The sequence below is a fragment of the Lissotriton vulgaris genome, unplaced genomic scaffold (assembly GCF_964263255.1).
Source record: "Lissotriton vulgaris unplaced genomic scaffold, aLisVul1.2 SCAFFOLD_1152, whole genome shotgun sequence".
Taxonomy (NCBI): domain Eukaryota; kingdom Metazoa; phylum Chordata; class Amphibia; order Caudata; family Salamandridae; genus Lissotriton; species Lissotriton vulgaris.
Window position 1 is genome coordinate 41,432 of NW_028246626.1, and position 144,179 is coordinate 185,610.

Genomic DNA, 144,179 nt, shown 5'->3' on the forward strand with positions numbered 1-144,179 from the left:
AAAGCTTAAATTCATCCCTCCACATTCACCTTCATTGGAGCCACTCAGGCCCTAATCTCCATAATGAGCATATGACAGACACTCTCTCTACAAAAGAACTAGTAAGACTGATGACACAACTAATTTATTAAGCATGGGCGAATTTTGCGAATACGTGTTCGTGGGGCGCTTTGCGTGTTCGCGGGGCGCTGTGCGTGTTCGCGGGGCGCTGTGCGTGTTTGCGGGTTTTTTTTTTGTTTTTACTTTTTGTTCCCTTCTGCCCTCTGCCATTCTGCCCTCTGCCCCACTCCTGTTTTATTTTAGGATGGCGCCGGCAAGCTGCCAGCGCCATCCTAAAACAGTTACTAAGTTATCAGGAAGCACAAATAGATAAAAAAGCAGGTGCACCTGCTTAATTTTATCTATTAGTGCTTCCTGATAACTTATTAACTGTTTTAGGATGATGCTGACAGTTTGCCTGCTCCATCCTAAAGTAAAACAGGAGTGGGGCAGAGGGCAGAAGGGCAGAGGGCAGAAGGTTAGCTTCAACAGGAAGCACTAATAGATAAAATGAAGCAGGTGCTCGAGCACCTGCTTTATTTTATCTATTAGTGCTTCCTGATGAAGCTAACTTAGTAACTGTTTTAGGATGGCGCTGGCAGCTTGCCGTCGCCATCCTAAAATAGTTACAAGCTTGAAGCTTGAACTTTTGCCCCCAGATCCGTTCGCGGATTTTCGGCAAATTTGCGGGAGTTCGCGGATTGCGAATTTGCCGAAAATCCGCAAAATCCGCGAGCGGAACGGATTTTACGCTAACACTTATAATTTATGAATGAGTGTTCAACTTTACATTTTTCTTGCTCATATCAAAGTTAATTAATAAAGAGCCGCCTAAATGTTATATGGACAAACTCTTCACAATTGTGTAAGATTGCTCCTCCAGGACACCCTGATTTTCAATCATGAAACTAATTAAAATTAAGAAAACTACTCAGTGGTCTCTGTTTATCAGTTTGAGACTGCCTTCATTTATGTAAACAAATTATCCTCAATACAACTTCCCACCCCACAAGCAACATCACATTTCACATACTCCATTCCTGAAACAAACAGAGGACCTGACTTAGAATTTGGTGGTGGGGTACTCCATCAGAAAGGTTACCAATACCCAGTCCACCTAAGCACAAGTGCAATAGGATAATAAAATGCACTTGTGATTAGAAAGATGGGATATCAATCACCTTTGTGACAGAATACACATCCACCAAACTCTAAATCAGGCCCATGATTTCCTTTTACTGTGGAAACACGACAGAACCATACAATATAAGAATATTGTCAAGACATCAATCAATCATTCAATCAGGGTTTTTTTAAGCATGCTACTCACCTGTGAGGGTCTCAAAGCACTGGGAAGGGAGGGGGGTGCAGCTCAGGATCAGCGGGAAAGCCATATCTTGAGGCTCTTCCTGAAGGTGTGTAGGGTAGGGGAGCGTCTTATGGTGACTGGGAGCTTGTGTCAGGCTTTAGCTGCAACATAGATGAAGGCTCTTCCTCCAGCTCTGGTTCAGGGGATGCGCAGGGTCGCTGCAAGGGTGATGTCAGCGGAAAGCAAGTTTCTTTTGGGAGAGTGGAAAGAGATTCTTTTATTGAGGTATTTGGGTCCAATGTTGTGGAGGGATTTGTAGGCATGGGTGAGAAGCTTGAAAGTTACTCTCTTCTCGACGGGGAGCCAGTGGAGGTCTTGCAGGTGTTGGGTCATGTGCTCATGTCATGGGGTGCTGAGGAATAGTCTGGTTGCTGTGTTCTGGATGGTCTGGAGTTTGTGTAGAAGGGATTTGTTGATTTATGCATAGAGGGCGTCTCCTTATTATAGTCTGCTAGTAATGAGTGCATGGGTGACGGTTTTTCTGGCTTCGGGGGGATCCATTTGAAGGTCTTGCGGAGGGAGTTGAAAGAGGTGGAGGCGACAGCGTTGATATGGTGAGTCATGGTGTTGGAGGAGTCTAGAATGATGCTGAGGTTCTGGGCGTGGTTCGCCGGGTGGGTGGGTTTCCGAGAGTTGAGGGTCACCCGACCAGGTCTGTCCCAAGCGGTGGGGGAGGGTCCATGGACGAGGACCTCCGTCTTCTCTGAGTTTAGTTTTACAGAGCTGTTGCTAATCCAGACTGCAACGTCTGTCATTCCCTCCTGGAAGCTGAGTCTGGTGTCTTTGGGGTTCTTTGTGAGGGAGAGGATGAGCTGGGTGTTGTTGGTGTAGGATACTATCCTGAGCCCATGCTGTCCGATCATGGAGGCGAGGGGGGCCATGTAGATGTTGAAGAGCGTGGGGATGAGTGATGATCCTTGGGGTTCTCCGCAGTTGATCTCAGTGGGTTCGGAGAGGAAGGGTTCTTCCAGCGACAAAGGAGCGATTCAGTTGAGGGCTGATCCCCGTATGCCAGCGTCATTGAGTCAGGCTGCCAGAGTGCAGTGGGAGACGGTGTTGAAGGCTGCAGAGAGGTCTAGCAGGATAAGGGCCACTGTCTGTCCCTGGTCGGGTAGCTTGCGGTGTCATCGGTGGCGGCGAGGAGGGCAGTCTTGGTGCTGTGGTTGCTGCGGAATCTGGCCTGGGAAGAGTTGAGGATGGCGTTCTCTTTGATTAAGGTGGTCAGTTGTGTGTTGACTAATTTCTCTGTGACTTTGGCTGCTAAGGGAAGAGAGAGAGATGGGCTGGTAGTTTTTCAGGTCTGTCGGGTCTGCCCAAGGTTTCTTGAGGAGTGACTTGACCTCTGCCCACTTTCAGTCATCGGGGAAGGTGCCTGACTCGAAGGTGGCATTGATGGTGTGGCACAATGGCAGCAGCGGCTCTGTGGAAGATATGAGACAGGCAGGGGTTCTTGGGGGTTCCTGAATGGGTGCTCTTCATGGTCATGCTGGTGTCTTCGGTGGTCACCGGTGTCCAGTTGGTGATGGTGGGCTGTCTGCCATTGCTGGAGGGGAGGGTGGTTTCAGGGGTCTTTTCGCTGAAAGGGCCTTGATTTTCAGGTGGAAGAAGTAGGCGAGCTTGTTGCAGAGGTCCTGGGATGGTGTAATGTCTGTGGCTTCACTGGGGGGTTTGGTGAACTGCTGGATGATGTTGAAGAGTTCCTTTGAGTTGTTGGCGATGGTGAGGATTTTTGTTCCTGATGAAGGTCCTCTTGGTGGATCTTATGAGTTGGTGGTATTCTGTCATAGTGTGCTTGAAGGCGAACTGGTCTTCGGTGGTTCTGCTGTTTCGCCATCGTTTTTCGAGTCATCTGCAGGAGCAACTTGCTTCTTGGAGGTTGGTGGCATTGTCTGTTCGGCGGCGGAGGGGAACGAGCATGTCTGGAAAATGGTGATTCAGTGGTGTAGTTCCATAGCTGCAGAGTTGGCGTCAGTTGTGGAAGAGGGGGGGGGGCGTGGAGGAGGGTAGAGTTGAGGTGCTCCTCTGTGACCTTGCTCCAGTTCCTTCATGGTGGGCGTGGGCGGCTTGTGTGCGGTAGTGGTGTTGAAAGAGAAGTGTACGCAGTGGTGGTTTGTCCAGAGGGGCTGCGAGGTGTGGCTGAAGTGGATGTTTTTTCCTCCTGCAAAGATGGGGTCGAGGGTGTGTCTGGCTTTGTGGGTGGGGGTGGTGATGAGCTGCTTCAGTCTTAGGTTGGCGATTTTGTCCTGGAGGGTGGTGGAGTCGGGGTCGCTGTGGTTGTCGAGGTGGAAGTTCAGGTCTCCGATGAGTATGAAGTCCATTGAGGCGATGGTGTGAGGTGGAAAGAGGTTGGCAATGGCTTTGGTGAAAGGGACACAGGCCCAGGGGTCCTGTAGGTGAGGGGGCCGCACATTGTGGTTCTGGGGCCGATCTGGACCTGGAAGTGGAGGTGTTCGGTGTTGGAGAGGCAGTCACTTGTGCTGCTGGTGTGGAGTCGGAGGGAGCTCTTGTGTGCATGGGCCAATTCTCCTCCTGGGTGGAGGGGGGGGGGTCTTTCCTCTGAATCTTATAGCTGTTGGGAATGACGGTAGCGATATCGGGGGCAGAGGCGACATTTGTCCAGGTTTCCGTGAAGAAAGCGACATCTGGCGAGAGGGTGTTGAGGAGATCCCAGATCTCTAAGGCGTGTCTCTACACAGGGAGTGCACATTGAGGAGGATGCATTTCAGGGCTTCTTTGGTGCGGGCGTCCCGCGTGGGTGCGGAGATCGTGAGGGTGCTGTGGCTGGTGAAGTAATGTTGGCAGTGTCAGCAGGAGAATTGGCCGCGGGGGGTGTTTGGTGTCGCTAGCTGGCAGTTGTTGTTTTTAACGGGGTTGAGTGCGAGGAGGGCGGCGGGGTTGTAGCAGTGGGAGGCCGAATAGCCAGGGCCCCTGGCACTGGTCACAGTCGGGGAGCAGAGGGGGGGTTGCCTTTGGGACGCCGGTAGCACAGCCGCGCAGCTGTCACCATTGAGTAGACGTCAGGGGAGGGCCGCTCATCTGGCAGGCAGGAACTGGAGCAGGAAAGAGAACGCAGGAGGGGCCGCGGGGGCAGCAGCAGTGGGAAGCGGTGGGAGGCTAAGGGCTGAAGGCTGCACAGGAATAAGGCAGTCAACAAAGAAAGAGAAAACCCTTTTTTTGAATAAAGCAACCTGGTAAAACCTGGTTAAGAGAAATAAAGAAAAACTGATGGCTGGAGGTGAGTGCAGCCCGGGGGTGAACCATAGGGGCTGGAAATGTGGTCTGAAGTGGGCTGCAGTGGGAATAGAGGCAGAGCACTGCCCGAGTGATCCACGGAGCTGCATGCTGGAAGAGCAGGGACCCGGGAGGAACTTTGATGTTGGCTGATTCCCTAATAGTCTATCCTGCTCCATGCAGAACCTTTGTTAGTAATTACTTGTATGTACTACTGCTTATTTAGTGTGAAGCAACAGAGTGGTGCAAATTATGTGAGGGGTTGGGAGACTCGTGGACATCAAGTGAGGATTACACAAATACATTTTACACACATTTAGGCACAGGGAGATTACTTTATTTGCCCAAACTCACACAATGTTGAGTTTTGCACAGAGGTTGGGAGTCAAACATGGGTTTTCAGGTTCCAAGGCTGCAGCTAAAGCAGCTGGGCCGTTAGGCCACATCTCCTCCCAATAATTATCTAATTAAATATGTAAACATAATGACATTTACAGCTGGCACAAAACTAAAATCCAAAATAAAGTAGTGGGAATGTACATTATATATTTATAAATAAAAAAACTAACAACAAATGTATTTAAGTTCACATGAGTGGCATAATTGAGGGGATGCTGCTGTCACAAAGAACTAAAAAACACTGCTTAATAAAGTGTGGTTTTTTTTGCAAGACAATGTGTTGTGAAATTCATTCTTTGGGACCAATTAACCAAGGAGTGGAAACCCTGTGCACCTTTCTTCCCGCAGTTCTGCACTAGATATAAGGTCTGTAAAAAAGAAGAATCTCTGGGGAGTGGAGCTCACGAAATGTGAATAAAACTTATCTAATTAGATCCATTCATAACTTGTCCTGAGGATTAAGAGGAAGTCATATATTTTGATGATAGCACATACACATTTTAGCACAGGCACTTTTAACTACTGCAAACTTCCTGTTAATTGCACATTTTATCCTTTTGCCCCAGGGCTGTAATATAATAAGAATTACCATTATAATGGCAGCACCGACTCGCACTTCCATTGTACAGGTTTTAATGTCTTTCGCCTTGGATAAAGGGGTTATTTCAAAGGCTTTGAACTAGGTAACAATCTCACACAACTAGATGGAGTGTGTGGAGTTTCAGCCTGTGAGGACTCTAACAGAGAGGGTCCTGAGTTAAGCATTAATTATTCGCGGTTTCTTAGGTGCCACATTCAAAACACAGACCACTTCAGAAGTAAAACAGAGACTTGGAAAGGAAGGGTAACATTATCATAGAAGCAGTAAGATACAGTACAGGCACATGGACACTGTTCAAGCTACTGTACGGTTCACATGAAGCTCCTTTAAACGTTCTTTTGTGAAAATGGCTATTTCCCAGGTTAAGCGTGGTGCCACTATTGCCTCAATGACGGGTGGATTTTATTCCTTGATATGTCGCTACTATTCCCATTGTACGGACTCTAACACTTCCGGGTGAAAGTAGTTGCTATTATTTAGAGTTTACATATAGAATGTAGTGATGGGTGAACAGTATGGGTGTCGGGCCCCACTTCCACAATTGTGAGGCCGAGGTAGTAGTGATCCAACGGTGGCACGTGTTTTCAAGCTATACCTGCTAGATTCATTCCGTCACATATTCTTGAACCAGATGTGAGACATGTTCTTGTCCCACTGAACCTCCTGGAATGTATCTGACACTGGGACATATTCAAGGGCTCACAAACATAGCCAGAGTGGTCCCTCCACCCCGAAACTCACATCAATCATTTCTGGGACAAAAAGTAGTTGTAATTTGTCCAAGATGTCCCTGCGGAAAGCATTTGAAGGTCAAATGGAGCCGCACAGCTGTAACCTCGCCTCTACAGTCAACAACAAACAAGGGTACATTCAAGTGTCACTTACGTTTTAAAGATATAAAGTGTGATGCAAAATGTTTTCACTGGAGTTCGTAGCATATGTAATAACGTGTAATAGTAGGTACATCACATATGTGGGTGTAATTACACTAACATCAATGAATATAGCATATAGTACGAAGTGAATGTTTTCAACAAGAAATAAGTCTTTACTAATATCAAAATAAACCATTTATTACTATGCAGTTAAAACCTGCATTGATTCACGCTATGCAGGTTTCCTGCTGCTGGCTGCAGTGTGCATAAGTCTGAGCTATTTTACCTGATTGTCATTTCCGACTTGAAGGCTAAGTAAAGATCTCTGTAACACAATCGCACATAAAAAAGAAGCCTATTACTTGTGCAAGAAAATCTCTTCAACAGGCACATCAATTAAATGAACTTTTTAATCATTCAAACTTATGAGCAGAGATCACCAATATTTAACGTTACTATATATAGATTTCTGCAGCAGGTGCAATAACCTCAAGCTATCTTAGAAAGCAGTGTGTTTGTGATCAATTAAGTAAAACAACTAGCTTTACTATACCTTTTTTCCATACAGCCAATTTCGTTGGGAATATTGTTTATAAAAAATAATGCATGGGATGGCTGTCATTGAGTAGCTCTTCATCACATGATTCCGCCCCTTTGTAGCCTAAATCGTATCCCAAATATGTGTGGGTTCTCAGAGTCAACATTTTCCTTTTTCAACACGGACTTAATGCTTCAGAGGGAGGATTCAGCATTTTCATGCTCGAAATGGGTTGGGCAAACATGAAGCTTAGGATCAGATGGAGGATGCACTTTAGTTAACACCCCAATCTGTATGTATTAGATAATAAGATTGTGTTCTTGAACTTCCAGACTTGTACTGTGCGCTGTACTCTGCAGCCAAAGGCAGGAGGAGACTCACTTGTCTCCAAGCATTTCCATGTTAGTCCTCCTGCCAAACCCTGGGCCTCCATCATTTCTTATCTTATCACAAATTATGATGGGGTGAGACGCATTGGCCTCTCACCAACCTGTGACAGGACAGGGGAAGGCTATGCTAGGGGAGAATTTGCTGTTCATCTAATCCTCCTCCTCCAGGAGTAACAAACCTTTGATGACACAGGAGCATGGTTACCCTGAGCTGGGATGTCATTGTGTGGCCAATAACCTGACATCACGCATATCAAAGTCACACATGCCAGCCCATATCAGAGAAACATTGCCTGTCACTCAGCATCGTCCCCTTTACTGTGCTCCACGTCCACTGTCCTGTGTAACTTTGCTTTGTCTGATGCAGAGTAAAGTTAGCAGTGTCAGAATCATGTGTGCACAGCATGTCATCGTTTCAGTGTCTTTCTAGCCCTACACCCACCCTCCTCTGTGGAAAGACAGTGACAATAGCAGTAGTACATAAACATAAGCAGAATGTTATAAGTAGGAAATTAGCCTATTTTATACTACAAAACTTTATATATGTAACTTTTTTAAATATTTATGCTGTCAATTACATATGGCCCACATGCATCAAGCACTTTTTCATTCGCAAACGGTGCGATTCCTTAAAATCGGCCGTTTGCGAATGCAAAAGTGCTTTTTGGGATGCATGAAGCAATTTTAGAATTCGCAACATTGTTGCGAGTTCTAAAATTGCGGGTGCTTTTAAGAAGTGCGACTTCTTAAAAGCAATGCATCATTACTTTGACAAGTGGAAATTCGCAATTAGGGTTCCAAATTTACCGAGTGGTTGAACCACTCGGTAAATTTGGAAAAAGTGTTTAAAATGCTTTGAATGTTTTTTTTTCAACATTCATGTTTCACACACACATGTCCTTAGGACATGTGTGTGTGAAACATGATGCGAAAAATACATTTCAGGGGTGCATGGGGGGGTCCTTTGGACCCCCCCCTGCACCCATGAAATTTTCGAAGTGCCACTCGCAATTTGCATTGACTCCTATGGGCATTTTGGCCCATAGGAATCAATGGGAATTGCGAAAATTAACTTAAGAATTCGGTATTTCTTTGGGATTCGGTAAAAATTGCGATTTTTACCGAATCACAAAGAAATACCGAAAAAATGATGCATAGCATTTTGCACTTCTTAATTTGCGATTCCTTATTTTTCGCAAATTAAGAAATGCAAAATGACACAATGATGCATGTGGGCCTTAATGTTTTGGGTCATGCAATTTGTTCTTTCTAATACTAAACCTACACTTGAAGGGTCATGTAGCCCTGGCTGGTAGCTTATTGGCCTGCAAGATCAGCAGATAATATAGACTTGGCTCCCTTGTGCAGGACAGCCTGCTGAGTTTAGAGATTCCCTGCCTGACAATGGACAGCTCTCTGCCTTCAGTGTAGTCAACAATGCAGCAACTGCACTAAACTATGCTTGGGGGGAGCCATGTTTATTGTACCAATTCTGAAGATGTTTTTTGTTTCAAGCAACAAACTCCCAAAGTGGTGTCGGGTACAATGTTTCATTTCCCTGCCCAGGTCCATTTTGCTTCACAGACAAAGATATTTTGTGAAGGTAACCCGGCCCCAAAAAGGGCAGTACAATTTTTACTATTATCTGGCTGCCCAGTGATGGGCGATTCGACAGGTCATAGGAGAGCTCAGGCTTCTCTAGTTAAAATCTAACTCTTCCTCCAGCCTAAATACAGTAGGGGAACCATGACTTTGTCTGGGCAAGAGTACCATGAAACTTTAAATGATCTGTTCTCTAATTTACCATGGAGTGAGAAATCAAGTTTTTTGGCTTAAATTAAAATTAAAGCTCCACACAGACCTTCATTCCTTATTTAGCAACCACCCTTTAACTGGCTTGTCACCCTTCAACTCTACTTTCTTTCTTACAAGAAATACTTAATCCTTAAAAGTAAGCAACATTTATAAGATAGAAATGCATATCCCTCTTCGCCGCATGAGTGATATATGTATTATATTATTATGATCATTGCTTTCACTTGCATGTGAATTTTTAAGCTCCTAAATCCATGTCTGCAAAGTGGGTGTACACTATGTGGTAATCCATCAGCTAATTCTGTCTTGGCAAACAAAACACGACAGGCTGGGAGTTAGACCTGTTGTCCTTAGGGTAGTCTTCTCCCAAACCTTTTGCCTGCTCAACTTCTCTTTTTCCCTGTATCTTTTTGTTAGCCTTGGGACTCTAAGCAATAGACCACTGCTAAAGTGCATGTGTTACTCTCTTAAACATGGTGACACTGGTGTACATCCAATTGACATATTTAGTTTATGTGGATGCCCCTTGTAAAACGGTATACCATATACCCAGGTCCTGCAACCTAAATACTACTAGTGGGTTTGCAGCACTGATTGTACCACCCACACAAGCAGCCTTTCAAACCGTTCTCAGGCCTGCAATTTCAAGGCCTGAGACTGCAGTTTACTGCTACTTCAACTTGGCATTTAAACCCACTTGCCAAGCCTTAAACTCCCCCTTTATTGCACGTATGTCACCCCTAAGGTAAACCCTAGGTAGCCCTGAGGGCAGGGTGATGTGTAAGTAAAAGTTAGGGCATATACTTTTAAGTTTTACACATCCTGGTAGTGACAAACAGCTAAATTTGCTTATCACTACTGTGAGGCATACTCCTCTCATAGGCTAGCATTGGGAATTCCTTGATAAACGTTTAAGCTGTAATTTCTATTTAGAAAGGAGTAGCTGCATCATGTTTCATAGCTTTGAAATGGTAATGATAAATCCTCTTTAGTGGCAAAGTTGGATTTAACATTACTATTTTAGAAATGCCACTTTTAGAAAGTGGACATTTCTCTGCTCGTACTGCTCAGTGTGCCTTGCAGCCTGTCTACAATACACGTCTGGGGTGGGTGACAGCTACACTTTGTGCATTCCCTCTAGACAGCCACAAACATAGGAACGATGGATGTGACAAAGAACTCATCTGCATTCATCTACATCCCAATAGCTCTTCCTGGGAAGAAAGAGGGGGGAGCTGACACTGTTTTCCACACTAAGTGCCTATTATCCCATACTGATAATCTGGAGCCAGGGCTGAGAAGAAAGGGAGACTTGTGCTTTTCAAGGGCCTGCTTTGAAGTCACCCAAACTTCAAAGGCACAACTACTCTGCTTGACTACTGCTGTTGAAGAACTACTTTTCTGCTTTTCTGAGCTGCCATGCTGCCTGCTGATCTCTGCCCTGCTGAGGACAAGGACTGGACCCATCTCACTTGAACCCAGAGTGACTCCGATGGTTTGCTGGCTTGCCCCCTGTTCTGAAATCTCAGGGCCATCAAACACTTCCCTCAACCATGCAACAGCACCTGGACTCTGCCATCTGTGAGTTCTGCCCTGCTAAGTGGTGCCAATACAGTCCTGGGCCCTTGAAAGGTGATTTCTGCTGTACAGAACCATCAAAGTAGATGCAGTGATGACTTTGCGCAAATCCGAACAGGAGCATGGTGCTTTGGCGCTGACGCAGGAACTAATCAACAGACCACATGACTCAACGACAATGGAGGGCGCGGCTCAACGATGACGCAGTGCCTGCATCTTAAAGGGGTTCATCGCCAAAGTCTTCATTGCCTGCACGAATTAGAACAGTTGCATTGAAACAGAGCCTGAACTCTGGGTTTACCTCGGCTCAGCAGGACTTCAAGTAACCCTTAAGCGCTATTTGCTCCTAGGCACTACTTTTTGAGTTATTCTTTAAAAATTCATAACTCTGGTTCTACTTATTGGATTTTTGTCATTTTGGTCTTGTGCTAGTCGTACAAATATAATCTATTTTTCTAACCCATTGGGGAGTATTTTTGTGATGTTTTTATTGTGTTACTGTGTGTGTGTGTTGCAAAATGCTTTACACATCGCCTCTTTAGATAAGCCTGACTGCTCTGTGACAAGCTACCAAAGGGTGAGCACAGGCTATCTTTTAGTGTGTATCTAGCTTACCCTGACTAGAGTAGTGGTCCCTGCTTGTACAGGGTGCATACTCCGAGAACCAGAAACCCCAGGTCTAACACTGAGTTTCGTAAGTGAAACATGGGGCCTGATTATGATGGCGGTGGGACCACCACCGTCAGGCCATTGGTGATGGCCCACCGCCATCTGCCCTCCAGGTCCGCCCTCCGCAATACGATGGTGGACAGATAGTGGGCTGGAAGAGAAACCATCCGCAACACATCCACCGGCTCCTCGACGGGCTCAATGATGCCATCAGAGGGACTGTAATCCCTACAATAGAGTTGGGGCCTCCTCAGGCACCACCATAGGGATTACAATGTCCCTATCCACCTGCCATTTCATGGCAGTCTGCCTGTCATGAAAAGACGGCAAAAAATGACTTTGGGGGACCCTAGGGGCCCCAACTTCCTCCCTGTTCCTCCACTATAGGTTCTGGGGGGTACTCATGGTACCCCACCTAAACATTCCTGCACCATGTGGCAGGCACCGCATGGTGCCTGCTACATGGTACAGGGATGTTTGAAAAGTGTAAATTTTGGACTGCTGCATGTGCCGCAGCAAGCGCTGCAATACAAAATATACAGACTGCGACTGCCTTGAAAGCGGTTGCATCCGAATATGGGAAGCAGGACTGCTGACAGCTAGTAGGGCGGTCCAGCTACCGCCACGGTGCAGGTCGGAAAAAAAATACGACCAGCATCGTAATAAGGTCCTAAATTTCATATATCTAAAAGTGTGATGGAAGACACGGTTATGGCACTTTGAAGACATTCTTAAAAAGCAGATATAAACAAGTTTTATTAAATACAAACTAAGTTGCTCTTTCAAACTGAAACCAATATTTATAACAGTAACATGTGGTCTGATACAACACTTTAAAGCAAGTGTAAAAGCAAATGCCAGCTCTTTAAAAGGAGTGATTGAGAAAATGTGGTTCAGACTCAACTGCAACAATGCAATGCAAACAATTTAAAACACTCGCTAAGGTGCTATATATGAGCAAGGGGGATTCCCTCTTTAAGCTTGTTGGCGTCAATGCTTCATGGAATCACCTGGCAGAGGTTTTGACCAAGACTTTCAGTTGGCACCTGTAGCGAACCTGTTGTGCTGCCGCGGTATTCCGAGCATACCGCTGCAGGACAACAGCACATATATAGCACCTTAGCGAGTGCTTCACATTATTGCATATTACACTTTCACTTAAAATTAAAACTGCACCATCACCTATTTATTGGTCCTGAGGAAAGCCAGTTTTAACAATAAAGGCCTGGCTGAAACATGTAGACCACACTTGGATGCAGGAGGCCCTAATCTATACTCCTATACATCCATCAGCTTTTTTTAATGCTAACAGAGACCCAGTTATTAAAGTACTGATTACCCTTGGGTACTGGGACTACTGTATAGCTTTTAAACTTCCCCTTCACGTCACTACACTGCACACTCAGTATTATACCTGCTCCGTTATATTCAGGCGTCGAAGCACACCCGGGACATATTCGGTGTCACTGGGTGGGCCTGATGGTGAAGCATGCCACCAACTAGGTTGGTGGGTGAGGGCATCATGATCAAACCCAAAGGTTTACCCCTTAACATACAAATCTGAGTCATTTCATGATTAGGCTAGTCTTTATTGATAATACATATAATCCCTGGGGATACTGACTAGCTACCTAGTCCTCTCTCTCTTTTGATTAACAGCAATGTGCCAAGGAACACATCATTTGCAGGTGGTAACTAATTTAGCCCCCAAATGTACAAAAATCTGAATTTGCAATTTCTAAATAGGAAATTTGTAGAAATCGCTATTTGGGAATTGCAAAACAGAATGTATGTTACCGCATATTCTCAAATAGAGATTCCTTTACATTTGAGCCGCTATTCGAAAATCGTAAATTAATAAATTGTGATTTCCAAGTAGCAAATTGCAAATTAGGAAACATAACCTTCTGGAAGCAGAATGATGATGTCACAGCCCAGGTGGTTTATAATTACAGGGTGTGGCTACAAGGTAGAGGCCTAAAAAGGTTCTGCAAGCAGGGAGTACCACAGCATCACTGCTGCCTGTTCATAACCACCTCCAAACTATTCCAGGGCTGCTGAAAAGGGAAACAGGAAGAGGAAGGTGAAGTTCTCTGAGACTGAGCTTGAGGTCTGGACTGAGAATGACACCAACTTTTTGAAAAGGCCTCCTTTACAGTATCTGAGGCCCAAAAGACGTGACTCTGGACCAGCAACCTAGAGAAAGTGAACTCCCTAGGAGTCACACAGAGAAAAATCCCGGAGATCTGCAAAAGGTGGTATGACCTGAGGTCCCGGTGGCCAGCAGGATTATAGAGGGACTTGGTACTGGTGGAGGCCTCTCACAACACTCCTGTCTAACTCTCATGGAGGTGCTCATTGAGGGCACTCTGATACCTGAAAGTGTGGCAAGAGTAGGATGAAATTGCCACCTCCAACCCAGCAGACACCGGCCAAAGTAAGTCATGTTCCCTTTATGGACCATTCATAACATTATGTTAGCAAATCCTATTATATGTCACAGCATGATTTACTCCATTGAGGTGCTTGGCCCATACAGGCAATGTATCATGGAAGTTGTAGCACACATCATTACCATGCTGTATTGAGTGCTGATGATCACATCAAAATATCTGTACAACACAAACATGTCACAAACACATGCCGCAGATCACAACAATATTGTGGCCAAACATTAGACATTTATTTACAACTATATACATGCATTTTCACAGATCACAGCCCAGACGTGTCAAGACCTGTGACTGTTGAAGGGGCTTCTGACAGTGAGGTGGTCGTTGAGGTCATGACCCCACCATCCCCTCAGCCCATTACACCAACTCCAACTGGCAGGAGATCAACTATCTCACCACTGTCAGAGTATTTTGGACACCAATGAGGGACAGTTGCAAGGCAGGGAGCCCACAACCAGCAAGACCAGAACACAGCAAAGGCACAGAGGCCAAACCTCAGCAAACATCAGAGACTGTGTCAGTCATATCGGATGCGCGTTCCGTGTATGGTGTCCTGGAGAGGTCGATCATTGCCACACAGCGCCTGCAGACAAAGCAAAAAATAACAGATCAATAGACAGCTGCAACACATGTCCAGGATGCTGCATAACATGGAGAAAGGACAGGAATGGTGTCTAGCAGCTATGGAGAGGGAGCACCCTGTGCAGCATCAGAGGCACAGGCAGTACATGGCCCAGTTTGACACATTCACCCAGTCCATCAACCAGCTGGCAGCCACATTATCAAAGCTGGCAAGGTGGACTATTGACATCCAGACAGACATGGCGCACTGCTGCTAGGAAGTTACACATGGGCTAGTGCAAGTCACCACTGCATTGGAGAACATCCAAACCCACAATCACTGCATCTCCAAGAGCGAGGAAGGCTCTAGCCTCAGTGTCATATCCGTGACTGAGCTATGCAAATACAGGTGTTCAATGCTTCACACGTCTCATGATGAGTCCTCGTCAGTCCCATAACCCAGTGCTACTGACAAAGCACCCAACTCAAGGGGCCGTAAGAAGGGACTCCATAGGCTCTCAGTGGAATGAGTTGTTCTCATGTCAACTATATACCATGCACAAGGATGCAGTTGACCCTCGCTTGCAACTATGATGTGGTCAGCTGAATAAAAGGTGGTCACTCAGTTTTACACCAAGTTCTACCATCATGAGTGATGTCTCATTTATTGAATGTTTAGATATCTCTTACCTCAGAAATAGTTGTAGGTTATCTCTGTGTATTGTGCACATCCCTCTACTGCACATGCACCCTCCTGCTGCACCTGTAGTGGTAGTAAGTCATCATCAGAGTTGGACTCAAGCTCCACGGGGATGTCGTGCAGACCCTTCCTCATTGCAATATAGTTCAGTATGGCACATGTGGCGATTATCTTGCAGCAAGTATCCGGTGTGTACAGTAGAGCCTGTTCGGTCTTATGGAGGCATCGAGAGCGGGATTTCAGGATACCAAAGGTCCTCTCAATGATGGAGTGTGTTGTACGGTGTTACCTGTTGTACTGTCTTTTGCTTCTTGTTCATGGAGTCAGGTACAGTGTGAGGATGCAGGGACGTAAGGCATAGACACTGTCACCTTAGGGGCATAAGAAAGTACTCAATTAGGTCATATTACACACACTGTCCTGGCCACTGTACGCATTGAGTCTGTGATTCTCTTACCTATTAGGAAGCAATCACAAATTCACCCTGTGCCAGTCGTGTATGTAGTCCCCTGTGGTAGAACATGAATAAGTCATGGGTGCAGCCTGGAAATCTGGCCTCAGGATCTGTTATGATAGAAGAGGCATCACACACTACCTGCACATTGTGTGAGTGTGAGCTTTTTCTGTTTTTGTATAAGTACTGATTTGTGGAGGAGGACATATGGCAATATGTGGGCCATCAACAAAGCCAATGACATTTAGGAACTGCGCTACCCTGAACAACATCAGTTTGGTTTGTTGCAATGATTGGGGAGTATTGGGGAATGATGTATATTGTTTGAATTTACTCACCATGATGTTCAGGAACCTGCAAACAAACCTGGCAGTGGTATGAACCCCTGGTAACTGCCAGAGGCTAAGAGGTGTAGGCAACACAATACCTGCACATGTGGTGGGATTGTATTGCTTCTGAGTGTTGGGACCTGTAACCGAGGTTGTAACCCAACTATTAAATCAAGTATCACCTGACCACTGAGTCTCTACCTCTTATGGATCTCCTCTGTCTGTGTGACCTTCACCCTAAATATTCTCTCCTGTCTCCTCCTCATCCTCACAGTCAAAATCCTCATCCTCCTTGCCAAATCATACAGGGCTGCCATTCTGAAAGAGCCTTATTTATTTTGGGTGTCTTTTCATAGTTTGCACCTGGTTACCACCTGATCTGATTCAATGGTAATTGCCTTTTCTAAATGGCCATTTTGCGACTTGTCTTAATTCGGAAATCTGCTGTACATGCAGTTTGTATTTTGCATTTAGGAAATTGCTATTTGCGATTTCCTTTTTTCAATTTCTAAAATGCATTTTCTACAAAAATAAAAGAAATTCTGTTTTGCATTTCCTAAGGGCCTGAAATAGCGATTTGCACCGTTAAGAAATGCAAAAGGTCTTAGTACATATCAGCCATAGATACATTCAAGTGTATATATTAACTCTGGTGATTGCTGGCAATGTGATTCTGTACCAAAGAAGGGCGTTCTTTAAACCATGTGCAAAGCACGGAATAACTCATGTTTTTGAGGACTGCCCACTTACAAATAATTTATTCAACCACATTTTTATGTCACTATTGAGGTTCTGTTAGAAACTGGGTTTCTGGTTGGCCGAGGTATGCAACTTGTCCAAGAAGGACCCAAAATCCTATTCAGGGTAAGTCAAAACACACCCTAAATTATCCTGTCCTCACTCTCTGGTAGCTTGGCACAGAGAAGTCAGGCTTAACTCAGGAGGCAATGTGTGAAGAAGTTGTGCACTGCATCAAACAGTAACACAGTGAAAACACCACAAAGCGACTACACACCAGTTTAGAAAACACAAAATGACTTTATAAATAAAACAAGCCCAAATGACAAAAATCCAATGAGTAGAAGGCGAGATATGATTTTTTAAAGATTGAATGCAAAAAGAGTGCTCAGAAGCAGCAAGTGTTTAAAGAGTTAATTGGTGGGGCTGGACTGGGACAAAGTCAGGAGTTCAGGCTGACCACGATGGAGCACGGACTGGATACAGGAGCCATGCGGGGCCCGCTGAACAAAAGTACCTTGATCCTGCACGCAAACTCAGAATGCGGAGTGCAGCGTCAGTGATCCCCACGCAGTTGGGGTGATGTGCCGGATTTCTCCATGAAATGGCAGTGATGCATCGGTTCTGTGAGCAATGCACCAGTTACAAAGTGCTGTGGTTCCGAATGTGATGCACCAGGTTTCTCCACGCTGTAGAGGCAATGCGTCCATCATCTCCACACAGTGGCTGCGGAGAGGCGGTTCCGAAGCACCGGCTTCGGAGGTGATGGGGCGGTTAATAATAATAATAATAAAGGGGCTTATAAAGCGCATGGTGACGCCATCCCGGCGTGTCCCCGCGCTGTGGAGAAAAGTCAGGGCCAGGAGAGGGAAATTAAAGGGATTAAAGGGTTCCAGGTGCAATGCATCGATCTGGTGCACGCAATGGAAGAGATGTGTCAGTTCTGATTGGCTTAACGGTGTTGATGCGTGGGTCTGGTAGATGCAGCACTTTATACTCGCTTTCAAGGGCCCAGGACTAGGGTGCACCATTTGGCAGAACAAGACTTACAGCAAGCAAATTCCAGTTGCTATTTGTAGGTTGAAGAGAAGTCTTTAATATCCCTGAGAGTTCAGAACAGGAGGCACGCCTACACGCCCTTGGAGATACTCCAATTTTGGGATGCAGAGTAGCAGGTCCAGTCCTTCTCACTCCCAGGGAAGAGAGCAGCTGGCCAGTACAACAAAGCAATCCATCAGAGTAAGAGTCCCTCCAGCAGCACAGCAGTCGTCATTAATAGTAGAATGTCCTCAGTACCAGAAGTGTTCAGTTGGTAGTGTCAGAGGTACAGTACTTATACCCAATTGGGTCTTTGAAGTGTGTAAGACTTCAAAGAGATGCCTTTGAAGTGCACAAGTTCCTGCCTTTCTTGCCCTGGCTCCAGACTCACTACAGGAGAGTATGCACTGCAGCCCTTGTGAGGGGACAGAACACAGACCTTTCAGGTGTGTCTGCTCCTCCCTTCCATCCTACGCAGGATCGCCAATCAGGATGTGGATGGCCCATCAGTCACAACCATGCTCCCTTTGTATGTGGTTATCTAGAGGGAGAGCACTGAGGAGAGCCAGTCATTTCAGACACGAAACAAGGTGTCATCGGGAGGTGCTCTAACAAGTGAGCTGAGACTCCGTCTTTTATACATTGCAAAACACTTGGCATTACAAGCAGGACATTGTGAAACAAAGAAAAGATAACCCCATAATCCTCGTGTCAATCCTACCCCACATGTGTTCACAATAGGGACCCTTGACCTGCTGATAGGAGAGGGGGCAATGACGCAGCTGAATGTTCCGCTGATTATTAGGATGTGTGCGCCTGATCGTAGCCCAGGGGGTGGGGAGACCAGGATCAATAGTGGGTCCTTTGAAGGGGAGTGACTTCATACAATAAAGTGCAGTAAATGGTATCCTCTGGCTCAGGCGATGGCCTCGGACATGTGTGGTCAGTCGGACTCGGGGAAGGGGTCATCAAAGGAGTGGCATTCATGCCGCGTGGACAATCGAGCGCGGAGGGAGTGCTTTGTCAATAGAGGGGCATTCATGGAGGGAAAGGAGGTGTTGGTCAGGCGCGGCCGTGACTCCCAAGGACAGGGTCTTGCAGAAGAAGGTTTATGACTTGTCCATGTGAGGGAGAAGGAGGGGGTCAGGGTGCGCGCAGGGACAGAGTCGCACAGAGAGAGAGAGGTCTTATGACCCGTACATGAGAGAACGGGGACAGTCAGATACAGCTGGGGTGGGGGTTATGTCAGCTGAGGCAAAGGATGCTTTTTCAAGAGGGAAATGGGGGGTTTTGCGTGGGTCAAGCAGAAGGGCTGCCTTTCGGGGCAGGGTCGCGCAAAAGGGAGAGGGTTTCATGGTTTATGCACGAGAGAGAGTTCGAATACACGCAGAAGGGAAGCCGGTGAGCCTAATCCTAGGCGGGCAAAAGGCCAGGGTGCCTAAAATGGCTGTCATGTACACAGGAGTACAGGCCTTTGCTGGCAGTGGGATGTAGTTAATTCTTTACGGTATTCATGGTACGCGCAGGGAGAGGAGTGGGAAAAAGGGAAATGAATGCTGTTTATGTACATCAAGTTCTTCAATTTCCACAGTCGCCCCTTTTTACATTACAGCGTTCATTTTCGTAATCGATGATGGTACATATAAACAGGTGCCGTCAAAGAATTAGCAGTTGTCAATACTAACATATGGCAAATAATCATGGACAGTTGAGGTGTTTGGCAGAATGAGGCACACAGGAAATTGCATTTCGTCGAGTTCCTATCATTTTCAAAGCCCTACATAGCATAAATGTTTCTGACTTAAAAATGTGACCAATGAACATCTCGACCAAGCAGTTGAGGGCGGAATTTGGTTCAATATACAAGATCTCTTCGTCACAGTGTCTTTTAGCAGTGAGCCATCACTGGTAGGCTCTAGTCCGTGTACTTTCGTTGGTGCTGTGGAGCACCAGCGGTGGAGCTATAGGTCCAGCTCGGGTCTATCCTTACGCGTTGCAGGGTGCGGTCAGTCCTCTGCTGTTAGACCACAGTCCTGTTCCCTAAACATTCCGTTCAGCGGTGCCTTATGCTCGGCACCCATATTTCCGTGGCAACACCCTATTCCCAGTTGAATGCAGTTCTTCCTTTTGGCTTTCCTTTTGGCAATAAGTCACGTGGAAAAGAGTGGGTGTGTGGTTCAAATAGTCGATAGGAGAGAGAGTGGAGTTGGGTCAGAGTTCCTGGGACACACAAAAGGGACCAAGAGAGCAAAGGATAACAAGCAGGCAGGCCCATTAATCGGGCCCAAAGAAGGGGGACGGAGACTCCAGGCACACGTGGTTTAGCAGACGGAGGGCTTCAGGGCAGCCCATCAAGCTTCATTTTCCACGTTTGAAATTGCTGTCTCGTCCCGTATCTTGTTGCTCTGCGGCTCCACCCTTGGTTGAGGTCACACGTGTCTCAAGATCTGCAGCTAGGCTGTACGCCACGTCCGACCCTCCTCCTCCGGTGATCGTGAATCTTTGAATAGGTACAAAACAAGCTTTTAGAGAACTGACAGACGAAGACATTTATGCATGTGAATTCCTCCCTTAATTCTACACGTTTGGGAGATACGCTCATCGGTCACAGTCAGAGGCCTATTACCAAGTAGTGCATATGTCGGCATTCCTACTGAGTTCATGCCAAGTTTATTCATCGTCCCATTTATAATTCAAGTGAGGACAAAATAATATTCCCATCAACTGTGCATTTCATCATGTTCGACATTTTCGGAACATTTCCCCAAAGGGCTGGCTAACCTTATCAAACAGGGCGGGGGCGCTATCATCGAGAGTCAGGTAAAACAAGTCTTTCTCGAGGGACTCATGGTCATCATGTTTATACCTGGGACAGCAGCTGGGGTCTATCAATGGGGCGGGGACGCTTCGGGCATTCGCGTTTGGGTGCAAAAGGGGTGGGGTAATCTGGGCATTGGGGGTCAAGCTGGACGTTGGCGTTCGTCTCTGATAAACAGAAAAATAAGGTGCCATTGACATACAGTTCCCCTATAAAGGCCGGATTGGGGGACCTTAGTCGTCTTACCTGTCCTTTCTTTCTCAGCCAATTCGAGTTCATTTATTTTGCAGAAAGGAGAGGTAGTAATATGGCGAGGTACAATCATTTTAGGTTTGGTCAATTTCGCTGAACACCTTCGTGTTCAATAATTACCCAATCAGACTGGTGCCTGTGAGGCAGGATTTTACCATAAGAAGGAAGATGAAATAAGGAGACTCTCATAGAGTGAGAGTTGTCCGCAATCTAAACGAGCCATTTGGTACACGCAGGACATGTAGTGAGAGAGAGAGAGAGAGAGAGAGAGAGAGAGAGAGAGAGAGAGAGAGAGAGAGAGAGAGAGAGGGGGAGAGAGAGAGAGAGAGAGAGAGAGAGAGGGGGAGAGAGTGAGGGAGAGGGATAGAGGAAGGGAGAGACCTGTACAAAAATAGGTCATTTGGTGCGTTCACAACACAGAACAGTAGGGGGTTAGGTAACGGAGGGACGTAAACAAAGAAAGAACACAAACCCCTACAGTACACACACACACACACTCAGACGAAGGAAGACAGTACATGTATTACATACATAAGACATTCACAACAAAAACATAAAACAATAGTTGGCCAACGAGATCTATATGTTTTTATATCCTACTTATCTTTTACTATCCTATTTACCTACGTGCTTAGCTCTGTCTACCTTTCCCTCCCTTTTCCCTCTCGCCTGTTATCTTTTCGAGCGTTCTCAATTGCCAATACTTACACCTCGATCAGTCGATCAGAAATTAACCTGGTTGCGCTATTTACCCATGGTTGGATCTTAAACCATTTTTCAGTTCCTTCCTTTGGTGGGAAGTACTCCGGGCTGAGGCAACGGCAAGTATTGATCGGGAGAACAGTCGGACAGCTTGGCTAGATCTATAAGAGTATGAGAAGGGGGAAGCAGTACATTTTTGAACATCAGCAACATTTCTAATTCCCCAGATTGGTGCAGTCTTGGTAACCCTTACCCGTGCACTTCTCTTTCGTCCTTTCCCTACCTAGTCAAACGTCTAGTTACATTCTTTAACGTGTTATTTCGAGTCAATTTTTGTCATACAGTACCCGTCAAGTCTCTATGTCAGTCCATCCTCCCAGTCGCTATGTTCTGAGGAGATACAGTCATGTCAAGTCTACGTCTTTTTAAGAACTTATTGTCATAAGGACCATGCTCATATTCCCTTCTTCCCTTTCTCATCGGCGGTTCGGTCATCGTCCTTCCATACTTCAGCCAAGGTTCCGACGTGACCTGCAGAAGGGAGGAGAAGAAGGAGGGGGGGGGGTGCAGCATTCAAACCACATCAGCGCGCACAAATCCGGAAATGTTTTTACCTACCACATACTCGACCTATCTCCACGTAGTGCATTTCTTTACCATCTCGGCGTTTAAGCCCAGAGGGACCAGTAAGGTCAGATAGATAATTATTGACGATCTGCGTATCTACATGAGTTACTTGGTCGCAACCCCTTTCGCAAGGGTGGCGGTCAGGTGGCATTTCTGTGGTGTCGCTTCAAGTGCGTCTAAAACATTTTTCCAGCTGCCTGTGACGCATAATGTAGCTTGCTATTTTTTACCTTCAGCTTTCATCATACTTATTCTTCGCTCACAGTAGAAAAAGATCAAAAACTCATTAATGCAACCGCTACAACTATGCTTTCTTTTTCAAAATACTTTTAATAAAAAAGTGTTGATGTATAAATACAGGCCTACAACCCAGTGGACCGGCCACGGAGCAGATTGGAACTGTACATAGGAAGAACAAAGTTGGTGGCAGTTCATTGCATAAAGTGCGGCAGTGCAATAAAATCGTATAAAACTTTACCACAGAGCAAGCATGATGCATGTCGAGTATTCAGTCAAAAAATAAATTAATTCATTATCCAGATGCTCGTTCACTGTCTAAATTACACCAATTCATTGTTCCCATTCATAATCAGTACCCACCCTAAATCAGTTCATTGTCCAAACACGTGATCAATATCGGTATTGCTTTTCTTCTATAAGCACATAATCACTATCCATCTTATCGACTTTCATTGTCCAAAAATGCATACATATCTCAGAGCATCAATATTCGAGCAATCCGGGTGAACAGGGAGTTCGAAAGTTCCGTTTCGTGTATCGGCGCCATTTTGGGCGAGGTCAGGCAGGTTCCGGTATAGTCAGAATGTCTCCAATGACTCATGGTTGGACCAGAACCTTCCGTTGGCAGTTCAAAATGTTTTTCGCAATGTGGTAACAGTCTAACAAATAGACCATCAGTCAAAGAGTGGGGAGGGCAACAACAAGTTTCCTACCGGGTCATTCTGGTGTTCCACCGGAACTGAACAAGTCTGTACTTTGGCTGTGTTTTAGCCATTTCCAAACTGAGGCTGGCGCCGGCAGGAGTGTGTCGATGTCGCGGGTCCCAATGAGGGGGGACGGGGGCACCCATGCAGAGGGGTCAGGGGCCCCCCGGCTCTTATAGAATCTTCAAGGTTGAGGAGAGACAGCATGGGGCATGTGCCCGCCCCGGGCAAAAGACCGCTTTTCGATGTGGACCCTCTTTAAGTAAGAGCGTTGGGGTGTCGCTGGAAGCCTCCACCTGGAGGGAGGTGGGGGAGGCTCGTTCGCGCCACCTCCCCCTTCCAGCGACCCCTCGCCGATCCTCGGCTCCGCCGTTTCGATATTGGCCGTGCCGGCTATTGAAGACGGGGGGGGTGGTCGGTGGCTGAGGCAAGACAGCCCCCCCCCCCTTTTTGACATGTGGCGGGACTACCTGTAACTGTCCAGGCGTTGTCGTGTGGCTGGGCTACCTGCAACTTCCAGGCGTGGACATGTGGCGGGACTACCTTCAACTCTCCAGGAATTTGAAATGTGGCGGGACTACCTTTAACTATCCCGGCGTCGGCATGTGGCGGGGCTACTTGCACTTGTCCAGGCGTTGACATGTGGCGGGACTACATGTAAGCGCCGCCGTTCTTATTTTTGGCTTCGGCCTTCTTCGTGGGCCGGTCCAGGCGAGAGACAGAGGGGGGGTGGTCGGTGGCTGAGGCAAGACAGCCCCCCCCGTGGCCTGCAGGGCAGCAGAAGAGGAGAGAAGGAGAGGCCATCACCGTTTTCTGGGCCGTCCGCCCCACAGCCTCCCCTTCCGACTGCGTCCAGGCGAGCCCCGCATGCCTCGAGGCCTCGCCTACCGGATGGGCGTATCCGGGGACCTGTGGCACTTCAGGAGTTTCCGGAATGGGGGTAGGTACCTATTGATTTGTATCTATTTCATGTGACCGTTATTTGGGCGTGGTGGGCAATGAGGCAGACATGTTTAGGGCAGGAATAGGCAACGGAACCTAGTTACCTCGTGGCTTGCCTGCTGTCAAACTTGTCTTCCCTCGCCATTTTTATGTTTCTTATTACGGGTTATTTCCAACGTTTCTTATTTTATTTTTAGCGAAGTTGATAACTCCTCAGTGGCCTACTGATTTCGCTCAACTCCTTTTCTTGTATTTTTATGCCATAACCTATTATAAGCTATAGCGACTAGTCCACACTTAATGAACAGGTCCTTATTAGGTGTGCCTTCCAGTGGAGCTGGATGGTTCGACTCTAATAAATGGTCCGGGCTAAACAGGCTACCAACCAATGGGGAGAAGATAGGCATGACGGATTACAACGGGGACAAAAGTCTGCACTACCTATCTTATCACGGCGGGCAAAGACTAGGCAGAATATTTCTATTCTCCGTTGTTTGCAGGCGGTGAATACCTCAAACGAACCAATACCGAACAATCAATGTTCGGCCAATCAAACAATCAGTGGGGAGAATAAGTGGGCACGAAAAGTTATCGTTACCTACTCTTTCTCTACCTGCAAAGAGAGACCTTGTTCCTCCCCGTTTGCAGACAGAGAATCTCCAGACAATAATCCACGAACGGTAGTTCGGGAAACAGTGGGGGAGGAAGATAAGCACGACGGATTACAATGGGGACAAAAGTCTGCGTTACCTATCCTTCACTGCTTGCAGAGAGAGAGCCTGTTGTTTTCTCCGTTTGCAGACAGTGAATCTCCAGAGGGTTTCAACAAAGCGTAATACTAGTATTATCCAAAACAATCATTTCGCAATTTGTCGCATTTACGCGACCTTACCCGGACCGGACCGTGTGGGCAGTTCTTCGCCTTCCTCCTTCCAGCGCCCGATCGTTCTCTTACTCCATGATTTTATCGCAGCAGTCCTGTGGGATTCCAGTCAGGACAGTAGGTCACTCAAGAGAGGTCCGTTCAGAATAGGTGAAGTTCATTCAATCGGCAGCCGGACGAGGGCCCTCTCAAGGCAGGTATACTCCGATCATTTTAGATGTTCACCTCATCGTCTGGATCTCTCTTACTGGACCGTATGTCACTGATGGACCCCGCGTTGGGACGCCAATTTTGGAATGTCAGCCCATATGACAACCGATGCCCAGGCTGCTGGCGCAAGACGCCTCTTAGTTCCCATTCTGAATAGTTACCAAATAAAGAGACGGGCGCTTGAAGCAGGAATCACAAGAACAGAGTTTATTTCTCATGAGGAGAGCCAGTCATTTCAGACACGAAACAAGGTGTCATCGGGAGGTGCTCTAACAAGTGAGCTGAGACTCCGTCTTTTATACATTGCAAAACACTTGGCATTACAAGCAGGACATTGTGAAACAAAGAAAAGATAACCCCATAATCCTCGTGTCAATCCTACCCCACATGTGTTCACAATAGGGACCCTTGACCTGCTGATAGGAGAGGGGGCAATGACGCAGCTGAATGTTCCGCTGATTATTAGGATGTGTGCGCCTGATCGTAGCCCAGGGGGTGGGGAGACCAGGATCAATAGTGGGTCCTTTGAAGGGGAGTGACTTCATACAATAAAGTGCAGTAAATGGTATCCTCTGGCTCAGGCGATGGCCTCGGACATGTGTGGTCAGTCGGACTCGGGGAAGGGGTCATCAAAGGAGTGGCATTCATGCCGTGTGGACAATCGAGCGCGGAGGGAGTGCTTTGTCAATAGAGGGGCATTCATGGAGGGAAAGGAGGTGTTGGTCAGGCGCGGCCGTGACTCCCAAGGACAGGGTCTTGCAGAAGAAGGTTTATGACTTGTCCATGTGAGGGAGAAGGAGGGGGTCAGGGTGCGCGCAGGGACAGAGTCGCACAGAGAGAGAGAGGTCTTATGACCCGTACATGAGAGAACGGGGACAGTCAGATACAGCTGGGGTGGGGGTTATGTCAGCTGAGGCGAAGGATGCTTTTTCAAGAGGGAAATGGGGGGTTTTGCGTGGGTCAAGCAGAAGGGCTGCCTTTCGGGGCAGGGTCGCGCAAAAGGGAGAGGGTTTCATGGTTTATGCACGAGAGAGAGTTCGAATACACGCAGAAGGGAAGCCGGTGAGCCTAATCTTAGGCGGGCAAAAGGCCAGGGTGCCTAAAATGGCTGTCATGTACACAGGAGTACAGGCCTTTGCTGGCAGTGGGATGTAGTTAATGCTTTACGGTATTCATGGTACGCGCAGGGAGAGGAGTGGGAAAAAGGGAAATGAATGCTGTTTATGTACATCAAGTTCTTCAATTTCCACACACACAGCCAGCTGCAAATCACAACAGACATATTCATAGAATGACAGAAGGAACCAAATGCTCACAATAAGAAAATGCCAACTTTCTAAAAGTGCCTTTTTCAGAATTGCAATTTAAAATCCAACTTCCACATACGTATTCCAGAGACACCAAAGTGGGGGCCCTTCTTTTCCCAACTGGAAATTTCCGAGTGTTAGATCTGGGGGTCTCTAGTTGGCAGAGGTAGGTACCAATGTCCAAATAGGGACCCTTGCTTCTAGTCAGGGTAAGGAGGATACACTCTTTAGGTAGCCCCTGCTCACCCCCTTGGTAACTTGGCATGAGCAGTCAGGCTTATCAATGGCAGTGTGTAAAGTATTTGTACCAACACTCACAGTAACACAGTGAAAACAGTACACCACAAATGGACTACACAACAGTTTAGAAAAATAAATGTATTTAATTTAAACTAAATGGGACCAAAATGACTAGAATCCAACATACACAGTTCAAGAATATGATTTTTAAAGAGTTCTAGGGTTTGAGTTAAAATAATCCACGATTGCGTCACGTTTAGCCCAAAGTACCTGTAGAGGCGAAAAAGTTCCAAAATGAAGCTGCAGCGTTGAAAAACAAGAGATGCGTCACTCCTGAGACCCTGGGCAGGCGATGCGACAGCCCGCTGGATGCAGCGGGTGTGTTGCGATGAATCCGGTCTGTATGGGGAGGGATGCGATACCTTGTATGGATTCCGGTGCGCAGGTTCGGTAGGAAGCATCTCCCACAGGCAGGATGCAACGATCTCCGGGGCGGCGACAATCACCGATGCGGCAACGATGCGCGGCTCAGCGTCAATCTTCTCCTCTTGCAGCCCCTTGATGTGATGGCTCTGCGATGCTGTTCGCTGCGACGTGATGCGGTCCGCAAGCAAGCGGTGCGGCGATCTCACCGCACCGCTTGCTTTGTCACAGGCTCTGTGACAATGCTCACAGCTACAGGAAACTTCCCACACTTGGGCGATGCGTTCCGCAAGCGAACGATGCGTTAGTTCTTGCCACGGCAACAGGTGCTGCGACGATCTTGATCTTTGCGGCAGCAGGAATTTCCTCGCACGGTTAGGGATGCGCTCCGCAAGTGAGCGATGCATGAAAATTGCAGATTGTCTTCTTTTCTCCTTGTCCAGCTTCCCAAACAGCAGGCACAAATTCCAGAGGCCCCTCAGTTGGATTTAGCACTCTAGGAAGGGCAGAACTCTCTCAGCAGAGTTCAGGGGGAAGCTAGGGGTGAAGTCCTTTGGTTCCTGGGACTTCCTAACAGGAGGCCAGCTCTCCTCAGGCCCTTGGAGATCTCTTCAAGCAAGGGGACAAAGCAACTACAAAGTCCTTCCCCTCGGCAGCAAAGAAACTGCAGGTCAACCCACAGACACATAGCAGGACAGTCCTTCCTCTTCAGTCTTCCAGCTTTCTCCTTGGCAGAGGTTCCATCTTGATTCCAGGACGATCTAATTTTCTGTAGTCTGTGTAGCTCTTCTTACTGTCTTTCCTTCGTTCTCTACAGGCAGAGAGGCCTTGGGTTGGTCAGAACCAGTTCAGGTCAGTTCCTGAGCACTTTGTTTTTCTGTCTTCTCCTTTCCTTTCAGAGAGAGGGGCAGGGTCGTTAGCCACCCAGCAGGAGGTGGAACCAGCATTGTGGAAGGCAGGCACAGCCCTATTCAGGCCAGGGTTCTATCCCCTCCCACCACTCAAGATGTAGATGCAGTCTTGCTCCTATGGGAATATACGCAGGTAAACCTTATACACAGCATTCCCCATTATAGCCTACGGGCAAGATAGCCTTTCAATAGGGAAAAAATGAAAATGGAGATAATTCACTACAAGAGCATGTCACCCACACTGGTACCTGCTCTACCTTTCTCATACACTGCACCCTGCCCAGGGGGGTACCTTGTGCCTTCCATAGGGGTGCCCAATGTGCACAGAAAGGGAAGGGTTAGGCCTGGTCAGTGGGGACACTGGCCAGGTTGACATGGTTGTTCACAGACTGCACACAGGCACTGCTGTGGCATGCCTGAGGCACCATTTTAGGGCTACTTATGTGGGTGGCACAATCAGTGCTGCAGGCCCACTAGTAGCATTTGAATTACCAACCCTGGCACACTCAGTGCACTTTACTAGGGCCTCACTGGTGAACAAATATGCCAATCATGGATAACCAATCATAATAACAATTTACCTAAGGAGCACTTGCACTTTGACACTGATCAGCAGTGGCAAAGTGCCCAAAGCATCTAAACCAGCAAAAACGAAATCCAGCACAGCGTCAAAAATACAGACGGTAGAGGCAAACACTCAGGGGAAACCACACCAAAGATGCCAGGTCTAACAACGAGTATTTCACTACCAGGACATGTAAAATTTTAAAAGTACATATTATACTTTTTAATACCCTGCAACCAACCTGCCCATGTGCTGTTCAGGGCATACCTTATGGGTGACTCATATGTAATATGGCAAAGTGGGTTAACGTGCCAGGTTGGCATGGCAGTTTAAAACTGTACACACTGGCTCTGTAATGAAAGGTCTGAGACATTTTTGAAAGGTTATTTAAGTAGGTGGCACCATCAGTGCTACAGACCTACTAATACCATTTCATTTATAGGCCTTAGGCACATGTAGAGCACTTTACAAGGGACATACAAATAAATTAAATATGTCAACTGTGGATTAGCCAATGTTACCATATAATATAGAGCACATGCCCTTTAACACTGATTAGCAGGGGGCAGATTGCCCTGATTCCTAAGGCAGTAAAAACAAAGTCAGAAAAAACCTTAAAAACACGATTTCTGAAGCTAAAAAGTCAGGGGGAAGGCTACAGGTTGATCCAGGCCTTATTTGTTCAACTGTGAGAGCACAGGCCCTATGCCAATCTCTGAGGTGTCTTTCTCTGCAATAAACTATTGGGAGAAGTTAGGGGCCCTGAAAATGTGTGACATGCATATGGCCTCCGTCAAGGTGTCAATAGCTTTCTGGCACACCTCTGTCCAGATCACCTGACGTGTCTCATTCTTGGAAGTCAGCTATGTCAAGGGGCAAACATTGTGCCATTCTCCTTGACATATCTCTTGTAATACCCAGTGACGCCAAAGAAGGCTCTCACTTCTGTCTTTTATCTTGCTGCACTTTGCCACCTCCTACTTGGTGTCCATTAGTAGACCATTATCCTGCCTTTTCTGGCTCTGACTGGCCTTGATGTCAGGCCTGCACTCTGCAGAGCCCAAAGCACTTCTCGGAGATGGCACAGTTGGTCCTCCCAGCTAGAACTGAAGAGCGCAATGTCATCTAGGCAGGCAGCACTGATGTTTTCCAACTGGGCCAGGAACTAGTTGACCAACCTCTAGAAGGTGGCAGGAGGGTTCTTCAACCCAAAGGAAATGAACTGGAACTGGAAGGGCCCTTCTGGGGTCGAGAATGTAGACCCCTCTTTAACCCCTGTCGAGGAAATCTGCCAGTATCCAGATGTTAACTCAAGCGTGCTAAGGAACTTGGAAGCTCGAAGCCGGTCTATGAGATCATCAGCTCTGGGGATGGGGTACGCATCAGTCTTGGTGAGCGCATTGAGCCCATGGTAGTCCACATAGAACCAGAGTTCTACAATTTGGGCTGTGATTTTCTGATAAACACCCCCTTGCTACTCTCTAAAATCTTTTTTTCAAATCCATTCTTGCAGTTTTAAAAAGTCAGTGATTGATTGTCATACATTGACAGTGCTAATTCTGGAACTCTCCAGGATACATTGAGATTTAGAAGTCATCATCTCAAGATAAAAAATGTACACAAATCTTGCGATCTAGTTTCTTAGGTCTGGCTTGACAGCACAGCTGTTGCCAGCCCTTGGGTGATAAAAAATAGCTTTAAGGAGTGCTACATTGAGCAACTGTGGCTCCACCCAGATGTTGCTTCATCTGAACATCGCTTTTTATTTTTCAAAACCTATGTGCTTCCGAAGAAAGAGTGCTTACGCTCTAAGTAGATGTGATCATTTTTTTTATCCAGCTGCTCGAGACAGGCACTTTATCAAGCAAAGCTATTGTGTTGGAGCACTGGATCACAGAAATGCCACTGCATAAATAAATATCATCTCCTATATAGTTAGAGAACTGTGGTGTTTGTTATTCTCTGATCCACATGTGTGAAATCTTAAGCTAAATAAAGCAGTGCTTTGTCGGGTAAGATGGCAAACCAATGACCAAGGCTATAAGCTCAATCTGTTTATTATGAAAAGTTATGATAAAGTCACTAGGCCTGCATTATTTGTTGTGGAAACGATACTGTTACACCTGACAGCATTAGGTCTTTCCCTCAACATTTTGCCTACCTCTTCCACTTTCTGACCTCGATTTTGTTGGCTTTATGACTCTGTGTACTTTACTACTGCTAACTAGTACTTAAGGGCTTGTGTTCTTCCTCCTAAACCTGGTAATATTGACTAGTCCTCAATTGGCATATTTAATTTGTTATAAGTCCCTATTAAAGTGCACTATATGTTTAAACTTTGTTTTTAGTGAATTTGTAAGGTTTATTTAATTTTATCTCTTAACTATAACGTACCTGTAACCTTTGATTATTCAGTGAATTTCTGTGGTTTTGTAGTGGTATTTCTAACTATAACATCCAACATTTTTGTTTGAAAATTTGTACAGTTTTCTGGGTACATAAGTGAGTGTGTGAGTGGCTGTGTGGGTCTGTGAATGGATGTGTGATTGGTTAAGTGGGTGTGTGAGTGCTTGAGTGGATCTGTGAGTGGGTGTGTGAATGGTTGTGTGGGTGTGTGACTGGATGTGTGAGTGGGTGTGTGGGTGTATGAGTGGGTGTGTTAGTGGTTGTGTTGGCCTATGAATGGGTGTGCGAGTGGCTTGATGGCTCAGTGAGTGGATGTGTCAGTGGTAGTATGAGTCTGTGAGTAGGTGTGTGAGTGGTTGTGTGGGTGTGGAAGTGGGTGTGCGAGTGGTTGTATGGATCTGGGAGTAGGTGTGTTAGTGATTTTTTTTGCCTGTGAGTGGGTGTGTGAGTGGCTGTATGGGTTGATCAGTGGATGTATCACTGGTTGTATCGATCTGTGAGTAGGTGTATGAGTGGTTGTGTGGGTGTGTCAGTGGTTGTGTGGGTCTGTAAGTGGGTGTGCAAATGGCTCTATGGATCTGTGAGTGTGTGTGTGTGAGGGACTGTATGGGTCTGTGAGTGAATGTGTGAGTGGCTATATGGGTTAGTGCGTGGGTATATGAGTGGTTGTATGGTCTGTGAGTGGGGATGTGAGTGACTTTATGAGTGTGTAAGTGGTTTTGTTGGTGTATGGTTGAAGGGTCAGTGGCTGTATGGTTGTCTGAGTGGCTGCATAGGTCTCTGAGAGGGTGTGTGAGTGGCTGCATGGGAATGTGAGTGGGTGTGTGAGTGGCTCCATGGGTCAGTGAGTAGGTGTGTGAGTGCCTGTATCTATAAGTGGTTAGGTGTGTGAGTAGCATATTGACATATGCATGCATTTATACATAGAGAAACAGATATAAAAATATTTTTATTTTTTTAAGAAGCGCTTTGTTCTGCTCTTCTGCCCGTTCCAAGTGCTCTCAACAGCAAGTGTTACTGTCACCTGAACTGAATGTACTATTAGTCTCTTTAATTTTATAGATGTTAGCTTTTTCTAGAAAAAATCCCTCCTTGGAAAAAAAAACTCACTGACACATTCTGAAAGTAATTGGCACTTAGAAACGTGTGATATGTGACAGATGCATAATGGGGCTTTGCGGGGGTGGCCGACCGGAGGGAGGCTCACCGCCCCGGGGAGGTTTGAGGCCACGGGAGAAAGTGGGGGGAGAGATAGTACTGGGACAGGAAGGCGAGTTTGGGCTGGTTGGGCTCCTTGTGCGGCATTGGGCTGGTTTGGGCTCTCTTTGGGCTGGTTTGGGCTCTCTTTGGGCTGGGGTTAGATAAATACGGCCATTTTGGGTCACTGTGCACCATTTAAGGGACAGTGACCCAGCAGCCGAGTTAGGCAGGGAAGTTGTTGTCCAGAGTTAGGGTGGTTTGAAGTACATGTATTGTGGTTGGCAGTGTGGAGTTAGCGTAGGAAGTGGGAGAGCGGTTAAATTTGGCGGCGGCGAGTGGCGGTGTAGCAGGGAGGCCGTGAACGCGGCAGGTCGGCGGGTGCTGTGTATCGACGCTGACGGCCGGAGCAGTTGGTACCTGGTGCGGCATGGCGGCGGAAGCGCTGGCGGATCCCCGAGTGCGAGAGGCTCTGCGCCTCTTGGGGGAAGCCGGCCGGATGGATCTCCTGTGTAGGGAAGTGCGGGTAAGGCCACCGCGGCGCGCTGCTGACGGCGCCGCAGCGGCGGTTGTGGCCTGTGAGCCACCAAGGTCGAGGGTGAGGAGGGAGGAGGGAGCGGGGAGCGGAGGCGGAGCAGCGTGCGGCAGCGGCCAGCGGGTGGCTGGGGCGCCGCAGAGAAAGAGAGGTGCGGCGAGGAGGCGGGGAGGGGCTAAGAAGGCGCAGCTTCAGTTCGTGGGGGTGCGGGGGGGCAGGGGTGGAGGGATTGGGGGAGAAAGGCTCAGGGGGGGCGAAGGGGGTAGGCAGTGGAGAGAGGGGCAAAGGAGGGGCAAGGAAGCCGAGGAGGAGTGCCAGGTTGGGGGGGGGTGGCAGGGGGGACAGGGGAGCATGGACCCGCTTTGCAAGATGGGGGTGTGCCCAGTAAGGGAGGGGGTCCTGAGGGGCTGCCAGGAAACCAAGTGGTAGGGATTGGGAAGGTGGGGGTGGGGTGGGGCCAGGGTGCCGAGGGGGGAGTGGGAGCAGGGGGGCAGGTGGAAGGAGGGGTGTCTCCATTGCTCATTGACGATTCGGAGGGGGGGCAGGGGGAGGGGAGAGGGGGAGAGAGAGCGACCTGGACTGGGAGTCATTGTCGGAAGGGGAAGGAGGCGTGGTGGGGCCCAGCAGGTTGGGGTGGGCGCAGGGGGGGACAAGGGGGAGCGGGTGGGGAGGGGGGAAGGGGGGTGGTGGGGACGTCCGGCGCGGCGGGGTGGGCATTCGGTGGCATGGGGAGAGGGGCGCCAGGAGGTTGAGGGGCGCCAGGAGGTCACTCGGCATGCTGGACTTCCCCGCTTTTTTCTTGGCAGGAGCAGTTGGCAGGGGGCTCGGGTGAGCAACATGCGGCTCCAACCCGCCAAGAGGATGGGCCGACTCAGCTTTGTACGGGCGGCTGCACTCCACCGAGGGACCAGGCATGTGTGGACAGTGGATGGCAAGGCTATAGGTCTCCGCCGCCCCCCTCCCGATGGGTCGAGACGGCCGCCGGGGGACGGGGATGGAGCGCGAATGTGACTGGATACACGGACTATCATGCTGAGAGTGGGAGGAGGGGGAGTGTGGACCTGGGGGCATTGATGAGGGCATGCAGGGACAAGGCAGGATTGAGCAGGAGCACAGGCAGTGGTCTAACGAGGCAGTGGAGGGATGGAGAAGGAGAATTGGAGTCGGAGGAGGAGGGGGAGATCAGGGAGGGGGAGATGAGTAATGTTGTTGGCAGTATTTTGCAGAAACGCCCCCGGCAGACGGTGCCGCGAGTGACGGCCCCCCCAGTGGAACTGGTTAGGCGGCGAGATCCGGTGCGGACGCCAGCCTTGACGCCAGGTAAGAACGGTGCACGGTTGGGGAGTGGCTTGGGAGGGCCTCATGGAGGCCGGATGTCTGGTGGAGGCCTGGTGTCTGTGGGCACGGATGCTGGGGGAGGGGAGGCAGTGCGATTGGTGAAGGGCAGGTATGTGATGGATGTGGGGGTAGTCAGGGGGGGCGAGCGGAGATGCGGCGAAGGCAGGGGGGGCGGCGGCGGCTGCCGTCGGGGCGAAGGAGAGTTGTGAGGCGCCAATCAGGAAGATGCCCTATATGGGGGTGGTGAAGCCACTGGGGGCGCACTTGTCATTAGCGATGAAGGAGAACATTTGTAAAGGGGAATACGTGGAGATCTTGAAGTTACTTCACAGGGAATTGATGGCCAAGGAGGAGGAGCAGGAGTTAGCTAGGCGCCCCAAGGTCCCGGTGACCATTGAAAATTGGTCAGCTGCCTTCCTGATCTACGCTAGTGTATACTGCGAAAAGTATCCGGACCGGTCGGTTGCGTTGTTCAAATATATGGACGTGGTGCGGCAGGCTCAAGTGACGTACGAAGGTTATGCTTGGTCGCATTACGACAAGGAGTTCCGGGCGCGCATGGCGTCGGATCCGGAGGCGCAGTGGGGCGAGTTGGATGCGGATTTGTATTAGCAGATGATGAGTGGGGCAAAATTTGGCTGCACCATCTATACAGCCAGTGGGCTACCGCTGGCGTCGACCCCCTTTACAGCCCGCCCCACCCGTGGGGGAGTGGGGTCGGGAGACGCCGGAAGTACTAACAGCGTCGGGGCCTGCTGGGACTTCAATAGGGGGTCCTGTCTCCGGCAGACGTGCCGTTTTCGGCACGAATGTTCCAAGTGCGGGAGGAGACACCCAGTGGTGCGCTGCTGGGGGCTCGGAGGAGGACCCGCTCAGGGGCAACAGCCGGCGGCTCCCGGTGGGGGGAGGGGAGGCAGCAGGGGAGGGGGCAGTGCCTTGGGAAAAGGCTCGTACACCGGTTAGGTTGGACAGGCTCGAACCTCTACTGGCGGCGTATCCGCGGGCGGACGATGCGGCCTTGCTGCGTCAGGGCTTCAGGGAGGGTTTCCTTTTGGGGTACGAGGGTCCGCGGATCGCCCGTTGGGCTGAGAATCTGAAGTCCGTGAACACACACAGAGGCATCGTCCGGGAGAAGCTCTTTAAGGAGGTGAAGGAAGGGCGGATGGTGGGTCCTTTTCAGGAGTCGCCCCTGCCGGACTTGATCATTTCGCCGATTGGAGTGGTCCCAAAGAAGGAGCCAGGTCAGTTCGGTCTGATCCAGCATCTGTCATGGCCTGAGGGCACGTTGGTGAATGATTACATCTCGGCGGAGTTGGCGTCGGTGTCGTACTCGTCGGTGGACGTGGCAAGGAGGCTGGTGACGACAGCAGGGCAGGGTGCGGTCATGGCAAAATGTGATGTGAAGTCTGCGTTCAGGTTGTTGCCAGTGCATCCAGCAGATTATCAGTTGATGGGGATCCAGTTTGACGGACTCATTTTCGTAGATGCACTTCCTATGGGGTGCTCGGTGTCGTGTGCATTGTTTGAGAGGTTCAGCTCCTTCTTGCAGTGGGCTTTTTCCTGGCGCACAGGCTCTGAGGCGGTGACGCACTACCTGGACTACTTCTTCCTGGTGGGTCGGCCCAGTTCGACGGACTGCCAGCGGCAGCTGGACGGTTTTACGGACCCGATGGGTTACCTAGGGGTTCCCTTGGCGCCGGAGAAGACTCAGGGTCCGAGCACGGTGCTGTTCTTCCTCGGGATAGAGCTCGACTCAGCGGCCATGGAAGCACGCCTACCGGAGGATAAGCGGGTGGTGATGATGGACTTGGTGAGGGGCATGTTGGCCAGGCCGAAAGTGAAAGTGCGGGAGGTGCAGGTGTTGCTTGGGCATTTGAACTTTGCGTGCCGCGTTGTGCAGGCGGGGAGGACGTTTTGCCGTCGGTTGGGGCTGGCATTGTCGGGGCTGACGTTGCCTCATCATCATGTGCGCCTGTCGGCGGGTTCGAGAGAGGACTTGAGCATGTGGCTGGCTTTTCTGGGGCGTTTTGATGGAGTGCCCATGGCGCCACCGAAGGACTGGCAGTGGGAAGTCACGATGTCATCGGACGCGGCGGGAGTCGGTGGCTTCGGTTTGTACTGGGCAGGGAGATGGTGTGCGGAGCAGTGGCCGGCTCGTGGGCAGGCGGGGGGAGGAGCATTGCGTTCCTGGAGCTTTTCCCGTTGGTGGTGGCAGTGACGGTGTGGGCGCAGGAACTGGCACACAAGCGAGTCTTGTTCAGGGTGGACAATATGTCGGTGGTGCAGGTGGTGAATCGGCAGTCCGCAAGGGAGCCACAGGTGCTGAAGCTGATGCGCGTTTTTGTCTTGTAGTGCCTGGAACATGACATTCTGTTTCAAGCTCAGCATGTGCCGGGGGTGGACAATGACATTGCGGATGCTTTGTCTCGTTCACAGTGGCAGGGGTTCCATGGGCTAGCCACGGAGGCTGCCGCAGTCAAGACGCCGGTGCCGGAGGAGCTTTGGTTGGTGGGAGAGTGTGGGTCGTTCAGTTGGTGAGGTCGTCGTTGGCGGCGTCTACGTGGAAGGCGTATGAACAAGTGTGGCTCGAGTTTCTACGTTTTGGAGCGGTAAGGCAGCGTGGCAAGTGGCGTCGGGAGGAGCAGGTAGTGCGGTTCATGCTTAGTTTGATGGACAAAGGGCTGGCGAGGGGGACGATTGTGGGGAAGTTGGCAGGAGTAGCGTTCATGGGGAAGCTCTGGTGGGGCTATGCGCCTTCGGCAGGAGAGTTGGGGGGGCGTCTCTTGGAGGGTTGGGAGAGGGAAAAGGGTGCGCAGGCGTGGCAGCGACGGCCGATTACCGAAGTGATGCTGGAGGGCTTGGTGCGCCGTTTACCGGGAGTGTGCAGGGATCAAGCGGAGACGGTTTTGTTTTCCACGCTTATGTCGTGGATGTTTTTTGGAGCGTTCCGGGTGTCGGAGTTGGTGGGGTTGCAAGGACGGCAGGGAGTGAAGTGGGGGAAGTAGAGTTGCGAGGCCGGGAGGTGGCGGTGCGTCTGAGATGGTCGAAGACAGATCAGAGTGGAGAGGGTACCTGGGGGGTGCTGGGTCCTGGGACAGAGGTGGTTTGTCCGGCGGAGTGGGGGAGGCGACTGGCGAGGGGGCAGGCGCAGGACGGGGCTGAGGTTTTTTGCTGGGGAGAGGCCGGTCGGGTGACGGCGGATTAGTTACTGTGGGTCCTGCGGCGCGCCCTGCGGTCTATGGGTGAGTACCCGAAGAAATTCGGAACGCATTCCTTCTGCATTGGTGCGCCGACGGAGGCGGCGCGAAGGGGTTGGGGCAAGGAGGAGATAAAACGGCTGGGACGCTGGAAATCGGACTGTTATAGGACGTACGTCAGGATGCGGGGGGAAGGAGTGGAGTGAGGTTGACATGCTTGGCCCATTGCTTATATATGTATCTTTGTAGGTGCGGTGGCGGGGCCTACAGCAGCAACGATGAGCATTTACGTGGTGGGCCATTCCTTTGTAAAGAGAGCGGAGAGGGCCGAATGGGAGAAACACAGGAGCCTCAATTTGGAGTTGGATGACCAGTTGTTTAGGTGTCATTGGAGGGGCAAAGGGGGCATGCGTTGGCACGAGTTGGTGCCGGTTCTGAATAATGTTGTGCGGGGGGGGGTCTGTCCGGATGTGGTAGTCATACACCTGGGGGAGAATGATTTGGTGCAGTGTAAAGGACTGGCACTAGTAAAACACATGAAGAGGGATTTGCTGGAACTTAGGAGACAGTGGGCGGGGTGTTACGTCATTTGGTCAGAATTCATCCCCAGACGATGCTGGAGGGGGGCAGAGAGGCCTGCAGCTATTGACAGGACACAGAGGAAAATTAATAGGGAAATGCGGGCTTTCTGTGAGAAGGAGGGTTTGGGTAGGATGGAACACCCGGAGCTGAGGTATGGGGCAGTGTATTTCTTCTGGGAGGATGGTGTGCATTTATCATGATACGGGATGGAGCTATATATTGTGCAGCTGAAGGAGGCAGTGGATCGGGCTGTAGGGGTGCACAGGTATCCGAAGGTGCAGGGGTCCTAGAGGGGGGTCGGAAGCCGTATGGGGCTTCTGAGTGGTGCATTTTCCTAGTTAAGGGGGGGGGTGTAGGATAGGAGGAATGAGGTTCCTGGACAGAGGTGGAGGGAGTGTACAGATGCCAAGAGTTTAAACAGTTGAGGCAGGTGTTTGGAGAGTTGGTAATTATGCTTATTTGTTTGCGGGGGCAATGTTTTAGGGGTGGGGGTGGGGGTGGGGGGTTTGGTCAGGTATGTGCATATTTAGTTAGGCCTAGTTTTGTACGGCAAAGGCCAAGGATGTGGTATTGTTAAAATGCACCTGTTTCCCAATAAAGCGGCCTTTATCACACCTTATATTGTCTCTGGTCGGTCTTTCCCCTCCCCGTCTCCCGATGGGCCCCAATGGGGCTTTGCGGGGGTGGCCGACCGGAGGGAGGCTGCTCCCCCCCGGGAAGGTTTGGGGCCACGGGAGGAAGGGGGGAAGAGATAGTACGGGGACAGGAAGGCGAGTTTGGGCTGGTTGGGCTCCTTGGGCGGCATTGGGCTGGTTTGGGCTCTCTTTGGGCTGGGGTTAGATAAATACGGCCATTTTGGGTCATTGTGCACCATTTTAGGGACAGTGACCCAGCAGCCAAGTTAGGCAGGGAAGTTGTTGTCCCTCCCGCCATCCCTAAGAGGCTTGGTTGCGGGGATTGGGGTTCCCGGTTTCAGGGGGGGGGGGATTTCTGGAGGGGTTTTATTGGGAGCAGGTGCCATTTTTGGTTAGGTGGCTGAGATCTGATTTCGCTGGGGGCAGGTGCTGGTAAAAGTTTGTTGGGGTGGCGCTTTTTCCTAGTTAAGGGAGGGGTAGGATAGGAGGAATGAGGTTCCTGGACAGAGGTGGAGGGTGTGTACAGATGGCAAGAGTTTAAACAGTTGAAGCAGGTGTTTGGAGAGTTGGTAATTATGCTTATTTGTTTGCGGGGGCAATGTTTTAGGGGTGGCGGTGGGGGCTTTGGTCAGGTATGTGCATATTTAGTTAGGCCTAGTTTTGTACGGCAAAGGCCAAGGATGTGGTATTGTTAAATGCACCTGTTTCCCAATAAAGAGGCCTTTATCACACCTTATATTGTCTCCGTCGGTCTTTCCCCTCCCCGTCTCCCGATGGGCCCCAAATGCACTTTTTCTCCTTTACAAACGCTTATACATCTGTTAACAACAGCGACATGTACAGCTCGAGGTTCATACATACATACAGACACACACTGCTAAACTTACACCCCTTTCTACAGACCCATCGATAATATGCAGGACATTGCTTGAGACATCTAGCTGGGCTTCTGTGCATGTGCAAAAGTGTTAGAGGGATAGGTACTCATATTTTTAACTTTGCGTGTGAAAACGTGTACAAGGAATTGACAGTTAAATTTCTAACGTGTATGCATGTGTAAACGCGTACAAAGGATCGACCTTCATATCTAGCTTCTGTGTAAACATGTATGAGGGACTTACACTCTTATTTCTACAAGAGCCTCGATTTTTGGATTTGGGAAAGGTCTCATCCATAAAGTTATTCCCCATATTTATTCAAATCATGTGCTTGATGGATAGATATTGAATTTTTTTTTTAAAATCAGTAGAACTTTGTGATGCTCTTCTGCCCATTGTCACTGCTGCAAACAGCGAGTTTTACTGTCACCTAAATTTAATGTACTGTAAGTGAAGTGTTTTTAAATTTTTGACGTTAACTTTTTCTAGAACAATAGCCCATCAAAGCATACAAAAACACAACGCATTCTGAAAGTTAAGGCAACTTAGATGTGTTATCTGTCGCAGACATGTACAAGCACTTTTACTGCTTTGCAAACGCCTATGTATCCATTCTCAACCATGGCATGTACAGTTAGATGCTCATATATATGGACATACATACACACTGCTTAATTTATAGCCCTATCTACAGACCCACCAATAACGCACAAGACATTGCTTCAGACATCAAGCTCGTCTTCTATGAGTGAGTAAATGTGTAAGAGGGATCGAGACTCATTTATATCATGTCACTCTTATTTCTAGAACTTCCTCGACTATTATATTTGGGGAATGACTCATTCATAAAGTTGTTTTCAGTGTTTATTCAAATATTGCACTTGATGGATGTACATTTTGAATAATCTAGGAGGGCCGTTGGAAAATTATTGATAATCCACAGACATTTAACTTGAGCTGTCACCCAGCCCCACCGCCCTTTGGCATGAAGCTACCTACAGCTTAACAGAGCACTCCTGTTGCTCTCTGTGTATTTTTGCATAATATTGTTCGTTTTGAATTGCGATTTAAGGGGCAATTTGACTCTTGTATAGGGGAATTCTTGCACGCTTAGGGCATTTTACTTTAAAGCCTGTTTTTTTTTTTTTTAAACTGGAACATACCTTTCTTTAGCTATTATATATATTTTTAGCGCTTTTTGCACCTGATTTTAGCACTTCGGGTGAAGCCTGTAAAAAACCCCCGCCTTACTGCCTTCCTGGTTTGCTAATTGGAGGCAGGGGGATCATTCTTCTCCCCCAACAGCCGTATTGCTTGTGGCGAGGAGAGGCCAATGTGAAGACCAGTGCAATTGGCATGCCACTGGTACACCAAAGCCCATCTGCACCCACCCGCACCTGGATGGTGCCTGGGACACAGCCTGTTTGATGTCCGAGGGTAAGTTATATCAATACTCCCGGTCTGATCTAATGAACTCGCATTTTTGACAATACACTCACCTTTGATACTCAGGTGATTATGACCACAAGTTCATGTTTTTACATGATCAAAATCCTAGAAAAATATATTTCCTCTTATACCAGTGGAGCTCAGAACTGCAGTAGTTATTGCATTGATTATGGCTCGTCTTGTCTCCTGCAATGCACTATACTTAAACATTAATGAATCTTCACTCCGTAAACTTCAGGTATTTCAAAATGCAGCAGCCCACCTGGTATTCAATGTACCTAAACGTCTGAAAGCTAGGAAAGGCTGGCACTCTCTGGATTAGCTGCCTGTCAGACAGCCGGTGATCTTTAAAGCACTCTGTATGGTCCATCAGGCGCTGCACCTCCAGGGACCGGTACACCTGAGGTCGGTATTTCACTGGTACTCTCTAAAGAGACAGCTGAGATCTTATTTGAGGAAGGTGTACATTCCTAGGTTCCATGAGGCTAGATGGGGTGGTCACGTCTTTTCGGTAGCAGCAGCAAAATTGTGGAGCATGCTGCCTATCATCATTGCCAATTCATTTTCTCACATGACCTCCTCCCATGAGCAACTGAAAACTTGACTATTCTCCCGCCTGTAACTGATTTCTGTTTTGGCAGCTTCTTGTCCGCTGGTAGCCCATTGGCTCCACCAATGTCCCGGGGTGCCCAACCCCAGGACATTGCAGTTTACTATCGGGTGATGAGAGCTCTTGTTCAAAGTGGAGCACTTTGCTTTTTGCACCCCAGATGATAATCTGAATAAACCTTCAGGAAGGTCAACATGGTGTTCAAATACTAGAAAGGAACAGAACATTTTGGACAGAGGTCCTTTTAATATCCAAAAGGCCTGCAATCGTAATTCCATTAGGCAATCAAGCAACTGCCTGAATTATGAAGGAGCTCCTTCCTTGCCTTAACAAATCTCAGGGGCCTTATTTATGAAGGCCTTGCGCCACCAGTGCGTCACTTTTAACATGGGAAAAAGTGACGCACCGGTGGCGCAAGGCCTTCATAAATAAGGCCCCAGGTGTTTTAAAATGTGTTCATGGGACAAACATTACGAACCAAGAGAGTCGCAAAATTCAGTCTTGATAAAGATGGTGCAATAATTTTCTTCCCATCGAAATGCGTCAATGCTTTTTTACACAATCTGTGTACCTGCTGGAACCACAGATTATGAATCAATTGAAATATCGGGTTCTAGTTGGTGTTTATTGTTACATCATGGATGTGTGTGTTATGACAAAGTCCGGTGTCTTCTTTTATGTGTACTCTCTTTATGTAGTTTGAAATGTGTAACAGATTGTGGATTTTAGATTGATTTTAAAAATTTCTTTTTGAAGTGTTCGTACCAAATCTTTCTTATTCACATGGTAATGAATAAATTGATATACTGCTGCTTTAAACAAAATTTTGTAGTTTGAGTTTGGGTTTAACTTTCTACTCTCACTACATGGATGGTGTAAATGAAGTGTGCAAACATATATGGTACAGGTGCACAGCCTTTATGTACTTCAGTATGTTTTTAAAAAATATATATGTTTATGATTTTATAGGTGCTCCAAGGGTGGCGTCTTCCGTCCTAGATGTCTTACTAGAAACTATAAATGAAGTGCTTCTAATGAAGCATTAGCTGCATCCCCATGGACACTCTTTTCCTGGTTCCCCCCAAAAAACTGGGACTCCCAAATAATTATATTTAATTACTTAAACGTTTTCTTTATTCTTTATCCAATTATTTCATGCTTGGTCAATTAATGTCATTTACATTTTCCATAATTATCCTTCTTTGACATTGTTGCTTATTCAACTCCTATGCATTTCGGTCTGAAAAGCCCTTCCTCAGGGAGCATCACTATGAATTAAAAAAGTAACAACATGCATATATATCAATCATCTGTAAATGAAATCATCAATACAACAACATGTTATGTCAACACTTATAAACCATAGCAAGCATATAGTGATTATGATACCTCTTGGTGAATACAATGTGTGAAAATTGTGTAAAGAAGTGCCTGTCCGATGTGTGTAGTGCCCATGTGATTTCTACAAATCTCGCCAGGTCCAGACTTACATGTCTTTAAATCAATCGTGCTTGTACGTCTGCAACATAAAGAAAAGAAAGCAACATCCTGGTCATCTATAACGAAACTACCATGGTAAACACTGAAGTCTTAACTCTGCAAAATACGGGTGAACTTACTGTTCAGAAAACTCCTTCGGCTGCATAAACAACTTCTCCCGTCTTACGCGGAACGCTGCCTGCAGTTCCGTGTGTTCGAAAAATAAATGCGCGCGATTGGACGCTACCCGTGCGGTCACGTGTTCTCTCCCACAATAGATATGGATAACAGACTTTGCCGCAACTTCTTCAAGAAAACAACCAACTAGCCAGCCTTCAATGTCCAGAGTGTCAGAAGGGAAAAAATACAATAAACCTCACTGTTGAAAACACGAAATGTGCACGACGCATAAATATAAAAAACAAAATATATGCAAAATGTTTCAAGTCAGAAAAACAAAATGAAGTGTGATTGACAATGTGTGAAATAGTTAGATGCTGTAAATAATGATATAACCAGATTCAGATTATGCATAGAATTAATACAATCAAATGCAATAAACAGCAATATGGATTCCAAGATTGCAGGCAGCTCAAATAGCAGCTAAACAGCTATGGAATGTGATCATAGATAACATGCCAGTTCTATACGGTCATTGAGACCATTTGGTTTGTTGAAACTCAGTTTATGTATCCAAACATTCTCGCGTTGCAACAAGTATTTATTGTTGTCTCTTCCTTCTTTTCTTTCTATGGTTTCTAAGACCAAGAACTTTAGTTGCGATATAGTGTGATGCTCTTCCAGAAAGTGTGTAGCTACTGTTGACTTCATTATTGCGTGTTCGAATTCTAGATTTATGCTCAGTAATGCGTGTTTTTACTTTTCTTTCTGTCTTCCCCACATATACTTTCCCACATGGGCATTGTAATAGATAAATAATGTTGGATGTGTCACAGGTTGCAGAGACTCTTAGTTTAATGTTGTACTCCTCCAGAGGATGAATTATAGTGTGACCTCTTACTATGTTGTTGCAATTGCCGCAATTTAAACATGGTCTTGTGCCCTTAGGTGATGATGTTGTAGTGGCCTTTTGTTTGAGAATCTCTCCCATATTTCTGCTTCTTGTATGAGTAAATAGTGGAGATGATGCAAAGATTGCATTGAAGTCTGGTTCTAAATCAAGGATAGACCAATGTTTCCTTATTATCCTTTTGAATTTAGTGCTAACGGTCGAAAATTTTGATACAACTACCATCCTGGTATTCCACAATTTTCTACGTTATTTTAGTAGGTCAATTCTATTCTTTTCCTGTGTCCGTTGTTTAGCTGCATCACTCATGTTTTGTGGATACCCTCTATTTTGAAATCTCATGCCCATTTCTTCTATTCTCTGCGATGCTTTCATAGGATCCGATGTGATTCTTTTAACCCTTATCATCTGTGAGAATGGTAGGTGTTGCTTCAATGACATCTGGTGAAAGCTTGTGTCCCTTCGGAAACTGTGGACATTGAAGGCAGGATAGTTGGTTGTTTTCTTGAAGAAGTTGCAGCAAAGTCTGTTATCCATATCTATTGTGGGAGAGAACACGTGACCGCATGGGCAGCGTCCAATTGCGCGCACTTATTTTTCGAACACACGGACACGCAGGCAGCGTTCCACGTAAGACGGGAGAAGTTGTTTACGCAGCCAAAGACTTCAGAGTTTACCATGGTAGTTTCGTTATAGATGACCAGGATGTTGCTTTCTTTTCTTTATGTTGCAGATGTACAAGCACGATTGATTTAAAGACATGTAAGTCTGGACCTGGCGAGATTTATATAAATCACACGGGCACTACACACATCGGACGGGCACTTTTTTACACAATTTTCACACATTGTATTCACCACGAGGCACCATAATCACTATATGCTTACTATGGTTTATAAGTGTTGACATAACATGTTGCTGTATTGATGATTTCAATCACAGATGATTGATAAATATGCATGTTGGTACTTTTTTAACTCATAGTGAGGCTCCATGAGAAAGGGCTTTTCAGCCCGAAATGCAAAGGAGTTGAATAAGCAACAATGTCAAAGGAGGATAATTATGGACAATGTGTGTAAGAGTATGTTTGATATGCAATGACTGTATGTGAGGTTATTGTAAATGTGATTATGGTTTGGGGACATATTTAAGATTGTTATTTTGTGTATATTTATTGCATTAATTATGTCAAAATTGTATATCCAATAGAATATACTAATGTTTCATCACTTTTGAATTGAATTGTACACATGGACACAGAAAAAACTATGGTGTATTTACCATTCAAAAAAAGTAATTGAACAAATAAGATTAAAAAACAGACAGGAGAAAATAAAAAATAAATAATAAATGTATGTTTTTTGTAAGATTTTCTTTGATATTCTACAATCAAGGGATAGCCCAATAGAGTTCATTGTGGCCAGAATATAATTAGTGTTGGTCGAGTGGGAGGTGTATGCGTTTGTGCATATGGCTATGTCAGTGAGTGAATGGATGTCTCAGTGGTATATGGCTGAGTAACTGCATATGTGAAAGGCAGTATATGTGAGCGTTGGAGTATATTAGTGACTGTATGTGTTAGTGAGTGATTGCGAGAGTGGCAGTATGGATGAGAGAATACTTGTGTCAGTGATTATATATGAGAATAAGTATGTGTTAGTATCTGTATGAAAAAGTGAGGTTTGTGTGTGTGTAACTGTATAGGTGAGTAAGTAGCAGTGTGATAGACTCTTTGGATGAGTGACTAGGTTTGTGAGTAGCTCTATGGGTGAGTGGCGGTGTGTGAGTGTCTGTATGGGTGAGAGAGTGGATGTGTGTGTAGACAGGGGCGGCTCTAGGCTCATGGTGCCCCCTCGGCAGGGAGCGTAGGTAGGGGGCCCCGGAAAAGGGGGTCCGGATGGGGCGGAGCCCCCTGGAGCTCAGGAAGGTGGAACAGAGCCGGAGGCCGCCAAATCCCTGACAGGGGCCATCACGCAAATATGTATCCATCCCCTGAGGATTATTATATTACGGATATATATTGGCGTGGCGGCCCCTGGGGTTTGGCAGCCCTGTGCAGGTGCACAGCTTGCACATGCCTAAGGCCGCTCCTGGTGGAGACCTTTGAATCAGTGAGTGGGTATGTTCTTACTGGTATTGATGTGTCTATGGTTTCAAGAATGGTAGTCTGAAATTTAGAGTTGGTGTATGAAAGGTTATATTTGGGGGTGAATAGGTGTATCAGAGACTTTATGGATGATTTCCTCAGTGATGTAGTTTGAGATGTAAATGTAAATGTAAATGTCTTGTAAAGCACACTGCTGCCCTGAGGCGTCGTGGCGCTGTAGACCACTGGGGAACCCGTCCTGGCTATCCCTGTGAGATGGTCCCTACTGGGTATCTCCAAGGTGAAACCAGGCATCCCAGCGAATGTGGGGGGGCTTTGTAGAGATGAGGCAAGCTAATGCCCAGAGTTGCCGAGTGTGATCACTGGTTAGAGTAGGCACCGAGGCGAGAATTATCGAGTCCGCTGACCCTGGTCCACGACCCTGCCGCGTCGGGAATTGAACCCTGGTCCCGGGCCGTTCTCTGCTTCCGGGTCTGCCGCCTCTAACCAGTGAGCCACACCACTCCACTGGTTATCAGTGATGTCACCGACCATGTTAAGAGTGATGTAATATGTGACATGTAATATGTGACATCATCAGCAGTGAATTGTGGGGGTGTGAATTATAGTTAACTCCGCTAACTAAAACGGCTGAATTTCTCAGGGTTTGTACGAGTGAAACGTCAGCCTCACAATAACGTACCTGAAACCTGTGCTTTTATCAGGGAATATATATATGTATATGACAAAAATGTTTTAAAAATCCACTTACCTTTGGGTGCCGGCTGGTCGGCCGTCCCTCCCCTTCAATCCTGTCAGCTGCCTTTTTCTCTGCTTCCATAGCAGAAGGAAGCAGGACACACACAGGTTCCCTCTTCCAAGCCAATCAATGTGCTGCAATGCAATGCTGTGATTGGTCTGACGGGGACTGTGAGGCTTTGCATGCTCATCACAAGTTTGTGGAAAGAAAGCCTGGTGGGGGATATGCAAAGTTTGCAGGATTGTTTGGCCGGTCCTAAAGGGCCGGCCAAGTAGTCATGCGCACTTGGTGTGGGCAAACCACTCCTCCCACATAACCCCGTCACCCCTAACCCAACCCATCGGGAAAAATAACATGATAACATTTTCTTGCTGCACTGCATCTAAAGCAGTGGGGCAACAGCTGCCACTGACATGTAGCTGCAATTGTGCTTGTTTTGTACGAAAAAGACGGGATAATAAAAAGAAGAAAAAACAATCCGGACTGCTTTTGTATACTTGTGAAGCTACTAATCAGCGCTACTGTATGGACTACCTATGTGTGCCTCGGTACTTTGGTATGTTCACAGCTTACCAGATAGTGCTATCAGGATTCTTGCTTGCAATTCACTTTCTTTGGAATGTGCTGCATCCTGTGAGGCTTCAGCCTCTAGACCACGCCATCGTCGTGGAATAGTATGTCCAGAGTTTCACTGTTTTACCATTCGAAGATGCTCAAAACATTCATTCTAAACGTGGTGTCCATGCTGGAACTTTAAAACAACAAAACACCATATAGAATACCATTGCAGGACCACCACATGCAGCTATGTTTAAATTTATTATTGTATGCATCAGCATGCCATGTTTAGGTGGCAGCCTGTTTTCTTTTTTTTTACTTTTATTCTTTCAACTTATTGTGTATATATTTGAGTTTATAGTGGATGGTTAAGTGTACGAATACAAAAATGATTCAGTGAATGGATGACTGGACACGAGCGCTAAGATGAGTGAAAGAGTGCATGTATGATGACTTATTGAATTCCTAAACCCTTTACTGACTGAGAAGGCATTTTCATTTAATCCAGATCTATTGGCATTGCCAATGTTTGTTCTTTCTAGCGGTCTCTTGTTTTCGGTCCTCCTCTCTGTTATTCTTCTATTATAATCTCAAAAGCACCAATTGCCTCTCTTGGGTGCCAGAGCACTTCAGAAATATATTTAAGACATCTTTAAATTGAATAGGTCAACAGAAACGCTAGTGCAACGGCATGACACTTTATTGCTTTCTTTGAGATTTACTAAATAAAGGTGTGTTGCACCCTAAATGACTATTTTGGAGGAAACAAAATTACTTTACAGTCCTTAATTAGAAAAAAATATGCTTTAGTTATGGTTTAATGCATGGCTAAATTTAAAAACTGCATTGCCTAGCTACTTAAACAAATAACATTAGTATGACCAATCGACCACGAACAATCTTTTTTCAGGAAGATAATATACCAGTAACACCTAGTGCCAATAAACAGATAAGCTAAGCATCTGGCAGAGACGCCTAGGGTGCTTCAGTGCGTCTTTTCTAAAGATCTACAATTATCTAGGATTTTGAAGAACCCATTAACCTAGGATCAATAAAGAATAAAATGGAAAAGAAAATTCCCTATCATCTGATGCCATTAACTGCACTACATGCCTTGGGGAGTTTTAATAAAGATCATTTTTTTTTATTTAAGCACATTCTGTTCTCTAAAATACCTGTGGATCGAAAAGGAAGTAGGGACGACCATTCCTCAGCTGAAGTGCGATGTATTCCTCTTGACTCCCCGGGGATACAGCAAGCAGAATCAACCCATCAGCTTCCTTGGTTCGAAACTTCACTTTAATACCTGCCATAAAAGAAGGCCATGGTTGGAACTTGATTTATCTGCAGTTCTGAACCTAACAAACATTATATTATCAAACACAAACATGTGCGAAAAGAAAGATTTTGCTTCAGATGTTCACCATCAAGAACTGAAAGATTAGTATCCAAAGAAATAAGGCAGCAATTTAAGTCTTAAAAAACAGCATTAGCTTTTAACCCCTTGCGTGCTGATGACAGAACGGTTCCGTCATCAGCGTCGGTTGAGCTGTGCTGATGACGGAACCGTTCCGTCATGACTCCGCCCGCGCAAGGCAGAGTCAGCACAGGCGGGGAATACGCCCCGCACGCAAGGGGTTAAAGTTCAAGTCCAGTATTACTAGTCATTTCACCTGTTTTGGTGATTACAAAGGATGTCCTGCAAAGAGCCAGAGAGAGGTTATAATAAACTGGTGTACGACACTACAACGCGGGCTATTACCATGCGTGCCATTACAATGCTGTTTTTACAACACAAGTCGTTACAACGACTTGCTCGGTAAGCTCTGGATAGTGGAATATTTTAATTTTCTGTTCCAACTCCAGCCCACGTTACAGTAGGGAAGGTGTTGGAATAGAAAATTAAACTATTCCCTATACAACAGCGCATTCCAGCGCAAGTTGTTGTAACGACTTGCATTGTAAAAGCAGCGTAGTAATGGCAGCGCGTGGTAATGCCCGCGTTGTAAAGGTTGCTCACCATCCTTAACAGTGGAGAGGGGTTCACTTCACTGTTAGGAATCGTATTGTGGATGCCGCCCACAGAAGGCAATGACAGAAAAATCTGAGGTCGAATCCTAGCAATGAACTCCTCAGAGGTAACAGCAGTGAAACTAAAATCTGTATGTCAGAGTGGGTGGGTTCTTCCCAGCCTTCCCCAGTCTCCACTGCCTACCCCTTGCCTTTCACGTGTTTATAGAGGTATGGGTGGCAAAGCAAATCTCTTGTGCCTTTGGCAGCCTCTGCGGCTTAGCACCGCAGGACAGTCCCTGCCCTCTAATGCAGATAGGTGAGTATAGCACTTGATGAGGGCAGGGGAGGGAAAGCCACAGAAATTTGCGACTAGCTACAGGAAGCCAGGAACGAAATGGTGGCAGGATGCAATGTATTATTTTAATATATTTAACCGCATGCGCGCTAGCAGGTTTTTCCGCTGTGCGCTGAATTTTGAAAATCGCGGCTTTTGTGACAAAGCCAGCTCATCATCCGCGTAGCGCAGGTAACGCCCATGACGAGCTTGCTTTGTCATCCGCGTCGAAGGGGTTAAGTGATGGAGGGATACGTTAAAGCAGACAATATGTGGGGACGAGAGTCTGAGGGCGGTGGAGAAGGGCAATAACAAACATTGCCTTTTGCTTCGCTCTGACGCACAACTGCTCCTTTTTAGCTGATTAGTGAGATCATATTACAAGATGGGTACTTTAAAAAGGGCTAATTAAGCATTTCAGCATTAACCAGAGGTGGCCAACAGGAAGTCAGATCAGTCCAACTGTAGAAGGAACAGCAGAGGCTGAGCATATGCGACTACAGGCTGCCTATCAGGCCACAGTTCACTACTGAGGGCAGAAACCAATAAATCTAAAACAAAAATAGGAAGAAGCTCTTCATAATTTAGGAATTGTTCACAACTTGATTCATATACGAGTGCAGAAATGTATGAATCACAAGTTTATACAGACAAAGTAACACTTTCACTTACATGGTTTTTCCCAAGTGGAAGGTACCTAGGACTACACCTATAAAGGTGTGCAAGTGATACACTTGTATGCATAATTTTAGGCAGCCGCGGCCAGTGCAGGTAAGAGCAGTGAGGCGGGTTGGGGGAAATTTCGAAAGACAACTATGAGGGACATGTTATTATTGAATTAATTTTCCCTCGTGGTCGTCTGTTGAATCCCTCTCAAACTGGCCCCACCGCTCTTACCTGCATGAGCCACGCCTGCTTTTAACTTATATTGCCACACATTTTGCACAGAACAAAGTCAGCAGATAGTTCAGAAATTTGTACATGAAACATATTTTTCTATGTTAAAAAAATATTTTCCCACACCCCCACAATATAAAAATCCATTGGGAAGATTTGATAATTCCATCAGAGTTAACAATTTATGTTTGCCTACCGTCTTCCCAGTGGCCGTCACTCTGCCCCTTATGTGTTCCTACCCCAATCTCTAAATGTACAGTTGGTTGTGGTACCAGAAAATCAATGTCCGACTGGCCTCGGACATAAATATAACATGCTAGATATAATCTTCAGAATATCTCCCACTGCATCGCATAATAAAAAATATACACCCGTTGGAGTCATATTTTGTAAATGATATTTAGGGCACAATATGTATGTCAGAAGATGCATTTCTATACAATATTCATTCAACAGATTGTAGCTGCCACTTTGTACACACGTGAAACCCTGGTCTGTAAAAAGTGATCAGGCATAAATATTAAAAAGTGGAAAGACATGATGATTTATACAGTTCTGCTTCTCCGTTGACATTTTAGTATGTGGATTAATCAGTGATACTGGCCAGAATATCTACAAAAAAAGTAAGTCTCATTAACATGGTAGACTGTCAAAGAAAACACTATCCAAAATAAAAGAATTAGAAATCAAAATAATGTGATGGCAAACACAATTGCTGGCCTTAAAAAAGACAATTGTCCTTTTGAAGAGGACCACCACAAAAGGTAAATCATTTATATCTCTGAGCTTGACAAATTCGGGACTTAGAGAGCCAATACAGGAAATGTACACAAGAAGACAGAGTTGGCAGTAATAAACTGTTAGAACTGGGGGTCTCTAGTTGGCAGAGGTAGGTACCACTGTCCAAATAGGGACCCTTGCTTCTAGTCAGGGTAAGGAGGAAACCTTCTGAGATAACCCCTGCTTACCCCCTTGGTAGCTTGGCACGAGCAGTGAAGGCTTATCAAAGGCAATGTGTAAAGTATTTGTACCAAAACTCACAGTAACACAGTGAAAACACCACAGACTGACTCCACAACAGTTTCTAAAAATAAACTTATTTAATCTAAACTACACAAGACCAACACAACAAAAAATTCAACATAAACAGTTCAAGAATATGGTTGCAAAAGAGGCTGCGACAATCTCGGTCTTCTTAGCAACGGGAATTTTCTCGCTCGGCTGGGATCGCGATACATTTTCTGTAGCAAAGTCTTTAAAAGCTTGATTTCCAGCTCCCCAACACAGGTACAACTTCCAGAGGAACCACACATGGGCCAAGCACTCCAGAAAGGACACAGCACAGCTCTCTCAGCAAAGCTCATGGAAGCTGGGGGTGAAGTCCTTTTGTTCTTGGGACTTAAAAACAGGGAGCCAGTTTTCCTCAGGCCCTTGGAGATTCCTTCAAGCAAGGGGACACAGCACAAAGCAAAGTCCTTCCCCTCTCCTTGGCAGCAAAGCAACAGTAGGTCATTCCAGCAGAACAACAGCAGGACAGTCTTCCTTCTTCAGTTTCAGCTTTCTCCTTGGCAGAGGTTTCTTCTTGATTCCAGGATGATCTCATTTTCTGTTGTCAGGGGTCCTGTACTTATACCCCTAAAGGTCTTTGTTCTCTTTGTGCAAGTGGGCCCGGTCTGAACCAGTTCTGGGTGTTCCTTAAGCACTTTGTTTTCCTGGCTTCACCTTTCCTTTCAGAGTGAGGGGCAGGGTCGTCAGTCGCTCAGCAGGAGGAGGAGCCAGCATTGTGGAAGGAAGGCACAGCCCTATTCAGGCCTAGGTGCTATCCCCTCCCACCACTCAAGTTGCATATGGAGTCATTCAGACTTGGACTGACTCAGCCAGCCTCCTGGGGAATCCCCAGCCTCTGTAACTCTCAAACCAGACAGTCAATTCACAAACAGGCCAAGGCACACAGAAAGGTCAGACAAGAGAACAGACACTTTCTAAAAGTGCTGTTTCCAAACACAGGATTTAAAAACAACCTTTCGTAAAAGATGTGTTATTAATTTCTGAGTTCAGGGATACCAGATTTGTATGTCCTATCTTGTTCCTATGGGAAGATATGCTGGTAGCCACAGTAGCCAGCATCCCCCGTGATAGCTAATGGAGCAAGATAGCCCTGCAGCAGTGAAAAACGAAAATGGCTGTAATTCATTACCAGAGCACATACACTGCACCTTGCCCAAAGGGGTACCTTGGGCCTTCCATAGGGGAGACCAATGTGCACAGAAAGGGAAGTGCTAGGCCCGGTCAGTGGGGACCCTGACCAGGAGGACATGGCAGTTCACAGACTGCACACAGGCACTGCAGTGGCAGGCCTTAGACACCATTTTAGGGCTACTTATGTGGGTGGCACAATACGTGCTGCAGACCCAATAGTAGCATTTGCCATCACCAGCCCTGGCACACTTTACTAGGGATTTCTGGGTGATATATGCACTTTAGCATATGCACTTTAGCACTGATCAGCAGTGGTAAAGTGCCCAGAGTCCTATTGCCAATAGCCACGGGTCAGGAAAAATAGGGGAGGAAGAAGCAAAAAGTTTGGGGATAACCCTGCAAAAAGGGCCAGTTCCAACATAGGCATTGATATATATGTATATAAATACTGCACAATATACAACCATTGATGCTGAAAAGAATTCCTCTTGCAAAGACAAATACAGTTGTAACCTATGGAGCCAAACTTAACCTACTTACTTAACCTTGAATTTAATGATACAGACAGACTCCTTTTAAGACCGTAACAATTGATGAGTAAGAAAAGCAACAAGTTAGAAAATAATACAATTTGAAAAATAAATGTTCTCTTCTCAGAAAGGTTTAAAAGAAAACTACACTTCCTCGATTTCTGTACCCGTGACCGAGCTGGAATCTGAAGATCTTTCTCTTACACAACAAATTTTCCATTCAAATGCTAGTATACATAAGAATATTAGAGGAACTGTTAAGAAATAACATGTCTAGAATCCGGGAAGAACCTGAAAGATTGGCACAGATGTGTTCCCAATTATGATGACAAGAACTGAGAAACAGATGGAAAATGTGGACTACCACTCAGTATTATTGAGACAACAATAGTGTGCAGGCTATGCACAGTTACCTTTACTCTTGTCCCTGGCAGACTGAAATCAGCAGAACATCTCATTGGTTTGCTATGAAATTCTTACCTCATACGGGCTGGCTAGTTATCTATTCCCTGAAACAGTGGTTCTTAACCTATTGACTAATATGGACCCCAACCAGCCGCGGCCGGTAGTGGGAGTTCCTGCTGGGCGGTGACGTGGGGAGAGGGGTAGTAATGTATGGATTACGGAGATTTACAGGTAAGTAAACATAAAAATAAATAAAACAAATTTCGTTGTGCGCACTGCACCACATTTGGTGATGCAGTGCACGCAACAAAATTTGTTTTATTTATTTATATGTTTACTTACCTGTAAAGCTCCGTAATCCATACATTACTACCCCTCACCCTGCCCCCCCTCCCCACGTCACCGCCCGGCAGGTACTCCCACTACCGGCCGCGGCTGACCCCAACGTAATGATTAATGGAAAACAGGGACCCCAATGAGTTATTATTGAAAGGCAGTGACTCCAGCTGAGCATTTTGGATGATTTGAAACTCAAACTAATATACAAAAAGTAGAGAAACAAGCATTCATCTAACAAATACACAAATGATGACATTTTCTACTTAATTCACAAACAAATATTTAAAAAAATCGAAATGTTAATGGGAAGGTTGGAGCTTTTCAAAATTTAGGGCACTCAGTGTCTACACTATATTCTGTTTGATGCATCTGCAATGGCTCACAAATTTATCTGCGGATACTAAGTTGATTTTTAGCATCTATTATAAATTCCTACCATATACAAAACGTTTTAAAATATTTAAGTGTACATTTTGTTTCGTTATTTATATATACTCATTATTATTATGATAATGTTCTTTAATTTTTGAAGCAGTCGCGGACCCCCTAAGATAGCTTTGTGGAACCTCAGGAGTCTCCAGACCACATGTTAATGACTACTGCCTTAAGCAGCAAGGTCTCAGTACAAGGCAAAACAACATTTAAGACTAACGAACAAGTTACTTACCTTCGGTAACGATATATCTGTAAGAAACAGTAGTTAGTATTAGATTCCTTACCTTAGAATATCCCCAGGCGTCAGACTGGATCCGGAAACTTTTGCGTAGCAGTACCCCTGCGCGTCGGTAGGCGTCGTCTGCAGGCGTCCCCTCCGGCTCCGCGTCCGTCGTTGGCGTCGTGCGCCGTGATGATGTCGCTGGAGTATATAGACGCCGCCTCCGCGCGCTGACGTCAGTTCTTTGCACACAGCTTTTCCGCGCCAGAACACGCAGAGCCTTGTGAGAACCAACACTGGTGCCATTTGAAACTAGGGCCCTGAAAGGGATGTCCTTAACCCTAGGTATCAGTTCGCAGAACGGGGAGGATGGGTGGGGCGGTAAGGAATCTAATACTAACTACTGTTTCTTACAGATATATCGTTACCGAAGGTAAGTATTGTATTGTATTGTATTGTATGTTGGATTTATATAGCGCTTATAACCCAGGGGTCTCTAAGCCCTTGCCTTGGGAACCCGTCCTGGCTATTCCCTGTGAGATAGCCCCTACAGGCCATCCCCAAGGTGAAAGCCAGGCATCCCGCCGCGGGGGGCCGTTGTGGAGATTAAGCAGGCTTAATGCCCAGAGTTGCAGAGTGTGAACCCATGATTAGGTCAGGCACCGAAGCGAGAATTATCAAGTCCGTGGACATTTGAGCTCAAGACCCTGCCGCGTCGGGAATTGAACCCTGGTCCCGGGTCTGACCTCTGCTTCAGGGTCTGCCTGCTCTAACCAGTGAGCCAACTTGTTCATCTGAAAGAAACAGGTTAGTATTAAATTCCTTACCTTAGAATAGATACCCAAGCAATACCAACCCCGGTGGTGGGTCTGCGAACCAATACAATCCTACACCAGAAAGTCCTGGAGGACAGAATGGCCAAAGAAGCCATCCCTCTGGACTTGACTGTCCAGGCAGTAGTGCCTCGCAAAGGTGTGCAGTGAGGCCCACGTAGCCGCCTGGCAAATGTCCTGCAAGGGGACTCCCCGGCCCAGGGCAGTAGTAGCCGCCGTGGCCCGAGTGGAATGGGCCCTCAGCCCACCAGGAGGCTCCTTCCGAGCCAAAGAGTAACACGCTTTGATGCACAGAATGACCCACCGAGAGATGGTCCGTTTATGTACCGCCCGTCCCTTCTTCGCACCCACGTAGCCAACAAACAGTTGGTCATCCACCCGGAACTGGCGTGTGCGATCCATATAAAATGAAAGCGCACGTTTTGGGTCCAGACGATGGAGCCGCTCTTCATCCTTTGAAGGATGCGGAGGCGGGAAGAAGGAAGGGAGGGTGATGGACTGCCCGATGTGAAAAGCAGAGACAACTTTGGGCAGGAAAGAAGGTCTAGTTCTCAGAACCACCTTGTCTGGATGAATGGACATGAAAGGAGGTTTGACAGAAAGAGCCTGGAGCTCACTCACTCTCCTGGCAGAGGTGATGACAACCAGGAAGGCCGTCTTTAACGTCAGGAGACGGAGAGGACAGGAATGAAGTGGCTCAAAGGGAGCACACATCAAGAAGGTTAGTACCAGGTTCAAGTCCCACTGAGGCATCACAAACGGAACAGGTGGATACATGTGTGTGATGCCCTTCAAGAATCTTGTTACAATGGGGGACTTGAACAAAGAAGGTTGATCAGGTAGCCTTAGAAAGGCCGAAAGGGCAGAAAGGTAGCCCTTGATAGTGCCCAGAGCAGAGCCCTGCTGGGCAAGAGAAAGAAGGAAGAGAAGAACCTCAGAAAGAGGGGCAGAGAGAGGATCCACAGCCTTTGCTGTGCACCATGCCACAAACTTGTTCCACCGACAGGCGTATACCGATTTCGTGGAGGAACGCCTGGCTGCCAGAATCACATCACAGACTTCAGGAGGCAAGTCAAATGGCCTCAACTGTCACCGCTCAATCTCCACGCATGGAGGTGGAGGCTGGACAGGTTCGGGTGGAGGACGGTCCCCTGCTGCTGCGACGGAAGGTCCTCCTGAAGGGGCAGGCGGATCGGGGGACCGACTGACATGCTGAGTAGCTCGGGATACCAGTACCTTCGAGCCCAGTCCGGAGCCACAAGGATGACTTGGGCCCGGTCGCGCCTGATCTTCTTCAGCACTCTGGGCAGAAGTGGTATAGTCGGAAAGGCGTATAACAGACCGCAACTCCACTCGCGCCGAAAGGCGTCGCCGTGCGAGTGCCGTCTTGGAAACTCCAACGCGCAGAACTGATGACATTGCGCGTTCTCTTCTGTGGCGAATAGATCTAACCAAGGCTCTCCCCATTGCCGAAAGAGGCCTTGCGCCACGTCCGAGTTCAGACGCCATTCGTGATCCATCGAGCACCGACGGCTGAGTTCATCCGCCCTGGCGTTCAGAGAACCTGCCAGGTGTTGAACCGTCAGAGTCACGACCTGACGTTCCAGCCATTGCCAGAGGCGCAGAGCCTCCTGGCAATGGGTCCACGACCCCACCCCGCCCTGCTTGTTGCAGTACCACATGGCGGTGGTGTTGTCCGTGAACACCTGCACTACACTCCCGTTGACAAAGGGGAGGAATGCTTTCAGTGCCAACGAAACGCCCGGAGCTCCAACAGGTTTATATGGAGCCGGGACTCCGCCGGAGACCAGATGCCTCTGATCTCTGCCTCTCCCAAGTGGCCTCCCCAGCCCTGGAGGGACACGTCCGTCACAACAACGTGCTCCGGTTGGGGAAGGGAGAGGGATCTGCCTATGACCCAATCACGGTCCGTAAGCCACCACTGCAGTTGTCTTACAGTGCCCTCTGAGATCAAGACATGGTCGGACAGGTTGCCCTGATGCTGGGCCCACTGAAACTTCAGGTCCCACTGCAGAGCCCGAATCCGCCACCGGGCGTGACGCACCAGAAGGATGCAGAAAGCCATCAGCCCCAGCAGCCGCAGCGTCAACCTGACCGAAACCTGGGATAACGGCTGAAAGATGGGGATCAAAGCCTGTATATCCTGGACTCGCCGTTCAGGAGGATAGACCCGAAACTGCGCCGAGTCGAGAACCGCTCCGATGAAAAGGAGCTTTTGAGAGGGACACAGGTGTGATTTCGGCACATTGATGGAGAACCCCAGCTCGTGCAGGAGGTCTGCCGTCATCTGAAGGTGGTGGACGACTGTCTGGGGCGAGCCCGCCTTCAACAACCAGTCGTCTAGATAGGGGAAGACTGAAACCCCCAATCTGCGCAGATGGGCTGCGACCACCGCCATCACCTTTGTGAACACCCGTGGGGCGCTGGTAAGGCCGATGGGGAGCACGATAAACCGAAAGTGCTCGTGGCCTACCGTGAACCGCAGGTAACGCCGGTGGGCCGGCAGGACGGGGATGTGAAAATACGCACCCTGCAAGTCCAACGCTACCATCCAGTCTTGCGGGTCTAGAGCAGCCAAGACCTGAGCCAATGTCAAGATCTTGAACTTCTCCTTCCGGAGGAAGCCGTTGACGTTCCTTAGGTCCAAGATAGGACGTAGGCCCCCTTTGTCCTTCTTGGGTACCAGAAAGTAGTGGGAATAGCAACCACGTCCTACTTCTGGCCCAGGAACGCGCTCGATGGCCCCCTTGGCCAAGAGGGTCGTAACTTCCTCCCTCAGAAGCGCCAAGTGGTCCCCCGACACACGGTGGTTCTGCGGTGGCATGGCTGGAGGAGTGGTCTCGAAGGGGAGGGAGTAGCCCCTTCGGACGAGTTGCAGCACCCACCGTCCGATGTTATTGTGCGCCTGTGGGAGAGGTGATGGCGAACCCTGCCCCCCACCGGCGTCACATGGGCCTGAAAGCACGGACTAGGAGGATTTAGTGGCAGATGCTGCGGGGGGAGGTGTGGCCTGACCTCGCCGCTGTCCCCGACCGCCACCACAGCGGTTTCCACGGCCGCCACTGCGTTGATAAGTCTGTTGCTGGCAGCATGTGTGAGACTGCCCCTTCCTTGGCCACGAAAGGAGCGAAACGAACCCGTTTGCTGGCGCTGGGTCGAGAGACCCAAGGACTTGGCCATGACCCGGGAGTCCTTGAAGCGCTCCAGTGCGTGGTCCGCTTTGCCGCCAAACAGGCGACTGCCATCAAACGGCATGTCCATTAAAGCATTCTGGACATCTGCCGAGAAGTTGGCGGATCTCAGCCAGGCGTGGCGACGAATCGCCACCGTCGTGGACATCGCTCTGCTCAGCGAGTCTGTCGTATCAAGTCCACACCTGATGGAGTATCTTGCTGCGTCTCGGCCTTCAATCATAGCCTTGCCGAGCTTAGCCCGTACCTCCGGTGGGCATTCAGGCAGCAGGTCTGCGACCGTATCCCACAGAGAGTGGGTGTAGCGGCCCAAGAGGCACGCGGTGTTGCAAGACCGCAGTCCCAGACTCAGGGACGAGAAGACCTTCTTGCCATACTGGTCGTACCTCTTTCATTCCCTGTCGGGCGGGGCCGACGGGAATGCGGTTTGGGAAGTGGAGGCCTGGATCACCAGACTTTCAGGGGTGGGATGGATGGACAGAAACTTGGGGTCGTCCGAGCACGGACAGTGGCGTCTGGCCACGTTCTTATCAACAAGCGAACCTGAAGCGGGCCTGGACCACGTGCCCAAAAGAACGTCAGTTAAGGCCTCGTTGAATGGCAGCAGTGGCTCCTGTGGGCATGACTGCGGTTTGAGGGTCTCAGTGAGGATGTTAGTCCTCACGGCTGCGACCGGGAGCACAAGGTTTAGGGCCTTGGCAGCCCTCATCAACACCACTGAATAAGCTACCCCCTCCTCCGAAGCCACGGTAGGAGGCGAGACAAAGCCAGGGTTGGGGGAGTCGTCCAGACCACTGGCGGCACCCAAGTCACCCGTCCAGTCCACGTCGTACTGACACTCACGTGTCAGAGGGTCCTCAGACCCCTCCCACTCCTCTCCGTAATCTTCATCTTCACCATATTCGGAATCAACAATGTAGACTGGCTCCTCGGGGTTCACAGGCCCCATCGGCGTCGGACCCGGCGTCGGACGACGCCGGTCCGACTCCACGTCCGGAGTCGGAGAGGGAATGGGGGCGGCGCCGCCCGGAGCCGGCGCCGGAGAACCGGCGCCGCGCGGGGGCGGCGCCAGGGGTTGCCCCGATGGAATCGGCACCGGAGAGGCCGGTTGACCAGCCGGTGTCGACCCTGAGGGCCCCTGCGGCGCCGGGGCCGAAGCCGTCGGCGGTGCCGGGGCCGGAGCACCCGACGGCGTCGAGGCAGGAGCACCCGAACCGCTAGGGCCCCCGGAAGGGACCACAGGGCCCGAAGGCGCCGCAGAACCCGTCGGAGGAGACAGAGCCCTCATGGCCATGAGGAACGCCTCTATCTCCTCGGGCGACGCGCCTTGCCCAGGGACCGCAGGGTATGGAGCAGGCCGCGTCGGCGACTCACGCGGAGCCGCGGCCACCCGAACCCCCGGCCGCATCGCGCGAGCGTCGGGGGGAGTCGGGGGTACGATGACGATTCCCCGACTTCTTGTGCTTCCTACCTGAGGAACCAGATGAATGGTGACAACTCCCGGAGCGTTCGTGACGGCTCCGCGACCGCTCCCTCGATCGCTCCCTTGACCTCCGGCCGGACCGGGACCGCTCTCGACGCGGGGCTGACACCCGGAGCTCGAGCAGCTTGCAGGACCGCTCCCGTCTAGCTTTATTCGTCAAGGCCCGGCAATCGACGCAGGCGTCCACGTCGTGGTCGGGGCCCAGGCACCGGAGGCAGAGTCGGTGATGGTCCGTGACCGACATCGTACGGTCACAGTCGTCACAGTTCTTAAAACCGGGCATCCTACCGGCACCGTAAGAAGAGTTAAAAAAGATCAAAGATCAAAAACTTGGTCAAAAGACCGGAGTACTGCACTTTTCGGATCTGCGCTAACTGGCGCGGAAAAAAGAAGAACTGACGTCAGCGCGCGGAGGCGGCGTATATATACTCCAGCGACGTCATCACGGCGCACAACGCCAACAACGGACACGGATCCGCAGGAGACGCCTGCAGACGACGCCTACCAACGCGCAGGGGTACTGCTACGCAAAAGTTTCCGGATCCAGACTGACGCCTGGGGATATTCTAAGGTAAGGAATCTAATACTAACCTGTTTCTTTCAGATACTGTAGCCACTCCCAGGATCTTCTGTACACTTCAATAAAAAGGAGAAGATATTCTCTAACAAACAATATTCAAATATACCAAGTATACATGAGAAGAGGCCAGGCTAAGGTATTTGCGCCTCCCCTTCCTCAGACCCATCCCTATTTTGAAAATACTAATTTGAGTGAAATAGGTTCAGGCAGAACATGGTAAACATGTTCCAATGGATTTTTGCTTTTCCCCATATCATAGAGGCTACACTGGTGAAGTGTGTCACAGACCTGGGGTGTCCACCACTAACTTTGCTTTTAAGGGCCCGATTCTGATGCAGTTTGGAAAACTAACTGACCGAATGGGTGTGAGAATGGTTTCCGACTGAATTGGATCGGGAGAGCCAACCAACCGAGTACGATGCATCCAGATGCTTCCAGATACGATTTGGTTGGACTCCCATTGACTTCAATGGGACCCTTTGTTCCGACCAAATGCATAGAGTCCCACTGAAGTAAGGGGTGGCTGGAGAAAATCGGGTACCCTGTGGTGGGCACCCCCTGGTGCCTGCTACATTGCGCAAGGCTGGTAAGGGGGGACCCATGGGTATCCCTACGGGCCCGATTGGAAAGGCTCCAAATGTAGGGGGGTCTACTACGGGCCACCAAAGTCTGATTATGACTGGCGGTTGAAGTCAGATGGCACGGTTCAGGAAGGCTGTCCAAATCCAGCATCGTACTTGGTCATTCGGAAATGAGGCTCGTAGAGACGTACGATTCTGCTCCGTATGGCTCATCATTCCAAATGCCGTCGGGTTCGGATTGGGATATTCCTAACTCCTAACTCGCATTGTACTCGGTCAGTCGGAAACCTTTCCGAGGAGGTTGGAAACACACGTTCCCAATCCGATTTGGATGGAGCAAATGCCGTCAGGGGGCCTTCCTAATCACATCCAAATCAGGCCCGAAGTGTTAAAGATTGTAAATTAAACTAAGGGTGACACATAGTAGCTTCATGGAAGTGTACCCAAGAGTTATTTGGCAACTTGAAAATATTGCGATATGGACATTGAGATGCCAAATAGTCCACTTCCTATGGTCCACTAATAAAAGTGGTAAGCGAAGGACTAGCCAGAAAAATCTTCAATTAGATCCCTTAACCCTTTCCACGCGGGGCTAATTCCCCCACTGTGCGAGGGGAGGGACCGCGCGCGGTGCTGCGGTGCTAGTGAGGAGCCCAGCTAATCATGCTGCACAGTGGAGCTGTGCTCATGACGAGCTGAGCTCGTCACGTCTCCGCCCACTCCAATCGAACGCCCGCAAGGTGGGGAATTAGCCCAGCGTGGGCCGTCCGCGGCAGTTATGATGAGCACAGCTCCACTGTGCCTCATGATGAGCTGAGCTCGTCCTAAGCATGCAAGGGGTTAAGAGAATAGGGAACCAGTGAAGGGGTCCACAGTTGGTGGAACTTAAGCAGCATCAAAGTTAGACGCAGTACATATTCCCATGACACACTGATCAGCTCTGAGTCTGTTTAAGCTGTGCTGACCAGAAAAGGAAAAAAGGAAAGATTTCTAGCACAACCGAATTGTTTATATTTATTTACAACACATTTTTACATGGGTAACCACAAAGATACATTTGCTTCAAACATGAGACAGATATCTTTAGATGTATCTGGAATAACAGAAATTCAAATACGGCAGCAAATGTAAACAATCTTTTGAATGACACTGCTTTTCACAACTCATATCAATGACGTAGGACCAGCATATCTGAACCACCACCTCACATTCCACGTACCCGCCAGACAACTTCGCTCCGCCCAACTCGCCCTGGCCACCGTCCCAGGGACCCACAAGTCCAGAACTAGAAGAAGATCCTTCTCCAACCTCGTCGCCAAGACCTGGAACATCCTGCCCCTCCACCTCAGGTAATTCCTATCGCTGACCCAATTCAGTAAGGATCTCAAGACCTGGCTCTTTGACTGAACACCCTCACCCAGACAGATCAGGAGCCCCCGTGCCTTGAGACCCTCACGGGTGGGTAGGCGCGCTATATAAACCCAGGATTGATTGATTGCTATCTATGTATTTACTCCACAGCTTAAATGGCAAGTGGGCAGGGTTTGAATATGTTATGTGCCAAGACAGTATTCATTAGACATAAGCAGGAAGACTTTATTCATATAAGATCTTGCTAAAAATACCACATAAAGACGAGCAACAAATGCTAGAAACAGTGAATAACTGCTTTGACATGCTGTATAATCAACAATATTGCCATAGGAATCCGATGAAAACGAAGTGAAATCAAATATACACTATTCTGGTTAATTTTACTTTAGAGATACATTTATTTCTTGGGGCATAATTTGCACACACTCTTTCTGTCAGTACATTGCTTTTGACTTGGGCGCAAATTACTCATGAATTTTTCTTGAGAAACTCATCCTAACGCATGATTAAAAGGCTTTCACAGTCAAATACCTGAGTGAGAACATCTAACTTCTAGAAATAGATGAGAAAGTCACCTCTTCGTCTCAAGTATTCAGATATATTCACAAACAATGATATGTGAATCAGGTCCAGACTGTCAGGAGTTACTTGCACCTAACACAAGGGTATGGCAAAACCACAGATAGAAAAAAAGACTTGTAAGTCAGGCGCTATGTCTCCGCCAGATGGAAAGCCATGGAAACACTTGTTACAAAGGTTGGTATTTCTGCAGCTGCCTTGTAGTCCCTTTAGGTGTAATAAACACTCTCTTGTGGTATATTAGAAAATGGGCTTCACTCATCTGCAAGTGGACATTCCGCCAGTGGCTTGGCTCAAAGTAGGTTAATATAAATATACTAGTAGCCCGTCCGACGTTTTCCGGGGGCAATGAGGTTTCCAGGTAGCAGGAACTCCCTTACCTCACGTCAATTGCCCCCGGACAACGTCGGGACGGGCTGTCCAACAGAAATATCTTAGGGTCTATGGAGGTTCTTTGTTTACAAGCATACCCTATAAAACGCCACAGTTAGAGACCTCCCTACTACACATTTTGTCCGTCCTTTAAAACCCCACAGTTACAGACCTCCCGGGGGCAATGACGCTTCCAAGTAGCAGGAACTCCCTTACCTCGCGTCATCCTCGGGGCCGTCTCAGCCCCACGGCCCCACTGTCGGCTCCGCTGTCTTCCGCGCTCCTCCTGCCGCATTCGTTTACCTCCCCACGGCTCAGCACTTCGGCGCCGCTGTCTTCTGCGCTCCTCCCGCCGAACGCCGCAATCGTTTTCCTCCCCACGGCTCAGCACTTCAGTGAACCGGGTGTAGGTTCCGCTCCACTCGCTGAACGCCGCGTTACTTTTCACTCCCCACTGCTGTCCGCCGCTCCTCCTCGCATGATGTCAGCACGTTAGCGCACACGACGGCCGGAGGTTCCGCTGAACGCTGCGTTACTTTCCCTCCCCTCTGCTGTCCGCCGCTCCTCCTCGCATGATGTCAGCACATTAGCGCACACGACGGCTGGAGGTTCCGCTCCTCCCGCTGAACGCCGCGTTACTTTTCCCTCCCCACTGCTGTCCGCCACTCCTCCTCGCATGATGTCAGCACATTAGCGCACACGACGGCCGGCGCTACTTCTAAGGGACTACTTTTTTTTCTAAGGTATATTTTTTAAAGAACGTATTTTTGGGGGGTGTCACCCTGCCAATTCCAATAATGTATTGGGTGTTTGGATTGGCGCTCTGGTTCCCGAGTTTACCCGCCTCAAAGGTTCCCACTTCTTACTTTATAATAGTAGTATAGATTTAAGAGCATTTGATTTTGTTACTATGATCCCAGAGAACCAGAGGAAGTACATAATTTACCTCCTGAAGGGTGGTCTACAATGCATACTGCCCTATAAACTGGATAGGTCTTAAGTAAAGGCTCCCAGGGGGTTTGGTATTAAACATCATCCATCAAACTTAGATGTTCTGTACTTGCACCCGTCAAAGGAAAACGAGAAAATCATTGAAGAACAACCTAATGCTCCCCTTCTTGGGAGCTCCCATTAAGAAAGCCAAAAATTTACTTGGGGAACAGGCCATATCATCTTTATTAGTCCTAGTTAAAACTTGACAGATGTGCAAGTACCTGAAAAAAGCAATATGGGACTACTTAAGCCACAGCTGCATATTCTCAAATGAGAGGAAAACATCTCCCTCAAACATTTGTCCCAAAGTGAAACGTTTGGCAGCCTCCCAGCTGTCCCGGAAGCTGTGATGAATACAGAGCGGTAAATTAATGTTAAATCCCAAATAGGTGTGTTGGTTAAAAAGGGTAATATCTGGAAATACTTTAAGCGAGCTCCAGATAAGATTAAGCACCTTTAGAGTCTTAAACTGGTTCCTTTTGAAGTAGACCTCATCAATCATACCGATACCTGGAGTAATCCATGGACCCGTGTCCATAACCAGACAAAGTCGAGAAAAAAACAAAGCAAAATATTAAAACCTCAGAGTAGGAAGCAAGACACACACCTTAATCCTTGGATAGTTGGTGGTGCTGTTTCTTACAGCGGATAACTTTTTCCTGCTGAATTGGACCATCGGGCTCATCTTTTTCAGTTAACAGTAAATACATGGAGCAGGGACCTAGCTCAGTAGTAATGGCTAAGAATATGAGGCTTAATAGTCTTCTTGCACAGAGTACTCAAAATGACTCACAAATTAAGGTCCGCCATCTTAAATGTATTAATAATTTTTATTATACTCCTCACCGTTTATGGGTAATGAAGTGTAGAGGGGATGGTCATAGCTTTATGTAATTATTGGGCTTTTGTTTTATGGAAAAATAACAATATCTCACATCTAGCTGTGGCTGGGATCTGAAAGTGATTATGTTGGGTTATTCACTGGCTATTCCTCAAAATGCTGCTGGGCTTTGCTTCTTTTCTATCTCTCTTGCCAGACTTGCTTTGGCACGATGCTGGCTTGATATAGGGCAGCCCCTGGGCATAGTGGGTGGTATGAATTTCTGAAAAATGTTTCTTGGAAATATCTTTGTTAGAAACAAAACAAAAACAAGAGAAAGCCATTGGATATCCGTACTGCACAAGTTTCTGGGCCACTGATTCTGCTATAACCTAACCAGGGCTACTGCAGCACCCCGGTTACCCTTGACCTTGGAAATTACCATCTTTTGTGTCCAATTTTCTCCAGGTTTGTGCCTTACGTAGCTGAACCTATTTTTGTTTTTTTTGTGTTGCCCTTGGGACTGTGAAATTTAGTCCTGATAGCCATTTGAAAACTGTTGTGTTCTCCTTTTTAAACATGATAGAATTTGCATACCTTATTGGCAAATTTAATTTACTTGTACGCCCTTAATTTAAATGCTACTAGTGAACACTCACAAAAGTAGTACTGTAAAACGTTTTCATGTCATGTCACTGAAACCTTAGAGGGCAATTTTAAACTGCCATTTAGACCTAGGCAAAATAAACCTTTTTCCAGGCCTACTAATGTAGCCTTATTGCCACTGCCGAGTGCTATACCTATTGTTAAAAGCCCTGAACCTGAGTTACAGGCCGATAAAGAGGGAAAGGGCCTTTAACAACAGGTATAGTCCAAGGCAGAAGGGCTATAAGGCTATTAGAACATTCCACCCAGAATGTTCTAAATTAAAAAGTGAGAAATATGAAGACAAACATTGGAATGCTGAAGTTCCAGGCTTAAACTAGCCTTTATAAGTCAGCAGCGACTCCATTGTCTTGCAATAGGGCGCGGTGTATGGTATTTAAAAAGTAGAACATGTATATTTATAGCTTCACATGTCTTGGTAGCAGCCACGGCTTGTGCAGGGAGTTACACTGGGCGGTGATGTCAGGCAGAGGAGGGGCAGGGTGGGGGGTTGTAAAATGCAGGATATGGACGATTTCAGGTAAGTACCGGAAAAAAAACAACGAATTTCGTTGTGCGAGCTGCATCACATTTGGCGATGCAGCATGGGCAACAATTTTTTTTTTTTTTTGGGAACTTACCTGAAATTGTCCAAATCCCGCATTTTACAACCCCCCTCCCTGCCCCTCCTCCGCCTGATGTCACCGCCCGGTGTAACTCCCTGCACGCGCCGTGGCTGCCTGGTAGTGAAAAACCTCTAAAGTAGTTGTTTTACTGGAGAAAGGCTGGCACTCCCATAGAGAAATACTAGGTTACATTATAACACCATACCATGCTTCATTTGAGTTTGGGGGCAGCTAGAAAATTGATTCAATTACTTATTTTGACAGTAATTTACAATCCAACTACATAATAAAGTTAGATTTTATATTTCTATTTTGAAAATGACACTTTTATAAAGTTGTCATTTTTCTGCTAAAGCCAATGCGCCTTTCTGCCAGTGCCACCAGACAGTTAATGTGCCTTATGGAATGTTCAGTGTGTTGCTCCCAAACAGTGAGCAAAAGGCTTGGGTGTGAAGAGGTGTTTTCTTCTTTGAGCACGATGACCTGGAAGCTGTGCCAGTCCCTTAAAGAGCTTCAAAGAGCGCTTACCCTGTCACTCACAGATGTAACTCACACCTAGACCTTCCTCCCTTTGTCTTCCTTGTCAGCTTGGCTCCAAACCCAGTCGGAGGGAGGCTGCCCCAGAACTGGTTTAGTGTGATAACAAAGGAAGGATGTGCCTATTATGATAGCCACACCCAAAACTGGCTACAAACGCAGTGTAAGGGGCTGCTCCAGGATTGTTTGATATGGAACTCAAGAAGGGATTAACCCATTATCATAATCACAGTTCTGGGTAGGCAGGTTCTGCCCAAGGGAAGGATGATTCTGCCTTGTTATATTTAGAAAGGGCACAAGCTTACAATAAAACATACGGGAAGTGCTGTAAACGTGGGTAGAGTCACCCCTGGAAACATCAACCCCCATTGGTTAGGCAGTGGTCAGCTGTCACCCCACCCACATGCTGGCAGCGGCCATAAATATGACACCCCAGTACCCTCCTCCGAACACTCCTGGAACTGTGAATATAAGACAAAGGACCGCCATGCTGTGTTCAGAACCTGAAGGAAGACTGGACCTGTGTTGGAGTTGGCCCTACACGGTCATAAACGTTTTTCCTTCACTCTCCTGAACCTGCTTTTGTTGGCTTTTAGGATGCTCCGCACTTTACCGTTGCTAACCAGTGCTAAAGTGCTTATGCTCTCTCCTTTAAACATAGTACAATTGGATGACACCCATTGGCACATTTAATTTACTTATGCATCCTAAGTAAAGTGGTGCTACATTTACCCAGGGCCTGTAAATTAAGCATTACTAGAGTGCCTGCAGCACTCATTGTGACACCGTCTTAACTAGCCTGTCAAATGTGTCTCAGGCTTGCCATTGCAGCCTGTGTGTGCAGTTCTAAAGTGACATTTCACCATGGCAAAATAAACCTTTTGACAGGCCAAAGCCATAATTTTGAATATATATGTCACCTCTAGGATAGGCTTAAAACAGCCCACAGGGCAGGTTGCAGTGAATTTAAAAAGATGGGCATGTAGTTTTAAGTTTTACATGTTCTGGTAGTGAAAACCTCTTAAATTATGTTTTCACTACTACAAGACCTGCTTCTTCCATCGGATAACATTGAGTTACCTTATTACATTTAATAAGTTATATCTTTCAATTGGGAGCAAATAGGAATGTGAATCTGGTGTCTAACGAAGAAGAATTTCAAACCCTGTAGAATGGAAAAGTTGGATTTTAAGTCACAATTTAGAAAATACAACTTTTAGAAAGTTGGTATTTTCTTGTTCCAACCATTTGGTACCTGCAGCCTGTATCCTGGCCTGTATGACTAGGTGTAGCTGGCAGTTATTTCTTATGTATTGCTCAGAGACAGTGAGATAAAGGGTAACTAGTTGTTGGCAGGATGGACCATCTTTGACTTGATAAAGGAGCGGAGCTGTCACCTACCACACTTGCATATCACAAAGCCTCTGCCTCAGCACGCTCATGAAGGGTTTAGCACAAGTTGTTTGTGTCCCCAGACTAGCTGGGGCCAGGGCTGGGAGGCAGAACATTTCAAGCACCCCTGTGGGTTGAATCCTCTAGAAACTTCTCCTACTTCAAAGTTGGTACCAAGTATAAATATTTGATCCTGATACCCAACTCTTCATCACACTCCTGCACCTGCTGCATCAGTTGAGTTCCTCCTTGAAGAAAAAGAGAAATCCTGAAGTTTTGGGCTTTTTGCAACCATGAATTGGCTTGTTTGTACTAAGATATTGCCGTCCATGCCGACGTCCAAAGCTTTGGTGAACATAGAACCTTAGTGCTACAGCGAACACTAGCAATGACCGTAAGTGCGAGATTTGCACTTCGCACTACCACATTGACAGTCCACTGCAACCGCCAGTGCGAATCACTAGCGAAGGTCATTCGCAATGCCCAACAGGATCTTTGTGCTACAATGACGGCCAACCGATACGCCCAGCCTGTTCTTCATGCTACAGCGGCAACCATCTGTAACGCTCTCCCTGCTCCTTTCAGCTTCCTCCACCGCAAACAGGTCTCATTGCCCTGTACTTTCGAAGGTAACTTTTTGACAAAGGATTAACTGGGTCCCTGTATCCGCCCCATGCTCCATCGCGGTTGGCCTGAGCTTGTAACTTTCTCATGGTCCTGCACCACCAGATAACTGCGAGTGGCACTTTGTGCCTTTAGGCACTATACTTACCTTAAAGATTTGAAATTGCATATCTCTGGTTCAAATGATTGGATTTTTATCATTTTAGTGTTAAACAAGTTATTAAATGTTATTCTATTTTATCAAATTGGTGTGGGAGCTTTTCTTGTGTTGTTCACTTTAATACACTTTGTGTGCTGCATAACTACTTTACACATTGCCTCCAAGTGAAGCCGGACTGCTTTTATGCCAAGCTACAACATGGAGGGTTAATCACAGGTTAATTTAGTGACTTTGTATGGTTCACCCTAAAAAGGATTGTAGCTTGAGCAGGGTTTCATCACCCTCAACCAACAACCAAATTTCTCATAACCTGGTTGCCTTGTACTCAGAGAAGTGGCTTGAAGGGCTGATCTCCTGTTTGAGCTACAGGGACACAACAAGCTTCCAGAAGCCTTTCCTGCAATTGCCCAACTGGCCTGTTCCAACTGGACCTGTCCAGGACCCTGCTGCAGTCTTGACCCCATATGCTGTCCCCAAGCTCCACGACTCTTGACTTGTGTCAAAGTGTACTCCTCCTAAAGGTTTCTGAAATTTGGGACTTAGAAATATTTTGTCAACTTTTTGCTCAGTGACCGACTTGGCCCCGGAACCATCCTACCAAGCTGAGCTGATGAAGGTGCTTCATCGTTGGGCCACAGACTGAGGTTGCTTTTGCTATGCTCTTCTCAGCAAATCCGATTCAGCAGGACTTGATGGAGAAAATGCCTGGCCTCATGAAACCCTCTTTGGCTACAACCTGCAGCCTTGACTTCCATCCCAAAGAATAAGTTAGAGGGTAAAACTTTCACCAGGACAAATCTGGATGCAAGCGAAACTGCATCAACATTTGAATTTGTCCCGGTTTAGCAAAATCAGATAACCACGCTTGGCCCTTTAAGCTTTTCTGAGCTATTTTTAACCTTAAAATTCAAAATTTATTCACTGGTTCTACTGCTTGGATTTTTATCATTTTGGTTTAATTTAATGTATTTAAACATTGCCTATTTTTCCAAATTGGTGTTGGAATTTTCTTCTGTTGTCTTTTCATGTTATTACTGCTTGAGTACAATATAAATACTTAACACATTGCCTTCAAGTTAAGCATAACTACTTTGTGTCAAGCTGCCAGTGCGTTAAGCATAGTTTTTTTTAGTGACATTTGTGTTACACCCTGACAAGGATTGTGATTATAATAAGAAGTGAGTTACCACCCCTTCAACTAATGATTCAATTTCTCACATGGGGGTAGCAGTATACACATCACAGAGACCCATAAGGGGTGGATCAAGAAGACGGGTGGCAGCGTGCATGTGTGAACAAAATATTTATGGGATCTGCTTTTGAGGTACAAATGGAGAGTCTTAGAAAAGCAGGATAGATGTGTAATGCATTGAGGAAAGCAGATGTAATCTCAGCAAAACAGCAAATCAATTTGCCAGTACTGTATCGTATTTGTACTGTGGTGTCGTTCCTATATGCTTGATAGGCTCTGCGCATTGGAATCATATACACTATAGTTTTGACATAGGACTGAGGCCAGTATGTCTCTATCGAGTACATTAAACTTAATTACTTGTGTGTGACAGCTAACTCAGAGGTCACTAAAAACTTCTTGAATAAACAAGAAGGGATTTTTTTCTGACAACCGCATAAACATGACAACTTTGTTTCCCTTAGAATCGGAACAATCTCAGAATTGTGGAAACAATAGATAACAGTTTCACTCAGTCAATCGTGCATGCTACATTTCTACAGAGTTACACAGAAATAGATAAACGGGTGTTTCGATAAAAAAGGTTTATTGAACAGTCTTATTTCTCGTGCAAGAGATATGAACTGCTACAATCTTAAGACGGAATGCGAAGTATAATAAGTACAGCATTAGCAGTAAGATAAAATAATACTGCAATACCATGGTTTGTAGCTATGACAGATATTCATAAAAATACATACATAAATAACACTGGCTAAAGTGTGAATACTCATCTGATGCTTTTAGCTAGTTCTACCCCAGTGTACCTAACCTAAGTGTAGTACAAGGTAAGAAGTAGGTGCTGTTTGTCTATAGTCAAGTTGGGCTATAATTTTGATTGGTGTTGCCAAGATTTGCCAAAAGTCCCTCTAGGTTCTAGTTTGCTCCATACCTTAGAATGAATGAGGTTGGAATCTATTTCCGAGTCTCGATCTCTAACACCCCGCAAGGGGAGTCAGAAACACTGGAGCTGGATTCTCTGCAAGGCGAATGACAGTGTCTGGTCAGTGTATCAGGCGGGGACTGGACTTCCTTTCGAACTTACCGTGGCGATCAGTGTCGTGAAAGTAGGTAGCCGAGCCGTGGTTGGCCATGGTAAGTGAAGGAATATTTATCCCTTGAAGGTGTTTAGGAATGCCAGTATTGACATAAAAGTCGGGCAGAAGAACGTCATAAATGAACCCCTAAGGAATAGATGTTCAGGCATAATAAATGAGTGCTTGGAGAAATCAATATCACAGCCAGGTAAGTCCTAAAAGCTTAAGAGTCTGGTTTTCCAAGAACTCGTTGTGACGTAGATGGACAGATGTAGGTGGCCATGCCTGTATTTGGTTAGCATGGATGATGCCTAAATAAGGGTAGAATTTCTATGCCTAAATATGGGCAATGCGAATTGTGCCTATATAAGGTCATAAATCCGGAAACCTATGTACGGTATCTAAAACAGTACAAACGTTTTTTATTGCAAGGAAGACAGCACATTGTTATGACTAGACATAGCACAATCCAGGTTTTACCCCTCCCCCACTAGTGGGTCTTTCCATGTGCCTGTCATCCCATCCTCCACCAGCAATGTGTGAGATATCCTGGGCAAGCAGTTGCACACTCCAAAACTGACCATGGCCATAAACGTGTACCAATGGAGGCTGGTGAACTTAGAAAGTGGTGAGGCGTAAAATAAATACCTGCCTCATATCGGTCTAAGCTGAGCACTGCCAGTGATCCAACTCCCTTCTTGGTCGTTCGGCCCATGGTCAGCAATTGCTCTTCATCTTAGCACCCAGGACACTTTGTAAAAGCAGGCCCTATTGTTTCATTTTACAGTAACATTTTCATGTTAATTAACTACAAATATTGAGGTTATGAAGGCACAGTAGACAACATTTTATTATAGTTATGTTTTAATCCAGGCAGAACGTACCCTCCGTCCGAGAACTCTACCCTCTGTAAGTAATCTTTGAAAAGATCTTCATCAAAATGTCCCCAAAAATATTCTTAAGAGTTATATGTGTTACAGGCAATTAAGAAATGTAATTATGTAACGTGGCACTGCCTATCAGTTTGCAAACTATATGTCATGTTTTACTCAGCTAGTGTTATCTGTTCTGTATCATGCCGCAAATACACATTTTAAGTCAGATTAATGCATTTAGGTATCGGGTAATGAGTTATGAGCTAGAAAGATGCACATAATCTGACAAACGGTTAAATGTGCCTTGTGTTGATAAAACACACATCTTAGAATGACACCTTCATATTCATTTTCTGCCATCTAAACACACTGGAAGCTTGTGATTCACACCCATCTCTTCGCACTCACTGTGCCAGTAGTGTGTGTTGTAGTTCTGTCACAGAATCTGGCACACTGCAGGATGGATTTTACAGCCATCATTTACAGTAAGGAGCACAATCGTCAGGTTTGGGCACCGCACCCAAACCGACAGTCCATGCACGAAACCTGGGCTTCATCCTGGACTCCTCCCTCTCCATGACCAGGCAAGTCAACAACGTCTCCTCGGCGTGCTTCAACATCCTACGCATGCTACGGAAGATCTTCTGGTGGATCCCCACCGAGACCAGGAAGACCGTCACCCAGGCCCTCGTCACCAGCCGACTGGACTACGGCAACGCCCTCTACGCCGGTACCACCGCCAAGCTCCAGAAGAGACTCCAGCGGATCCAGAACGCCTCAGCCAGACTCATCCTCGACATCCCACGAACCACCCACATCTCCGGACATCTGAGAGACCTTCACTGGCTCCCCGTCAACAAAAGAATCACCTTCCGCCTCCTCACCCACGCACACAAGGCCCTACACGATCAAGGCCCGAGCTACCTCAACAGCCGAGTCAACTTCTACGCTCCCAAACGCCACCTCCGATCAGCCAACCACGCCCTCGCCGCCGTCCCCCGCATCCGAAGAGCGACTACAGGAGGAAGGTCCTTCTCCTACCTGGCCGCCAAGACCTGGAACTCCCTCCCGACCGACCTGCGCCTGACCCAAGACCACCTCTCCTTCAGGAAGAAGCTGAAGACCTGGCTGTTCGAGCAGTAGCGGCACCCCCCCCCCCCTCAGCGCCTTGAGACCCTACGGGTATGTAGCGCGCTTTACAAGTGACACTGATTGATTGATTGATTGAAACGGCAGAAGTAGTACCATCAGTGAGCTCTTGGCTTGAAGACAAACAACCTCTAAAAGAAGAACATATGAACTCCCCTTGCAATCGCCCCACAGAGAAGAATTGTGGAGGCAAAGATGGCTACTTGGGTCTGGCGCAGAGATGCGAATACTGCACTTGGTCCACAAGTATGCTGTTTAGGGCACTTCTGCAGTAGGGTAAAACTAGTAAAAATAAGCACATTAGAGAGAACTCTTCAAGGTGCCTAGCAAGGAAGCTTCCGACTCCCAGTCTCCAATTAAAATAAATCAATGCCCAACACCCCTGCTCTTCTGCTTCCGCTGCCTAGGGGGCTCTACACTTCCACATATCTCCTGTTATAAACTGCACTTTTTTTTCTATGTCGCAAGTTTGCACTAATGGATCAAAAACAACAGCAGAACAACGGCAACTCATTTTTTTTTTAAGTCGTTGGTGTTCAGTTCCCATATAATGAGCCCACAGAAACCAGCCACGCTACTGTCTAGAACAGGGGTCTTCAAACTGTGGGGCGCGACCCCCAGGGGGGCCGTGGAGCAATGCAAAGGGGGTCGCGCCTTCACAGTGTCACTTCTGCCCTGGCCTCCAGGGCTTCAGCCCCCCCTCCCCCATCCTGTGTCTCAGCCCGGGCTGCTGCAGTGCAGCTCGCGCTCCTGGGGCCTCGGCTGGCAGCTGGCAGTGTCTGGAGTCTTATCTCCGGCCCGAGTTTTTCACAGGTCTATAAAGACCATTAGCATATTTAAATGCCTTTGTTAAGTGATTACCAAAGCTTAGTTTTTTTATGGTTCCAGTACCCCCTGGGCCCCCACTCTGCCTATTCCTTACATTTGTATTTTTACACTTACTGCTGTAGTGTTAGAATGCATTTAATGAAAAGAAATATAAAGTTGGGTTGCCAAAAGAAACATGCCTGCTGTGTGCTGTTTAAAGATCCTGCAGAGACCTGCTCTTGACACTAAATTGAGTTATAAATAAAAAAGTATGTATTAATTAGTTATGTGACTTTTCTGTCTTTATTCTCTTTAATTATTAGTCATGGATCATTGAGGCATCCCTACAACACAATTAAAAGTGCTTTCTATTTATATTTTCTGTTCTAAGTATTCACAGATAAGTGCAAAAAATACAGCTGTAGGAGACTGCTTATTTCTGGTACATCAAAATAATGAGCTGGTAACCCTAATCATTAGACTGGAAGTTTGTTGCAGGATCAGCACATTATTTATTTCCTCCACCCTCAAACCCTGATTAATGCCATTATAGCAATAGTTTAACTTATATCTGAAACCCTACGTTTCAAGTTTGTGGGAATGCACCCTGCTTTCAGACTACTCACTTCTCATTCTCGCCTCCAATTTCACGTCCACCCTGCACTCCCAGCGATCACCCTGCACTCCCAGCGATCACCCTGCACTCCCAGCGATCACCCTGCACTCACACCCTGCACTCACACCATGCACTCACACCATGCACTCACACCCTGCACTCACACCCTGCACTCACACCCTGCACTCACACCCTGCACTCACACCATTCACCCGCTCACCCTGCACTCACACCCTGCACTCACACCCTGCACTCACACCCTGCACTCACACCATGCACCCGCTCACCCTGCACTCAGTGATCACCATGCACTCACACTGATCACCATGCACTCACACTGATCACCATGCACTCACACTGATCACCATGCACTCACAACATTCACCCGCTCACCCTGCTCTCACAGAGATCACTCTGCACTAAAAATTCGCTTGCATTGTTCGCTCTGTACCTCACCCTGCAGTCACACGAGCACACTTCTCACCCTGCACTCATGTGACACTCCACTCACCTGTCCCCCCCTTACTGCTCAATCTGTAGCTCACTCAAACAAGGCCATCACTAACCATGCACTAATTCGTCTCACTCTGCACTTACAGCCGAACCCAAATTCATATGGTCACCTCACTCACCCTGCAGTCACTCCTTTTACCCTACTCTCACACTGTTGCATTGCTCACCGTGCAGTCACATGGGCCCTCTTGTCACCCACAGAGTGCAGAAGGTTAAAGTGCCTGGTACAAAGAAGATGTACCATGCACATCACAGAACTGAGTGTGAGTAAACTATGAGTAGCGCTATAAAAAAATGAAATGTTTGTCAGACAGGTGCTATCGAGAGATGAGGTGTATTGTTGGCGAGTGGTAGTGAGGGAATTCATGGAGAAGGTGGAAAGACTGTTGCACCGTGTGCGACCAGTGCTTGGACAAGCCCTGGCTGGGTGTGTTAACACACCCCCCCAAAGGTCTAGTGGATCCCCTGCTTCTGCCTATTATTTACATTTGTAGTGAGCTACTGTTACCAAAAGGTGTCCTGGGGCGAATAACCATCTGCGTGCAATGTGAGAGAGGGATCCGGGATTGGGAGAGGAGAAAAGAGAGGGATGGAAGGAAGGGGGTGAGAGGAAAGGGGCATGGGTAAACTGCTTAACTCTGCACAAGACCGCCAAGGTTTGAATGCACCCTTGCTGCTCCCGGCCATGGCCAGGTGAGCTTCTAATGTGGCAGCGCGTATCCCTGTGGATTGGGAGGCCCTTCACAGAGGTTGACTAGACATCTTTCTGATGTTAATTGCTGTATTTTGTTTATAAACTGGTACTGAAGGGGTGAAATCTTTCCTCAGTATTACTGTGCTTAAAAAATTTCGAAATAATAAAGCAATGCTACCCCAAAATACGCAGCATCACAGAACATTATTTACATTTTCTACTCAGACAGTTTAGTCAAGCCTGTCGCATAATTTGGTCCTCACCTTCCTCATAACCTAGAGATTTAGAAATTTTTGTCAGGAGGGGGTCCTTACGTTTGAAAATGTTGACAAGGGGGTCTCGGCATCCAAAAGTTTGAAGACCTCTGGTCTAGAAGCTGGGAACCCTGTCCAAACATGAGTCTGTGGAGAGAGGAGTGACCCAGCAGAGGCCCGAGGCTTTCCTTTAAGTGCGCATCTCCCACCTGTTGCTGTTGGTGACACAGAGAGGGGAAAGTAGAGTGTACTACATAGAAAATCAACCAAACGGAGGGAGTTTACCTTTTGTTTTACTCTGCGGCCCGCCGCTTCTGTGACTTGGAGCGTGCTTGCTTGTAATTTCGGCTGCCCGAGGACATTTCCAGTGGCGAGGGGACCCACGAGGTGATGGAAGGAGGGGTCCCATCTTGTCTGCAGCAATCGTTGCCACCCACTGCACTGTGTTGCTGTTGTTGGCCAGCCCCACCCCTTGTCCTTAAAATCAATGAGGCTCTGCTAACCGCGCCCTGGGCCACGTCAGAAACGCCCCATTTGAAGCTCATTCACTGCTGCTTGGTGCAGCCACTCTTATCAGGATGATGTCACTCTCCTCCCTTGTGCCTCAAGGGTGAGGAATTATCCTCGCCCAGTTCAGCACATGCATACTAGGAGGGGACTCTCGTCCGAGGGTCCGACCTTAAAAAATAAATGACGACAATTACTTACATATTAAAGTTTCGAATCAGTAGAAGTATTTAAGTGGAGCACCAAGCAGCAGTGAGCATGCCATCCATGGTGGTGTTAATTTTCTCCCTTTTCTCCACTCCGAAGCTGGGAATGGGAAGGCAACGCCCCCTACGCCCGTTAATACCAGCCGCCACTGACGTCTACGGTTCTGCTTCCATTAACTGTTCTGGTCAGACCAGTTTCTGAAAGTCCTGCTTTTGATAAGCCTTCCAGCTCTCTGGTTGAGAATTCTTATGAAGCATTCATAGGCAGTGGTGGCATGTTTACTACTCTTGGATAATGAAAGTGTGCTTCAAATCACAGGCAACAAATGAAACTACCTCTTCTGCTTCGGAAGGGGCTTGGATTCCGGAGTTTAGAACACTGCACCTCTGTGAAATACTAGCTCAAAGAGGAAAGTGCAGGCATCAACTCTTGACACTGGGCTCTTGGCCAGAGCACCTTTTTCATAATCGGTGTGCAGAGGGAGTATGTTATGCAGTTGAGAAAAACAGCCTCTTGGCAGCATTTCTTAACTTCCTCCCACCCACCATATTTAATTGAGTGAGTTTGGCACGGGGTAATGGAGAAGTTGGCAGGCAGCAGTACATCAGATGGCAGGCGCAAGTAGTGATAGGATCGTTACTTAGACAGTGTCTGGATTTTTAATATCATCGACAACACAGGTGCAAGGAGGGTGAGACTAAAAAAAGAGTCGGTCAAGTGGTAAAAAGTTATCAATTCTGGGATGATCCACTAGTGGTGCAGAACGGTAAACTTCATGCAGATAATTTAGTACCATCTCACCAAAATAAAGGAAGATGTAGGGGGCTAAAATGTTTTCAGGTAATAGCCCCCAAAAAGTAGAAAATTAATTCTTCCCCTTTAGAGGCACTAAGGATATTTAAGTGTGTGAAAGCAGAAAGTGATCCAACGCACAAAAAGTGAAAAGACTGCTCTTACCTTATTTCCAGTGGTTAGGCAAACTGCAAGCATTTATATACATCACCTTTTGTGTTTTTGATGTACCATCCTAAGTGGCAAAGATAAGCCCAGACGTGGACCCCGTGCTCACTGTGCCACTGAAGCCAAACTATACGTGACTGATGAGCCACAATCAGAGCAAATCTGATCAGGGGGTGCTTGTGTTGCAATTCAGAAAGAAGCTGGCCAGGCATTTCAGGATAGATTGTCCCACTGCAGCAGGGTCATGACTAATTTGCATAAGGCTGTTTCCAAATTCAGGTGGCACGGTGGGCAAAAGAAAGATAAGTTGGAAGGCTTCCCTGTGAAATTGGCATTGGTTAGACAAATTGCAAGCATTCCACCCATCACCTGTGTGTTTAAAAGCAGGAATTGGTACCCAGGAAAGTTTGAGGAAGTTTGGGAAGCCTGGGCAACCAAGATGACCACAAATGGGAGCATGCTTGTGACTTCAAGCTCCGTAAAGATCGAAGAGCACCATATATAAAATCTAATGTTAGCTCTTATAACTGCAGACAAGCCACCATAATTCAAAGCTTAATATGGCATCATATATTGAGGCACCTCTGTTCGCTCCTAATACCGCTACATTTTTATCAAGCAAAATCATGGCCATTTCAGTGCTCATTGCTGATTAACTATGAGTAGATGTAAAGACATTACTGATAAAGCTAGGTTGAGCATTTCACACTACACAAATTCATCTGTAGCACCACCTGATCTGACACGTCATACAGCTGCAAGCCTTAACTAAATAAACAATGTGAATGCATGATTTAATAAATCAAATAAGATGAAAATGAATAATGTATGATTTTGTTTGACAAATTTGGGACTTTTCAAAGTTCCCAAGTCAATCAAAAATCTTTCAGGCTTTTAAGAGTGGGATACAGTATGTTGACCCTTCATAAGGGCCATTTTCTATTTACAAATTAAATGATTTGTACCATTAAAAAAAAAAAAGTTCAGTAAGAAGAATACTTCTAAAATAGCCTCTACGGGCTATCAATTCGAGCCTAAGCAGAGAATCATAAACCAGCTCTGTTGATTAGCGCTGTCTTAAATGTGAGTATTTCTTCTTTGGGAAAGAGGTCAAAAGGGGAAGACTTCTTGCCACAGCTTCCCAGCTTCGTGGAATTGGATGATGACTGTGGGTTATGTTTTTAAATGCTTCCTTTAAATTGTAGTGGCTGCTCTGATGATTATTTTTGTTTTTATTTTTCCAGCTCCTCCATGATTTCCTCCACTGGCAAAACAAACAGCACATTTTAACTTTAATCTTCTTACTACATAACCCAAATAACTTCAGTCATGTTTGCATTAATGCTGCATTAATCATGCTGCGTATTAATGAGTTTTTCGGCTATGCTAATTACTGTCATAGATTCTGCAGCAGCCCATTAAATATACAAATTACGGAATTAAAGAGCCAGAGCTTTTCGTGATTAATCTTCAAATGGGGAAAAACTAATGATCTCTCTGCAAAGTTTCTCCCTACTTTTGGCTGACTGAGCCCACAGAACAATCAATTAGAGTAATTGAGGGATGAGGACATTTTACATCTTAAAGATTTCATATAGTGATTTTATGCAGACAATTGATAAGTTTACGTTTAGCACAGAGAAGGGACATGCTACACCGGCTACCATCCTGAGATTTATAATAAGGCAATTGTGATGAACTTGTTAAGCTCCACTGAAAGCAAGGGAGAGAAAGAATCCAATCAAACTATATCAGGAAAGACATTTCTCTCCATTGAGGAAGGCATTAAACTATTAAACAGCTCAGAAGGAAATTTAAAGAAAACCGAGGCACTGGTTTTGCATTTTAGAAGAGTTGGCTGTGAAGAAAATAGTTATAAGTCTGTTAAAACACACATACATACAAATGTAAACAGAGAATGGAAGCATTGGGGGACTGCTGCCCTTGTATTAAAAAAATGTACAATTGCACTGGGGTTCTTTGTCATAACAGCTGAAGACCCTGGTTTGGCAGTGTTTTTTACAGTTATTTTGCTGCTAAAGAAATAGTGCACAATGTGGCAAAAATAAAGCAAGGCATTAGAAGGATGCTATCTACCAGAGTGTTTCTGCCTCGGGACGCTGGTATCCATAGGGGATTTCTTTCAGTCATTAGGAGCATGGCACCAGAATGAGGGCTGCACTCCCTTATCCCATAGCTTCCATGATGCTGGAGTGCATTGCGCCTCAATCATGTGTGAAGGCCCCTTCACTGGTCATAGCATCCTCTTTAGTGGTGTATTTCCTCAGACTTCTTGGTGGCAGTTGTGACGTGCACAGTGACCAAAAAAATCCTACACTAGCAGTCAGCTTACAAGTAAATCATTACATTTGCAATAATTTGAGAAAGGGAGGTGCCAGCTGAGGCAGTCAAGTCTTGGCAGGAAGAGATCTGATCTGGAGCAGGTGAAAGAAGACATTTGAAGTGTGTAGGAAATCCTACAAAAACATTGGGGTGTAGGCGGCTGTGTGCATGTGCGCTGGGGAACAGGGCCACAAGCAAAGTGCAGAATACATTTCCGGGTGAAACTCAGCAAAGTTTGCACTTATAGACTAAGGCATGTGAAACCAAGACAAATGATCCCTGCCATTGCAATCTGCATTCTGCCTCTTTACTACAACCACAGTGTTCAGTGGTTATCTCATGGTTCTTTTTGGGGAAACCTCAAGAGATTCCTTTTTCTCAGCCTTCATACAGGCACTCTGATGATCCTTCAGATTAGAGCAGATCTTCTGTTTCCTGGTCTTTATGTTCCTTGGAACGTGTCCTACAGATGTCTTCCTTCGTTCAATGTATACTTCCTATTTGTTCTGGTAAGAGTGAGTTCACTGCCATTATAAATCAAGACAGAGTGTTACTGTTTAAACCCTTTAGGACATAATAGTACCACTGTGCTTGTACATTCCTGTAAGAAATGTTGTTTTTAGTTGAGGGAAGTGAGAACCACCTCGAATAATAATCACAGTCCTTGTCAGGGAGAACCACACAAGTCACTGAATAAACTGTGCTTAACCATCTGGTAGCATGGCACAAAGCGGTCAGGCTTAACTTGGAGGCAATGTGTAAAGTATGCAATACTCAAACAGTAAAAATGTAAACACACCAAAAGAAAAATCAAGATCCCAAAGTAATTTCGAAAAGCATATCACGTTTCTATACATAAAAGGGGACTAAAATGACAACAATCCAATCAGTAGAACCAGGGCTATGAATGTTTAAAATTAAGCTTCAAAATAACGCGAACATGTGTAAAGTGCCAACTGAGGTCCTCTGTCGAGCTTGACTAGGACGGAGTCAAAAGTTAAGGCTGACCCAGCTGAGCACAGGCACATTTCAGTGACAAGGTCTGTACTGGTGAAATGTTTTACATTCTGACTTAGTCTATGGAATGGAAGTCAAACATCCTCTGCAGGGCAAGGCAGCAGGCTGTTGCCAAAGAGTGCGCCACATCATTGGAGAGCCTCTGGACAAAGTCTTGGGAAGCCATTGATTTTTCTGAGAAAGCGTTGAGAGGCAGAAATCTGAATTTCACGAAGGTACCTTGGTGGCAGAATACTGCACTTTCGCCTGGTGAAGAATTCTACCATTGGACTTTGTCACTTTTTTGGAGATCAGATTCTTCCAGAGGGGCAAGGCTCTAGGCTGTAGCTGAAGAGGGCCCCATGAGACTAGTCAGATTCTCGACAATGTCTTGCTGGATCAGATTTGCTGCTGCAGAGGTCAAATGTAGTAGGAACAATCTGGATCTTTGGCCTACCGACCTTTGTTGGATTGGTGTGGTGGTTGTTCCTAGTCCCCTGTTGATTCTCAGAGCACAAAGGTGGAAAAATGTTATAAGTGCCAAGTGGGAGGAAACTTCGGGAGGAGCACACTTTGACACCAGCCAAGGGTCCAGTGACAGCAAGAACAGCATTTGGGGGGGCCCAGTTTTAACCCGTCAGCTGAGAATGCAGGAGGAAGACTCTTGGAGCTTTCTGTGTCCCTGTATCCCTAGTAGGTCAGCCATACAACCCCTGTAACCCTCTTCTTTGTCCTGGGTAAACAAGGGAGAGCAGGACCTGTTTTCAAGGCTATTCTCAGGTCACAGTCAGTTTTTCCTGAGGTCAATAATTGATCTGAGAAGGATACTGGAGATGCTTCTTTTATGCCCAGTGGGTGGGGATAACTCCTGACCACTCCTTAACCAAAGGGGTAAAAGTTCCCAGAGGTGACCCTACCCACTGTTACCGCACCTCCTGTTTGTCGAAATGTAACCTATCCCACAGGGACCCGCTCTAGATAAATTCAACTTGGCAGAACCCCTTATCCCTAGGGTAGAGCTCCCAGTGCTCACCCAGATGTATGGCTTTAATTGGTAAACCCTTTCTTATGGCCAATCTAAACCAGTTCTGGGGCATCCTCCCTCCCCTGCCCCCAACTGGGTTTGGAACCATGCTGACCAGGAGGACAAAGGGAGGAAGACCTGGGTGTGACCAACATCTGTCATTGACACGGTGGGCACTTTTGGAAGCTCAGGAAGCACCCAAGTCTTTTGTCCACTGCCTGGTAGCAATACCCATAACATGCACATAACGCCACAGGAGAGCCATTAACAGTCAGGTGACCCAGGCAGAAAGGAGCATTCGGCTTAGGCAGATAAATAACACTTTCTATAAGTGTCATTTCTAAAATACAAATATTAAATCTACCTTGTTCATTAAGTTTGATTTTAAATTATCATTCACATGAGTCACGTGATCATGGTTCTAGTAGCTCCCAAACTAAAGTTCAGCATTTTAAATTGTTTTAATGTAACCCAGTTTTTCCTGCAGAAGGACTTTGCCTTAACACAGTGAAAAATTACTTCAGAAATTTTTCACTGCAAGGACATGTAAAAAGTTGAATATACATGGCCCATTTTTAAATACCATGCACCCTGTCCTATGGGCATTTAGGGCCTACTTTAAGGGTGACTTGTGGGCATTAAAAAGGAAGGTATAGGTCTGGAAAATGTTCATTTTGCTAGGTCAAATCTGCTGGTTTTGACCTAGCAAAATAAACTCGCTTTACAGTGCTACTGTAGTGTGTGGCACAATGAGTGCTGCAGTCTACTGATAGCCTTTGATATGCAGGCCCTAGGTACATGTAGTATCATATAGAAGGGACTTATAAGTAAGTTAAATGTGCCATTGAGGGGTAAATCAATTTATCTATGTTTAGAATTGAAACCGAAAACACTTTACCTCTGGTTGACAGTGGTAGAGTGCAAAGAGTCGAATGGCAATTCAAAAACAGCTTCAGCAAAAGGAGGCAAACCCTGTGGGGAATACCATGCAAATGATAGGAATTCTAACACCTGGAATTGTCCAAAATCTAGGGGTTATTTCTGGACACTTCCAACCTGGATGTGAGGGCCGACTTAAAAGCAGAGAATTCCAACGTTCTAACAGAACTGGCAATTATCACCACAAGGGAAACCAAAACACTGTTATTTGTTTATTTTGAATTTAATGCACTGTTTTTTATACAGGGGTAATTCCAATTTGCAAAGTTTAGTACCATGATGACATAAGCATTTGCCATTAAAGTGTATTTTAAATGCACACAGATAATTACACACACTTCGAGAAATATATAAAATAGTCCCCTAAATTAGTTGGGCAGTCATCAATTAATTAAAACTGACCCTGAGCATGGCTCAGAGTGTGGATTATAGGCAGCATAACCTGCATTTAACGAGACAAGGAATGAATCAAAGCCGAAAAAACTTTTCTAAAGATGAGTTATGTAAAGAATGATGGAGTTTGCCAAAAATGTTTTCTTATTTAAAAAGTAGATGAAACGAGATGAACTCTATGGGGGTCATTAGGATGGTGGGCGGACTTTGCCCGCCCGCCATCCTCGTGGTAATCAGGACCGCCCGCCATAAGGGCGAGGGTCCTGTGGGGGGTATTAGGATGTGCCCGCCACAGAGGCGGGCACATCCTGTATTTTTAGCATTGTGGCGGGCGGTACTCTCTGCACCGCCCGCCACAATGCTAAAATAGCATTTCAGCATTTGCATAATCAAAGCAGCAGGCACCACAGCTACCCCCCGTGTGCACCCTTGTACTCTCCTTCACTCTGGGGGCCCGCAGCGGGCCCCCCAGAGTGAAGACCGCATGCCGTAAAGGCATCTACCAAAGACCATTGTAATATGGCTGGCGGTGTCTAATAGACACCGCCACCATATTAAACATTTTCCGCCCCAGCCGCAAGGCGACCGGGGCAGGAAAGTGGTGTGCAGTGTTTTTCTCCGCTGCGGTCCCCCCCCCGAAAGTGTAATATGGCGGGGGCAATTAGCCCGACATCCTAATGGGCCCCTTTGTGTCAATTAGTGTTTCTAAAAAGAAATGTTATATCTGTGATAAAAATTCAAATTCTTCAATATTAGGAGCACGTTCGTTTTAGTGTATTACGAAAAAAGTATTATTTTGGCACATTAGTGCAAGGTCAGAAATGACTTTAAGTGGACTTAAATCAATGAATTATTTTTTTTTTTAGGTTTGCTCCAAACCAGTGCAGACTTGTAGTTTGTTTCCATGAAAGGCCAATTGTTTTTCTCGCATTTTTCGTGTGATGATATTATCTAGCCACTAGAAGAACTTTAGAAAGAAGGCTTATTATTGTTTCATTAGATTTTAGTACAACATGTGTTTCTGCAGGTTTCATTTTCCAAGAAATGTTGCACTTATTCTGATTTGGAACTGAGAAATAAAATCCTGAGGTTAACATTGAAAGACTGACAAATCTACTGAGTTAATATTTAGCAGTTATGAGATCTGTTTTCCTACAAATTGACTCCAGGGGGCATATTACCAAGCAATAGCGATAATTATCGCTATTACTTGGTTAGAGACAAAAATGTACCGCTGAGCTGCGGCGATTTTTACCGCAAATAAACCTTGGTATTACCAAGGTTTATCGCAAATGCGATAAAAATCGCCGCAATGCATGAATATCGCTGAAAAATCAGCGATATTCATGCATTACCGAGCTAATGCTCTTAGCCATGTTATCCACCTCCCATTGGATAACATGGCTAAGAACTGCTCAGGGCAGGTGTTAGCTTTTGGAGATATTCACGCTTAGCGCGAATATCTCCAAAAGTTGGTAATAGGAGATAGCGATGTTAGCGACTGTTTTCAGTCGCTAACATCTTGGCACGCCCACTTTGCATGTCATTAGTGATAAATATCACAGAGATGCAAAGTGGGGCCCAAGATGGTCGATATCTCCTACTAGCTGTCGCTAACTGGTGTTAGAGACAGCTAGGTAATAGGGAGATAAGTTTATCTCCGCTTTCTTGGCTCTAAAAGCCAAAAAAGTGGAGATAAACCCCCTTGATAATATGCCCCCAGATCTGTTAACTTCACAGGCGACGTTCGTGCAAGGTCTGACAAAATGCTGTCACTTTTCAATGCATGAATGGACCTGTCTATAGCAAAAGTACATTACTGCAGGATTTCCCTAGCAAGCTTTTAAAAGAATCTGTAGATTCTGTTCCAAGCACATGTCTCATTATTTGCAAATTAAATCACAGAGAAATACAAGGACAGAGGTTGGATAACAACTTCCTAAATGTCTGTTAAGAGTTTCATCAGGTGGCAGCTTCCAGAAAAAGATTATCTCTTTAGACTCAGGAGAAATGTGGTAATCTTGTGCAAACAGTAGCGGCTCCTGGAGGGAGTGCTGCGGGGCAGTGAGGTGGGGGAGGGGCAGGGTCGAAGGTAGTAAACTCCGGCATACGGCCAAACCGAGTTAAAGTTCATAAATAAATAAATAAATAAAACTAATTACTTTGCACGGGCTGCAACCCAATCGGCGATGCAGTCCGCACAATGTAATTCATTTTATTTATTTATTTATGTACGTACCTCGGTTCGGCTGTATGCAGGAGTTTACTACCGCCCACTGTGCCCCTCCCGCGGCCCACCGCTCCGCAGTACTCCCTCGAGGAGCCGCCACTGTGTGCAACCAAAGATCTCTCCTTCATACTCCATCCAGCTTTATAAGAATTTCTTGCCCTAATCTGTACAAAATGTTTCACCCAGTCTCTAAGCCAGTATGTGTATGTTCACCATGCTAATTTATCTTAAACCTACCAAGTGGGTGTACATTATGTGTGCACGAGTAGGACTGAAAGAATAGGATCTATATGTAATAGTCTCTGTTTTACTATCTGACAGTCTTTCCAAGTCATTACTACGGTTGGGTGGAATGCTCCGTGCACAAAACTGGAGGAATTCTGGTCACTCTGGGTTACCCTTTAACATGGAGTTCTTACCAAATTCCGCCAATTGCTTTGTGGTGAAATTTTTCTTCTGCGAGGTTCCAGAATAGTGAGCAGACGAGTGTGAGCGAGATTTGGCATCCTTTAGTGCAATTTTCTAATAAGTGTGGTCAGAGGGCGGCCATTAGAGTAGATGTGCTGCAGCTCGAGATTTTCTACTCATGAGGCAGCAACACCATCTCAAATGGCTGGTTGCTTTTGCGCAATGCATGGTGCTGTTTGCGCTGATTTTCGGTGCTGGTCACACTATTGGCACTAAATTGCAAGGCAAGCTGCATATGTTTCACCCATTGGCAAAATTCCATGTAATCTTGCAGAGTTTTTCTGTAAGTGTGCGCTCCACCCACCCCTAGTTCTTACCACTTGTTATGGTGCCAATAAATCAGTATCCTTAACAATTGCATTTATAATAGAGTGTGCCAGTTGCAAGGAGAAGGGAAACATGGTAGAACTGTGCTATTCCTCCCAAGGGATATTAATTGTTCTTTTGATATGCCCTCAAGTCCTGGGAAAGAGTATAGGGAGTCATAAATTCACCTCCTGTCGGCTGCCTTACCTTTTCCCAACTATCATCCCTCCTCCACTCTTCCTTCACAAACCATGGCCCACACCTTGCCTAGAAAAAAGACTAGGAAGTCAACAGTTCACCTCCTGTCAGCTACACATCTTCTCTCTGACCAACAGGAAAATAGCTATTATTATTATTTATTTTTTCATCCAATCAGTAGTTACATTCCTTGAAACATCACAATTGCTATACATTTAGCTTTACACCTCGTATGAGATTACAACCTTTATCATATACATATCATTTATCACGTAGCAGCTTCTTAATACGGCAGACGGCAACCTATATTGCTAAAGTACTTCTCCCCCACGTGGTTCGCTACATCACATCATACATATTTGTCTGCTGCGTGTATTTTCCCTTATCAATAATGTATGTAAATAGATTGGTCATGCAGGTTAGTCTGTGGTTTCGGACTCTAATGTAGCCTGTAAGTATTGGACAGGCGGTTCCCAGAAATCTCTGGGCCTCGAGGCTTGTGGAATTTCTTCTGCATAAGTCTCTAACGTTACCTTACAGTAGCTCATGTCCGCTATCAAGTCTTTAAGTCTAGGGGGTCTCTTGCTCCCCCATCGGATAGCTGTGCATATCTTAGCAAGTAATAGTGTGACTGCTACAAATTTCCTACGCCTAGCATATTTAAATTTCTTAACTCCTAGTATACACACTAAGGGAGTGTTGGGAATCTGTTCCGATAACATCTCAGTGAGAGTATTAGTGATGTCTCGCCAGCATATCTGCAATTGAGGGCATGACCATGACATATGCAAAAACTCAGCGCTTGGCGCATTACATCTCTGGCAGTGGTCCGTCTCCATAAGTCCTATTCTGTGTAATTTAGCCGGCGTGTAGTATAGTTAATGGAGGAACTTGAAATGAATAATGCGCAAGTTGCAGTTTGACGTAAGGAGCGTGACTTTTGTGCAGCTGTGCTGCCAATCATGTTCGTCAATTGTCTCACCCAGTGCTATTTCCCAACTGTGTGCCGCTTCATTTGGCTTTGCAGCCTGTTCCTCTTGGGCCACGTTGTATAGGCGTGTCACCAGGTTCTTGCTTGAAGGTGCTGTTAACAGTATTTGTAGTGTGTTCAATTGTATGGGTTCTTCTGGGAATGTGGTGTTTAATGTCCTGATTGCCGTGCGTAGTCATAAATACGCACATTTCTTCAAGGGGGACTGATGTGCGCCAAGTGAGGGATCTGTCAAGTTAATGAATTTATTATGTGGGAACATAGTGCCGATAGTGGTGAGCCCCATCTCTACCAGCAAGGTGTAAATTTTCTTTTCCTGCGTTACAGTGAGCCTGGGGTGTCCGGCCGGGGGGAAAGCCTGTGCATAAACCGGTAGCTTATGTGATCTGTGTGCCAGCGCATGCCACACCCTAGAGGTACATTGAGCTGTTTGTATCTTATCTCGTGGTGTATACTTCATTGGATCCGCTATAAGGGCAGTAGCATGGGATGGACGCTATCCTTTTCCACCGCAATGTGTGGGATATATGCGTGAGGTTTCGTCCAATAGTGTGCATGATGAGCCTGCGTGCAGAGGAAATATAATTGGAGGTCTGGCGCCCCAAACCGACTAAGTGGTACAGTTGAGTAAGGGTCCTCCAGCTAGTCCTGGCTTGTTTTCCTGCCCATAACAGGTGTTGCAAAATAGAGCGTAGTCTGATAAAGAATGCTTTAGTTAGCCATATTGGTATATTCCAAAATAGGTATAAATACCTTGGCAGTATGATCATTTTCTGTAAAGCTATCCTATCCGCCATGGAGAGAGGCATTTTAATCAATTTATCCACCTGCTCTTCCAATCTCACCAGCGCTGTACCCTAGAGGAAAATAGCTATTATACAGGCCGTAAAGGAGGGCAAGATTATTTACCCCCCCGCTCCACCTATCTAATGCTTTTACTCATTCCAGGTAAGAAAGCCTTCTCTCTTTTCACACCTCTGTTCGGGATTGGTATTTTGACTCCGAAGGTGAGGGAAGCCACATCACCATTTAACTGCGTGCCCTGGCCGTCTTTCCTTTCAATTGAGCGGGACTTGTGATGGTGGCTTGCCTAACACCTAGGGCTCGAAACACTGGAAAACTTGTCATTTTCCTTTTAGGAAATCCCCTGCGTTCCTAAATGAGTTGTGGGGGGATTAAAGTGTTTTTTTAACCCCTTCGATGCTCATGACGGAACGGTTCCGTCATGAGCATCGGTCGAGCTGTGCTCATGATGGAACCGTTCCGTCATGACCACGCCCGTTTTCATTAGGGCCCAGCACCGGCGGTAAATCTGCCCCGCACTGATGTGGTTAAATGAAAAGAACTGAGCTGGACATTCACTTATTGTGCCTACTGCTTGACTGCTTGACTTTGGAGTTTCTACTCCTCGCACTATCTCCATAAGACGCCCTGGACAGCTCACCCTTGCTGCCCTGAGCGCCGCACGCGGGAAACTTGTCCTTAGTCTAGTTTGCATTTCCAAAGTAGGGCAGCGGCCAGGAAACCCTGAGGCAAAAATCCTCAACCACCATGGATGTGGCCTAGTAGCTGATGTCTTGCCCTGTGGCCTCTGAACTGGGTCTGACAGATGACATTTAGATTCATATGCTGAAACATGTCAATGAAGGTATCTCTCTCTGAAAAGAAAGTACCAATCAGTGCATTGCGGAAAATTCCCTATTTCTGGGCTGCTGTTTTTCTCAAAACCATAAATGAAGAATATTTAAAAAATCGACAATGTTATAATAAGAACCAGCCCTAAAGGACATTGTTTCAGGCCATTGAATTCCATTTATGACAGATATGTTTCAAAACTATTCTATTTCTCTGTAGTCCAGTGGTTCTGATTCACACTGTCGCTGAAAAATAATTTATAACATCATTCATTAAATAATGGATTCTTTGTACAAAGTTAGATTTATGCTAACTTGAGCATCTACCATTTATAATTGTGAGATAACTAATGAGGGCCATTATTGTGGGACTATTGCACTTTAGAAGGGGTCAGCAGCACACATTCATCATTCAGTAATTGTAGATCACAATTGGACACCTAGATATTCTGCCAATCGTCTGGTTTGATTTGCTAACTTTTCAATATATCTGAAACTTTTAGAAAGTGCTGCCTCTGGCAGTGTGCTGCTTGCAGACAAGGTTATAAATAAAACAATGTCACATGCAATCAGTCTGATGAATGGAGAGATTTTGGTCTAATTTGACAAGACTTAAGGATTTTTTTGAGAAAACTGTTTAATAATTGACTGAAATAAAAGAATAACATTTTTGAATGCGAGCGTTTCACGTTGATTCATTGTGTGCTGCTGTGGGTAATGTTCCTAGAATGCGTTTGCATTTTTATTGCAATTCTGAATTTGAGATCAAAGGCAATACAAATATTTCAAGACTAAACTTTTTTCAAGGAAATAAATGTTTGAGATGTATTGAAAACAGTGGTAGGTTCACGAAGTTACAACAACATGGCAAATTTTTTTTTTACCTGTGCTGCGCTATATTGAGAAAACACTGCAACAAGTCTCTTAGGAAGTAAATGAATGAATAAATTATAGGAAGACCCATCTATAAATGTCATGTATCTAGGGGGAGATCATTTTATAACCATGGTAGAAGATTTTAACTTTTAACCTGCTTGAGAGATTGTTGTGGAATATTTTAATCAATAATTAATTGTTATGTATTTGTTTAAAGATTACGATCTAAATAAACATTCTTTTTGACTTGACTTGACTCTTAGTTTTCGAAGTTAGGTAAATAAATGAATATAACCAGATTATTTTTCTAGATCATTAACTATGTTTTTCAGGGTTTTGACCCACACATCCCAAGATACGAGCCTTCACAGGAGAACACCAAAATTAAAATCTAGTGATTAATTACACCTCTTGTAGATTAAGTATGCAATATAGATTTTTAAAAGGTACATCTAATGCAGGCAATGCTCATATTAGAAGTTAAAGAGTATTTGTGCCCATTTACTGTCAAATTAAGAACCTTTAGAGTAGTACTCTAGGGTAATGTTAAAGCACAGAAATGCCTTAGACTGCTGCAGGATACACAGAAAAGGAGCTCAGCAAAGCTGTTTTTTTATGCGACCACCATACATTCAACACCTCCCTTAGACCTCAGTAGCACCAGCCTTCCTAATGACAGCATTTTGACCCTTATGTCAGTCTTTCCGTTTTCATCCCATTGCCCACTGGTGTTCCACGTTTGCTATGGCTCCAAGGTTTAAGTCAACACTCTTTTGCACTGTTGGGAATAAATGGCTCAATACATGGAGTCTAGCTCTCCTGCTCTGCCTAGAGTTGTGCTTGATCAGCCAGGGGTCACTGGTCTTCCAGAGTGCTGCACTACATACACTAACATTCACACGCTTTTGGATATAGATTTAATCAGTTTTCGTTTAAAAAAACCTGTAAATATAGTAATATCTCTTGGTGGCTCACTATTTGCCTTTCTAGTCTCCCTAGATTTGTTTCACCTTGTTGATTGATTTTGCTGCCATTTTGCCTCTGGGAAGAGTGAGAATGCAATTGAGATGTACAGTGCATGAGCTATGACTACTTATGTCCTGACCCTTGATATGAGGTAACATTGGCTGGACTGCCAAAATAACACTCTTTTGGCATGTACAAAAACCTACATTTATACATTAGCATAGTTAATATTATACTATTCAGGTTGGGTAAAAGCTAGAATATACATTCAAAACTTATTTAGAATATTTATCTAAAGTCTAATTCAATGGTGAAGGTAGAAGTTTGCTAAATATACTGGAAAGATAACTATGTGAAATATCTACTTTGTACTTCCTGGAAGAGTTAGAAGAAATTAATACAGGTCTGTTCTGCTTACCCTGTGAGAGAGACGTAGACTAGATGAGGGATGAAGCTGTCCTACTGCCAGTAAACAATAGGACTGCTTCTAGTAGTAGGAAGGCTGGAAGGTGTAATCAGTGGCCAATTATCCTTGAATGTTGGAGTTGGGAGTGGACAGTTACACAGCTGGCATGACAAAGGGCCAAACTAGATCTGATCCTTCTTACATGTTCTCTTCTCAGTAAACTGGGACCTTGCTATGAGTGCAGTATGGAGGGAGAGATGGAGGTAGTGAGGGAGGGAGGGAGGGAGAGGGGGAGAGAGAGAGAGAGAGAGAGAGAGAGAGAGAGAGAGAGAGAGAGAGAGAGAGAGAGACCTGCTGAACTTTGGCCTAGCTCCTAGAAGCCACACTCCTAGCTGTGAGAGAGAGAGAGAAAGAGACCTGCTTGACTTTGGCCTAACCTCTAGAAGCCTCACTCCCAGCTGTTTGACAGCCTTTGGAGGGACCAGAAATAAATTTACCACCACCCTAATAAACATTTGAAGTTTACCAATTCCAATTCCAAAAATTCTTTATTTCGGCCACATGGGCCATAAAAGATGCAGTAAAAATACATACAGATAAGACACAATATATACAATAAGAACCAGCTGGACCTGCAATGTTAAAAGATACAAGGTAATATGAATTAACCAGACATTTTCTTCCTTATTACCCATGCTGCCATTAAGAATTTAGACACCGCAAAGACGATGTGGCCCAGGGTGCTGGTTTTCATAATCCTGTAGGCCTGTAAATAGTTTCTGAAGCCCAGGTTCCGACACAGAGGAGCTAACCAGCGCCTCCTCGGGCTCCGAAAGGCATGGCAACAGAACATTATGTGCAAGTCGTCGTCATCCTTGGCTTTACAGCATGAGCAAAGCTTGTCACCCCCTAGCGACCATTTATAAGTAAAGACTTTAGTAGGGAGCGTGCCAAACCTCCATTGCAGGAACAGTTTCCTCGCCAGAAGAGGATAGATAAAATCCATAAAAGGTTCAAAAACATAAGAATTTTTGGATACTAAGAAACGTCCCGTCAAGGTGCCACTATTGTAAGCATTGTCCATATCAGCAAGGCTTTTGTTCTTGTAGAGCTGTGCGAGGGTTTTGCGCGAAATCCTTCTACAGCCCAGCGCTGGATCATCCCATAGATCTGGCAATTTCAGGCTAGACAGTTCTGACTTGATGAATGCCAGCCAAGGGATCTTACCATTTACATCCAGCCTCATGACGTTTATAAGGTCCTGCCTGTAGTGATACAATTCCTCTGTGGACCATAACCGATGCCAGAACTTCACAGGTTTTGACTGTAGGTCCTCAGCAATTGATGGAAGGCCCAGGTCGAGTCTTATGGGGAGGAGTGGAGTGCCTTGCGGGAGAGCAAGTAAGCGTCTGAGGAAACAATTTTCCACCCCTGCCATAACCTTCCCAGCTTTGTGTCCCCACAGCTCACTGCCATAAGAGGCAGCTGCCTTCACCTGGGTCCTATACGTTTCCAGGGCCGGACTAACAGGCTTGAAGGTGGATTTGTTGGACACCCTCAAGAGTGCGCCCGATAGCTGGGAAAGTTTCAACCTGGATTTAGCTACCTGGGAGTCCCATGTCAGATTTTCTTGAAGTGATACCCCCAGATATATAAAGGTCGAGACCCTTTCAAGGCTAGTATCCCCCAGTTTTGGATTGGGTCTGGTTTTGGTGGGAGGGTTGAAGATCATGAACTTGGTTTTTTGCGTGTTCACCTCCAACCCGTGTTGTCGACAGAAGTGGCCAATAGGGGATTTGGAAAGAAGGAGGGTATCATCGGCAAACATTATTGCCGGAACCCTCCTTCCTGCCAGAACCGGGGCGTCATTGTCCCCAACAGCGTCGAGATGTTGGATGACGCTGTTAATGTACAGACAGAACAGTGTCGGAGCCAACACACAGCCCTGTCTGACACCTCGGGAGACCGGGAATTTACCCGAGGGCTTGCCATCCCTCCCACACCTCACTTGCGCAAAGTTGTTCTCATGCAGCCTAATGATGATTCTAAGGAGGTGGGGGGGAACTCCTAGCTTCTGCAGAACCTCCCATAACTTCCCCCTCGGGACTAGGTCGAAGGCTGACCTCAGGTCCACGAAGACCATGTACAATCGACCTCCCTCTAGCGTGACCGTCTTCCAATACAGGAGAAGGAGGCGAAAAATTTGGTCCATGGTCGACGTGTTCTTCCTGAAGCCAGCCTGGAGGGGGCTCATGATGTCATTATCCTCGACCCAGTCTAGGAGATGGTCCAAGATGAGGCGCGCAAAGAGCTTTTGGGGCACATCTATAAGGCTTATAGGCCTGTAATTGGAAGGGAGCAAAGTAGAACCCTTCTTATGGATGGGTACAATCTCTGCCCCCAACCACGACCCAGGGATCGCCATACCTCCAAGAATGGCATTGAAAAGGATAAGAAGGTATGGACCCCAGATGTCCGGGTGGTGCCTAAATAGATCCCCGGGTAACCTATCCAGGCCTGGTGCCTTCCCCACTGCCAGGCGTTCTAGAGCATGCTCCACTTCCCCCAGGGATAATTCTATTCCAAACTCCTGAGTACCCAAGGGCAGTTGCAGCTCTGCGGCCGAGCAGGAACTAGTATCTTGGTAAAGAGCCCCAAAGTGGGCCTCCCAGACCGCAGGGGCTATATTGGGCTCAATCGCTTTACTGAGTTCCCCTGTCCCATTGTTTACTAGGGCCCAGAATTTCCGGGAGTCCCTGGCTTTTAGGGCATCAAAAAGATCCTGCCAGTGATTCCAGTCCCACTCGGTCCTTGCAGTCACCAGCACTGATTTATAGTGCTTCCTAAGGCCACGTACATTGGCCTTGTCTGACCCCTCTTTTATTGCTGCAATGAGCTCAGATTTTGCTGTCCTGCAATCTGAGGTGTACCAGGAGGGAACAAGGGTCCTTTTCTTTCGGATTGGGACCTCCGGATGGAATACCTCGGGCAAATCCCTCACTAAAACCTGGTGAATGTTACCCAGTTTCTCATAGTAATCTGGGGTTCTTGGTTCATTCAGGAGAGCATCCACCTCCATGAAGCTTGGCAATGCCAGCTCATATAATTTCTTGATGGACTCTTCCGAGCTCACCAACTTTCCCCACTTGACCCGGCGCCTGTTTGTGGTGAGGAACAAATCCCCCAGATCATCCCCTTGGCCAACTGAGGATGGGTCCGTCATGGGCAGGGGGCACAGGATATTTAGGCAGAGGGCATTGTGATCGCTGTCTGACCTCTTAATTACCCTGAAGTCAAGCACTTTAGGCCAGAGTGTAATGTCCACCATAATGTAATCTAGCCTCGACTCATGGCCCCTCCTATTGAAAGTACACACTGAGGGGGTATCGGAAGGGGTACGACCATTACACGCCCTCAGTGCGCAATTCAGGGTAAGGGACATGAGTTGTAAAGCTAGAGGGGACCAGGCTTTTGGGTGAGGAGAAGATGACGGTGGAACCCCCCAATGGTCATCCTCGGCCGTAAGGGCACCATCCAGTAAACCTTCCAGGGGTTCAAAGTGGCAGTTGAAGTCTCCTCCAAGCACCACCTTGAGGTCACCCGGTAGTTGGCCCAAGAAGGTAGCCAGATCATTTAGGGTTGGTGATTCGTTTGGCGAGGCAACTGGACGCGAGTAGACGTTGACAATGGCCCACAAAGTTTTACCAGGCCATGTGAGCCGCACACACTGGATGTCCTGCGAGCACGTGTGAACCTGCTCCGCCTGGCACCCAGTGTGACTCGCAATCCAGATTGCCAGGCCACCTGATGGCCTCCCCCTCCCAGCCCATTTGGCAGGGATTTCGAACACTTCAAAGCCTTTCCTGGGCTGAGTGGCCCTCGCCCAAGTCTCCTGAAAGAGGAGTATATCACAACCACCTACCAGGCAATCCCATTCAGGAGAGCCTTCCTTGTTTGCGATTCCTGCCACATTCCAGGAGAGAATTCTCAGACCCGGGTCGAGTGGCATGGTGCCCTGGGCTCCAGCCAGAGGTTGCGGAGGGACCATGGGTGGAACAGCGTCTAAGGAACCATTTCCGCTGACCGCAATAGTGGCAGGCCCGGCCTGCTCCACTGCCCCTGTTTGCAAAATATGGGCAGACCCGATGTTAGGTGAAGGACCCAGTTGGCACAGGTTGTCGTCTGTGGCAGCCCCTCGCTCTCTAGCGGTGTGCAGCCGGGTTAGTTCCAACATGGGGACTATGCCCGATCCCACACATCTTTGCACCTCCTCCACCATCTTCCCAGGACCAGACAAGATTGCCCTGGTTCGTGGTCAGTCGACCTGGTCCAAACAGGAAAACCTGTTGTGATGTATGAAGTTTGCCTGGGCAGTTGGTAGGGAGTGCCTTGGTCTATAGCGGGAGCCATCTACAGCAAAGCCCACCCTAGTCCACCCCTTCTCACTCCCTCCCACCGTGTTGCTACCACTGGGATAGAAATATGAGAGGGGTACAAGTTCAATTTTGGACTTGTCAGGCCTTACAAGCCAGTTGCAGATATAGTTTGCAACATGTGGGCTCTTGAAGCTTAGGATGATACAATCCCCTGGCCTGTTCTTTATAGTAGAGCCTATCCAAGGAATCCTCCTTACCATCAGAACCTCACCCTTCAAATTTGGAGGCAGCGGTCTATTAATGCTGAGCCAGCTTATAACCTTATTGCGTAGGGAGTCTTGAGACTCCCTGACACCACCAGTTAGCTCAGGAACTCCCACCATAATTGCCGTATATGGGACAGCTTCTGGGGGTAGGTTGACCACCCTGCGCCTATCAGAGGGGGGGACAAGACCATCGCTCGGGGCATTAGTAGGACCCACTGTCACCCTAGACTGCGGCACGGATTGTGGCGCAGGGGGTAACTTGGATCTCCTGGGGGCCGGAACAGGGGGCCTAGGTGCTGGGGGTAACAAGGTGCGCGTCTGGGAAGTAGACGCACCGTTTGCACTCGGCAATATCCTACTGGAGACCTGGGGCAATGTGGAAGGGAGTGAACTATTCCCAGATAGTTCCCCGGTAGCTACAGGAGCATTTGTGGCAATAACAGGGCTTTTCCTAGTTTGAGTATTTACCCGGGCCTGGAGTAGATTTTCTATAGCATCTAGTCTAACTAAAATGGGGGTTAACAGATTCTTAATAATAGCTGTAAGTGAATTAATTACTAAGTCTGTGCTGTTGGAGGATACCCCACCGAAGATAAATGGACCCGCCGCCACTGGTGATAACACAGGAGCTGGCGAGGCCACAAGATCCAACCCAGACCCAGATATAATAAGCTCTGGGGAGACCGAAATGTCTGTACTTTCTTCGAGAGATGGATCAGTAACATCAATTTTTGCCCTTTTTACCCTCTTTAATTCACTAGGCCTTTTCCTTTTTAGAGGCTGTACCACCCCACTATCTACAGGGTCTGTTAACCGGACCGCTTGGCCCGCTTCCAGCGTGTTTGGACCCATATTGTCCAGAGTAGCAGAATGGTCAGAAGTCCCCAATGGCCGTGGGGAATCTTGAACCCTCTGCGTTACAGGTGATCTTAGCTGCCGAAGGACCGACTCAATAGTCTGGTCAATGCTGTCCAGTAATGACATATGGGTAGTGTCCATAGTGAAGGGTGTGCTAGCATCATTTGAAGCAGATTCCCCAAGGTCCAAAAACACACTTTCAGGACCCAACTCAGGGTGAGAGTCCATGGATGAATGACACTTACTGATTTGGGAGCTTACCTTGGGGAAAAAATTTTCCAAAGTACTTGCGCCATGTTGGACAGACTTGCTCCTTAAGGCTCTGGACGTCATACTGGGGTGAATAATGGGGCAGTTTGGCGGGGGCGTTAGAGAGGGGGCCCGGTCCGGTCTCTCCCGGCCTCTAACGGCCTAGAACGGCCCGCTCTTTGCCCGGTCTTCGCCCCGGGGATCGCCCCGCGCGCGTCCCGCTGCGCGCGTGAGGAGGTTCTCCTAAGTATGACAATGGGGCGTGGCACTGGGAGGGGGCGCGAGGCGCGGCGGGAAGAGGAACCAGCTGGCGCTGCCAGATGGACTGCTGGTCCTCGCAGTCCCGCTCGCCTCCGCCTCTCACCTCCGCTGCGGCCGGTCCAGGAATCAGCAATCCCCCAGCTGTACGTGAGCACCCAACCACTCCTGTGGCAAGGAAAGCAGGCAACAGTCCAAACTCCTCACACGAGCGGCACCCGCGGAGCGGGGGCCGCGAGGAGTAAAAAGCACTACCAGGCAGGGGGGCGTGGCACTGGGAGGGGGCGCGAGGCGCGGCGGGAAGAGGAACCAGCTGGCGCTGCCAGATGGACTGCTGGTCCTCGCAGTCCCGCTCGCCTCCGCCTCTCACCTCCGCTGCGGCCGGTCCAGGAATCAGCAATCCCCCAGCAGTATGTGAGCACCCAACCACTCCTGTGGCAAGGAAAGCAGGCAACAGTCCAAACTCCTCACACGAGCGGCACCCGCGGAGCGGGGGCCGCGAGGAGTAAAAAGCACTACCAGGCAGGGGGGCGTGGCACTGGGAGGGGGCGCGAGGCGCGGCGGGAAGAGGAACCAGCTGGCGCTGCCAGATGGACTGCTGGTCCTCGCAGTCCCGCTCGCCTCCGCCTCTCACCTCCGCTGCGGCCGGTCCAGGAATCAGCAATCCCCCAGCTGTACGTGAGCACCCAACCACTCCTGTGGCAAGGAAAGCAGGCAACAGTCCAAACTCCTCACACGAGCGGCTCCCGCGGAGCGGGGGCCGCGAGGAGTAAAAAGCACTACCAGGCAGGGGGGCGTGGCACTGGGAGGGGGCGCGAGGCACGGCGGGAAGAGGAACCAGCTGGCGCTGCCAGATGGACTGCTGGTCCTCGCAGTCCCGCTCGCCTCCGCCTCTCACCTCCGCTGCGGCCGGTCCAGGAATCAGCAATCCCCCAGCTGTACGTGAGCACCCAACCACTCCTGTGGCAAGGAAAGCAGGCAACAGTCCAAACTCCTCACACGAGCGGCAGCCAGAGTGTTCGCTCCCATGGGAGAGTGTCTCTGGGGCAGTGTATTAACCCACGAATAGGGCCAAAGAGAACACTCTGTTTTTTATTTTATTTGGTTTTGAGGGAATCTTGTGAGAGTCCCTCAAGCTCGAACATCCAGATATTCAAATATTTTGTGAGCTCTAATACCTCAAAAACGAATGAAAAGATTTACACCACATCAGAAAAAATCACGTTTTCCGAATCAAGATCTAGCTTCCGGCCTAATTTGGTGTAATTCTGTTCAGTTGATTTTGCGGCAGCGCTGCCTAAATAAAGTCTATAGAAAATGCATGGGGAAGTTTGTTTTTAGGATCCTCCTATTTTCTCAGCCCCCATTTGACGGATCATCCCGAAATGTTCTGTAAAGAGCAGTGCTTAATTTGAGCCAGTGGTTTCCGGGGCTCAGCACTAATACTCAATTGTCAACACTGCACTTCGGATAGTCTTGCACATGGTGCCGCAGCCCATCTAAATTAGAGTTGAACAGAACAACGGTTGTTTATGAATACAATATACATCATAAATTACTAATACCTGCCTGCCCAGCCATTCCTTTAGCTTTGGTTACCTGGAATAATCTGAACTGTCACACTTGCAGGCGAGGGAGATGGTTAGGAGTTGTTTTGGCAGAGATGACAGGAGCGATGGGTGGTTCAAGTATCAAGAAGATCCATTGTCCAACGTGACAGCAAGGCACATGCAGGTCTGAAACTTTGCTTGGCCTCATAATGGTTTTCCAACGTGAGCACCTCAAACTGTTAATAGCAGCTGCAGCTGGTGTTGCAGTGCGTCATTCTCCTTAATTATGAATCAACAAGCCAGGCCTTATTTTTCATTCTATAAATTAAAAGCTATAGCATTACAGCCCAAATGAACAAATACACATGCATCTGGCTTGCAGAGCAGTTGCCTCAGTCTACAGAGTAGTAAAGTCTATCAGTCTTTTTGGCTAGGACAGTTCATGACTTGACTAAGATGTTAGTGCCCATAAAAGGTATAGAAGCTATTGTGTGATTGTGTGAGCAGACTTTGCACTGTGGATTGCTTTTAGCAAAAACAAGGAGAAATCAACGAAGTTGAAATAATCAGAGAACCGCAATGAAGCCGCCAGTACAGCCGGTCCCCACTGTAGGGAAGACATCATCTGGCACAGGCAGCAGCAAGTAATTGAATTCCTAAGAAAAGGAAAACAGGAGTGCGACTGGATGAAATACAAATACATCTAAATTAAAGTCAGTGTAATGATCTGAAACACAGTGAATGTAGACAAAGCAAACTAGGGAAGGCAGAAACTCATCATGACGCATTAGAGCGGACAGAAGCACAATAGAATAGACATCCTGCAGGAAAGGAAGAGGCTTATTGATTGGTTAAATTCTCTGTTGGAAAAAATGAGAACAGCCACAGAAAAGTGCAAGTGTGCTTTGCAGTGAAATAAGCCAAGTAGGGAATGAGAGAAAACAGGCAGCATATACATTCTACGTAAAGATCAAGTGCAGGCAAAAATGGACAGGTGAACATATATGCTTTTATCTGGCATATACACAAGTTTTGCATATTTTACCAGTTGCACTGCACAGAAAGCAATAGTTAAATACCAATTACTTCATTGCATTGATGCTATGTCCATCATTTATTTCTCATACTTCATGGAAATTACATAATTCGCTTTAATTGGTGTTACATCTTCTGATTTAATTCTGACCAGAAAATAGTTATCTGAGCGAGACAATGCATTTAGACAATATACAAGCCATTGTAGTACTTCTTGAAGGTTTTCTCATCCATTCTTTATTTAGTATTTTCTTCAAGAAATTCGAGGGAATAATTGAAGAAACGCTCTTACTGACTGAATTTCATACTTAAAAAAATTGTTTGGGATGGCAGGTGTTTTTCCAGTCATCAAGATGTTCAATGAAAAATGTACTTCATACATTCTACATGAGAATAAACAGTGGCAGACGAGTAAAGCCTTCTTTTCAAGAGGTGGAAAAGGATCCATTAACAAAAAGCAAACACTCCACATGTTTAAAAACAATGGGTGGAATGAAGAAAAAAGCCCTAGCAACACATTTATTAATTTTAATAGTATTGCAATATTGACTACAATTGGCAGTTCTCAACAGATAGTATACTGCATTTTATAATCTACTTTAGATGTTCGTCACTATGAAGGGAGGTATGTGAAGAGAGAACAGTCTCTACCTACAGTCTCCTTTGGACATATGTTACTCTGGGAAGATGTCTCAGGTGACAGAGCAGTGTGTTTCCATACCATAGTCTCTAAAGTTGTTTTGGAAGACAGACTTTTTAGCATAGAGGTAATTTCATCCATACACCTTACTTGTATATCTGTCATCTTGGTGAGAGCACCGATCAGAGAGGTAAGCGCCTTTTCACGTCCTAATTTGCACAACTATCATTCAAGACACATCTCACAGGAGAGGGGCCAGTCTCTTTCCACAATGTACTATGCAGACTTCTCATGCAGGAGAGATCTGTCAGGAGTCAGGGCAGTTCCTCCCAACAGCATACTATGCATATCTGTGAGCATGGGGAGAGGTATTACTAGAGAGAGATCAATTGTTCTCAAACCCTTCTACAGACACCTTTCACCCTGGTAAGATGTGTTAAATTGACAGGTCACTCACTTCCCAGACACCACTGTGCATCCCTGTTGAAAGTTGTCAGCAGAGAAGCCATTCCTTGCTAACACCATACTGTACCTCATGTTGTCTTGGAGATGGTTGTTAGTGGAGAGGAGAATGTTACCCTACACGCGACTGCATATGTATGTCATCCTGGGGATAGCTGTAACTGGACAGTAAAATCCATTCCTGCACCCTAAAATATATGGTTGTATTCCTGTGGAGAGGTCTCTGTTGAGAGCCAAGTACTTGTTATTTTCAGGTCTTACATGTGAGGTGGGTGTGTATCTCCTCCACCCTACTGTGCATACTGCTGGGCTTGGGGAATGACGTGAATGGAAAGGCAGTGTCTCTTTACACTCTACCCACTGGTTACCTTCACGCAAAGTGTCACTGGAGATGCTAGCCTCTCCCTATAGTCTTCCATACACAGTTGTTAGGTTTTGGAGAGGTGTCAGTGAGATACAGTGGGTCCTTACTCCCTATTGTGCACTGGACCATGCAGTTGTCGCAGCCTTAGCTCTGGTGAAATGAGTCCACAAGTCTTCAGGAAGCCACTTCTTGGCCAGTGCGTAGCAGATCTTGATGCAGAGAACGGTCCATCGAGAGATGGACCATTTTTGCTCCACCTGACCTTTCTTGGCACCAAGATACCCCATGAAGGATTGGTCGTCCATCTGGAACTCACATGAGCAGTCAAGTTAGAATGACAATGCTCTTTTTGGGTCCAGACAGTGGAGTCACTCCTCTTCTTGACAGGGATGTGAGGGATGTGGAGGAGCATACAAAGTAGATGAAGTGCTCGATTGGTCCACCTGAAATAATATTACAACTTTCGGCAGAAAGGAGGTTCTAGTGCAAAGCACCAGTTTATCCGAATAAACTGAGAAAAATGGATGCTTAGAAGGTAAAGCCTGCAGCTCTTTCACCTTCTGGGCCGATGTAATAGCCACAAGAAAGGCTGTTTTGATGCTGAGCAGCCTGAGTGTGCAATGGCTTGAAATGAGTGCACATCAGGAATATGAGTAACAAGTTAAGGTCACACTGAGGCATAATGAAAGGGGAAGGGGGAAACAAATGTACAAGACCCTCCAAAAATCTACTTAAATTAGGGAACTCGAAAAGGGAGGGTTGGTCTGGCAGCCACAAGAAAGCAGAAAGAGCAGAAAGATAGCCCTTAAGAGTGCCCAGAGCAGAACCCTGCTGGGCAAGGGAAAGAATGAATAACTTCCTCAGAATGAGGGGTAGAAAGGGCATCAATTTGATGAAACAACATTGGAATGTGGGTAGGTTAGGCCCGGAGAAACAACTGCCATTTTATATGTACGAGTTTCCTAAGTTGCCTTCTTTTCCATACATTTGCTTGCATGACAGTGCAGTATTAGTTCCTCTGAAACCAAATTGATTACAATTTCACTTTGTAAGTACACTATCACGAGACCTTGAACATTAGGTACAAGGCCTGAACGCACATTGTGCAAATGTTGTTGTTTATTATTCTTCCATGAAACGACAGCTATCATAGGGACAATAAACAATGTCAGCCAGGCAAAACCCTCGACACGGAAACATGGATACTGTTGTTAAAAATACAGATGTATTTCCATGCTCAAATTAGAGGATCACTTTACTGTCACTGCGAGGTCATCACAGTGTTGGAATCTCAGCCCAGCTGATTCCTGTCTACCCTCTGCGAGGAGGGATGTCCAACTTGTGAATAAGACAGGGACCTACATACCTTGCCTTCAGGTCATCTTGATTTTGGTCACCCAGTATGGGATTCTTGGCAGAACACAAGCCCTAGGCAACTAGCTTAGGGAGCGAATAGTAGAACTATCCAATACCCAGTACTTATATTGCAGTATATATACAATGTTTTAGCACAATGGTGGAATTGTTCATTCTTTTCACTGTCCTTATATTACTAATCACTGTTATCTGCTTCTGTCTATTAATCATTGCAGCACATATATTTTATTCAAGAATCGCAATGGTTCAATAAATATTGAAAACTCCCCTTTGTGTATTTCTTGTTTATCTCGCTGAGTGAACATGAGTGACTGAGCTATTGTGGGGATTCTGATCATACACAGAACTATGTGCAGGAAAACAGGACCTCGGTGTATAGGGGTTGTACCTTCCTACCACCTTAGTACCCAAAATCCCCAAACCTACCAGCTATAGTGTCTCATTCGTTCTCCTAAATCAGAGCTTACTGAACTCCGGGTAAAGTGGATCGGAAGTGGACTAACTAGTTCGTTGTCTGATCAACCGAATCAGGGGCGTACCGCAGCCCTCTTTTTTCAATCTGCTTGACTATTCAAGGGCATATCATAGCCCGCACTTACCAATACTCTGCATAAAAGGGTTCTATTATAAACCCTAGTTTTAGAGTACTACCCCATTCTTGTTAGAAACTAAGACAATATCTTAGCACAGATTTTTAATATGAAACCTTTGCAAATGACTGGAGACTGAACATGCCTTTTACATGATCCGGTCCCTTTGAAGTGGAGTTCCGTAACAGTTTTTCGGTGCCGGTAATACTGTTTACCAGAGTCTTCTGAATTTCTGTGAGAACCCTATATAGCTTTTGAGTTTTGGATTGACCACACGGTTTTAAGAAATTACATCTTTAAATATTCAAGCCTTGAAGAAGTTACATTTGTAACAAAACACATGTCGGGTGCCATCCTCTTTTGCCACCAAAAAGGTTACAAGAATTGGACCTTCATGTGTTAATTGTGTTAATACAGTCCAAATGTGATTAATAGATATATGTTTGTTCTAAAAATCAGATAGACTATTATGTATAGAGTGTTTCCTGTGAGCTGTTAAACTTGACATATCTGGGAACTTTGATGTGCATATTGCCTATGAATAAAAATATAAATATTGGGAGTGCCGAGGTACAGGTTTTGTACTAAGTTTGGCACAGGGTTCTGGCTGAACTCTTGTGCAGTGACATCCAAGGTAGTGGGGTGTTTTTGTTTACTTTGAGGGGCTCCGAGATGTTTGTTTCTCATTGATGATGCCTAATATATGCTTTCCCAAGGATTGATGTGCGACTGTCTATACCACCACTACCTTTTGTATATATTGTATTTGAGGGACTATGTTTGTAATTGATTATCTTTTCCATGCGGACATTTTTCCTTCAACTATGTTAACATTAGTTAGTTCAGTCTTGTGTTGTTTTATTTTTAGTATCATTTAAATTAATGTTCTCTTTCATGTATGAAGGGAAAAAGGATGTGTTGTAATCTGGTATGTATCTTTAAATGCACATGAGGTAATTATGTTCTGTATTGGAACACTCCTTTCTGAATATGTTGAATGTTCCTTTCCAAGTCAGTTGATTGCTGGCTGGAAAGGGAGCATCACCTGCAGTTGTTTATTGCTCCAATAAATACTTAAACCAAAGAGAACTTCGCGTCTACTTTACAAAAGACAGTTTGCTACTTTCCCCACTGGATTCTTTTGTGTGGTTAGACGTGTATTTATAACGAAATCCTTTTACACTAAGTTGAGGATTTTGTAATTTCCTGCCCCCTCAAGAGGATGACCAGTGTATGGCATTTACACCACCCACCCCTGGTGAATTGGGTGATCTTTGCAAAGTGAGGACAACACTCAGTCATGAGACTGAGTGGTAGCAGAGATGTCTCACTGCAGTGACCAATAAAAAGAAAATTATGTACGGGGAGTCTAAGATTCTTGTCTTTCCAGACCTTAGCATGGAATGAAATTTCTTAAATGTTTACTGATTACAGAATTGTGATTTTATTAAAGACAAGGAGGCTAGCATTATTCGTAAACTTATTTACTCTTTCTGAGAAGCAACTTTTAAAAGCTTCTGAAACAGAACTTAAAACACATCACAATATAAATTAGAATCCTCGGTCCCATAAATACTCTTTGCCCTCCATATTCCTCCTCTTTTATGTGACTCTTCTTTCTAATATTCTTCGTTCTCCTTTTCTGGTTTCTTTATCCTCCTTTAGCTATGTACAAAATGAATCAAAATCATCTCTCTGGTTCTAAATCAAGTGTACTCCTGTTATAATCACGTTACTGTACTAAAACAAACTTTTCATCTCTAAAAATTACATTTTTAAAATTTAGCAAGGTCTTTCCTACTTTCTTACCCACCTAAGCTCCTCATCTTATGGGAGAGGTTGGATAATGCTAGCCTCCTTGTCTTTAATAAAATTGTGATTCTTTATTCAGTAAACCTTTAAGAATCGTCATTGAATTGCAAGCCAGGAGGCAAGCATTATGCATGTTCAAAGATGTTCAAAGCACAGCTTGAAACATGTTCTACAGCTCTGAAATAAAACCCCCTAAATGTATCAGCATTAGACCAATCTGCAAGCCTTCAAAACGTCCTCCCATCATACAAACCTTAGTTGCAGTGGCACCCCTGACAGAGTGTGCTGTACATTTTGGCAAATCTACACATGCTTCCCTCATTACAGCCTTTACCCATCTAGCAATTGTTGCATTTGTGACAGCTTTAAATGGTTTTACATAATCACGGGCGAAATTTGCGAATTCGCGTTCCGCAAATTTGCGGATTTCCCCGCGAAATCGCAAAAAAATCCACAAATTCGCGAATTTTCCCTTAAAATCGCAGATTTTTTTGTGATTTACCCTTGAGTACTTTCTATTGGCTAATCCAGTAAGTGCTCCCTCATTGGGTAAATGTATAGTGCTTTTACTACACTGCAGCTGCGTAAAGGGCCAGAAGATGTGTCTCCAGTAACCATGTGTGCCTGTAACACAGGCACAGGCACACATGGTCACTGGAGACATATCTTCTGGCCCTTTACGCAGCTACAGTGTAGTAAAAGCACTATGGGGCAGATTTACAAGCCATTTGCGCCTCTTTTGCGCTGCAGTTGCGTCACTTTTGTGACGCAGCGACTGCACAAAAGATGTGCCATGGTGCTGGGTATTAACAACGTGACGCATCTGAGAGATGCGTCACGTTGGAAAGCCCTGCGCCATCAGGAGGCGTTCCGGCGCATGGGAGGGCGTTCCTGCGCAGGAACGCCTCCTAAAAGTGGCTGAGTGAAATCTACAAGATTTCACTCAGTCACTTTTAGGCCAATGCTGCGTCAAAACCCTGCACCTGCTTGAAGCAGGCGCAAGGCTTGACGCAGCATTGGGGAGATAGGGCCCCCCAGAGCATTGCTGGAGCTGCGCCGCGCTTGCGACGCAGCTCCAGCAATGCGCTGCTTTTACGGCACAGATGCGTGACGCATCTGTGCCGTTTTTGCCACATGGTGCGCCGCATTGTAAATGCGGCGCATCATGGGTGGCGGAGCTGCGGCGCACAATAACTAGCGCATCCCTGGGGATGTGCCAGTTATTGTAAATCTGCCCCTATACATTTAGCCAACGAGGGAACACTTACTGATTGGACAGTAGAAAGTACTCCAGTTGAGTAGAGGTATTGCACAAAAAGGTGGCATCTTCGTGGACAAACACGCAGGGCGGAATTCATTCTGCCCCCTGTTGGACTCGTTTTTTGTGCCCTTCTGCCCTCTGTTAGACTCGTTTTTCCCTTGTTTTTGTGCCCTTCTGCCCTCTGTTAGACTCGTTTTTCCCTTGTTTTTCTGCCCTTCTGCCCCCTGTTAGACTCGTTTTTGTGCCCTTCTGCCCTCTGTTATTCCCTTGTTTTTGTGCCCTTCTGCCCTCCGTTAGACTCGTTTTTTGTGCCCTTCTGCCCTCTGTTAGACTCGTTTTTGTGCCTTTCTGCCCCCTGTTAGACTCGTTTTTTTGTGCCCTTCTGCCCTCTGTTAGACTTGTTTTTCCCTTGTTTTTCTGCCCTTCTGTCCTCTGTTAGACTGTTTTTTTGTGCCCTTCTGCCCCCTGTTAGACTCGTTTTTCCCCTGTTTTTCTGCCCTTCTGCCCTTTGTTAGACTGCTTTTTGTGCCTTTCTGCCCTCAGCATCACCACATCATCACTCAGCGCTACCCCAGTATCACTCAGCACCACCACATTATCACTCAGCACCACTGCATTATCACTCAGCACCACCACAGCACCACTCAGCACCACCACAGCATCACTCAGCACCACCTCAGCATCACTCAGCACCACCACAGCACCACTCAGCACCACCACAGCATCACTCAGCACCACCACAGAATCACTCAGCACCACCACATTATCACTCAGCACCACCACAGCACCACTCAGCACCACCACAGCATCACTCAGCACCACCACAGCATCACTCAGCACCACCACAGCACCACTCAGCACCACCACAGCATCACTCAGCACCACCACAGCACCACTCAGCACCACCACAGCACCACTAAGCGTCACCACAGCATCACTCAGTGCCACCACAACATAACTCAGCGCCACCACATTATCACTCAGCACCACCACAGCACCACTCAGCACCACCACAGCATCACTCAGCACCACCACAGCATCACTCAACACCACCACAGCACCAATCAGCACCACCACAGCACCACTCAGCGCCACCCCAGCATCAATCTGCGCAACCATTCAACAACAACTGGTTCAAATATGTTCTCTCAATGTTTCAAGCTTTATTACAAATGTCACAAAAAGATGTTAATATTTCACTTCTGTTCTTGGATTTTCGTCACAATAAAATACACTGAACATAATCTTCACAAAAGTTATTTACAAAAGTTTAAGCTATTGCCATTATAAATTAAAATCACTTTTATTTAAGTATTAATTATTTAAAAAAATTAAAAGCCATTGTAATTTGTAATATCAATACATCTAAGTCACGTAAATAAAAAACATGTTGCATTACAAATGCTATAGGTGTCACATTTGCGAAAGTTATAACTATTGGCATTGTAAATGACAAAGCTATTAATTTAGCTATTTTCAAAACCAACACATAAATAAAAAAATTGTCATTTACAAGACCAATTGCTCAAACTTTCCTAATGCGAGACCTATTGCATTGCAAATGCTTGTTTTTATATCCGTCAGTGCTTCCTGTTGAAGTTTAATTTTCGTGGCAGGCGCCTCATTGCCTACTTGTAACCATTCTCTGACCCTGCTTCAAGGGTCAGAGCAGGGTCAGAGAATAGTTGCAAGTAGGCAACGAGGCGCCAGGAAGCACTTACAAGATTTCCACAGCAGGTGCCCAAGTTGAAGTTAATTTCTTTGTAACCCTTTTGTAAAAGGTTACAAAAAATTAGCTTAAACTTTTGCACCTGCTGCTGAAACCGTGTAAGTGCTTGGCTGAAAATTCGTTCCCGCTGATTCGCGGATTTTACAGCGATTTCGCAAGATTTGCGGATCGCGAAATCGTGGAAAATACGCAAATTCCGCGAGCGGAACACATTTTCAGCCCATGCTTAGTTTTACATAGGAAATCAACTGCTACCCCTCCCCAACACATCTTTTTTTCCATCATCCTAGTTTCATGCTCTTCAATACATCTAACCACACAAAATTTAGGAGAGTTTTCAAAGGTAAAATACTGAACAAGGCATTGTTTTAGTTCTCATCCAAATTTAAAAAATGACTTCATCTGGTTGAAAAAATCTATTGGACTCTTCTAACACCCTTATATCTGAAGCCTATCTGAATGAGATTAAATACAATAATGTTGCTAATTTCCATGTTAATTTGCTTACTCCTAGGTATTTATTGCTTGGCCATTCCTCAAATTTCTTTAAAACCAAATCAACATTCCATTAGGTTTTCTCTAGGCAGTCTCTTCAACCAAATTCCTTTCATTACCCTGCATAGCAATAGACTTCTGCCCATTGATAATCCTTGTTTTAAAGAATGTCTTGCTGCAATAGCTGATCTATAACAATTAACTGTTCAATGTGATAATCCTTTTTTAAATACATTTGTCAAGATATTTGCCACCTAGTTCATCTTCTTCCACAGGATCCAAATCCCTTTCCATGCACCAAAGTTCCGATATTTAACATGCACTTCAATATCTCTGTCTTGTTCCTGGAGTCAATGAATCATTGGGGAAGTTTGTAGCTGTTCTAGAAAGGCCTGTGAATCTACCCGAACTCCTGATATCCTCCATACTAGAAGGCTGAGCAAACCCGACTCAACCAAAGGGTCTTCTCCCTTCCCCATTCCTTTTGAAAGGCCTTTGCATGACCTTTTATCAAATAGGGGATTTCTGTCACCATTTCCATAATAGTTTGGAAACCATGCTTGTGTTTTCCAAAAAGGTGTGACTAGTAATATTTGACATCTCTGCCTCCTCTTCTGCACTAATACTCTCTGAATTATAGAAAACAGGTGAAACACATATCGTTTCATTCTCTTCCAGTGCTGCAAAAAGGCATCTACAGCTTTTGCTCCAAGGTGTGGTCTCCAACTGATATAATGTGCTAACTGAAAAATCAATCGGGAAGCAGAGCCACCACAAACGAGCCCATAAATTCCTGACACTTCTGAAAATAATCCTCCCTCAACTTCCAATCGCTGTAATCTTTCAAATTCCAGTCTGACACTACATTGTGTAAATATTCTGCTTTCAATCCTATCTTTTGTTCCAAGCAAAATTCCCACATTTCTTTTGTAAAATCGGATAGTCTCTTCGTCCTGCTTCCTCCCAATTTGGTTATATATGTTAATGAGGTTATGTTGTCCATCTTCAATAATACTATGCATCCCCTCAACTCTTTCCTGAAACTGTGGAGGGGAAACAAACCCTCTCTCAACTTCAGATAATTTATGTGTTCCTCTTTTTTCTACCACATTCCAAACTCCGCCCTCCTCCTGTTTAGGAGCATATGGCACCCCATCCTGAATGGCTTGCACCTGACTCTAGAAAAAAATCTGGTTTTGTCCCAGAAATTTTCCATCTGTTCCAGGCTTCCAAATATTCCTTCCACCACAACAACTCCTCTTTCGCTTTTTGACTCAAAGGTATCATGTCCCGTACCACAAACCTTTCCTCAAACCTAAAGTCTTTAGATGTTGAAGGACCTCGTAATGTGAAGGACCTGGGAATACTGCTTGGAATAATAAAAATAACAGGCCGATCACAACTTCACTTCTTCCTTCTTTGACAACAACCTCACTTCTTTTCTTCTTTAACTTCTTCTCCGGTAACAGTAACTGACTTGTTACTGAATAATGGATAAATTAGACCTAGCAGTTAAACTAAGTCCTTTGTGATGTTAATGGTGCCCAGCTAGACTAGGAAGCAAACTTTTATCACCTTTAATCGTAATAACTTTAAGGTGAAGGCCTTCCAGTATTTAGGAGTCCTATTTTACTCCAATACGAATTGGAAAGCTTTAATGGACGCTAAGAACGAGGAGTTCACCAGAGCTGTGGCTTCAGTCTTTCACCTCTGCTTCAAGACTGGGTAGTAACGGCCAGGGCCAGATTCATCAAAGTAAAATCGGCTCGCAAAGGGCCAGATTCTGAGAAGCCGGCCCTTTGCGAGCGCTATTTTTGCATTTGGGATTCATCATCCCAAATGCAAAAATCGCAATTACAGAACTCGCTAAATTGCGAGGAATCGCATTAAAGGAATCTCAATTAGAGATTCCTTAAATGCTATTCATGGACCTTTTAAAAATTGTGAATTCGCAATATGGGGCCGCTATTTACCGCGAAGTGTAACTTCGTGGTAAATAGCGAAAACTTAGAAAAATGCACTTTAGTGCATTTTTCTAAGTTGTATGTTACACACACACATGTCCTTTGGACATGTGTGTGCACAACACCTGTGTACATTTGCATTTCAGGGGTGCTAGAGGGTGTCCTTTGGACACCCTGGCACCCTTGAAATTGCATCCTTATTTGCGATTCGCTAATTGCTAATCGCAAATAAGGATTGACTCCTCATTCATTCCTATGGGCCTTTAGGGCGATAGTACTACAATTAGTAGATTTAGATACTGTACCAGTAAGTCACCAAATCGACTAGTTCTTTTTTTATACGAGCACAATTTTGGGGGGAACAAATGGAGAAACTATTGAATCCGTTCACACCACCATATACTTCTTGTCTCTGGCTATTCTTTTTTTGTTGTAGAAGGCCCTACTGTTCCTAGTGTGCTATGTGTTGTTAGAGTGGGTGATCACGTGAGTGGCGATAATGTGCTGCATGGCTAAACACATAAGGTCCCAAAGGCGAGACCTATTGGCTATGCCAATGCTTGTTGTGTCTGGGCAGGGGGAGTTTTCTTAACAACCCTGAGAATATTTATAAGTCTGACAGAAAGTGGGGAAGGATAACTTCCTAGAAAGAAGATTTCTGTATAGCGAGAGGACCGAAATGGTGAAACCTATGTTTGGGTGATTTGTATTGTTGAAAATGATGCAGAACATACAGTCATACCTTGCCCTTGTCAAGAGCAACAGAGACAGTTTTTGCTCAGTAGATTCAGATTAAATCTTTGGTATTTGTTGTTAGCCTTTCCCAGTGGATGTTATGATTCTGGGTGTAGGGATTCCTGCAGGGACGAAAATTTGTTTCCGCAGGACACACTACACTTGGAGATGTCTGGTAAATTTTCTTCTGATCCCAGAATAGCTTTTATTATACTGTTGCTAAAGGACAGGGGGTTTTCATAAATGCGAACCACACTCAAAATCAATTTGGTTTTACACTCTAACAAGTTTTATATCAATTGTATTGTGATTTTTACATGTATGTGTTATTTATTCCTCTGTATACTTTTATGGTTTGAAAAGAAATTGAATAAAGATATTTGATATTGACTTGTTTCTGTGTCTACCACAAATGAAAAAAGGGGCCCTCGGCCCCCCGCCTGCATGGCGGTGCGGCGATCCCCTCTCCCCTTGCCTCCCGGTGGTGGGGGGGGCGTGACCTCCCAGCGCCCAATGATCACGCGGGGGGTGTGCGCTGCACCACCGATTGGCTGGCGCCCGATCCCTGACCCGGAAGGTGTTGGCAGATTTCCGGGTCAGAGGGGCGGGCGGCTGGGGGGTGGAGAGAGGAGGCGTGCCGCCCCCTCCCCGCGTCCCCGGGAATAAAGGAGGGGGGAGCGCTCAGGTGGCCCTTCCTGTCACCTGGACGCTCCCCCACACTGGTCGTGCCCCGCGCTCGGGGCCTCCTAATTTTCTGTTCTTATTTTTCAGGTCAAGGACTGCCGCTGGAGTGTGTGTGAGCGCGACATTGGGAAGCAGACAGTCTGAGCGTGGACCATACATTCCGGAGCATTCATCTGGCAATCCGGGTTGCAATGAACGCTGAGTCGGTGGTTGGAGTACGGGACGTGGAACACGCAGGACGTCGGCGGTAAGAGGAGCGGGGGGCTAGCATTTCATTGCTTCTAGTGGCCGCTGGGTGGGTCTACGTTAGAATTTGGTCACCCCTAACAACCGGACAAGCCGGTGTGTTGCGGTCGCAGTTGTGTGGTGCTCACAGCCCCCTGGGTATCCTCCGTCTGTTGAAGGTATAAGTGTGCACGGGTTGCGAATCTGGGCAGTAAGGGTGTCGGACAGTGGGCAGCAAAATGCCAGGAGCTAAGGGGGCTAAGGGGACGAAAATGGAGATGATGATGCAAGCCATGATTCGTAGAATGAATGCCATTGATAAGAGATTGGGTAAGGTTGATAGCCTAGAGGCTCGCATGATGGAGAGGATTGATGATATTGCGGACCCACAAGGTAGGCCCAAATGGCAGATTATGGCGCCTTTGCCAAATGGGGATTCCGACACCTCACCTAAAAGGAGTCCGGTAATGGTAAGGAGGTGGCTCTGCCTCTCTTGGGGGACGGTTCAATCCCGTCCAGGAGTGAGGATTTGGCGCAACATGTTTCTCGGGCTGTAAAGAAAATGATTTGGGCGGGAAAGTATATTTATATTTTTTCTCTGTTATTGGAAATGGAGAATGCCAAAGTACTTAAAGAATGGATGCACCCTAGTGAATGGAGAGTACTGTGTGCTAAATTCAGGGTGGGGGAAACTTTGATTAATTGGATCAGGGCCTTCTCCATCCTTACGGCTATCACTGTTGAACATCATCCTAATGTACAGGCAGCAATGGCATGCTACCAGAGCAGGATTGTAGGGTGGAGCGAGCTGTACCCTGGGGAGGCATGGAAGGAATATGATGTGAATTTCAGGAAATCTAAGGAATTTGACTCGTCATTGATATGGGACAAGGTTGACTCGCTGTCGTGGCATAAACAGTTCTCGGGGAACACGGCCCCAGCCCAGCCCACCAGTGTAGCCAATGTGTTCTCTGCAAAACCCCAGCAACCCTTTCGGTCAGCACAGGGGAACGAGTTCCCGGGGAAGAATAGGGGGGCGGTGGAGAAAGGAGGGGTGTGTGCTGGGACTTTAATAAGCGCTCCTGTGCGAGGCCGGCTGGCACATATAAATTCAGACATGCCTGCGCAATTTGCGGTAACACCTCCCATCCCGAAACAACATGCAGGTCGAGAAATGGTAATCAAAATCAGAGAGGAGGGAAGAAACCAGAATAGGATAGAAGGCATGGTTGGTCCCACTCCCATAGACGTCTTGGCAATGATCCCATGGTTGAACAGATACCCAGACCACGCAGCGGCCGCCCTACTGCAGGAAGGTTTCTCATAAGGTTTCCGGATCCCGGCAGGGGGATACACAGGCAGCGCACATTGTAGGAATCAGTTATCGGTACAGCATAACCCGGCAGTAGTGACTGCTAAGATTGAAAAGGAGCTGTCCTTGGGCAGGATAGCTAGGCCAATCCAGGAGGTGCCTGTTCCCGACTTTGTGGGTTCACCATTGGGTGTAGTACCCAAGAAGGAAAAGGGCGAGTTTAGACTGATTCACAACCTATCGGCACCAAGAGGGGCATCCTTGAATGATGCTATAGATGAGGGTATTTGTAGTGTGAAGTACGCTTCATTTGACCAGGCAGTGGAACTATTGCGAGGATTAGGGCAGGGCGCACTAATGGCTAAATCGGACATTGAATCTGCTTTTCGTCTCCTACCGGTACATCCTTTGGACCACCACCTCCTGGGGTCCGCCTTTGAAGGCAAATTTTACATGGATAAATGTATGCCTATGGGTTTTTCCATTTCATGTGCATACTTTGAGACTTGTAGCTCTTTTCTAGAATGGGTCATGAGGCAGTCGACGGGCCACAAACAGGTCATGCATTATTTGGACGACTTCCTTTTCCTGGGAGCGGCGGGGACTCTGGAGTGTGCTTGGGCATTGCAGGAATTTTGCGTGCTCATGCGGGCTTTCGGGGTCCTGCTAGCGCCTAGGAAGACGGTTGTCCCGTCCACCTGTTTGGAATTCCTGGGCTTCGAAATAGACTCAGGGGAGGGGTGCTTCAGGTTACCTAAGGACAAAGTGTATAGGTTTAAGGCAGTGCTGCGCCAGTGCCTACTCAAAGAAAAGGTTACCTTACAACAACTGCAGGAGACGGTGGGTCAACTGAACTTTGCATTGCGGGTCATCCCAATGGCACGCCCCTTCTCGCGCTCGATTGCCCAAGCCATGAAAAGATTGCGAGAGAAACATCACCGCACTAGGTTGTCATCTGAGGTTCGCCAGGATATGCGGATATGGATGGCATTCCTGGAGGACTTTAATGGCAGGATAGTGTGGCCCGGTCCCCCCACGACATCAGCAGAGTTGGGTTTATGGACAGACGCTGCTGGTAGCGTGGGCTTTCGCGCCATCCTGGGGACCAAGTGGGTCGCCCAGAGGTGGCCTGAGGAGTGGACGTCGTGGGGTTTGACCACCAACATCGGATTTCTGGAACTGTTCCCGATATGGGTAGCATTGATGGTTTGGCCGGAGCACCTATGCAATTAGTCGGAGGTGTTCTGGTCGGATAACATGAGCGTGGTGAAATGCATTAACCAGCAAGCGGCCGGTGTCCATTCATACTGCGCTTGGTAAAGGAGATTGTGCTACAATGTTTGAAATGGAATGTAGTTTTCAGAGCCAAACATGTGCCAGGCGTCCTCAATAATGCAGCTGACGCCCTTTCTCGCTTTAAAATGCAGGTATTCAGGGAACAGCTTCCTGCAGCAGATCCCTCGCCAGCACCTTTCCCGGCTGCTCTCTGGCGGATTGGTGCCCCAGAATACCACACCTCATGGCATGTAGCTTATCCGACAGGACCAAGAAAGCATACGAAGGGGCGTTCTTGTCTTACTGTACTTTCTTGGGGAACGGGTGGGAGGTTCGTTGGGCGTAAGAGGACAGTTTTGTAGCGTATTTAGAATTGATGCACAAGGAAGGGCGCTCGGTGGCAGCTGCAAATAGGCACAGGGTGGCGGTTTCCTTCTTCGCACAAGCCAAGGGCATGAGGGATCCTAGGAACACTTTTGTGGTGCGCAAGGCTTTGAGGGGTTGGCGCCGCATACAGGGACACTCGACGGATACGAGAAAGCCGATCGGGCTGGTAAGGCTCACAGCCCTATTATCAGCACTTCAGGGCGTCAGTAGCTCAACATGGGGGGTGCTGCTGTTCAAAGCTGTATTCGCACTAGCGTTCTATGGAGCTCTAAGGATAGGCGAGTTGATAGCGACGTCAAAAGGTGATAAGCAGGGCGGCCTTCAAGTGGCCAGCGTTGTGATCAGAGAGGATACAATGTGGGTGACGATTCAAAGATCGAAAACGGACCAGGAGGGACGGGGGGATACCATAGTGCTCCACCGGGCTCGGACCAATCCTTGCTGCCCGGTCTCGCATGTAGAGGCTTTTAGAAGGCAGCTGGAGAGTATGGCGGGGGGGCACTATTGTGTCACACCGACGGTACACCACTGACCAGGTATCAGTTTAGGAGAGTCCTGAATTGGGGCAGCAACTGAGGCAGTTATAAGGGGACTCTCAGTAGAAAAGGTTAAGAGGATTGGAAGATGGTCGTCTGAATGTTACAAACGATATGTGCGGATTAACATGTTATAACATGGCAAAGTGACTCACGCTTGGTATTTTCTGGTTTTGCAGTTTCTCAAACCTATCACGCGGGAGAGGAACTTTCCGAATGGCGGCAAGGAACGACAGCAGCTCAACACAAGCAACAAGAAGATCAACGGACATTGGTGACTTGGATTGTGGGCCACTCTTATGTGCGGCGCGCTAAACCTGTGTTTCTTTAAGGTGAAAGGAAGAGATGGGCCGAGAAAAAGGGGTTTTCTGTTTCCTTCTTTGGGAGGGGAGGCTTATGCATCAGCCAGTTCAGAGATTACTTTCAGGAACTCCAATCTCAGCAACCTGCCCCCCGTCAGTGGTGATCCTTCACCTGGGGGAGAACGATTTGGCCAAACTGGGGAGGCGCATCCTTATAGAGGAAATCATCTCCACTGCGGGGTGGGTGTCCAGGACATGCCCGGGTTGCACAGTAGTTTGGTCGCAACTTATTCCTCGTGGCAGTGGTGAGGGGGGGACTTGGTCAAGGCGTTGAATGACTCGGTAAAGAGGATCAACACACCATTGGACAAATTATTTTGAGCCCCCCGGTTGCAGACGATTCCCCATGGCTGTATTTGGGGGGAGCATTTCTACCTGCGGGACGGGGTACACTTGACTGAGGCCGGGAACGTCCTGTGGTCGAATAACATATTGGCATGGCTAGAGGGTTTTGCGAGGTGAGTATGACCTTTAATAGGAGTAGGAAGGGGGGAGGCCAGATCGTCGGGTAACAATGCTGGCCTGTGGCGGTAAGGTCATGACCCGTGAGCAGCTATTTTAAGGTCTGAGGGGGCGGCATCATCCTTTGGAGGTGTCCGCCCAGGGGGAGGAGGGGTCACTGGCCCCTCCGACAACTTCAGGGGCAGGTATAACTGGTGCTGCAAAGGGGCGCGTGTAGGGGAGTCACGCTGTCCTTAGGCTGGTAGCCACCCCGTGCGTACTCATGACGTCAGCGTATGACGCGAGTAAGGGCCCTCCTTCAGTGGTTAAATGGAGTTCACGGGGTGGACCAAGTAAGTAACGGGCTTGGCTGCACGTGTGGACCGAGTAATTAACGGGCTCGGCTGCAAGGGTGGACCGAGTAACTAACGGGCTCGGCTGCAAGGGTGGACCGAGTAATTAACGGGCTCGGCTGCGCATGCGCACCTGCTATATGGGCGCAGCTTGTAAGACCTGACATCGGTTAGCGACCTTGCCATATGGCCATAAATGTTAGCATGCAAAAATTTTCAGAGAAGGATGTTAGATTCGGTTAGGTAACAAGCTGTGTTAGAATCTTGTTAAGGTTAGCCGATCATACTTGTCGATATGATTGTATCTAATGTTCCTGAATATTTTTGCATATAAAATTGTATATTTTGTTTAACAATTTTATTATTTTGTATCTTAATAAATACGGCCGGGGGGTCTTGCGATCCCCCGCCTTCCAAAGACAAATCATGTTCCGTGTCTATGTGTTCTGGGTTTGATGTGGGTACACAGGGAGGGGGGAGGTAGCCGTCACTGACCATGTCCTAGAAATTCCAAATGCTGCGATGGAGCCAAAATTGATTTCTCCATTTTTATTATCAAACTCAGTGTTTCTAAAGAAATCTTACCAACATCAGAATAGTGTCAATTCCTTCACATTTTGATTCATTATCTAAATGTCATCCAAATAAACAATCATTCTCACTCCTCTTTCTCATAGAGAGCCCACTACTGGTCTTAGTATTTTTGTCGAAACACCAATCTGCTGCTGACAACACAAAGGGGAGACATTGAAATTGGTATACCTGTTCTTGCCACCTGAGCTGTAAAACATTTGTTTTGTTCAGAATCAAACTCTATTTGATAGCCTTCTATTGCCTTCAAGACCCATGTATCCTTTGTAAATTTTCTCCATTGATCTTGAAAAAATCTTAACTTTCTCCCACATTTTTGGGACTAGAACCAATTACAGTCCTCATACTCACATTGTCCCTGATTGGTAGCTTGTCCACATCCTCTACCACTCGATCTCTTACTCCTCTCCCCTGGTGGGGATAAAAATTGGTACCCCTTAGTTACCTTTATAGTTTCGATAATTTTGGTATCCTGACATTCCATTATTCTGGTATCCTGACATATGGGACTTATAAAATGCTCGGCTGAAAGGTTGCCCTTTCCTCCCAGCCTTTCCATAAAAACTATTCCCTGTAAATACTCTGTGTATCAATAAGTGAGCTTTATCTAGATATGTAAACGTCTGCACATTTTTACTCAGGGATTTTACAATTCCATCTTTGAATAATAATCCCTTGGCCTCGCAACTTGAATCTTTTCTAGCTAAACCACCAATTTGGGGTCAATGTGCATTAATACTCTTCTGCGTCTCTCAGCCAGAAGCCCTGCATTTGCATTACCTAAAAAACTAATTGCACGCTGGCACCATCCTCTCATTAAATGTATATTTGGATCAATTCATTTCAAATACGCATCTTCCAATGTATCAACAATCCTAGCCAGTGGACCCACGATATCTCGAACCCTGTCCTGGCACTGTTCTAATGATCTCTCTAAACCTTTTCTAGGGTTTCAGCCCATCTTAAAAGGATAAGTTATCAATTCCAATTCTAGATTGGGTGTTAAAGTTACATTTTCCTCTGTCTCTCGATGAGAGATTTCAGCCATCATAATGTTTCTTTCCTCTTACTCTAGTGACTTCCTTATTCTGTTCTTAATATAATTAGACACATGGGGGTCGATTCCAATTCAGGAAAAAACGCTCCGAATAGCCGTACGGAGCGTTTTCCCCGTATGAATCGTACCCTGCAACATCCCCCGTACGTACGGCGAAGTACGTTTCGTACCAGGGGCTGGACTCCGTACGAATCGTACAGAGACCGCACAAATCAAATCCCAGTACGAATCTCCCTCGGAACCCGCTGTATGCGACATCTGTATGGTTCGCAGCTGGTTTTTGTAAATGTAAATGTCATGATACTTATAGAGCACACTGTCACCAGACGCTCACCTTGCAGTGTCGCCTATTTGGCTTCCTGGCGCTGATACTCATACCGCTGTGGAACCCCTCCTGGCTTTCCCTGTGAAGTGTCCACTCCTGGGCACCCCCAGGGTGAAGCCAGGCATCCTTAGCGCTGTTGGGGCCGGTGTGGAGGCTAAGCAAGCTATTGCCCAGAGTTGCAGCGTGGGGCCCGTGATTAGAATAGGCACGAGGCGAGAATTAACAGGTCTGAGGAAATTGAGCCCGAGACCCCACCGAGGCGGGAATCGAACCCTGGTCCCTGGCCAGAACCCCATGTTCACTGGGTGTAGAGTGCGTACACCCTGCGATCGCAACCGTACGGTCCGTACACCCCATTATCACAGGGGTACGCACTGTATCGCGCGATCATGGGGTGTACGGACCGTACGGTGTGTTTGTGATTGTGTGCTTTTCCGTACGAACCACCTTACCAGATGTGGACCGTACGAATCGCGTCCTCATACCCCGGTTCGGAGCGTACTCGTCGGGTCGTACAGCATGTTTACGAATTGTACGGTTCACTGTGAAGGGTCCTTGTCGTACGCTTTCACACTTCCAATTCAGACGTTTTGCGACGATTCAGACGGATTGACGAGATACGGATCGTACTACGCGTTTTGAACGGACATGTACGATTCGTACGGAGAGGGCTCCGGATACGAATCAGACAGATGCTTTTTTTTCCCGAATCGGAATCGATCCCATGGTGTAAGGGCCACCAATCTTTACCCCTTGAGTGTCTAATATTCCTTGGTCAAAGAACTTGTCTCCTAATGGATCCATAACTGTTGTCATCTCTTTATTTTTGTTATTCTCATCAAACTCAACAACCTTTGTAAACCAAGTCAAGGATATACTCATCCATGTTGGATGTTTCATCTGCCATTTTCCACTTCATCCTTTGGATCAAATTCCCTCTCAGTGTTAAACTGACTTTATTTTGTGCCGCTTTGGACACACACCATCTCTTCCTAAGCCGCTTTGGGCTCCCTTCTTATTGGACATAATATCCATATGTTTCTTTTACTTTATACTTTTTCCTCCTGGACCTCTAGTTCGATTCTCCTCACCAGATACTGAGAAATCTTACTCATTATCTACTTGTCTAAACTCCCTTTTCTCACTTAATAATTGTTTCACTGTTTCTTGAACTTTTATGATTTTCCTGGCTCGAATCTTCTTTAACTTTATCAGTCATTTCAACAATTTCATTAATATTTTTGAAAAAATATATTGTTTTATGCTCTTTTTTGGCTTTTGCTTGTGTTTTGCGTGTTAATTTGCTTATATATCTCCCGATCACCGCTCTAAACCATTCCTAGGAATGAAGGTCAAACTGGACGAGTTTTGTTGCTTGGGAAACGTGCATTGATTTCCTAATTTGCATCAAAACAAACCCACATGTTTAATAACACGCCCTACTTCCATCAATGTAATGTAATATGTCAGGCGCATATGCACGGTGTGTGGAAAGCCCAACTTCCTTTAGAAAGATGCATGTAACGCTTTCACATGGCTTTCTATGAGACAATGGTTGCCACTGCCTGATCACGTCTTTCAATCGGAGAGTGAGGTGACTCAAACCGCTCTCGATCTCAAGAGTGTGCCTGGCCAGTGCACGAAAAACGCAACAGTCCAAAAAACTGTACGTTTGTCAAATTCAATTGCCCTAGCTTTAAATGCTGAGTTAGTTTTGTACCCAAAATTCAATATTTCAATCTTCCTTCATTTCTAAACAATATTGCTTTAATGTTAATATCTATTAACCAAAGACAACAAATAAAAATGAAACTTTACAAATCTGTATTAAACAAATATTATTGCACGTACAATGGATATTAATCACAATTGCAATACATCTTTATCAAAATTAATATACATAAGCTATCATAAAAGACTAATAATAATTGCACATCCAATGATATTCAGCAGCAGCAAACAAAAGAGGAGGCATATGGAGGACATGAGTATTTATGGGACTGAGGATTCTATTTTACATTGTGATGTGCTTTAAGTTGTGTTTTGGAAGCTTTTAAGAGTTGCTGCTCAGAAGTGAATAAGCGATTATACACAATGATAGTCTCCTGTCTTCCCATAAAATCCTTCGTCAAAAGAAGAGATCTGCAACTTCTAAGGAACAACTTTCTGAGACTAGGCCTGGGAATTGTTGTGTGGTATACTACAAGATTGAAGAAGGTATACAGGCACTGGGTCGATATGTTTGTTAAGGTGGAATCTGTTCAAGCTGATTTGGAAGTTATTACAGCAGACAGTGGTTAGAAACCAGTTTTGACTTGTAGAGACTGCCTGGGATATCTGCTTCAGGGATAGGTTTCGGAACTTGTAGTTAGCCATTATTCGATTGCTAGTGCGGTCAGTGCAATTGGAATCTGTTTATTTGACACTTGTCGGTATTAACACTGCAAGTACGAGTCACTGACAAAATATCGACCTAGAAAATATCGACCTACAGAAATATCGATGCTGAAATAACGAAGGCAAGAATATCGACATCCTATCTACAACATGGTAAGTAAAAAAATATTTAAATAAAAATATAGATGTTAGGAATATCGATGTTAAAAATATCGTTTTATTTCTGTAAAAATATTAATGCAAAAAAAGTAAATAACACTAATAAATAAAATAAACATAGTAAAAAATATCTAATAAAGTTTAAAATTAATAAATAATACATATATATTATTAATACATTAATTAAACATACAGAAAATATATAATATGTACTTACTTAACAATATGTTTTAATAATTATTTTAATAATTTATAAATTAATAAAAAATATTATAAATTACAAATACATTTACAAACATAAAACAAAAACATAAATAAAAAGTAAATAATTATGTTTAATAAATTAAAAAATATATATATACTTTTAATATTTTTAAAATTAAATATATACTACATTATCTAAAATTATACAAAAAATATTAAATAATTAAATAAATAAAAGTAGTATTCAAAATCCATAAGTAAAAAAATATACAGTAATAAAAACGTTGGATAGCATAGAACTTAAAATTACCATTCCCACTCCAAAGAGCGCAACAGTAGAGAAACCATTGGATAGGTGTCCGGGTCGGTAAACTAACCCATACAGACCCCCCCTATCTTTTCTTCCTAGTAAAAATTACCATTCCAACTCCAGAGAGTGCAACAGTAGAGAAAGCGTTGGATAGCGTAAGGGTAAAAATTACTATTCCAACTCCACAGTGTGCAACAGTAAGGAAAGCGTTGGATAGCGTAGGGGTAAAAATTACTATTGCAACTCCATAGAGTGCAACAGAAGGGAAAGCGTTGGATAGCGTAGGGGTAAAAATTACTATTCAAACTCCAGAGAGTGCAACAGTAGGGAAAGCGTTGGATGGCGTAGAAGTTAAATATAACATACTTATAAATGATTGTTGTAAATAAAATAAATAATAATAAAATTTTTAAATAACCCTACATCATTTGCAAATAGCCATTAATAACTATTAAAAACATAATTACTATTGAATAATTAATTAACAATAAATTAATAAATTTCAATAAATATTAATTAATAAATATGAGTTACCAAATAATAAATATTGAACACTAAAATATATTTTTTTTAAACATATCAATAATTAAAAATTGATTAACAATTAAAAAATGGTAAACAATAAATTTGTTTTTAAATATTTTTTTTTTATGAAACAAGAATTACCAATTAATAAAAATAATTTCCAATTAATATAAAGTAATTAACAAATAAAAAAGTAATTACGAATTAAAAAAAAGTAATTACCAATTGAAAAAATTAATTGCCAATTAAAAAAATTAATTACCAATTACACACATTAATTACCAATTAGAAACATTAATTACCAATTAAAATAATTAATTACCGATTCATAATTAATTAAAAATAAAATAAATATCAATAAAAAAATCATTACTTAATTACAATTAAATTACTTCCCACCCTATTCCCCTATAAACCCACAACCCGCTACAGAACTTAAACGCAAAAATGAATTAAAATTAATTTACACTTACTAACAATTAATTATTAATTTACTATAATGAAATTACTTCCCACCCTATTCCCCTATAAACCCACAACCCGCTCCAGTACTATAACATAAAATTAACTTAAAAATAAAATTATTAATATATAAAAAATAGTACACATATCATTTAAAACAAATAAAATACTTAACAAAAAACATATAACACATACATATAATATACATAATAAAATACATAACAATAAACACATATCGATATTAGTAACATCGAAATTAGTAACATCGATATATTTGATATCGATATTACTAACTTCGATATTACTTACATCGATATAAAAAAAATCGATATTACTTACCTTAGGGTCGATATTCTGTCCAAATATATTCTTGACCTCGATATTCTTCACCTTCGATATTTCCTACTCGATATTACTGTAGGTAGATATTTCGGAATCGATATTTAGACTGTGCATTGCAAGTACATGCAATGCTGTGACGCAATGCTTTGCTCTCTGGTCTCTTCTACTGCCATCTTCAGTGAGGGCATTTTTACAGCATTTGTAATGGTTATGTTACAGTGCTGGAAGCAAGTTGTATATAATGTGGAAGCCAGTGCTTTGTCTTATTTAATTGTGATGGGATTTGTAAGAAATCAGGTTACTGGTTTGGGGGGGGTGAAACCCTACTCAAGCAGCAACCACAATCCTTGTCAGGGTGATGTCACAAGAAAATCCTAAATTAACCTGCGTTCAACCATCTGTAGCTTGGCACATAGTGGTCACGCTTACCTTAGAAGCAATGTGTAAGTTAGTTGGTCAACATTTCAAACAGTAATAACATGAAAATACCACATGAAAAGGATCCCATAATTGATTAGAGAAGAGGGGTACATTTTTATGAATAAAAGAAGACCAAAATTAGGGTAATACTATCACTAGAAGTAGCAATTTGAAGGATTACAGATTTCAGTGAAAATAGTACCAAAAAGCACAAAACGCCAACTACGGGTATTTAGTCGTACAGACCTGGGACAAAATAACAAATTCAGGCCAACCACAATGGACCATGAGCCGGCTACAGGGATCCAGTTAGGCCAATTGAACAAGAGTTCCTTAAATTCAGGGTGCGAAGTGTGTCATAATCACACAGCCAAGACGATGCGTCAGTTCCACGAAGCTGCAAGGCTGCGATGTGAGGTTCTGCATCACTGACAAGGACCCAGTCAATGAGGCTAGTGATGCAAAGTTCGGTGAAGAGGATGTGTCGCACAGCAGAGGAGATGCATTGGTTCCAAGGAGCTGCGAGGGAAGAAACTGCGTCATCATCGAGACTGCTGTCAATGAAATCTCTGCAATGTGTGCCCTGCGTCAGGGAGGCATCATACAGCAGCGGTTCTGATGTGGGCTGCAAGATCAATGAAGAGTCCTTGCACTGGGAAAATGCTCGCAGCAGAAGCAATGTGTCTGTTCTGTTCGGAGTTGGGCCACACAGTAGGGGAAATGTGATGGTTCTGCAGAACACATCTGTCTACATGAACTACTGGCTTTGCTTTCTCCTATTGTTTTGTAACATATTCTTCAATACAAAATATGTGTCTGTGTGTATGTGAGTGTGAGAGAGAGTATACATTCTATATAAAATACATTTACAGTATTTGCACGGAAGTGTGTCATTAGTGGAGAGGGGTCGAAGCACCACTCAATTAATAAATGCAATCTTTATTAAGGTGCCCCACAAAAGTCACTAAATCAACATGTGCTTAAAACACAGGTAGAGTAACACAAAGCAGTCACGCTTATCTTAGAGGCAATGTGCAAAGTATTTATGCAGCACACAAACAGTTATATAGTGAAAACACAACACATGAAAAACCCCAAAATAATTTAGAAAAATACAGTCCTTTTTAAATAATAGAATAACACCACAACGACTATATAAAACACAAGAATGAATCGAAGTTATGTGTTTTTAAGGTTGAAGGTAAAATTAGCACCAAGAGGTGCAAAGCGCCAACTGCGATAATTAGGTTGCGTTGGACCAGGACAAAGACATAAGTTTGATGGAGTGTGGGCTGGGTACTGGATTGAGTTTGGCCCATTGCGAGTAGTATTGCGTTGCTTTGCAGAGCAATACATCACTCTGTGTTGGTTCAAGTGAGGTCTTCAGCTGCGTAGCGAGTCCCTGCAGGGCTTTGTGGTGGCTCGTGTTGGAGCCATTGAAGCCTTCAATACAGAGTGGTAAAGCTCTGTGGAGCCTTGCATCGCTCTGCGATGGATCCAGTGCAGATTTCAAATGGTATTGGTGCATTGTGGCAGTGCGAGGCTTTCTGTAGCTCTGCATTGGATCCTATAAAGTTTTCAGCTGTAATGCAGGGTTCAGCTGGGTTCTGCATCACTCTGCATTGGATCTGGTGAAACCTTCAAGTGGAAGCTAAGCTGCTCAGTGAGGCTCAGTCATGCTTCATGTTGGATCTGATTCAGCCTTCAGTTAGGCAGGGAGCAGTGCTCTCTGATGCCAGCCAAATGTCTGGGTCCTCAGGGGCACCTCTTGGGTATCAGGACGTACTCCAGCAGCAGGACAGGTCAAGTTGGTGCTTTGGAAGCTTGTTGTGTCCCTGTAGGGTACACAGGAGGTCGGCCAACTGACACTTGAAGTCACTCTGGCTAGGCTACGTTCAAGGTAAGCAGGTCCAATCATTCTTCTCCGGTCAACAGAGCAGTTCCTCTTCTTCAGACAGCAGGGCAGTCCTTCTGCCTCTTCTATACATCTGGGAGTGTTCTGATGGGAGGCTCTGGAGGCCCCACTTTTTTCCTGAAGCCAGCCTTTGTGCTAAGGGAATTTTCTGACCTATATCCCAAAATAGTTCTGGTCCATCTTCCCCTCGGTTCCAAACTGTCTAGGTTAACAAAGACAATGACAGGCCTGGTGTTTGGTTCCGTTGAGTGTGCTTCAGGCTGAGCTCTTTAAATTGAAATTAGGGCAGGGTACAGCTCCTCCCCAGCCATACCACCAGGAAGACCCTCTCCCCTCACACCTACGATTCCTCTGGTCTCACTGCCTGAAAGTAATATCCACAACAGCACATCCATTCACAGTCTTGTGACCCAGGGCACTGGCAGAAAGGCCCAATTGGTTTGAGCAGAAAAATGCCAACTTTCTAAAACTAGCATTTTCAAAATTGTAACTTTTAAAATTCGACTTCCCCATAAAAGAGGATTTTAAATTACAATTCATTGGCGTTTAAATATAATTTCTCCTTCAGCTGCCAATCTGAAGTTAGAAGTTATTAAAGGTAAACAGTAACTCAGTGTTAGTCTTTGGGAGAGATAAAGTTTACAACAGTGAAAAACAACTTTAGGAGTTTTTCACTGTGAGGACATGTAAAACCTAAACACACATGTCCTACTTTTTACATACTTTGCAACCTGCCCTATGAGCCTTTAGGGCCTAACTTAGGGGTGACATATGTATGAAAAAGGAAGTCTTAACCCTGGCAAAAGGTATATTTTGACAAGTAAAGTTGAAAAATCCCATGGTGGAATTATTGATACTGAGTCTATAAGCTCCCAGAACAACACTTGTTGCCCGGACAAAATGGTGGTTTAAACCTATACTACAGGCTTCAGTGGCAGGCCTATGACAGGTTTTACAGATACATTAGAGTGGGTTCCCGAGTGCCGCACAGATGACAGTAGGGTGAAGGATGGGGTGTAAAAAGGTGACCATAGAGGTATGCAAAGCAGATGCACGCCCCAGCTAAGTTGTGTATGAAATATTATTTGCTTCTTTAGGTTTAGCTAAGTTATGGTGCTGCATTTCACAGCTTTCTGAATGTTCCGACTCTGTCAAGTGAACAACAGCCCAGGGCTGCTGTTCACCAGGGGGCCTCAATCAAAGGGCAGGGCAGGAGGGCCGTATGCGGCCCTCTGGCCGTACTTTGAGTATCCCTGCATTAGAAGGTGACACAATGAGTGCTGCTGCACAGCACTAATGTTTAATTTTTAGGCCCTGGGTACAGGGAGTACCATTAACTAGGAACTTAAAAGTAATTTAAATGTACCATTTAAGTGTATATCAATAGTACTGGGTTTTAAAGAAAGAGCACAAGCACTTCAGCACTTGATGGCAGGAGTCAAGTGTGCAGATTCTTATTGCCAACATAAAGAATTTCAGGAAGGTAAGGGAGTGTAGGCAAAGTGTTTAGGGGAATACTGTGCCAAAGATATCAGATTTACCAGTAATGCTATAGTAACAGAGTAAATCCTTAAATTCTCAATGTTAATTATTCTGTGCAAACCATTAATCGTTCTACACGTTGTCCTGCTCATGATCTCACATATATCATCACTGATGTCATCAATTCCTGACAGGACTTTTTCAATGACATCACTGGAAGCACGAGAATAGTATGAGTTTAGAAGTATGGGTGCATGTCAGAAGAGCATAATAAGTGATTTAATATTACAATGTATATGTCAAACAGCATATCTTGAGAGTCTATTGAGTGAATACTGGGAATAAGAGTTAACATTTCAGAAAAGTGTGTGAAGAACGTACTGCTTCTATACCTTGTAGTGGCCACATATGGACATTGTATGCCTTTTGTACAGAGAGATGGCTAATTTTACCCAATGCTGAAGATGTAATAATGGGGCAAACGTATGACACCCTTAGTGTATGACTGAAGGGTGTTATACTTGAACAACATGTACTATGTACTTGGGTAATCTAATTGCACATGATGGGGAAAAGTAACACACGTGAAAAGTATGTGCTGAATTCACAAAATGAATTTTGTAGTAAGTAAAGTAGTGCTATAGCATTACAACATCCTTTAAAAAGTAGGTATTTTCTTGCTTAGCCATCCAGTATGCCTCTGCTAGGTTTGTGTATTGTATGTCTGGCTTTGGAGTATCAGGAGCTGGGGAGGAGCAGAGGGTCCAGAGAGCCTGATGAGTCAGAGCTGGTCTGAATAGACCCAGGCTACATTTAGAGTAGGGGGAGTAGATTTCCTTTCACCTGAATGGGCATGGTCTGCCTTCCACAATGCTGCCTCCACCTACTGCCACATAACAGCCGTGCAGCTCCTCGAAACTGATGCACCGCCCCAAATGCATGCCCATCCTGGACACTGGACTTCATACTGCAAGCCCCGTCAATGGGATCCTCGAAAGTGATGCAGACTCATGCATTGCAGCATAGGCGCATCTTGGAACCAACACATCGCATCAGCCCTTTGACACATCTTTGACTCGGATACTCACAACGCTCTGCCAACCAGGACTTAAGGTACTTAGTTCAGCCGCCCTATCTGGGTTCCTGTAGCAGGCCCCCATTCAAGCATAGTCGGCCTGAACTTGTGACTTTGTCCCATTCCAGTGCGACCAGATATCCACAGTTGGTGCTTTGTGCTTTTAGTTTTTACTGCTATTTTGACTAAAATCTCTCAAATTGACAGCTCCAGTTCTACTGATTAAATTTTTGTCGATTTAGTTTTGTTTTTATTTATTAAAGAAAGTTCTACTTTTTAACAAGGTGTGGGATCCTCTTTGTATGGTGTTTTCACTTTATTACTGTTTAAAGTGTTGAACAAATACTTTACACATTGCCTCTAAGTTAAGCCTGACTGCTCTGTGCCAAGCTGCCAGAGGGTTGAGCACAGGTTAATTTAGGGGTGGCTTGTGCCTCACCTTGACAATGATTGTGGTTGATGCTTGGCCAGGGCTCACACCCCAGTCAATCAAGAACCCAACTTCTTACAATGTTTATATTATTGTCTTTGTAAAACCATTTTTTATGTTAAAACCATTTTTTATGTTACAACACTTTGGAACAATTTTCTCCTTGATGTCATTGGTGAAGTTGTATATGATGTCATGTATAAAGTCTATTTGAGATGTAATTCGTGGTAATCATATGTTAGATTATATGTAGTGCAAGGTAACATAGTTTGAGCAGTAACATCAGTTATTTTTAAGTTTTACTATAACCACGTTGTCATCTTTTTTATACATTTGGAAGTTTATTTGAATAAAGAGTTATTTAATATGAGCAAATGCAACTATAACCTACCTTTAACAAAGTTATTTCAGTTTTTTTTTCAATTTGTTGCGATATACTCATCCATGTGCATGGCCTCTTGTTCTGCTAAGCAGGCTCTCTGCATAGGACTGGAGCAAGGCCCCACTCAACCCAATTGTTCATTTCATTTGACCGTGCACAGCGGTTTTAGAATTGCAAGGTAATCATCTCATTGCTTATTTGATAACTAGTTATTTGGCTTTTAGCAAAAATCATGAAAGTATTTTCACTAAAGCACAAAGAGTTCACAAATTTGATCAGGCTACTTCCACACATCCGAGCTTCGTGAAAATACGTAGTGTGCACTGTTGTCGCTGAAAACAGAAAAATAACTGTGGTAATTAAGATGGGATTAATCTGCTTTGACACCCTTCCATAACTTTTGATCCACGACGAATATTCATGAAATTGTCCGGGACCGAGTCAGTGTGCATGAGCAAAGTTTAGGAATTATTTTTTGCAGCTTTATCAGATGGCATCAATGTTATTAAAGATTCCAAAAATGTCCTTTCTATGAGGGTAGTGATGTCGCTCTGACTACAGAGCTTTTTCGGCCGACTTTATAAAGTAAAATACATGTGTGTGTGTATGTTTGCACATATATATATACACGCTTCTCACCACGCACAGAGGCCGCTATGTGGGAATGCACTACCACTCCAGCCCTTCACAAAATTCCAACGAGGAAAGAGCGTGGGCTCAAGTTTTTATTTTTTCATTCATTTCGGTTCCAGCATGTCAATAAACGGAAAACATGGATCAAAAAACCCAACGCGTTTCGGCGATCAACGCTCGCCTTGCTCACGGGTAACTCATGTATCGAAAATGAAACATTTAAATAAAGTTATTTCCCTTCAAAGTGCACATGTGATGTCAGTGAACTGAGTGAACATAATAAACAAAGGACATGGAACCTGTAACATTGGCGGCCATCTTATAACGATGTTTTGCAGGCTGATTGTATCTGATATATTCATTCCAAGTGGATGATTACCCCCTACTGCTTATTTGTATTATGGACCAGCGATTTAATCAATATTATCCTTTCATGAGAAATGTCAGCAACATTTTCAACATTATCTTACCCCGTATTTGCGTGTATATCTCGTGATTCAAGGTCTGTCCTAGCCATAAATTTATACAAATTGTAGTACACCAACAAATGTTCTAATTGAAAGGCCGAGTGACCATAGTCCATTAAACAATAAATTGTCCGTGCAAGTCCTTATCTATAATAAGTCAATAAGTGTGGGTCACTCCAACCAAAATTTTTAAACCCATTTGAACAAATCATATGCTCAACAGGGACTATATTCAAATCCTTATCTCTTCCCCAGTGGGAGTTTGGGACAGTTTCCAAAGAGTCTCACGTATTTTCACAAAACAGGAAATCAAATATTTCTTCAGATGACATTTCTTCATGATCCTGTACATAGGCAGGGGAAAACAAGAAAAAAGGGAAACAGCCTGTCAGAATTGCATACTTCATGCCATTTCTTGAGAATGTGCCAATATGTGTTCCATAAGAGAGTCCAACCCTCAATCAGTGTATTAGCATTGTGAAAAAAAGGAAAATTAAAATCATTGTTACGTTGTATCGTAGGAGTTCAGGAACATACAATATATATCAACAGCGTTGAGGCAGAACCAACATACTCAAGAACAATATTGAAGAACCGTATTGAAATTATTTACAACTATTTTCATGTCAAATAGGGAATAAGAATTTTCAGAATTTTCTTGACCATCATTCTCCAAGGTGCCATACCATTTCTTCCTCAGAGTTGAGGCCCCCCGGAATCAGGGTATATAGATTTATAATGTACCTGTTCTCAAGCTGTGGCAACTTGCGAATCTTATCTCCCCTTCTCTTCATTTGAGGCAGTTTATCAACTACGAAAAACTTGAGAAGGTTACGATTGCTACCATGGAGTTCCCTGCCAAAACACGGATTTTACAACACATGAGGGCCATTCAGAAAAGAAAACAAAATTCACCTGTTGCTCGACACTTTGAGGAACTCCATGGTAGCAATCGTAACCTTCTCAAATTTTTCGTAGTTGATAAACTGCCTCAAATGAAGAGAGGGGGAGATAAGATTCGCAAGTTGCGACAGCTTGAGAACAGGTACATTATACATCTAGATATCCCGATTCCGGGGGGCCTCAACTCTGAGGAAGAAATGGTATGGCACCTTGGAGAATGATGGTCAAGAAAATTCTGAAAATTCTTATTCCCTATTTGACATGAAAATAGTTGTAAATAATTTCAATATGGTTCTTCAATATTGTTCTTGAGTATGTTGGTTCTGCCTAAACGCTGTTGATATATATTGTATGTTCCTGAACTCCTACGATACAACGTAACAATGATTTTAATTTTCCTTTTTTTCACAATGCTATTACACTGATTGAGGGTTGGACTCTCTTATGGAACATATATTGGCACATTCTCAAGAAATGGCATGAAGTATGCAATTCTGACAGGCTGTATCCCTTTTTTCTTGTTTTCCCCTGCCTATGTACAGGATCATGAAGAAATGTCATCTGAAGAAATATTTGATTTCCTGTTTTGTGAAAATACGTGAGACTTTTTGGAAACTGTCCCAAACTCCCACTGGGGAAGAGATAAGGATTTGAATATAGTCTCTGTTGAGCATATGATTTGTACAAATGGGTTTAAAAATTTGGGTTGGAGTGACCCACACTTATTGACTTATTATAGATAATAACTTGCACGGACAATTTATTGTTTAATGGACTATGGTCACTCGGCCTTTCAATTAGAACATTTGTTGGTGTACTACAATTTGTATAAATTTATGGCTAGGACAGACCTTGAATCACGAGATATACACGCAAATACGGGGTAAGATAATGTTGAAAATGTTGCTGACATTTCTCATGAAAGGATAATATTGATTAAATAGCTCGTCCATAATGCGAATAAGCAGTAGGGGGTAATCATCCACTTGGAATGAATATATCAGATACAATCAGCCTGCAAAACATCGTTATAAGATGGCCTCCAATATTACAGGTTCCATGTCCTTTGTTTATTATGTTCACTCAGTTCACTGACATCACATGTGCACTTTGAAGGGAAATAACTTTATTTAAATGTTTCATTTTCGATACATGAGTTACCCGTGAGCAAGGCGAGCGTTGATCGCAGAAACGCATTGGTTTTTTTGATCCATGTTTTCCGTTTATTGACATGCTGGAACCGAAATGAATGAAAAAATAAAAACTTGAGCACACGCGCTTTCCTCGTTGGAATTTTGTGAAGGGCTGGAGTGGTAGTGCATTCGCACAGTGGCCGCTGTGCGTGGTGAGAAGCGTATAGTTTACAGGGCGACCTCTACCCCTGATATGCACCGCAGTCGCGGGTCCCGGTGAAACGGAGGAAGTGAATTGTTTATCTAAACAGACACCGGTTGACCGCGCTGGGATACAAGCTACGTAAAGACGAAAACCTTCTTCAGAACTGTCAGACTGCAACCAAGACAACTCGGAAGGGAACGCTTTGTGCAGGATACACAGGAACCTGTCGGACCCGTCGGCGCCATCCCAGGGTGAGTCCGTTTATGTTTTTCTCTGTCAGCGTGTAAAGTTATCACGCGGTCCCTAAACAGGAAATACTATTTCTTCTTTTTGGACTTGGCCGCATATGTGAAATCTTTGATCTTGTTCACGAAGGCTAAACAAGTGACTCTCAAGAACTGAATTCGTCCCGGTTTGTTTACATCCGCAGCGTTACTGTCCTGTGTCCAACCAACAGCGTACAACAAGTCTGTTGGTATGGCACACGGGCGTCCAGCCAAAAATGTTATTGTAAACGAGAAAAAGCAGTGCGTGTGCCTAATAAAAGGTAATCCAGAATAAAGAGCATGTGTAGAGGCATTTAATCCACTACAAACAGAAACATGGATGAGGATACGGAGTCACGCAGGAGGCTCAGGGCACAGACAATGTTTGTTTAAACAGCCCCAAGTCAGCCCAGCAAAGAACCACAGTCTGCATTGATGAATTTACAGAATAAATACAACAAACTTGAAAAACGTATCCGCAAAGAGGTCTCAAAATGGTGGGAAGCTATAACACTGGAAAAATATCAAGAAGAAAAAAGAGTCCCTACAGGATTAAGAATCTTGATAGCTCCCTCATATGAGGAACCGGATATGGAATTAGCAGAAGAATGGGCAGAGAATTTGATGGACTGTTCCAATAGAATGTTATCCATTCTAATAAAACATGGGTGGAAGGACAGACTAATATTACTCAAGACAATAGCAGAACTTAAGGAGGAGATATGCAAAGATGAAACTGCAGAGGCTTTCTCTAAAAAAATGGAGGAGATCAACAAAAGAATTGGCAAACATGAAGATGAAATAGTTGCCAAGAAGGAACGAAAATTCCTGAGGGATCAAATTGATTACAGCTCGGGCAGAGTGTTCACATTCAGCAGAAAATATGACTATGTGACACGAAAAGGAGTACAGGCTAATATTGACAAAACCCAGGTGGAAGTTGAATCTGGGGATGAAGTGGTAGAAAGCGATGTCTCTGTAGAAGAGCCGACGCCAGGAACAGCAGAAAGTACAGCAAAGAATTTAACAAAATCGACAAATTTTTGGGAGGAGTTCAAACGGATGAACCAAACGCAACAACAGCAGAACTGGCAGATAGACCGGGATCGAGGAAGAGGCAGAGGATTCAAAGGAAAAGGCAAAGGCAGAGGAAATCAAGGAGAAGACGCAACCAAATCCAGTCACAAGTCAGGCGGGGCGGAAGCTGCAAGAGGAAACTTAACCCCTATGGGAGTGGAAACACGCGGTCAAAAAAGAAGAGGAAAATGAATCAACAAAATGTAATCAACTTGTCATCCCACTCTCTTTCCAAAAGTGAGCATGAGGTACTTCAATTTGGTCTTTCCTTTTGCCCCACCACTAACTTTTGCTATTCACAGGAACGCATAGACCTTTTTAAATTCACAAGAAAATTGAGGCTACATAAGTGGAATAAACTTAAGGTAAAAAATACTACCTCTATTCCATCTAGCATCAAACCAGACAGCGAAAGTATTACTGAAGTGGAATCCCTGATTACTTTGAAATGTCTAGAATTTGGAACCCCTGAAAATGAATCTATCAATGCTAAAACTTTAGGTTTTATTACCAATTTGAACTGTCCTAATTCTTTTAAACCAAAGTCCACATTTAATCCCTCTTTACCTACTTGTAGCATTGATACCTTTGAATCACTCATGATTGCTGATTTCAAACCTTTGGCAAAAGAGAAACATTGGTCAAAAGACAATCTGACTAAGTGTGAACGACTTGCCATAAAATCATTACGGGATGATCTCTCTGTTGTCATAAGACAATCTGACAAGGGGGCAATGTTGTTATTATGGATGTGAAGGACTATGTTGCGGAAGGTATGCGACAGCTGAATTGTGCAGACTGCTATGAAGTATCTTCATTACAAACTATCGAGAAAATGAATAACACATATTTCGAAATGCTAAAGAATTGGAAAGACCAAGGGCTGATTGAGTGGAATGAATACTCATTTCTTCTCAATTGCAATCCTAAGGTAGCGGTTTTATACCTTTTACCAAAACTGCACAAGAACTCAAAGAATCCTCCGGGAAGACCGATCGTATCTTCGATTGGCTCCTTGCTGGAGAATACATCAAGATACATCGATTACTTTTTGCACCCTTTTGTGGAGGAAGTCCCATCCTATTTAAAAGACAGTAGGGACTTTATTAACAAACTTAAGAATTTTGATTGGCATGACAATTATCTGTTTATTACACTGGACGTGTGCAGTTTGTACACGTCAATCAGACATGGCAATGGGATAGAGGCATGCCGTATGTTCCTGAAGAGAAGATCTATCTCTTATTTGGAGCATACGGAAATGATCATTCAAATGATGCAGTTTTGCCTCGAATAAAATTACTTTGTATTTAATGAGACATACTACCGCCAGTGTCAAGGACCAGCAATGGGAACTTGTTTTGCTCCCAGCTTTGCTAATCTATTCATGGCAAGCTGGGAGCAGCAAGTAGCGAGGACCAACGCCTTGTACCGCAGCCATGTGAAAGTATGGCTGCGGTACATAGACGACCTGTTTATCATCTGGGATGGTCCGGGTGACCTTGCTGAACTATTTATTCAAGAGCTCAATAGAAATTACCTCAGCCTAACCCTAGAAGGCAAAATCAGTGAATCAAAGGCAGCTTTTCTTGATTTATCTGTAGAAGTCTCTGAAGGTAAACTTGCGATGAAACTGTTCTGCAAGGAAACCGCAGGGAATACACTTCTTCATGCTGAAAGCAGCCATCCCAGGGCATTGATTCAAAGTATTCCGTTTGGCGAGTTCCTCCGGGCTCGGAGGAATTGCAGCCGGGACTCAGATTTTGTCCAGGAAGGGGAATGTATGAAAGAACGTTTTAGGGAGAGAGGTTACAAACAGAGTGTCATAGACCTTGCATTCGAAAAAGCGAGCAAGATCAGCCATTTGTCTTTATTGACCTCAGAACAGAAAAGTGGAAGGGAAGATAGTGAAACCATTAGATTAATTTCCACTTTCCCCTCAAAATCATGGAAAGTTCTAAAGAGTCTAAATAAACATTGGAAGGTCCTTAGGACTGAACCAACTCTGAATGATGCTCTGAAAGAGAGGCCATGTGTTACCTACCGAAGAGCGGACACACTTAGAAGGAAGGTGAGTCAAAATGAGGTTAACACGATTAGATCTAGTACCTCTAATATTCAAGGCTTTTACACTTGTATGAAGTGTAAAGCCTGTAGGTACAGTACAAGTGTGAAGAAAGTATACTATCCGGTAGAAGATAAAGAAAAAAACATTGAAAAACATCTCACCTGCCTATCGGAATACTGTGTATATGTACTAATGTGTCCCTGTCCTAAGAAGTACGTAGGAAGTACCATGTTCCCTGCCAAAACCAGGATTTTACAACACATGAGGGCCATTCAGAACAGAGAACAAAATTCACCTGTTGCTCTACACTTTGAGGAACTCCATGGTAGCAATCGTAACCTTCTCAAATTTTTCGTAGTTGATAAACTGCCTCAAATGAAGAGAGGGGGAGATAAGATTTGCAAGTTGCAACAGCTTGAGAACAGGTACATTATAAATCTAGATACTCTGATTCCGGGGGTCCTCAACTCTGAGGAAGAAATGGTATGGCACCTTGGAGAATGATGGTCAAGAAAATTCTGAAAATTCTTATTCCCTATTTGACATGAAAATAGTTGTAAATAATTTCAATACGGTTCTTCAATATTGTTCTTGAGTATGTTGGTTCTGCCTAAACACTGTTGATATATATTGTATGTTCCTGAACTCCTACGATACAACGTAACAATGATTTTAATTTTCCTTTTTTTCACAATGCTATTACACTGATTGAGGGTTGGACTCTCTTATGGAACATATATTGGCACATTCTCAAGAAATGGCATGAAGTATGCAATTCTGACAGGCTGTATCCCTTTTTTCTTGTTTTCCCCTGCCTATGTACAGGATCATGAAGAAATGTCATCTGAAGAAATATTTGATTTCCTGTTTTGTGAAAATACGTGAGACTCTTTGGAAACTGTCCCAAACTCCCACTGGGGAAGAGATAAGGATTTGAATATAGTCTCTGTTGAGCATATGATTTGTTCAAATGGGTTTAAAATTTTTGGTTGGAGTGACACACACTTATTGACTTATTATAGATAAGGACTTGCACAGACAATTTATTGTTTAATGGACTATGGTCACTCGGCCTTTCAATTAGAACATTTGTTGGTGTACTACAATTTGTATAAATTTATGGCTAGGACAGACCGTGAATCACGAGATATACACGCAAATACGGGGTAAGATAATGTTGAAAATGTTGCTGACATTTCTCATGAAAGGATAATATTGATTAAATAGCTGGTCCATAATACAAATAAGCAGGAGTGGGTAATCATCCACTTGGACTGGATATATCAGATACAATCAGCCTGCAAAACATCGTTATAAGATGGCCGCCAATGTTACAGGTTCCATGTCCTTTGTTTATGTTCACTCAGTTCACTGACATCACATGTGCACTTTGAAGGGAAATAACTTTATTTAAATGTTTCATTTTCGATACATGAGTTACCCGTGAGCAAGGCGAGCATTGATCGCCGAAACGCGTTGGGTTTTTTGATCCATGTTTTCTGTAAATTGACATGCTGGAACCGAAATGAATGAAAAAATAAAAACTTGAGCACACGCGCTTTCCTCGTTGGAATTTTGTGAAGGGCTGGAGTGGTAGTGCATTCGCACAGTGGCCGCTGTGCGTGGTGAGAAGCGTATAGTTTACAGGGCGACCTCTACCCCTGATATGCACCGCAGTCGCAGGTCCCAGTGAAACGGAGGAAGTGAATTGTTTATATATATATATATACGAAATGTGTGTGTGACTTGAACCTATATATAGGAAAACAGACGTAAGTAAAAATCAAGCGGAACGTTAAAGCCACGGCATTATGTTAAAATCCAGCAAACACCACATCCAATTAATATTTACTACAACCTCTACTGTGTGTTATATTTCTTCCAATAACTAAGGCAATATTATTTGGCTAATTAACAACCGTCAAAATATCTCTATCTCAAGAAAATATATGTACAGATTTCTGGTGGCTTTTGAGAGATGTCGCCTGCACTGCGCATCATCAAGTAAGAATTGTTACAACGCTGCAAAAGAAGCAAAAACTCAAAGGGGCATATTACCAAGGGTCATTAGCGCCGCTTTATCAGGACTTTTTCCCGCTAAAGCGGCGATAATTTGATCGCCCAATTACCAAGCTGTCGCTAACACCAGTTAGCGACAGCTAGTAGGCGATAGCGATCATCTCGGGGCCTGCTTTGCATGTCAGCAATGACATGCAAAGTGGGCGTGCCAAGATGTTAGCGACTGGAAAAAGTCGCTAATATCGCTATCTCCTATTATCAACAATGGCTTAGTTTTGGAAATATTTGCGCTAAGTGCGAATATCTCCAAAAGCTAACGCCTGCCCAGAGCACTTCTTAGCCATGTTATCCAATGGAAGGTGGATAACATGGCTAAGAGCATTGTCACGATAATGTGTAAATATCGCTGTATTTACAGCGATATTCACGCATTTCGCCTGCTTTTTATCATTTTAGAGATATACCTTGCTAATAGCAAGTTATCTCAGCGATAAAAACAGGTGAAGGGCGGCGAAAGAAATATTCCCACTAAGCCAACATAGCGATAATTATCACTAGTTGTTGGTAATATGCCCCAAAATTCCTTTATGACACGTGCTGAGGCCTCGTCATCAATTGCATCATACCACATTTTGCACGTTGCAATCTAATGTAGTGTTGAGATAGCCTGCATTTAATCATCATCACATTAACACCACCAACAAATCGGACCTGGCACCGCCCCATGAGGTTATGCCCCGTGTGGTTACAAGCTGCAAGTTCACTGATGCCTCCGATCTGTCATTCAAATGATTTTATCTGCATATGCTGGTACGAAAACCTTAGTAAAAGAACCTTCCACACAAAGGGCCACTTGTCTTGGAAAGGGCTCCCATTGCACAAGACGGGAAAGCGACCTCCTCTTGTACCTCAGTGGCTAACATCCATTCAGTTGTTGATACAAGCAAACGCTTCGGTCTTGTCTGGCTAAGTGGTTGGGTCCAACCAACTACAGTGTTATGCACAGTCGAAGACGACGATACAGAACGCATGATTCACAATTATTTTTTTTTTAGTAAGATTTTGGGGCATATTACGCACAACTAGCGATAATTATCGCTATGTTGGCTAGCAGGAATATTTCTATTGCTGCCCTTCACCTGTTTATATCGTTGAGATAACTTTCTATTAGCAAGGTATATCTCTAAAACGATAAAAAGCAGGCGAAATGCGTGAATATCGCTGTAAATACAGCGATATTCACACATTATCGTGACAATGCTCTTAGCCATGTTATCCACCTTCCATTGGATAACATGGCTAAGAACTGCTCTGGGCAGGCGTTAGCTTTTGGAGATATTCGCGCTTAGCGCGAATATTTCCAAAACTAAGCCATTGTTGGTAATAGGAGATAGCGATATTAGCGACTGTTTCCAGTCTTGGCATGCCCACTTTGCATATCATTAGCGATAATTATCGCTGACATGCAAAGCAGGCCCCAAGATGATCGCTATCGCCTTACTTGGTAATTGGGCGATCAAATTATCGCCGCTTTAGTGGGAAAAAGTCCTGATAAAGCGGCGATAATGGCCCTTGGTAATATGCCCCATTGTTTCTTACTCGTGTCTTTGAACGGCTTAAAAAGAATGTTATGTAAGTAGTTGTGCCCTACTAAGGATACACTGTGATTTATTTATAGTCTCATGAGCAAGACATGTTTCTTTTATGAAATACCTTTATGAATCATTACTATTAACCAGGGTCAGAATGGGGCCTAAAATTAGGCCTGGGCACCATAATAAAAGTGGCCCACATTAGCAAATTAGATATCTAAAAAAAAGTGTCCCACACTTGGAAACTGGAGTTGTTTTGCTCTTGTAACGGATGCTATATAGGTGCTTTGCAAGATATGGGGGGACTACATGCACTTGTGCTTGCTGTAGGCAATGTGTGTGGTAGTATCATGAATGTCCACAGTGAAAACCTGCCCACAAGCCCAAAAAACAACGCAAAAAACACAGGTCCACTCACAGACTTTTCAGACCAGCCCTATGGGGCACTGCATGACTTCCCTGCAGGCCTGCCCTACCGTGCTTTTAACATATTTCCATTGTCTCTCATGTTTCAAGTCCGCTTTCTCATTCCTGCCTCCTTGTTATTCATGTGGCACACTTCAATTGACCACTCCAGTCACAGATGGGTGTTGCCGTCTCTTTAATGTCTTGCCACCATTATGAATATCTCAATGCAAATAATCCTTCCATAGTTTATGCAAAATGAAATAATTTCGCAGTTATTTGTTCCCATTGCATTACCTATCTGTGCTGGGTCTGAAGTCCTAAATTTAGTCTTCCTATTGAAGAATTAATGTAACACGTGATGTATGCTACTGCACTTCACCTAGTTACACCAATAAACAGTAGAAAAAGGACCCTCATACTTTCCACAAAATTGTACCTTGTTTTTAAATGTTTGGCGCTGTTCTAAATGAAATAATGTTTACTGAATTACAACCTGGAAGCCCCGTTTAACTTAAATCCCAATACTTAGTGATTACTGGATCAAAGGCCCTAGTTAGATCAATAAAGATAGCTGCTGTAAATTGATTACCATCCAGGGCTATAAAAAATGTAATTGCTTACCTTAAGAGGAATAGCACCAGTGGAATGTGTGGGTCAGCCTAGGTCAATAATTATTTAAATTAAAGTCACATATTCCCTTACCCGAGCTGCGATGGCCAAGGCTCACAAATCGTGGTAATTTACCAGTTAAGCGAGACATATTAACATGTCAGCAGAAGGTTTAACAGTAATTGGGTCTGCAATTTTAAGAAGCCGTGGCCTCAGATTGTCAGCGTCACCATTTAAGTTTCAAATTAATCAATCTTGGAGTATTATGGATCTGAGGTCAGGATAATCACAGACCTCAATCCATGTTTTAGGCCGAGCGCACAATTACAGGCTACGTTTGACGCTGCACCTTGAAGCAGACAGTTTATCAGCACGAAGCGCTGTATACATTGGTGCCAGAAATATTATAGGTGCGTTTGGTCTATTGCACGACCTGCTTTCCATTAAATCAGAACAGTGGTCCCTAGATACAAAATACCAGCAATCTTATATACCAAAAGGTGGTTTATATGTGATAAAAGAAAAATTCATGAAAAATTAAAATCAAACTTATTAACAACAGCGCAGTCAGTAAAGGTGACAAAATGAGCTTGCTTGGCATCTTTTTTTGGTGACACAAAGGTTTCCAATAGTGGTCAAACTGCGTGTTCAAAACAAGAACAGCACAGCTTGTTGCAAAGTAATAAACAGTGCAAATAGGGTCCATAAAAACAGTCGAAGTTTCCACCCCTTAAGGGGATTTCGGGACCATCCTCAGGACTAGAAGGTTTTTTTAAGAGTTGGAAAGTTAGATGGTAAAAGCTTCAAGGCATTTTTGGGTAGAAATACTGCAGATGCATGTGAAAATTCTGTAATAAAAGGAGCCAGTATCACAAAGTGCTCCAAATGAAGACCTGAGGGCACTGAGTGTTTGAGTGAAAAGGATGAGAAGCCCTTATATATGGTGCAATGCCTCGGGGATCATGGTGTTTACCAAATGGAATGTCTAAACCAGGGGTCTCCAAACCGGTCCTGGAGGGCCGGATCCATGCCAGATTTTTAAAATTACTACATGTATCTCAATGGGGATATCCAAAAAATCTGGAATGGATCCGGCCCTGGAGACCCCTGGTCTAAACCGTCAGGATGTAGCTGGCACTTGGGAGGCTAAAATAGAGAGCACCCCACTTGCAGGAGTGCCCTGGAAGGAAGCGCGATGGGTAGCAAGGAATCCCCCAATCAATGCTCCACAAGAAAACTTAGGAAAGCAATGAGCCCTGGGCCATTTCCATTTTTGACCAAGATAGTTGAACCCAAGCCAACAGATACACAGGGACGAATAACGTTGCAACTGACAATTCAATCTATGCCAATATTGTTTTTGGTACAGCAGTTTGTTTTTCATATAAAATATACACAGAGCATTGAGTTACTTAGCACACTCAGCATTGAGAAATCTGTTACATTACTTAAGAAATGGGAGGCCTGATCTATCAACTGTCTCCCATGCAAGGCCTGCACTTTGTGGAAGAAAAATACATTCTCCAAAAATAAAAATGACATTATGAGTCACACATTTTTACGAAAAAAATTTAATTGTCATTGTGAGTCACAGAAATCTTTCTAAATCACAATGTCAACACTGGTCCTGTAGAAATTGCATGGAGAAGGCAAAGAGGGGGGGGGGCTTTCCTTGTGATTCACAAGGAAACCCATCAGTAGTTTGCAACTGCCATTGCCAGTCACTTAGCATATTGAAAGTGGAAGCTAATTTTGGAGGGGCAGTTGTCACTGTGTAACTGCAAGTTCTGGGCTTTGGGGTCAGCAAAGGACAGATACAAGGACCACTGCTTGCTACTGCTAACAAGTATACTTATCTGGGAGTACAATTCTCAGACACTGGGAGACCAACACTGTAGGCCAAAGCACTTGAGGCTAGAGCGGCCAAGGTTACACATGCTTTATGCAAATTAAATTGTAAGCTTCTAAGCAACTCAATGGAGGGCATTCAACGAGTAATGCAAGTAAAGCTAATTTCAACAGTGAGCTGTGGCCATCTTGCCTTTCCTGGCCTGCTCACCGATAAATTAGAGCGCCTGCACACCATGGCTTTCAGAAAGGTTTTTAAGCTCCTATACCCAGCAAGGCACCCACTGATCCTCCTGGAGCTCAATATCCTAGCAATGGATATTGAATGTAAAAAAGATACAGTTAAATGTTATCATGGTATGATCAAGGTAGGACATGGCACAATCAGGGAAGCATTACAAATAGCTTTTACCAATAACACTAGTCGCTGGGCAAGGTATCTCTTAATGGCCAACAAGACATTGGCTCTGCCAGCTGATCACATAACGGACATATACTTAACAATGGCTGGTCCTAAAAAGCCTGTTAAAAAAGCAGGGCAAGAACACCTCAAGGCAACAGGATCTCAAACGGATTACATATATCCCTGGCGCAGAGGGCTTCGTATATTCACACGAAGCCACCTCATGTCAACCATACCTCAAGGCAGGATTGGGAAGGCAAGCCCTACAGAACGTTCTGAGAACTGGGGGCCTCATTTATGAAAAGTGACGCATCGCTGCGTGAAAACAGCGATGCGTCACTTTTCACTGCGCACTCCTTGCGACACCAATGATGCGTCATATTTAATGTATGGCGCATCATGTCGCAAGGAGTTACAGATACGTCAGTATTTCTGACGTATCTGTAAGCGCAAAAGTGACGCATTGCTGGAGTGTGTCACAATAGTGACGCAACTCCAGCAATGCGTCCTTTCACATGGGGAAAGCCCCATGTGAAAGGGCTTGCGTCAGTCTTACGCCTGCTGTGAGGCAGGCGCAAGATTTTGATGCAACAGCATCCTAAAAGTGACGCAGTGAAATCTCATAGATTTCACTGCGTCACTATTACGAGGCTTTTTGCGGGGGAACGCCCCCTCTGCATACATTATACCTGACCCAGGTATAATGTGGTGCAGGGATTTAAAAATTGACGCA

At 45.5% G+C, this 144,179-nt stretch overlaps 1 protein-coding gene across 1 annotated transcript in view; it reads right to left on the minus strand.

Annotated features, from left to right (window-relative positions):
• Window positions 1-137,394: 137,394 nt before the first annotated feature.
• Window positions 137,395-144,179, minus strand: part of LOC147665810 (usherin-like) — a gene marked incomplete at its 5' end in the record, with an annotated part of 525,382 nt that continues 518,597 nt past the window's right edge. Inside the window, one exon of the mRNA XM_086949466.1 lies at window positions 137,395-137,481. Coding sequence (XP_086805592.1) covers window positions 137,395-137,481 — 87 coding nt within the window. The remainder of the gene's footprint in view (window positions 137,482-144,179) is intronic.